At 39.5% G+C, this 144,179-nt stretch overlaps 1 protein-coding gene and 2 long non-coding RNA genes across 7 annotated transcripts; 1 reads left to right on the top strand and 2 right to left on the bottom strand.

The window, feature by feature from the left end:
* Positions 1-20,571: 20,571 nt before the first annotated feature.
* LOC144616011 (uncharacterized) lies at positions 20,572-22,356 on the bottom strand. Of its 3 annotated transcripts, none has more exons than XR_013554858.2 (3): positions 22,218-22,339; positions 21,759-22,129; positions 20,572-20,734 (listed from the first exon to the last, which is right to left on the bottom strand). XR_013554858.2 is itself a non-coding variant. In XM_078445101.2 (3 exons), exons 1-3 carry the CDS (start codon positions 22,353-22,355, stop codon positions 20,595-20,597), a joined length of 585 nt encoding a protein of 194 aa, XP_078301227.2. In that variant the 5' UTR covers position 22,356; the 3' UTR covers positions 20,572-20,594. The 3 variants fall into 3 exon arrangements, 2 of the variants coding, with proteins under 2 accessions (XP_078301227.2, XP_078301228.2); XM_078445101.2 differs by having other exon boundaries at positions 21,759-22,065; positions 22,218-22,356; XM_078445102.2 differs by having other exon boundaries at positions 20,580-20,658; positions 21,759-22,065; positions 22,218-22,356.
* Positions 22,357-34,897: 12,541 nt separating this feature from the next.
* Positions 34,898-113,624, bottom strand: LOC132691565 (uncharacterized). Of its 3 annotated transcripts, XR_014137559.1 has the most exons (6): positions 113,450-113,624; positions 105,454-105,573; positions 103,490-103,616; positions 79,640-79,740; positions 76,648-76,695; positions 34,898-35,170 (listed from the first exon to the last, which is right to left on the bottom strand). It is a non-coding gene; the product is annotated as an uncharacterized LOC132691565 (long non-coding RNA). The 3 variants fall into 3 exon arrangements; XR_014137560.1 differs by lacking the exon at positions 76,648-76,695 and having other exon boundaries at positions 113,450-113,619; XR_009615861.3 differs by lacking the exon at positions 103,490-103,616 and having other exon boundaries at positions 113,450-113,616.
* On the top strand, positions 46,433-48,930 carry LOC145715419 (uncharacterized). Its single transcript, XR_014137558.1, has 2 exons — positions 46,433-46,567; positions 48,759-48,930. It is a non-coding gene; the product is annotated as an uncharacterized LOC145715419 (long non-coding RNA).
* Positions 113,625-144,179: the final 30,555 nt, after the last annotated feature.

The raw sequence follows: 144,179 nt of genomic DNA, 5'->3' as shown, positions 1-144,179 counted from the left end.
AGTGCATTTTAATAAGCATAATTCGGTTATGAATCCCCAGTAGCACAGAACAGAAAGCAACACTGTAGGTGGCTGATTAATAATTTATGTTTATCTTTAGCAACTAACCATGTCAATATGTGAAGATGTTTTGAAAGAAACAACAGACTTCCTTTGCTATGTAATTTCTTTGGGATATTTCATTTTTTAAGTGTTTATATCAAAATGTATTTAAAAATGCACTGCTTATCCAAATAGTACTTGTAACTCACATTTAATGCAACTTATATAAATGTTGAAGGGTGGAATATTATTGGCTCAACAACTGTTGAAGGAAATTTCTTTCCTGTTATCACCTGCTATGTTAAAAATATCTTTTTTTTTTTTTTTTTTAAATTGTTCACATCTCTAGTCTTTAATATACTTTGGGATAAACCAAAGAGGCCCAGGTCATTTCCTCTTAAACTTCTCAAAGTTTTTCCAGACTGTCCTCCGTGTTAGCAATAATTGTATTATTATTTTTGTCTTGTGCCATTACATACCGCTAATTTATGTTTTCTCAGCTCCTCACAAATTGCTTGGTGCATCAAATCTTTATTTCTCTGGTGATATATAGTATTTGGTGGAAGGTTGGATCTTTCTTAAAGGAAGTAATTTCAGTCAATATCATCATTGAGATGAATTAGTAAACTTATTGATGAGTATTTTATAAATATTTATAAAATATTCCCAATATTTAACAACTGATAAGGCGAGGGCATGGACCAAGCAGAAGAGACCCGAGCCATAAAGCTGAACAAAGTCCTGCAGGCTCCTTTAAGGGCAGATGTCAACCCTTCAGTTGCTGGATCCTGAGAAGGTAGGAGGAGAGGAGAGCCAAGGGAGAGGCAGAGGAAGGATGGAAAGCCTTCAGGGAGCTCATAACAGTGACTACACGCCAGGGGTCTCAACTCTTGACATTTTGCAACCACTAATTCTTTGTCGTTGGGAGCCGTGCTATGCATTGTGGAAGGTGTAACTGCATCTCTGGTTCTATGCCCTAGGTCCCCTTATGACTTCCCCCTCAGTTGTGACAACTGGAAATATCTCCAGATATTGTCAAATGTCTCCCGCGAGGAAAATCACCCTAGCTGAAAACTGCTGCTATATCCTGTCTGCTACAGAGATATTTCAATATTTTTATAACCATTGCATTCATACCATCACCCAGTGTCTTGAACTGTTACCTTCCATGTAGTGCTTAATAAAGATTTATTCAAGAAAGGATTTGTTCAAGTAATCAACACTAGGAGTAACCTCTTAGGAAAGGGTAACTTACTACTTTGTAAAAAACTTTTAAAGTTTATTTATTTTTGAGAGAGACAGAGACAGCATGAGCAGGGGAGGAGCAGAGAGAGAGGGAGAGAGGGAGAGAGAATCTCAAGCAGGTTCTGCACTGCCAGGAAAGAGCCCAATGTGGGGCTCAAACTCACTAAACTGTGAGATCATGACCTGAGCCGAAATCAAGAACCAGATGCTCAACTGACTGAGCCACCCAGGCACCCCAGGGTGACTTATAAATTGTCTATTGTACTTTGAGTGCAGGTATGTTTTGATGTACGACTAGACAGGTGTTTAGTGAGACCCTTCAACATGTTGACCACAATATTTGACCCTGTGGAGGCTTCTGGAACATGAGCCCAGGGCTTGCTGTCTGTAATTCTTCTCACTCTACACTCTGGATCGTTTCCCCCACTGTCAAGGTTTTCACTTACGTGCAGATAGACTCTACATCTGCATCTCTATCCCTCTCCCTCTTTTTTTTTTTTTTTAATTTTATTTATTTGTTTTGAGAGAGAGTGAGAGAGCCGGGGAGGGGCAGAGAGAAAGGGAGAGAGAATTCCAAGCGGGGCTCAAGCCTATGAACTGTGAGATCTTGACCTGAGCCAAAACTAAGACCTAGATGCTGAACCAACTGAGCCACCCAGGTGCCCCCTCACCCTCTTTTTGAACTTAAGCTGCATTTTTTCTGGCCTTGTGTATATTATACCTTAAATATGAAATCTAGAGAAGTGAACTCAGTTTTGCCTCACCTCCCTGAATCAAGACGAACTCCATGTCCTGCTTTGTCTAAAGGAATTAGATCATGATCACCCCACTCACGGTGGTAATCTAGAGATAACACTTTCCCTTGCAACTTTTACATGCAAACAATAATCACTAAGTCCATTCAGCCACCAAATGGTCTGGACTCCATTCCTTTCACTTTCTTTTCTGCCCACTTGGATTAATTCTCATCTCCTGACTGGTCTTCCAGACTCGGGCGTGTCCTCTCTCAAATCCAAACTTCATACTCTGCTCCTGGTATCATCTCTCAAAATGGCAATGTGATGCCATATTAAAATGCTTTTGTTCTCTAAAAGATTAAATCTAAGCTCTCTAGCACAGCTTTCTAGACCTGGCCTCCGCTGGGTCTTGGAGCCTCCAACTTGGCCTTTCCTGCTCTAGCAATGCTGAATAACTGTCAATTCGCCCTTACACTAGGACCAACTTCTTCCTTTGATCTGGAATGCCCTCTTGACCCTTTGTCACCACACCCACTCCAAATTTTAGTTCAGGTGATACTTCTTCTGGGAAGTCTTTCTTGAATTGTTTATCCTGGGCTCAATGGCTCTTTCATTTATGGTAACCTGGGCCCTCCTAAATTGTAGCATTGTCACCCTAGGTTGAAAAGATCTGTTTAACGATTAATTGGTTTATCACTGGGGCTGAGACTATGTCTTATGCATCTTTGATTTCTTAGTTGCTGGTATAGGGGTTTAATAAATGCTTCCGGTAGGGGTGTCTGTGTGGCTCAGTCCAGTAAGCGTCCCACTTCTGTTCAGGCTGTGATCCCATGGTTCATGAGTTCAAGCCCTGCATCGGGCTCTCTGCTGTCAGCACAGAACCCATTTCAGATCCTCTGTCCTCCCCTCCCTCTGCCCTCCCCCCTAGTTCTCTCTCTCTCTCAAAATAAATAAATAAACTTAAAAAATGCTTCTGGTATGATCTCAATTCTGGAAGAAAGAAAAAAGCTAGATATATGGAAAAAAAGGCTGGAAGGATACCCATGTAACATAGCTAGATTCTATGCTTTTGACATTTTATTGGAACTTTCTCCCACCTTGGTCACAAGAAGTTATCAGTGTGAGGCTTATCCACCTTACTACATGACATATGGAAAACACAGTTGCAACCCTGAGGGAAGGCTGGAAAGGGATGAAGAGGGGAGAAAGAGAAGAAGGAAACAGAAATAACAAAAGCATAACTTTGCTAATTGTATCACATTAAATCCTGTTCTCCCAACCTATAACCCTACTTCTGCTGAGAAAAATGAAACAATTTTAAAACAGAGTGAAAGCCCAATTACAACAGCGCTGCTTGCTTCCTTTGTAAATTGTGAACAATGCCCACCCCTCCTTCCTCACCATCCTGCACCCACCCCACCCCCAGAAATAAACCTTACTGCAATACAAATTAAGTTTTGTGATTTTTTTTTTATTCCTGCTGTTTTCAAGGACTCTAGCTCAATTGAGGACATAAGGCTAGCAGATGGCATAGTTTTAAAGAAGTTATAATATTTGGGTTGAAATTCCCTACTCTGTTAATTATGGCCCTGAAGACTTCTTGTCACAAAAGCAAAATTGTACAACCCCTTGACATTAAGAATGTTGATACTCAGGCCCTAATGCAGCTGCCTGTGCATGAGGCCAACAGATGGGCACAGTGTTTTTAAAAGCAGTAAAAGCCTGCATTGCTGAGGTTTAAATTCTCTAACCCGGTCACCAAGGCTCTGCAAGCTCGCTGCTTGAAAAGGAGGGCTGGGTGCTGCTTCCTCATCTGAAGAACCTGCTGGCTCTTCGGTACCCTCACTCTCCCAGCCCAGCCTCCTAGAGCCACTGGGAGAAGGATGCTAGAAGACATGACCAACCCAATGAGTGTGTCACAGAAGATACTCCTGTGCTCGGCTCGTCGTCATGAGCCTGACCCTCACCTGGTTCTGTTCTAGAGGAACACTTCAGAATAGGGCTAAAGGATAAAGGCGACAAGATGGAAAACCAAAAGAATTATGCTATTTGCATATTGTTTCTAGAACATGGCATTACATTTGCAAATCGACGAGGATCTATGTGTAGTCTGTCAACAAACAAGGGAAACGTTACAGACCTTTTTTATCTACAACAGCCTCTTTAAAAGAAACATTTCCATGCAATCCATGTGCACGTTTCCTAAGCTTGATAAATATCGTAAAATGTGGGGTGATGAACATAGAAATGGAATGTCTGTGAATGGAAGCTGAATTTAATCACCAGAGAAGCCAAATTTGAGCAACACGGCATGGTGGGAAAAGCCTAACTTTTCCACCAGTCCAGCCTAACTAAGCTCAGATCTTGTTTCTGGCACTTATGGGCTGTGTGACTTTAAGGAAATCACTCCATCCACCGGCCCCCAGTTTATTCAAATGTAAAACTGGAGACATAATAACCTCTTGACAGATCTTGGTGAGTTCTGGTGAAACTTGGTGCAAGTCTGAGTTTAAGGTATCACTGCTCATTAAGTGCTACTTCTTCCTAATGGAGATTCATTTTGTTTGCCAAAGGCTCACCCCTTGTCTTTCAAAGGCCCTGTCCATGGCCCTGAGGCCTGACCTGGACTTTTGCTTCAGACTTCTCTCCTGTGATCTTGGCCCAGACATGTGGTCATTTTCCTGTTCTGCTTCACCTCCAGGTCTGTAGGCTGGGGTATGGTCTTCTGTACTATACAGGTGCTTTAGAGGGACCATTCATTTTATTTTCTGTTGTGAAGGAAGTGACAACTAAGGTTTGGATGTTGCTTATTGATAAGAAGATAAGTTTCGTTGCGCAACGCACCGACATTAAATTGTTATGGGAGGAAACAATAGGTGTCGGTGAGGATGTGGAGAACAAGGAACCCTCGTGCATTTTGGGAATGCAAGCTGGTGCGGCCACTGTGGAAGACGGAATGGAGGTTCCTCCAAAAATTAAAAATAGAACTACCCTACAATCCAGGAATTGCATTACTGGATATTTGCCCAAGGGAAATAAAAACACAAATTCGAAGGGACATATGCGTGCCTATGTTTATGGCAACATTATTTATAGTGGCCAAATTATGGAAGCAGCCGAAGTGTCCATTGATGGATGAGTGAATAAAGAGAAAGTGGTATATATATATATATATATATATATATATATATATACAATGAAATATTTAGCCATAAAAAAGAATGAAATCTTGCTATTTGCAACAATGTGGATGGAGCTAGAGACTATCATACGAAGCAAGATAAATCAGAGAAAGACAAATACTCTATGATTTCATTCCTATGTGGAAATTAAGAAACAAAACAAGCAAAAAGGGAGTGTCGAACCAAAAAGCAGACTTTTTTTTTTTTAATTTTAGAGAGAGCACATGTGCACACACAGTGGTGGGGAGGGGTGAAGGGACAGAGAGAGAGAGGGAGAGAGAGAGAGAGAGAGAGAGAGAGAGAGAGAGAGAGAGAGAATCTTAAGCAGACTCCATGCTCAGTGTGGAGCTCAACTCAGGACTTGATCCCATGACCCTGGGATCATGATCTGAGCCGAAATCAAGAGTCGGACGTTTGACAACTGAGCCACCCAGGTGTCCCCAAAGAGCAGACTCTTAACTACAGGGAACAAACGGATGGTTACCAGAGGGGAGGTGGGGAGGGGGCATGGGTGAAATAGGTGATGGGGATTGGGGAGGGCACTTGTCGTAATGAGTACTGGGTATTGTATGGAATTGTTGAACCACTATATTGTACACCTGACACACAGTATGTTAACTACACTGGAATTAAATTTTTTCAAAAAATGTGTAACTTTTATGGAGTGAAGAAACTAGCTATGAAGAAAGTCTGAAAACACCAAAAATCACAGATATTCTTGGGATCAGTATCAAAACATTAATTGAACATTGACTGGATATTAACTGGCACTCTGAAACATATTGACAGAAGAAACCCCTTGTGTCATACATACTAATGCTGGACTGCCTGCCAAGTGGTTCCAACATTCGTGAGAGGCTGAATGCAGTTTGCTTTAGTTAATGAGGTGGAGTACGGCGTGGGGGGGAGGGGGGAGAATTTAGGGAAATCCCGTGTTCTTGCTGATTCTGGAAGAACAAGCAGCAGCAAGCCCCACTTGTCTTTTCCAGCAGTAAGTTTACACTTGACTAGGGCAGAGAATCGCCTCAAAATAAATCAATTTCTATTAGTCACCCACTCAGGGGAGGCTGTGGGATTGGCTCAGGGGGTTGGCTTAAGGAAGGGGGTTCAGAAGCCTCATTTCTGTTGACCCTTGTGGACCGATTGCCAGCAAGATCTGCTCTCAGGACAGAATTGCCCTCTCCCTGCGGAACTGGTGGACCTCCTCCCTCTTTTACCCACTCTGTCCCTAGAGGATGGACAAGCAGATAATTATTTATGCACAAACCTAACTCAATCCTGGTTTTATACCTTAAGCACCTTCTCGCTCCTATTCAGCCAACGCTCCTGTCCAGGTCTAATGTTTGGGCCCCCTTGACGACTGAACACTTTCTTCGGGCCCCTTAGTCTTTATTATTATTATTTTTTGATCACCCACTACCCCTCCTCTGTTGCATTTTTCCCTCCTCAGTCATCTATTAGCCCCAGTGTTCCTGTTCTTTCCACTGCTGGTTCCTAGAAACAATCTGAACCCAGCAGTGCATAATTTAATTTGAGTTTTAAAGTCAAAGGGCATCTGAGCACTTGAATATCATGCACGGGGCCTAACTGTGAAATGGAAGGTTCTCGCTTCAATTAATGGCATGTTAGGGATTAGCAAGCTGTATGGAAAGGTATTTCATATCAGGGTAGGCAAGCCTGGATGAGAAAATGGGGATCTCCTGAGCAATGAAGTGTCTGAACTCAGATTTAGTAAACATTGGAATACGTGGTTTGATGAACAAAATTATTTTGAGAAGACAGCAGAATCGAACTTAGAATTCACAAACGATTTGCTTGGAAATTTTAGAATGGTGAATGAACGGCATGTGATGGCGTTGCCCTATCAAAAACTGGAAATTTTCGATGGCGTTGCCCTATCGCAAAGATACCACCACAAATCATATGATTCCGCCTTCCCCAAATTTACATCTGTTTTCTTTCTCCCCATCTTTCCTTCCCTACAACTTCCTCCACCAGCTTCCAGCCACACACTCATTGGGCACTTAAACACCACCAGCCCCGAAATATTCTTTCCTGGTTGTACAGAGAAAAGTTTGTTTTGAATTTGATGCAGTGACCTCTGTGTGTGCTACCCTTATTCAATCGTATACCGTGTGTTATAAGAAAAAGCTTTCTTTGAGATCTCTCCGTGAAATCAATTGCAAAAATAATCAAGTGTTCCATTTAAGGGCCTTCCCCTTGGGTGTGCCCCTGCCATACAGGACCTGGCCAGTTTCAGCAGGTGCCGAAGGTAAATAAAGATCTGCTTCCCTAATTGTCCTTTCGTGGGTTGAGGCAATCATGGAAGCAGCAACAATATCAACTGAATGGTAACCATCACTTGCCGCGTGCTTCCCAGGCGCCAGGCATTGTTCTAAGCACTTTGTGAATAAACTCATTTAATCGGCATGACGGCATGACGTTTCATCTGCATGACAATCCTACAGGAAGGTACTAATCGTCTACTCCCAAGGGACAGGCAAGGGCCTGTGCCGGTCTTCCACTTGTCTAAGAAGGCACCAGGTTCCGTGTTGTGCCTTTGGCCCAGCTCAAGAACACTTCCCTGGCGAACAAGTGCCAACGTCGATCCCTACAGGGATCCCTACCAAAGTGTGACCCAGAGGCCTGAGGCCGAATGGATTTGCAGAAAAGTTAATTTAATCCTATTCCTGGGCACTGAACACATCTTTTTTTCTTATTAAGAACAGTGGATTAAAGGAACTAAACAAGGGAAGTTAAATCGGATCCAAAAGCCTCATAAAATAATTAAATACTGAACATGACCTATTGAAGGCCAAATGTGTCCATAATTAATACTAAATGAATGTCTGCAACACATTTCTAAAGTATGCTTTGTTTTACTAGCCACCGTAATTGGATGCAATTCAGCAATTCACTTAACTTTTTTCTGAAAGAATGGAATTCATGTGTTGAGGAATTGATGTGTGTTCTAATGATTGTTTTTGCTTAGTTTGTTGCTGATGAGAACCAAGTCACAGAACAAAATTTTTAGGAAAGAGCACGAACTGCAGATTTTATCATAAAAGGAACCAACTCAATTTCCCTATGCACGGGTACCCTGTCCTGCTGCTATATAAACTCTGTGTTTTGACCTTGGAAAATGGGGCCTCCCCTTGCATAACGTTGCTCAGTAGGAGGATGTGGCCTTGGTTAGTGAGGATTTAAGGAACCGCATGCAGACCGACGCGGATGAATGAGCGGGTACAGGTGGAATTTGGAATTACAGGTTGAAGTGAGCAAGGATTTGTTAAAGACTTTAAAGCTTTGAAGCTGAGGACTGGTCTTGCTCTCATCACGGCTAAAGAATGAAATTCTCCGAGCAAAAATATATTGAGTGATAAGATAATTTGGGTTGATCTTTCTCACCAGCCTCACCTTCTACCTTTGAAGTGTGTGAGGTACAAAAGCAAAGAGAAACCAGCCAATTGTGAATCACTACTTAATTATTCATGAGGTATATGGTATATGTTAGAGAAAGGGATTGAAAATGTTTGATGTGTTCTGCCTGAGAGATATTGTCGTGGGGTATATTTATCTCGGGAAGAGAATATAAAACATGCAGCCGTTATATGTGATAGGGCAGGAAGAGCAAAGGATAGAAGTTTTGTCTCTTACAGACAGAGCAATGCTCTGGGACAGGCACTCGTACATCTACGCCAAGCAGAGGGCTACCAAATGTTGTATGAAACCTGAAGACGATGGTGCATTCCTCACGTTTCTGATTCTTCCCCAATATCTGGAACATTTGCTAGGCTGCCGCTTCTACTTGCCGGTGAACTTGAAATTCTCGCTGTTCAAGTTTTGGCCAATATGGATAAAACAGAGCCTACTTCAAGAAAATAGGAATATGGCACAAAATACCAATCCTGATGGCACCCACTGATAGGGCTGCCTGGATTCTGACTATGACATCAGTGGTTGGGATCCCTGTACCCAGTGCCTCAGGGAGGGACCTCTCAGAGAGAGCTGGGCTCAGGCCCGAGAGGCCCAAGGGGCAGGGCATCTGGCCCCATACTGCCTCAGCATCACTGTGGGGTCGTGCTTTCACTCCAGGGGGCCTAGAGGGCAAACCATTGAATCAAAGATGATTATTTGTCAGCCTTAAGATATTTAAAAAAAATTTTTTTTAACGTTTATTCATTTTTGAGAGACAGAGTGTGAGGGGGGAGGGGCAGAGAGAGAGAGACAGACAGACAGACAGAATCTGAAGCAGGCTCCAGGCTCTGAGCTGTCAGCACAGAGCCCAATGCGGGGCTCGAACCCACGAATTGTAAGACCAGGACCCGAAGTCGGACGCTTAACTGACTGTCAGCCTTAAGATCTAATGGAATTTATCTTGCTTGGGATAGGTCTCTCCTGGTTTTGTTTCTCCCTTGAAGTGGGAATGTCTATCCTATGCTTACTCCATCACTGTGTTTTGGAGGCTCATAAACTCATCTGGTTTCACACGTTCACAGCTGGAGAGGAATTCTGCCTCTGGATCGGGATCATATCTCAAGTCTCCTCCATATGTGATTCAGATGATATTTAGATGAGACTTGGGACCCTAGGCTTAAAGTTGATGCTGGAAATAAGTTAAGGCTTCTGAGGCTGTTAGGATGGAAAGAGTACATTTCACATGTGAGGACATGAATTTGGGGGCGGGGGCAGGGGCTGAATTCTATGTACTGAAATGTGTCTCCTCCCACTCCAATATTCATGTGTTGATACCCTAACCCCCAATGGGATGGTATTTGGAGATGGGGCCTTTGGAAGGGAATTAAGTTCAGATGAGGTCATGAGGATAAAGCCCCCGAGAAGGGATTAGCATCCAGATACGAAGAGACCCCAGAGAACTTGCTTCCTGTCATTCTCTCTCTGCCACGTGAGGAGGACCCAGGGAGATAGCCGTGTCTCTGCAACCAGGAAGGGGACCCTTACTAGCAATCGAATCTGCCAGTACATTGGTCCTGTACTTCCCAGCCTCCAGAGCTGTGAGAAATAAGTATCTATTGCTTAAGCCACTCAGTCTAGAGCATTTAGTTGTGGTAGCCAGTAGGCTAAGACAGTAGGCTTCCTAGCTTTAGGCCTCAAACATATGGGATAGTGTCAGCATTTTAATCTTAATAATTACGACTATACTAGTAATGGCCAACATTAATTGGGTGCTTTCTACCTTCCAGGTGGGGATGGAGCTGTGGGAAAGTCTACAGACCTGGGCTTGGTGGAGCCTTCCTCCAAGGGGTCTGGGAGATACGGAAATGGGGCGGACTGTAGGAAGCAAGGAGTTTAACCACGATTTCAGCTGCGCCACAATTTCCACAGGGCATGTACAGATTAGAATGTGTTTCAAAAGAAAAGAAAAAAGTTTTGAAATCCAAAATAATTACATGTTGACTTAATCACTAATCTTGATGAAAACTTCATTTAAACTATGTGATTTCCATTTCAGTTCTGATAAAAATGAAGTGCTCTCTCTGCATGACTTGTGAATAATATGCTTTTGAGTACCAATAATTTGACAACAACGGGCTGAACAAACTAAGCATTTTGAGCTCTAATCAGAGAAATGAACACCTGGGAGAATAAGAATAGAAAGTCATTGTACGATACACATTTCTAGAGAACGTTAACTGTTTAGGAGGGAAAAAAAAACCACTTAAAAATTGCTACAAATCAATGTTTGCCTGGTAGGTTCAGAATTGTTTTAGAATTCTTAAGTCTTTAATTTTCTATTTGAGTGAGTGTTCTTTTTAAAGCAAACAATGGAAAAAAGAGAAAAGCTTGAAAACTTTCAACCCAGGTGGAGGAGAAGGGTCCTTCATTTTCCTGCCATGTGTTAAGAACAACTAGATGTATTCTCCAAATAAAGTAGAAGGAGAAAGGGTGATATGAGAAAAGCATAAATCAACCCTGAAGTGTGTAATTATTATGAAGTATGACTCTCCCTTATAACTTTGCAGAAAAATATAAGAAAGAGTAAACGCTTCTAAAGTATTCATGGTGTCCTAATACGCTCTGACTTCTCATTTCTGCTTTTAGAAACTCTGACTTTATAATCTGTGTATTCTTATTTACTGAGTTACATTATAACGAGTAATATCGTTGCGGCACAGTGACTTAGACTGTTATAAGCTCTCCTTTGGTTGCTGTGGCATGCTTCAACATTTTGGCGAAGGGCTCTGTGCAGAAAGCCATAAGTGCTGAGCGTCCCGCTATTAACCTAGTACTTCAACAACCCCAAGTATGTCTTGCTTCCAACCCGGGGTGGATTCCTGCAGGCTTCTTAGCAGGGGCTGACGGTCGCTGTTGCATTTCAAACTCTGTGAATTCGTGTGTGTGGCTGGTGCGGCCACAGCGTTGCCTCCGACCTCCAGGCATGCACGAAGGGGGTGGGCGGGGACCTCCGGGAAGGACTGGGAAGGGTTGTGCTGGTTGGCGTTTGTGACTAGTTAGCGTAACACTCTATGTCATCACATGTAAGTTAACAGGGCTAGTCATTTTCCATTCTTTTGTTAAGTTTTGTTTGTCTCAGGAAGAGAACGTGTTTTTGAGCTTTTATGTAGCTGGTGCAGTTTTCTATTCTTTTCTTTTTTTTAAATGTAGAGCCTGAGATGTAGTCATCTTATCCTGTTATTAATGATTAGTGTGAATTGCTAGGTGATTGACAGCACTCCATGGCCTGTTTATTCATCCTGGGAGCATCAGGGCTAACCCGGACTAATCATGTTTGTTTTCTGCAGCATCACGGTCTGGTTGGCCCTTTGTCCCCTCAAGTTCCGTCTTCTTTTTGATGTGCTGGGCGTGCTTGGGGCGGGCTGTCAGACTCAGGGCTGCGCTCCCTCCCTGCCTTCTCTGCGTCCTTGTGCCCGGCGAATGACAGGCCTTCATTTGCGCCCTCCGCGTGCCCTTGCGCTCTTTGCCCCTGCCGGGAGTCCTAATGGGAAATGGCCTCAAATCCCTGCATTCAAGTTCATTAAAAGCCCTGCTTCTCTTACAAAATCAAAGCATTCAGTCTCTCATTGATCAGTCTACGGACCAACCAAGCGATTGAGAAAAAAATTCATCTTTGTGCTCAAAGGTTCCCAGTGTTTGGAAATTATTGAACAGGTGGCAGATATTTTCTCTGTTTTCACAAACAGAAGGCAGAGCACCTCCCTGGGGGTGTGTGTGTGTGTGATACAGATCTGTTAAGTAAGGCCACCCCAGGCCACCTCTGTGGCTGCAGAGAAGCCGGGAAACACACAGACCCCTGATAAGTAAATGATGGGGAACGCGCTCGCATTTGCCTTCACAGGGACCAGATGGAGTTAGGGACCACTTGATAAGATCCCTTCTTATCTCTTCTGAACTGGTCACTGACTTCTCATTCCTGCCCCCTCCCCTGTGGGGAGAGACTGCCCAGGGGGTTAACTGAGAACGATCTGAAAGAGGTCCTTTCACCTAGATGGGAAGAGGCTGTTAAAACAAGTCGATGGAAACACTGGTGTCAGAAAAATCAGGGATGTAGTCCACTCTGGGGCACAGGAAATTTTGACCTTGGAAAGTATCCTATTGCTCCCCTAATTATTTCAGGATGTTTTAAAGACTAGCTCCTATCGTGCAGTGTGCTACTAACCGGAGATAATTCACTACCTGTAGCTTTGGCCCTTAACCTGGAAAATCACTTATTCACCTGGTGATCTCCACCACATTTTTTTTTAAAGGACCCCTTGGGAAGTGGGTTTTCCCATTTAATCTCTCCCAATATTATTGTGAGGTGGATACCACTTATCACCATCTTCAAATGCAGCATCTGAGAGAAAAACTGAGCCTTCCTCTTCCGTAAAGCCCATGCTTCTTCCACTACTGCAGAGGCTCCTGTCTTGAATGAGAGGAGAGGATAAGAAACAGCATGACGTCTTATCTTTCCTCTTTAAAATTACTCTGAAGTCGATGTCAGTCTGGTCCCATCTGCGGAACAATGTGCTCTGCTACCCGCATTATTTTCTTCTTTCCCACCCCAGAGCCACGGCTCAGAGCTACTCCTAGCTCTAAGAATGCCTCAATTGTGTTAATATTACTATTTTCAATCTCATATTTGCACTTTTTTTTTTTTTTATGTCTATCTATTTTTGAGAGAAAGAGAGAGGGAGGGGCACAGAGGGAGGAGGACAGAGGATCTATCCGCAGAGCCTAAATACAGGGCTCGAATTCAGGAACCATGAGATCATGACCTGAGCCAAAGTCAGATGCTTAACCGACTGGGCCACCCAGGAGCCCCTCCTATTTGCACCATTTTAATGGACGTTTCCCAGCAGAGCTCGACTCTTAAAATGAACTACGTAGAAAACCTATGGTCCTTTTAAAAATGTACATACCTAAAATAAATATGCAGGGAGCTAATTATATGGCAACTTAAACAATATCGTTTGATGAGATTCACTTAGCAGAAAGTTCCTGGTTCCCTAAACGTTTGTTCTCTCCTTTTTAAAAAAATATTTTTTTTAATGTTTATTTATTTTTGAGAGAGAGACAGAGACAGAGTATGAGTTGGGGAGGGGCAGAGGGTGAGGGAGACACAGAATACAAAGCAGGCTCCGGGCTCTGATCTGTCAGCACAGAGCCTGACGGGGGCTGGAACTCACCAACCGTGTGGTCCTGACCTGAGCCCAAGTCGGAGGCTTAACTGACTGAGCCACCCCGGCACCGCACGTTTGTTCTCTCCTTAATCTCAATCCAGTTTTTGTTAAACACAGGGTTGCAGAGCTGGAGGCCACATTTCACATCATCCACAGCAGCTAGGTTTGGGCATGTGACTAAGTTCTCACTAATGGAACGTGAGCGGAAGTCACACGGACACCTGCTCCAACCCTTCTCCAAAAAGAAATTGCTCGCCCTCCGAGTACGCTCTCCTTCCTCCCTGAAAGTTGGATTGTGGATGCGGCATTGACTCAAAGGCAGGCAAAGGAATGCCCCGTTCTCAATTTGTTGTCCTTAGACCTCTAGGGGTTCCTGAGACATTTTCTGTGGGTCTACGTGGTCAAAACGGTTTCGATGATAATACTAAGAGGAAGTCTGCCTCACCCACTGAGTTGACATTGGCCCTGACGGTACAAAAACAGTGGCCGGTGGGGCTTCTAGTGCCTTAGCGTGAATCCAGGTGGTGGTAGGAAGCAGTCCTTGCATTCTTTGCTGCCACACGCAGAAGAAAAATGGTGGTTTGCTTAAAAAAAAAAAATCACTGATGAAGCTGTCACAATGATCAATATTGTTAAATCTAGAATCTTACGTTCACGGCTGTTTAATAGCATGTGCGAAGAAACGAAAAGTAGGCAGGATACACCTGTGCGTGTTGGAGTAGGGCCGTCTTGAGGCAAAACACCCGTACAACTTTTGAGTTCAAAACTGAATAATTCACTTTCTTTTTTAACGTCGCACCATTTTTACTTGGAAAAAAAAAACCGACAGACAAATGCAAACCATGGTTCTTCAGACTTGGGGACTTGGCAGACATTTTCTTGAAAAGGAGTAAAGGAAGCCTGTTGCTTCCAGAAAAACAACGGTGTTTGTTGCCAGAGAGAAGGTTCAAGATTGAAAGAAAAAAATTAGAATTGGAAAAGTTGTATCTGCCATTGTGAACTTGATAGCTTCCCAATGTTTAGAGGATTTTCTAACGAGATTGGTCGTGATATTCATAAATGCTGTTTCATGTTGCATAATAACATGTTCTAGTAGTCAAAAGATATGCAGAATTCAGTGGACCGATACTTTCCAAACGATGAACATACGATATCACAAAATCATGCGTGGAAAGATACCAAAGTGAAAGCTGGAACAGTGGACTTTCACGTGACAGAGTCTGAAAACTACATTGATATTATTTCAGATTCCACGTGGTGGTCAACCTTTAATACAATGGCACTTGTCAAGTTGAGGTGTAGTATTAAATAAGCAGATCCACAATTATTTGAGAAGTCTTTAAAAATACTCCTTCTTTTTACAGTTATACGACTGTGTGAAAATGGATTTTCTTCCTATACTTCAACCAACAGAACACATTACAACAGATTGAGAACAGAAGGAGGTCTGAGAATCCAGCAGGCTTCTGCTAAGCCAGTCGTTGAAGAGATTGGCAAAATGTAAAACGATGTCATTCTTCTCACTAAACTTTAGTTTGAGTTTTGGAAAATACAGTTATTTTTCATGAAATCTATTTTATTTATGTTAAAATGAATGGCTTTCCTGTTTGGGGTAGGCTGAATAATGGCCCTTGAAGACATCCACACCGTAATCGCCGGAACCTGTACATATGTCATTTTATAGAGGACTTTGCAGGAGCGCCTGGGTGGCTCAGTTGGTTAAGCGGCCGATTTCAGCTCAAGTCATGATCTCAAAGTTTGTGAGTTCGAGCCCCGCATCAGGCTCTGTGCTGACAGCTCAGAGCCTGGAGCCTGCCTCAGATTCTGTGTCTCCCTCTCTCTCTGCCCCTGCCTTACTCACACTCTGTCTCTCTCTCAAAAATAAACAAGTATTAAAAAAATTTATAGCGGACTTGGCAGATGAGATTAAATTAAGGATCTTGAGATTGGGAGACACTGTGGGGTTAGACGATTGGGCACAATGTGATCACTAGAGTATTTACAAGATGAAGACAGGAGAGGCAGGAGCAGGAAAAGGAGATGTGATGAACGAACTGGAGATTGGAGTGATGAGCCTTGAAGACAGAGGAAGAGGCCATCAACCAAGTAATGCAGGAAGTGTCTGAAGCTACAAAAGGCACGGGATGGATTCTCCTTTGAAGCTTGCAGAACTAATGCTGCCCAGCCAAGACCTCGATTATAGATACATGACCTCCGGAACTATAAAAAAAAAAATACCGTTGTATTGTTTTAAGCCCCTACACTGGGGTATTTCTTTTGCAACAGAAATAGGAAACTAATATAATGTTATTTTTTTTTTTTAAATTTTTTTTTTTTTCAACGTTTTTTATTTATTTTTGGGACAGAGAGAGACAGAGCATGAACGGGGGAGGGGCAGAGAGAGAGAGGGAGACACAGAATCGGAAACAGGCTCCAGGCTCCGAGCCATCAGCCCAGAGCCTGACGCGGGGCTCGAACTCACGGACCGCGAGATCGTGACCTGGCTGAAGTCGGACGCTTAACCGACTGCGCCACCCAGGCGCCCCAGTATAATGTTATTTTTAAAAGAATTAAATAAATACTTCAAACATTTCTTCGTTTTCGTTTTGCATATGATACATACTGATAGATACAATACATACAAACAAAAGCTTTTTGGAATCCCGGTAATTTTCAAAAGTGTAAAGCAAGTCTGAGGGCAAAAAGTTTGAGAATCGCTGTCCTAAGAGATGGCAGAGAAAGACAGAAGAAATATGAATCCTTGAATGAATTTATACGCTCAGCTGTCTGGCCAGGCTGGACTGTCTGCCCACACGTGGACTGCTATTTATATTAAGTGATAAACTATCTTATTTAAACTACTGCATTTGGGGTCTCTGTGTTACAGCAACCCAGCCTGTACCTACACAGCTAATGTTAGCATTATGTTTCCTTCTAAGTGCAGAATCCCCTCTAAAAACCAGTTTGAACTGATTTCATGAAGATTTTAAATTCCTGGCTGATTTTTAATAACAAAAAGGCCAAAATAAAATTAGAGACCGTTTTAGAAAAATTTATCCTTTCTCTATTAAACTCTCTAATATGGAGACACTATTTTCCCTGCTTTAGAGAAAAAAAATCTTTAATATGATTTTCCTAATCCCTAGATTCATTCAGATGAGAACTTCTATCAGCAAATTACTGATACGACCACTTGCTGTTGGCTCTTTCGTTAATTCTTGCGATTCCTTGGGTCTATCCGCAAACTGAAATCATTTTGAGAAATGAAAGTAATGATGCTTATAAGTTTGCCTCTGAAAGTATCTTGATTTTTTGTTGTTGTTGTTGTTGTTAAATTTCTAATCACCTGACGAGATAGGTGGGAAAGATGCTATCACCGCCGGACAAGTGAGGTTGTAATAGGAATGCAGAGAAAGTAAGAGACTTGATGCAAATGATAAGTATCTCATGGCAGGGTTAACCAAAAACCAATTTTATGCAGGTGTGCTAAAAGAGCACAGTTTTGTTGATAACATACAATTGGTTGTTTTCAGAATATTTGGTAGGTTATTAACCGGCAACTGTTTGAATTAGAAATAACTGGTTTCCAAATAGCTTTTTAAATGTGTAACCTCATCCTATCAAAACTCCATAGGCAGTGAATATAGGTAATAATCATTAAAATGACAATTTAAGCCCAGAAACAAATATTACCACAATACCCTCAATTGTGCTATTTACGTAAGAAAAGACTCAAGGTCCAGAAGCTTTTAGTGAATAATGAGAAGGCGGAAAATTACATCAATAGAGTAAAAATAAGCTAGAAGACTTAAATAGTTAGAAAGACCACCAAGTCTGTCTGTATAAAAGGAAGCAGTGAGAGCAGACAAGATGTCACATCACAGAACACAGTCTTTGTGAGAAAAAGCTCAGATATTCAAAACAACAATGTCAGAACAAACTTGCATATATTCACATGGCACATGACATTATGATTATTTTCTGCTGACAGAAATAAATTATATAAATAGGACATCAAAAGGAGTATGTAGCTTTGATCTCATTTTTAATTAATTGCACCCAGAGAATTTTCAGATCACATAAGTGTGGGATAGTAAGTGTTACTTATGTAAATAATTAATAAGCATCTATGATCTATTGGGCTTTTATCTGTCCTTCCAAAGAGGGGAAAGTTATCTACAGTTCAGCCAGTAAGAAATAAACTCATCCTTTAACTCTCTTCTCTAGGCTTATTTCTTTACAGCTTGGAGAAATGTCCTCAGAAGCAAAGCCACTTCTATAATCTTGTTTAGAAGAGGATATTCTAGAGCATGAGCTACAATTAAGAGTTCTTTTTTAAACATACGAGAGGCAAGGAGTTTTGGTTTCGTTTGTTGGCACCAACATCTCTTCTCTCCTTTCCCCTTAAAAATAGAGTCGTAGCTAGTTTGCAATTACCCAGCAAGGGACTTCATTTTCTAAGCCCCCAGCAGTGAGGTGTGTCCATAGGACGTAGCAAAGCAATGCGAATGGAAGTGAGGTCTTTACTTCCAACTAACGTCCCTGAGAGGAAATTTTTGTCCCTCAACAGCTGGTGATGCCCAGAGCCACCTTGAAAGTCACGTGTTAAAGATGGCGAGGCTGTGGACACCTTGGGTCCCTGAAAGACTTCATGGAATAGAACCTCCCTCCGACCAAGAACACTCACCTCAGACTAAGGATAAAAAGAGAAATACACAACTTTGTCACTTAAACCACTTGCTAATACACTGCTGGGTGATTTGCCACTCTGTTCCACCTAGATTGTTTGGTGGGGGGTGGGGGTGGGGGCAGAATAAAAATTGGAGCCATTCTTTATGAGCTCCTCAAATGATCTCCACCTCAAAATCTCTCTCTCAATATACCCCCTCTTTCTAGAGTCTTTCCAGAGTCTTTCATGCAAAATCTTTACCTAATGTCCTTCAGGCACTGGCTGTATGATTTTCTCCCTCTGTCTTGGACACTGTGTTCTTTTCTTTGGTCTTTTCCTCAAGGCGCTGAAGTATGCTTGGGTTTTCCATGTATTATGAAGCATTTTCTTATAGTCGTAACTCCATTTCAAGTTACCACCTTTATCTTTTTCTGTTCCTTAGCTTTCTCCTCTTTTCTCCCACTAGGTCTTTCTCAAAATTCTTGAAGGAATGGTTAACCCTTCCTGCCCCAGTTTCATAGGACTTGTTTTCCGACCCCATCCTTCTACAAAAACTTCTTTCTTTCCTCACGAAGCATGAATCCAGTTACGTCTTTGTGAGTGTTATTCTTTCTAAAGACTTGCACAATTCTGATGGATACTATTTTTTTGTTCTTCTTTGATCATTCTTCCGAAATCACGACTTCATCTCATCTCCACCTGGTTCAACAAATGCATGTAACTCCTAAGCCCTGTCCTTTAACCGTCCTTCTCTTTCTGTCTCTTGACTATTCTATCTACCACCATGGATTGTCTCATGGGGGTGAACTCCCATCTATTGTGCACCGGTTTTGTATATTTACATGGATGTCTTACCAGCAACTCAAGCTCAACATTCCTCAGAGAGATTATATTTCTCTCATCCAAATTACCTCTTACTCCTGATTTCTACATTTCTGATCATGGTTACTTTGCTTTTCCCACATGCAGGCTGGAAATTTCACAATAAAATTTTAACCAGTCTCTCCCTTTTGCTTCCCAGCATTGAGCTATCTGCTGTGTCTTTAGTCTTGTCTTTTTGTCTCTACCTTTGAAATAATCCTCCTGTCCATTCCTGTGTTGACCTTCCTCCCACTAACACTCTAATGCAGGTTCGAACCCCTTTCCTAGGCTTTTGCAATATCCTCCTCATCTCGAAATCTTTCTTCCTGCAATCACGTTCATATGCTACTGACATCGTAATTTTCCTATTGTGCAAAACTCAGCATATCATTTTTCGCAATAAAACACCCCTCCAGCAGCTCCCGTTGCTTATTAAATAAAGTGCTTTTGCTGATTTACAAGACCCACTGAAGTCTGATTTTAAGATGCTTTCTCACCCTGTTTTGTACAAGGTGTAATTCATAAGCCAGCCATATGGACCCCTTGATCTCTTCCTGATACGTCCTGCCCTTTCCCACCTCTGTGGCTTCCCTTGTGTAATTTTATTTCCAGGAATGTTGTTGTCCTAGTCTCCATTGGATGAATTCTTACTCCATCTTTAGGTTTAGCTTTAATGCCACCTCTTTCATCAGATGAAACAGTATCCCTGTCCAAACACTATAGCAAATTATCTCAATCACTCTTCTGTCACCCTTCAATGCCATCTGAGTTACTGTCCTTTGGGGCAGGAGAAACAAGACGATATTTGAAGTCTAACGCTGACTCCAGTCATGGCTCTACCACTAGGTGAGCGGGCTATTTTGCCTCCCGAGTCTTCATCTCCCTATCTGTGAAACAGAGATAATAATATCTCTTCTCCCTCAGGGGTTCTCCAAGGATCATATTAGACGATGGATGTGATAGGAGTTTGGTAAATTATTAAACACTCTATAAACATTACTTGTTATTGGGGCACCTGGGTGGCTCAGTCGGTTAAGTGTCTGACTTTGGCTCAGGTCGTGATCTCACAGTTCGGGGGGCTCTCGGCTGACAGCGCAGAGCCTGGAGCCTGCTTCCGATTCTGAGTCTCCCTCACGCGCTGTCTCTCTCGTTCTCAAAAATAAATAAAAACACTAAAAAACATTATTTGTCATTATGATTATTTATTATTAGAAACTTATTTCTCCAAATACTTTAAGCTTCTCAGAAGTAGGAATCGTGCGTTGTCTTTTTCTTCTGTCCTAAAATAATTACCAGAGTGAACTTGTGCATAGAATTTGCTTAATAGGTATTTGTTGCACAACAACAAAAACAAACCTAGAATTAAAAGAATAACCAAAAATTAAGATAAAACATTCAAGTGGTCTGCCTACATAATACTATATACCTCATTGTGATGGAACAAAGTTATAAGACATTTCATTTGTTTCTTTGATACTCGTGTTATTGATATTGCTTATGATTCAAAATGTCTGCCCGTTAGTCTACAGAATAAGGAAAAGAAGTAGACACAAGTGAGTTATCTCTCAAATGCTAAAATACCCCCCAATACTTTAGGTACCCACATAGAATGAGTGATTTTCCTCATCTCTAAAGGACACAAAACCCAAAAAACAAAACCCAAAGATTTAACGCAGGTGGAAATGCCACGAATGAACATGCCAATTTCTTTAGAACATTAAATGGATGGTATTCATTATTTCCAGACAAATCTGTGCGAGTGAAATCATCAGGCAAGCATTTGTTGATATCACACAGTGATTTGTATAAATCAAAACAAGAAAATCTCTGTTCAGACAATAAATTCCTCTGGAGGTTGATTAGAATAAGACAATTTTTAAAGAGGATTAGAAGATAATTTTCAGCAGGAGGCCAATAACATATAAAAACATAGTCATTAGCATTCTCCAGGGATGAATGAGAGGTAGACAAACCAGAAGAAACAAGGCCTTCTGATCTCTGCTGAGGGGCTTCAAAATTAAGTGCCAGAACCCACCTTATTGGAGACTGAGTGCCTGATGTATAATTGTCTCACCAATAGGTCCCCCCCCCCCAAACAAAATGATGAGTAGATTCATATATCCCCAAATGAGAAAAAAAATGTACTTTGGTCCACACGAGGATACGTTATTACAAGAACCTTAGCATTCTAACTACCTTATTCTTCTAACAAAAAGAATTGTATTTAACACTGGAAACTCAGGCCGGATGGACGACTGTTGAGTTACAGTCAAGTCTTTCAAATGGCAATAGGAGCCACATTCTCCCACACTTCTCGCACGCCCTCACCCCTCCGCCTTCCTTCCCCGATGGGCAAAAGGTGGTTGAAGGAGACACCCACCCACTGTCCTTGGTGCGCCCATCAGGACGGTTAAACCTCCATAGATGTTCTGGTTCTCTGCAGCAGGCTTGGCGTTCTCCGCCATCTCCTCTGTGAGTTGCTGGTAGGAAGGTCCCTGCATCGCTCCCCTCTGCCGTCCTCTCATTTTATCCTTCAGATCGGCAGCGCCAAACACACAGCTGGAAAAGAGCGGCTGGGCGCTTGCTTTCCTTCGCCAGTGGTTCCAAAAGAGGTGACTCCTCGCAACGGAATTGTAAGGTAAAACGTCGCCGCACGTTGACGCGACAGTTGCTGAAGTGGAAGGAGGCTAGAGGAAACCAGGCGAACACGACTCCGCGCTCCACACGGGGCTTTGCAGGCCCAGGCCATCCCTGCGGCACCCGGAGGCGGCTCAGGCTCACGGCACCCACCCCACCCCCAGCTCCCCGGGCGCGTGCCCCACTGCTGGGGGATTCTGACCTCTCTGTGCAACACCGCCTGTCCCTCCTGTTTCTCCAGGCCCCCGGGCCCCAGAGGTGGGGGTGCACCTGATGTTCGGAGGGCCGGGCTGAGGGATGGCAGTTTCCCCCAGCAACGAACGCTGAGCGAAATTCTCATGTTCCAGGCACAGTGAATGATGGCGCCAGCGGGTCCTTCCTCTTTCCCTTTTTAGACTTGTTTGAGAACTTCTTTTTTGGGGGTGGGGCGGGTGGCAGGGGCGTGGGGTGGGGGGAAGGCTTTGTTTTTGTCGTTTGCTCCCGAGCTGGACTTCCTGCATCCCGGATCTCCGAGTCGGTGCTCGCTCCTGGTCCGGACCTCCCCTTACACACTCATTTTGTAGTGTATTAATCTACTCACATATTCAGCGGAACATTATTTCACTTTGTGAAATAATATCGTATTTCATTTTGTCCAGAAGAGTGCTATTGGCATGTTTAGACTCAAAATAACATTATACTTGGAGAAAAATGCATACATATGTACACACACACCCCTGAAATGTTTCATATATATTTTTTAATACAAGTTCCTTTATTTTCTGGCTTTGAAGCTAACATATTCCAATACTTGGGGGATCAAAACTGCGACAGGGTCATTTTTGATGTTCTATTTGGAAACTTTTCTCCACTTTACGTTCCGGCTCAGATCTGCAAGTGACTCATTTATTTGTTCAACAAGTGAATGTTTTTCTATAGCCGGGTACCAGCCGGACAAGTACTAGGCACTTACAAGTTTGGGGACAAGGGGGGGCCCCTGGGAGAGAGAATGTCTATAAGATATCAGCTCTGCTGTGGGGGACTTACAATTTCACAGGCCATAGGAAAGCAAAGAGATGGACACGTAAATAATTAATTGTACCTCAACTCATTAAGTGTTGCAATAAAAGTAGATATAAAGTCCCGAGGCAGTAATTACCACGGAGTGACCAACTGTGGCTCAAGGAAGCAGGAAATGCCTCGAGACGAGCCTAATAATTATGATGCTGCTGCTGTACTTTGTACCATTGTTTGAGATTTATGCCCAATCTAAAACCGTATGACCTATTCTTTCTATTTGCTTGTGGCTCTCCTTGGGGAAGATGGTGAAGGGAAGGAAGTAGAAATTACTTCGGCTACCTTTCTGCCCCAGGATTGTGGCCCTGACTTCTTTTTGTTAACTTCCTGACCACGCTCACTACAGAAGGGGAACTTTATGTCTGGGGAGGCAAGGCCCAGGGCTCAACGTGGGGATCCCGGAATGCCCCCTGTGTGCCAAGTATAGTCCTGGGGAGATGCTCGAGGAAGTGGAGAATACAGCCTGTTCCTCCAGGCAGAAAACATTCCTCTGGTAAATCCTTCTTGCTTCCGTTAGATGCCTGGATGTTTGTGCACTGCCTGTCTCAGGAGACTGACTCAGAGTGACAACAGGTGGGCCTGTATTCTTGCTAGAATTGGAAGCTTGCAAATACACATCATGCATCTTTCACTGGAGTTTCTGTTTCTTTTCTTTCCTTTTTTTTTTTTTTAAGCATTTCTTGGGCTATGATGTTTCCTGAATTAGTCTTTTCAAAATATTATGCCCATCCAGATAAATCTTACACGAGGCCTAAGGCACTGCAATTCATATGAAGGCAATTTGTCAACTGGTGAATCCTGACTGATTCAATCAATCAGTATTATCTTTTGCTGAAGAGATTCCCCTTTGATGTCAGTATGAACCACGCATATTTAAGGTGATAAGATAGAAATATCATTTTGCAAACAAATTTTAGAAAGACTCTTTCTTCTCTTGTCTTTGTGGTGATGAGACTGTGGTCACACATCTGCTAGCCAGGCCCCAGGGCTTTTTGTTCACTTTCTTTGAGGGCTTTCAGAGCAAAGCTCAGGAACAAGTTTTCCGGGAGTTCGCTTCTCAGCAAGGTCAACACCTACCCCGACTTGCTGGGGCTGCGTTCTGAGCTGCGTTTTACCCTACGAAAGATGTAAAGTTTGCCTTCCCATACAAAGGACTAGTGTTTATCACTTTTTTTAAAGTTGGCCTTCCATCTGTCTTTCAGTACATTTTCAATCTCTTCCCTCCATCATTCCAAACTGTTTACTTCCCCCCCAAAATAAGAGAAATGCCATTCCTGGCTTGTCTTGTCTAAGCCTGTCCCTTTTCCTACTAACACTACCTCAATTGTTAGGCGAGGTTTGCGTTCGGACATGTCTTTTTTGAGTCACAGGCCGCAGGGTTTAACGTGGGGAGATCATTGCTATAGCTGCTCAGGAAATGAAGAACATTAGTGAAATTCCTTTCATTAAAAAGAGCAAATAAAAACGAGATAGCATATCATTTGCAGTTAATTATCTGAATACAGAGATTCGTCACTTATTAACGCCAAACAGAAGTCCTTTCAAAAAACTACAGTCCCAATGCACCTATATTTTATTTACTTTGGCTCATGCGTGACCACTAAAGAGAGAATACGTCAACTGGCAACCTGCTGATTTATTTTGCATTATCTTGGTAATTTTGAGCCATTGGATCAAAATATTCTTTACATATTTTGAAAGTTTTTAAAGTAGACTTAGCATCAAAGTACCAGAAAACCCTGTATCTGTTTCTCTTCTCCGTAGTCCGTCTCTTTGTTATTTGTCTGCTGTTTCAGTGATGTTCCAAAGGAGGTGCAATGAGCATTTAATTTCTTGTCTCAGACGTTCAGGACTAACTCTATGATAATTAATTTTGGTCTTTTCTTCTCTTAATTAAAGTAACCTGCTAAGTAACATCCCCCAGAAGATACTAGCTTATTATTTTTACCCTCTCCTCTCTCTACTCGCGATGATACACATGAAACCTGGTGATAGATGAAGTCGCTATTTGGCCATCAGGCATCGCCGTTTCCATGGACGGTACACGAGGTTGGTATTTCCATGGACGGTGCGCCACAAAGAGGGAATTTCCTTTCCCCCACCAACTCTGAATCACTGTCCTATAGCAGTTTTTAATGTCGTCCTAGAGCGGTCTTGCAGTTAGTGAAAATGGTATCACTCCTCTGCAAACCTGCAAATGTTTCAAATGTAAAGGAGGTGAAAACTTACACTTCGATCCCTGCAGAGCTGTTTCGTGTGAAAGAAAGGAGATCTCTCTGTTTATGGTCAACACGGATACTGGTACAGAAGCACTTCCTAAGATTCCAGACCGTGTTTAGACCAGCCCCTTCTCATTGTCTCCAATTTGCTTCCTTTTTCCCATTAACTTTAAAAAAAAATTTTTTTTAACGTTTATTTATTTTTGAGACAGAGAGAGACAGATCATGAATGTGGGAGGGGCAGAGAGAGAGGGAGACACAGAATCCGAAGCAGGCTCCAGGCTCTGAGCTGTCAGCACAGAGCCCGACGCGGGGCTCGAACTCACGGACCGTGAGATCATGACCTGAGCTGAAGTCAGATGCTTAACCGACTGAGCCACCCAGGCGCCCCTCCCATGAACTTTTATCTGGGGTCTTGTCCTATTCTCCCAAGGTCCAGGTAAGCATATTATGAGTAGATTACCTGATAAACTAACTTCATCATTAATATTAATGTTTCAGCTTATTTCCCTAACTATACAATGCCTGCCTTTTAACCTACGTTTCAGGGTTTCAAATCAGAGGAATGATCAATAAGAGATATTAGACCCTCCTATCTAGACATTTGTATTTAAATATTCACAGAACTTTTAAAACTTTAAGCCTTTAAAAAGGAACAAGTGACTTAGTGTTGGAAGAAACTCCTTCCCACTGCTCCTAGGGACTGCCGCACCCTCCTTTCATTCACTTATTCATCCCAGCTCTTTTGTTTCTACTTCGTGTCTAGTACAGGATGAGACATATAGCAATGGACAAGGCAGTAAGCTTAAAAAAGTGCGGGTTCCCACCCGAATATGTCAGAGCCCACAGATATCATTAGGTACTCAAGTTCCTTTTACCTTCCTGTTCCATCATCATAATGTGAGTTTTTTTCCTCATGATTCTAAAAAGTTGGTTTGTTTTACATCTAGACATCACTCATGGGTCAAGCAGAGGGAAGGGAGAGGGAAAGACAAAGGCAGAGTGCAAAAGGCAAAGGTGCATGCCAAGTGAGTCTTTCTCTTTAAAATATTCTTGTAAGCCCCCCTAGGACACTTCCAGTGAGCTCTTATTGGCCAGAGCTGGGTCACATGACCTCTCCTGCACAGAAGGTGAGTGTTTTGGCTGGTCACCTTGTGGCATGAACACCACCCAGGTTGTTATTGTGAAAGATGAGGAGAGTCAATTTGGCATAGGAAAGCAGCCAGGCTGTCTCAGGGATCTAACCGGCTTGAGAGCTGGGGAAGGCCAGTCTTCAGAAGTCATATTATTGGGGTGCCTGGGTGGCTCAGTCGGTCAAGCGTCCGGCTTCAGCTCAGGTCACGATCTCACAGTTTGTGGGTTCAAACCCCCATCAGGCTCTGAGCTGTTAACTCAGAGCCTGGAGCCTGCTTGGGAATCTGTGTCTCCCTCTCTACCCCTCCCCTACTTGTGTCCCCCCTCCCCACCCCCCCCCAAATATAAATAAATAAAGATTAAAAAAGAAAAAGTCATATTATCACAAGTACTATGAAGAAGTGGCCAGGCCAAAGCAAGGGTGGAGTTCAAGCCGAAAGAACAATCTGGAATGAAGGTAAGTACTGAGATGGCTTGGAGCTTTGTATCTCAAAGAGCATAAAGAAAAACAAGTTGAAGATAATGCCCGTGGCAAGAGAGGAGCATAACGGTCTATTAAGGCTAGAAGGATAAAGCAGCAGCATTAGAACTTTTAGATTGAATCCGTGAACACAGAAAAGTACTGACATAGTCCAGGGAAAAATTGGCTTCATGAGTTTTGCATTTTAGAACGCGTTGGATTTTTCCAATTGGGACTAATGAGGACAGACGGGAATATGAAACACCATTTTTCCTCAACAGAGGAAAGAGCCGTTAGCCTGGATGAGGCTAGACGCAGGGGAATGGAGAGTGGTAGAATCCTTTAGGACAACAGGATTTGGTGACTGTCTCAATGTGCGGTGTGGCAGGGAGAGGGGACTCGTGTGAAAGAATAAAGAGCCCAGGGCAATGCCCAGGTTGCCGACCGAGGGACAGAGTGATGGCGTCCTGTGCCCAGCTGGGGAACGCAGCCTCTGGGGGACGGTAAACAGTGATGAGTTCCTTCTTAGATGCTGGTGTTTGAAGTGCCTGCAGGATATTCAGGAGGAGTTGTTTAATGTGAACTTGGATGTTAGATCTAGAACTCCCCACTCAGGGTAGAATATTGTGGATGTAAAGATCATAGCCGAAGCCACAGGAATGGATGAGATTGCCCTGGAAGAGTAGGTAGAGTGAGAAGCCCAAGACAGGACCTGTGTTTGGACGGAGGAAACGTTCAAGAAGGTGGCTGGAGGGACGGTGGTAAGTTGAGAAGGCAACTCCAAAGGGAGGGCAGAGGTGCGAGAGAGAATTTCCAAATGGATAATGTAACAGCATCTTGTTCTGTCGCTGTAGGAGTTTCATGAATAGTAGGCACTACCGACCTGCCGAGTAGAGAAGTCTGCCACACCCAGGCAAAGTCAGGCAGCATTCAGGCCAACGCACTTTGTGCCCAGCCAAGGAGAACATTAAATACCAAAAGTGCATCTACATTATCTCCGGTTTCCATCACTGAGGAGACGGGCAGGTCCTCGGGAAAGCTATGAAGTCGCAGAGTGAAGATCGGGTCAGATGCCTTTGGTCTGCCCTTCCTGTTTCCTTTCCTCCCGTGGCCTCCCTGCTCCTATTCCAGCTCCAGTGTTGTGTTTAGCTACAGAAATTTCTCTCAATTAAAATAAGACAGGCTCTAACTGTAGTTATTTACTCTTTGTAGAAAATGTGTTTATGCCGAAGTGTCATTTTCTAGGCTTTAAAGAAACCTTACATTCTAATTGAACAGTAAGATTCATATTCTTTTAAATTTGTAAATGAGAACTGCAGGTTATTGGGACAGTGGAGGCTTAGAAAACAATCTTTCAAAGAACGCTCAGGGGGTCGGGTAAGAACATTTGATAAATGTCCCTCTCTAGACTCCCCCACTTGCCTAAAGAGCGATCTGTGGATACAGGTGCTGGGGGTCTAATGCTAAAGGCTCGGGACCTGTCTGCCAGCTTTGGCTGTATTTGAAAGCTATGCCTATCGACTGTCCCCTCCTTGCGTCCCCACTCTGGTCTTCACACCCTACCTCCATCCCGCTGCCTCAAGATTCCCAGATGCCAGGAGAACATGCTCTTGAGGTCCTTCTCCTCTTTCTGCCCTGTTGGCCCTTGGCCAGGATTTCTCACTCCCCAGGCCAGGAGACTGGACTAGTGCCCAAAGGGTGCCTCAGCTGTGTGTGAGAGGGATGGACATTGGATGGGAACTTACAGCCCTTTCTAAAACACAAGGGATCTCAGACTGGGGCATTTAGGTATGACACCTTACTGTGGAGATTTGTAATTTCCGTTACTGAGAAATCACATCGGAAGATTTTGTCTGTTTCCGTGTGGATAACTTGTGTGCGTATGTGTGCGAGTGGGGAAAATGGGAGCTAGGATAGCGTGGATGGGACTGGTTGGTGCCAGGGCCACCATGTTCAATCACAAATACATGGTATCAGATTTTACATAGTAGACTCAGATTTTGGATATTGGAATATGGGGGGAAACACCTAAAACTCCAGCCTGCATTAAAGTAAATTTTAATTTTGTCATTAATGTGAACCCTTTTTATGCCTAATAACTATATAATAGGTAGGCATAGCCTACTGTATAGACAAAGATACATATGCATATTTGACATATATAAATTGAATGTACACAGATATATAAACCTTTGACCAATTAAGAAATTCCACATCAGTTGAAACAGCTACCCTTTCTCTTTAGTTCATCAGCAATTTCCTTGAGCCACTGTCATGTTTAAACATCTTAAACTTTTATGGCATTATGTATGGAAGGTTCCAAAGCAAAGGTCTGCCATAGAGTCTGGGTTACTAAAATGCTGCTCTTACTTTTTTAAAAACTGAATTGCTTGAAAAAGTGATATACAAGTTAAAAATGGATTATCAAGTTTTTCATTGTCACCTCACACAACCTAAGTGAGAAACAACTCACAACGTCAAAAGGATGCAGAGGGAACTCGTTCTGTTCTACAGAATGGTTGCCATTGAGTGGACCATGTTGACCTTTTGAAAGCCAATCTTTCAACTGCATTCATCTGTGACGATAAATTTAAGGCTTATACCAACAAAGAGAGTGGAGAGAGAAAAATGAGACCCTTTGCTAGAGCTAGGCTCTGGGCAGCTGTTATTTTTTCTTAGGGGTGTAAGAGTTTATAAGCAAGTGCCCCTTAAGGAATGGAATGCTTATAGGTACATTCTTTACAGATGAAACGCCTAAGGAAAAACGTACTGACACAATCCTGGAAATATACATATACAGAAGCAGAGGAGGACACAAATGGTCGTATTTAAAATGATCTAATATATTTTCACAAGCCAGCAAAATGCAAAATAACCCTGCATTCTTCCCTTTTCCTTTAAAAAGTCATTTCTTTTTATGTTTGTCTTTTCAAATAATGCATGAGAGGTCCCGACCTTGAATCTCTCAACTTGAGAAGATCTGCAATTGCTCTCCTGGGTGGGCGAGCGTTCTTCCATCCCCATGGGGACCGGAACCAAAACTTCAGCCTGTTTAACCTCTGGGTGCTTTTAGAATGTACAGATTTCCAACCCCCTGTCCAGGATTCTGATTTAGCAGGCCTGAGATGAACATGGGAATCTGTATGTTTAACAAACAAATCAGTGAATTTTAATACAGGGGGTTTAGGGAATCACACCAAGTAAATACTGCCCTGGGGCTAATCTTGTTATTAATTAGTTATTGTCAGCTAAAAGCATTTCTTCACTACAGATGAGAAACAAAACCCAAACTTAAAGCTTCAGGGAAAGTTTCAAATTGACAATTATTTTCTAAAGTGGGTTTTTCACCCTAAACTTCAAGACCATTATTCCAGATAGCATTATTCTGGTACAATAATCAGAATTTTAAATTCTTTATTTCACTTCGAAAGTATTCCAGAAAGGCTATTTACCAGCAAGTAAGACCTGGAGTTACTATCATCTCACTTTCCATCTTTTTGTTCTAGCTCCAAACCCAACACATACGAGGGATATTCAGAATTATGATTCTGAAATTCCACGGTGTCCTGGCAGCTAAATCATTGTGGGTGCCCTTAATTATTTACTAAGGCTGAATTCCTAAAAGTGGAATTTCTGGCTCAGAAGCTAATGTTTAACCTACAGGCTTTGTGTATATTGCCAAATTACAATCTTAAGAAGTGATAATCATAATGGAACCAAACACAGGAATGCTTATGGCGTGCTAGGCACTGTATTTTAATCTGCATTATGACATTAAAATTTGATTTTATCATTATACCCATTTTAAAGATGGTTAAAAAAAAAAAAAAAAAAAGGCAGGGGGTGGGGGGCTAAAGGACTTAAAAAATGGCCAATTTCACATGTCCGGGAAGTAAGAAAACCAGAACTGAGACGAAGGTCTTCCTGACTCCAAACTCCTGTCACTAACCACTAGCCAATGCTGCCTTTTGAAAGCCTGTATTAATGGACACTCTCATCTGAAGTGTATGAGAATTCCTGTGTCCCTGTACCCTACCCAATCCTGGATATTGCTTTTCTTTTTCTTTTTTTCCTTTTTTAAGTTTATTTATTTTGAGAGACAGAGAGAGTGGAGGAGGGGCAAAGAGAGAGGGAGAGAGAGAATCCCAGGCAGGCTCTGTGCTGTCAGCGTGCAGAGCTCGACGTGAGGCTTGAACTCACGAACCGTGAGATCGTGACCTAAGCCGAAATCAAGAGTCAGACACAACCAGCTGAGACACCCAGGCACCCCAATTACTTTTCTTTTTAAGTTGCCAGTTCAGTGGGAACAATCATTGGTTTAAGGAAGGACTATTCTTTTGGCGGTAGTTCTAGAATTCAAGTTAGGCCCGTACACAGAGACTGATTCCTTCCCCAAAGGCGTCCTACTGTGTAGCTGCTCAAGGAGGCCAGATCACAGATTTTATACACTTGCTGGTAAAACAGTTCTCAGACGCTTTCTAATGCCACGTTTATAGCTGAACAAGGTGCCATGGCGAAGCTAGGAGTGATGCTGAAGTGCCTGTCGCTGATTATGTGATGTCTTTTTGTTTTGTTTTAATTTTTTTTATTTTTTATTTATTTTTTTTTAATATATGAAACGGAATGGGAAAAGATATTTGCAAATGACATATCGGACAAAGGGCTAGTATCCAAAATCTATAAAGAGCTCACCAAACTCCACACCCGAAAAACAAATAACCCAGTGAAGAAATGGGCAGATTATGTGATTTCAATTGGAAATTTTTAATTGGTTTTACTAGAATCTATTTATGTATGACTTCTGAGCTCAATTTCTTCTCACATGGATTTTATATTGTTTTGAATCTTCAAATACATAATAAACAGGACAGTTAAAAATTTTTTTAATGTTTATTCATCTCTGAGAGAGAGAAAGAGAGAGACAGAGCTAGAGTCAGGGAAGGGCAGAGAGAGAGGGACACAGGATCTGAAACAGGCTCCAGGCTCTGAGCCGTCAGCACAGAGCCCGATGAGGGGCTCACACTCACGAACCAAAAAATCATGACCTGAGCCGAAGTCGGATGCTTAACTGATTGAGCCACCCAGGTGCCCTTACACAGGACAATTTAAAAGAAAACAAAAGAGGGGCGCCTGGGTGGCTCAGTCGGTCAAGCATCCGACTTCGGTTCAGGTCATGATCTCACAGTTCACGGGTTCGAGCCCCACATCAGGCTCTGTGGTGGCAGCTCAGAGCCTGGAGCCTGCTTCCGAACCTGTGTCTCCTTCTCTCTCTGCCCCTCCCTGGCTCATGCTCTCTCTCTGTCTCTCAAAGGTAATAAATATTAAAGAAAAAAGAAAAAAGGGAAAAAAAAGAAAAAAACAGAGTTGGTCACTTAATCTACTGAGCTGCCCAGTGCCCCTGAAACCTGTCTTAATATGGGGCCATTCGTGCTTCAAAACATATTAATTCTTGAAGCTTTTAAGTGTACCTAAATGGTGAAAATCGATGGCTTCTTCTCTAATCACAACAAGTTCATAACTTCTGCATGGAATCCACCCTCCAAAAAAGGCTTTGCCATGAAGAGCTGTTCTTTGAGTACAATATAACTGAAATCTATTATATTAGCAGAGGTCTAAGGTTATTTATATTTTTGCAAAGCCTAAATTTATTAACACAGTCAGAAATTAGAGTGCTGGCCATCATCATTTTAGCTACTTTCCAAAGAGGTTTATCCACAACTATTTTGAAGAATCAGGCATCTATTCCTTAAAATATAATGTTGGCAACTTTTGACCCAGGATTTCTACTTTTGGATATTCATGCTAAAAAAAAGTATTCAAAATGTAGGCAAAAATTTTGATCTTTAGTAGTGCTATATGGAACGTGAGACATTACGAGCCCTGAATGCCTGATTGTATGGAAACATTTTAATATGGTACCCTGGAGTATTTAGCTATTGATTATGGTTCACGGAATACTCAGAATATAAGCTCCTTGAGGAAGGTAATTTTGTGTGTTTTGTTCTTTCCCATATCCCCAGTATCAGAAGCTCTCATTATGCTTTTATGTGCACTCAATAAATATTTGTGGGATGAATGTGTATTTAGTCATTTATTAACTAAGTTTTACTCAGCTAACCTTAAGCAAGTACCTGGCATTGTTCTAAGTACTTTAGACATTAACTCTTTTAATTCTCACAACACCATGAGGTGGTTACAAGTATTGTCTTTATTTTACAAATAAGCTAGATAGAGAAAGAGCTCAGTGTTTTAGCTGGCACTTGACTGAACTCATGCAAATTGTTTCCACTGTCCATGTTGTTAACAATTATTGCCTGGTTTGATAATATATATAAAATGGTAGCTTGAAAGAATGGATTCTAATCTTTACATTTGGCTTGTTGGGTGCACTGTAAAATAGTCATCCTCTCTCCCTCTCTCTCTGCCCCTACCCCACTCACACGCTCTCTCAAAAATAAGGAAAACATTCATTAAAAAAAAAAAAAAATAGTCCTCCTTATCAGAACAAATGAGAAGTTTCCTTCTCTATGTCCAACTATGGTTTATCATGAAGGACCAGCATATGGTTTTAAAGAGCTGAGTTGATTGGCCAAAAACTGTTTGAAATTAAGTCTAGTTAATTTATCAAGTCATGTTCATGCCCTGATTTTATATACTTGTATCTATCAATAAACACTGTGATACTGGAAAAAAAGAAAAACAGAAAAAAAAAAAGCTGGGTTGATTAGCTGAAACTGTTTGAAATAATATGTTAATGTAATCTATTTACACAGTTCCTCTTTCACAATGACCTGGATGTAAAAACAAAGTTACTAGAGCAGAAAGAAAACAGAGTTTTGCTGACTCCCTAGCCTTCCTCCATGGAGATCCCAAGCAGCTTAAATTCTGGCCCCAAGGAATTTTGAGATCACTTTGGGGATGCTTTGTGGAGAAATACCACGAGTGGCTTTAATTTTTCTTTCTGGATGCACCTTTCCCTTTGTTGTGATTAATTCTGCTAAGGGGATATGCCTGAGGGCCCTAAGGGGCCTCATGGAACTCTCCTGGATTTCCTGGCACTGGTAGGTCCAGCTGTCTCCCTCAGTTCACTGAGTTCTTGCTTCTGATGCTCAAAGTTGAGCAACATTTTTGCAGAAATGATAAGACGGTTAGCCTAGTAGTGCTTTTGTTCTTGGTGGGATTGTAATATATGGCTCTTTTGGGTCTTCTTCCCGGTTTTAATTCAGCTCCTTTTCCTAGAACTTAAGCATAGTGGACACATACTCAAGAACATGTCAGTGACAGAAACGATCTTGTGCTCAGAATCGCCTCTGCAAGGCACTCTGCCGTCCTTTCACTAAACGTGTGTATCTTGAGTAAAGCCTCCCTCGAGACAGATATATTTCAAGGAACCTTCCCACCTGTCATTTAAATAGAGTCTTGCCAGGTTGACCTGACTCGTCTTCCAGATATGCCCAGACATGTCAAATCCTAGGTTTAACACAACCTAGAGTCAAGCTGGATTTCATACCACACGAAGATAAAAAAAAAAAAAAATGACTGCATTTTGCAGATGTTCTTGTTTGATTATTCTTGGTGGTGTCCCATTCGACTTGGAATAGAGGTGAAGTTTGTCCTTCAGAAAATTAAACCGTAAGATCAGTTCCTTAACTGATCATCTCAGATCACAAGGAGAAGGAAGAATGACTTGTGGGTCTGTAAGACTGTAACTGGGTTGAGCGTGTTAGCATATCCAAGGGAAGAATCGCAAGGATATGATCAAGAGAGGTTGGGCAATATTGGAAGCCTGGAAAAATGGAATTTAAACAAGCAAGGTGTGGCAGAGCCAGGCGACCACTCTCAAAGGAAGAAGCAGCTTTGGCCAACAGGCTTCAATTCTTTCTATCCTAGTAGTAAGGACATTCCTAATAAGAACGGGCTGCAAGATCTCCTTCTGCACGGACTATTCAAATTCCATCGGCAACACCATCCTACTTGAGAATGATGAATCAGATTATCATGCCTAATGCCATGAAATATTTAATTCAGTTCTTTTCCCTTGTTCTAATTCATGTACTTTAATATTACAACTTTTCCTAATGCTACTACTGCTGGTTCTTTTGAATGCTTAATATGTGATAGCATTCAAATACATTTTCTCATTGAATCTTCTGATTAACCACATGAGGCAGGTGAGGACCATTGTCCTAATGATTTGGGTGAAGAGACAGGTTTAAAGATGTGAGTCCCGATTTGTCCGACTAAATTCAGTCTTCAGCCTGAGATTTGACTTCAACGGGTGTCTGTCTGTAGGAAAATAAGGGAGGACCAATGAGTCATTAATTGGTCTTACACCATAACTAAATTCTCTTTTGAGGGCTAAGTGAATTCTAAGCATGAAGTATGGAACACCATACGTTCATTGGGGCTAAATAGTTGCCTGCGCTTTTAAAGCATAAGATTTTATCTCCTTTTAGTGAAATTGGGGTTTTTTAGTCACAGGTTTTGCTTCTCGGATGTTATTTATTGTTTTAATAATGGCAGAAAAGTGTATAGAGTATGAAATAATCAAAAACTGATTTACTATTGAAATTGGACCAATGTATCTAGGATTTATTGTTTTCACCACCTAAAGTCCACATTTTTCTATTCTTTGGCTTATGGTTCCTTTCTGTCTCCACATACTTCATGATTATTTTGCTTTTAGTTCCTGTACAAGGTTAAAATTGATTTTTCAGAACTTCCAATAACAATTTATAAAGGATATAACTCCAAAGGTGGCATTTCCAGCTGAAGTGCTTAGCTTATATCTGTTAATTTAATATCACAAACTCCTTTCTTTAGCACAATAATTTATTTCTTAACAGAGGATGTGTGAAGGACAAAAAGTGGGCTAAGTTAAATGGTACTATTTCTGCCAAAGTGTTCTCGAGACATTGACATTATATATGGAATGTAATAGCCACTATCATTAACTCAGAAAGGCTTTGATGTGAAGGCAGATCTCTCACTAACACACATTTAACATTTATACCACGATCATTCTCCAAAATTCAGATTTATTGAGTTAGATATCAACAATTTACTAACAACAGTTTTTAGATTTGCTCTTTCGTATGCAATATGTGACTACGTGTGCATGACCTGTAAATTATTAGTGTCTCTTTGGTCATATTATTCTTTGAGGTCATTGGGGTGTGTTCACTGTCCTTATGTTAACATCTTGAAAGGCTCCATATACACCATACTACTTTTCTAAACCTGTACGTTGCTAAACACTGGCAGAGCTGGAAGGAGAGCCGGAAACTTAAAAGTTAGAAAAACACCATGCAAGAAGAGGCTTATCTATGTAGTCCCAATGTTTTTCAATCATGCCATAGCCTCAACAGTTTTTCTTCCTTTTGGCATGTTGCTTTTTATATAGGGTAATAATTGTTGTTTTTATGATCAGCTAATATCATGGCTTAGAAACATCACAACAATGACCAACACTGAAGTGGTGTTTGGACTTAAATCCCAAGGTAAGTTTCCGAACTAGTTTGCAGTGCTGTTAACGAACATTCATAATCACGCCTTCCTTCTTTTTTTATAAGATTTTTTTTTTTTTTTTTATTTATTTATTTATTTTTGGGACAGAGAGAAACAGAGCATGAACGGGGGAGGGGCAGAGAGAGAGGGAGACACAGAATTGGAAACAGGCTCCAGGCTCCGAGCCATCAGCCCAGAGCCTGACGCGGGGCTCGAACTCACGGACCGCGAGATCGTGACCTGGCTGAAGTCGGACGCTTAACCGACTGCGCCACCCAGGCGCCCCAATCACGCCTTCCTTCTTAAAAAGTCACTCTGAGTCTCTGTTGCCTCGGCGTGCATATCTGGTTTTAAGCCATTTGTAGGTCAGGACTCATGTTGGTACTGACAGTGCCCTAGGACGGCCCTTGCCTACAGGTGACATTGCAGATGTTGAAAGAATATGGGCTGCAGGTAGATGTGGGCTCCGCTGAGAACAAGGTTACTGATTTCTGGGGTCAAGTATTATGTGCCAGCAGTTTTCATCTTGAGAAGATCTTAGGAAGGCCATTTTCCAAGTCTTGACTAGAAGCCTTTCAAAGAAGGCTACGGCATTATTAAGCCCCAAATATGTTAGGTCCTGTTTTATTACTTGCCAAGAATATGAGCAACGTTCTAAAATAAATACTACGATACGCTCAGAAACTTCTGCGGTTCTTTAAAACTTGAAGCTAAGTGTGAGAGTTTCAGGAGAGCCCAGTGAGTTGGCCGCACTGGCTATGGCGCCTGGAGCAAAGGGGAGACATGGAAATAAGAAACTGACGTTTACTTCTAGGAAATAAGCCTTTTCACAAATAGGATATTCTTTCCCCACTTCTGTACTCTTATTAAGTTTTCGTTGAATCCTTTTGGTCTTCCCTCCCTTCCTCTGGTGGTTCCTAGTTACTAAATGAGCTAAAAGCATCACCAGTCCATTCTGAAGTGAGAAAAATTAGTATAATATAGTGGCCCTTACAATCATTTTTTCTTCCTGAAATATTGTTCTCTATTCTGATATTGTACCCTTCCCACTATTTTGGTATTAGAACATTCTTTTGAAATATGGTCACTGTTACAATGATTTTTTTCTTTTCTTTTAAAAAGTGTTCTTACTGGGGGCACCCGGGTGGCTCAGTCAGTTACACGTCTGACTCTTGATTTCGGTTCAGGTCATGATCTCACGGTTGGTGAGTTCGAGCCCCTCAGTGGGCTCTCCACTGGCAGCAGGGAGCCTGCTTGGGACTCTCTCTCTCTCTCTCTCTCTCTCTGCCCCTCCCTCATTTTCTTTCTCTCAAAATAAATAAATAAACTTAAAAAAATATTCTTACTGGACAAGAGCTTTAAAGGTTGATGACTCTATGTTAATCCCCAAATTTATATTTGAAATTCTGTCAATTTATGAAGTTGAAAGTTGGCAGCCACAACTGTAGACAAACCTATAACTGAACTGTAGTATTTATTTCCAGATTTCTCTGAAAGGGGACACACTTAGCAACAGATACTGGAAAATACTCTCAAGAATATGACAGATGATTTTTCATATCAAATAGGTAAGTAAGTCACTTCCTTTCCGGTTTCCACTTGACTATTATCTTTTTTTTTTAAATTTTTTAACGTTTATTTATTTTTGAGACAGGGAGAGACAGAGCATGAACGGGGGAGGGTCAGAGAGAGGGAGACACAGAATCTGAAACAGGCTCCAGGCTCTGAGCGGTCAGCACAGAGCCCAAAGCGGGGCTCGAACTCACGGACCGCGAGATCATGACCTGAGCCGAAGTCGGCCACTTAACCGACTGAGCCACCCAGGCGCCCCTTGACTATTATCTTTATCCAACATTTACCCTCTCTACACCTCTAATAATCAGCTTTATTTGCCAACATCAACTATACCAGTTTGTATGATATAAAATCATACGTTATTTTCTGTCCATATGGATTTATCATTTGCCAAGTGCTTCAAAGTCCATAGAGAAACAAAGAAAACATTACATACCATCCATATTTCAAATAACTTTAAAGTTATTTTATTGCCAGAGTTAAGTTATATATAATTTTGTATTCATCTTAATTTTTATCTATAAATAGTCCTTAAAAGAAAGCAATACAGAAAAGCAAATTTTGAAATGAGTTTACAATAATCCTATACAGCGTAGATATGAGCAAAACGTTGTCTTTCAATTTTTTTTTTTTCCAAACACATTTTAGGGTCTGTGTCTACAGTTACCACAAATCAAATAGCAATAGACAGAATTAAGTTTTAAAATCTGGGGCAGTTTGTCACTGTGTTAAGAGTTATAGAATGGGAGAGAGAAGCCCTGAGATCTACTTCTGCTTTTTTCTTTAGAAAATAAGACAGCTGGATTCTAACATCTTTAGTATTTCTGCAGCTTTATACTTCTAAGCTATAAGAAAGACGTTTCAAACGTTAGCTGAAAGGCTAGTAAAACAAAGGTTCATTCAAAAATATGAATGTCATTCAACAGCTTTGGAACAATTTGTTTTGATTAAACGCTTTCCATCTCATTAAAAAGTTTGGCACCTCCTCCCTATTCCTTGTCTAATTTGCACAAAAATTCACTTACGCTCTTTTATGGAACGTGTAGCGTTTTGTGTTTTGTGTTTTGAATACAGTGACACGTGTACATTAGCTATCTTCCCTCCAGCAGCCCAGGGACCGTACCACACTGCTCAGCTTTGTAAACCACAACAACGGTGGGCATTGTGTCTTACACAAAATGCTAAGCAAACATTTATTAAATAATTGATGGAACTATTACAGAAGATCTTAGCCAGGGATTTGCTAGGTAAGCTACAGCATTCAAATTATTCATTTATTCATTCAACAAACACTTGCTGAAGGTGTAATGTGCACCCGACGCTGGGCTGGAGGCTAAAGACATAAAGGTAAACACAGTGGCTGGAAGTAAAGGATCTCATAAAATAGGAGGCTGACATTTAATGAAAAAATTCCCATACAGTGTGATGTACCAGCAGCGTAGGAAGCGATGGCCTACGGATGACAGTAAAGGGTCCGTGGACCAGAGATTGTTACTTCCGAGAAGGGTATTGAAGGAATGCTACGTGTCTGTGAAGCAGACCCATGTGCTTGCAGTGTGTGTGTGGGTGTGTGTATCGATTCCAGGCAAAGAGTGATCTGGGCTTTCGGAGAGGTGAGAAGCAGCATGGCATGTCTGGGGCAGGCTTGGTGGAGGAGATGATACACAGCACAGAGGCGGGGAAGAGGGTGGTGACGGATGAGTCTGAGTAGTTGTGGGCAGAGCTACAACTGTAAGTCACGGGGTGACAATGACAGGTTTTTTTTTTTAATTTTTTTTTAACGTTTATTTATTTTTGAGACAGAGAGAGACAGAGCATGAATGGGGGAGGGGCAGAGAGAGAGGGAGACACAGAATCTGAAACAGGCTCCAGGCTCTGAGCCGTCAGCACAGAGCCCGACGCGGGGCTGGAACTCACAGACCACGAGATGGTGACCTGAGCCGAAGTCGGACGCTTAACCGACTGAGCCACCCAGGCGCCCCGACAATGACAGGTTTTAATCAGGGCAAGTGCCCATCACTCCACTGGCTCTGTAGAGGATGGTGTGGAGACAAGAGATTCCAGAAGAAGGAAGACCCGCTTCTAAGTCCGGGTGAGGTCCCGAGCACCAGGGCTCCGCTGGGGTCCGAGGTGCCCGGACTCAGCAGCTGGCCCCCCGGCCGCTTACCGCTCTGCCACAGAAAACATTAGGTTTTCACGTGCATTAACTTGGCTGGATTTTTTTCTAGAAGAACATTTGAAACTTAAACAGTAAAAATTATGACCATGAAGCTTTGTGGAGAAGTCCACAAGTGATGGTCACAGGAGAGAAAAAAACTGGAAAAAGAAAGACATGCGTACTCTCTCCTTGCTAATGAGTAAAACCTGTAGGACGCGGTGAAAAGATTTTCATGTCCCTACATGTCAAGTCTGTCAAAAGAGGACATTTCTGAAAGAATTCAAAATGTACCCCTTCAGCTTAGTTGACTTGATTAGATATGAACTGAATTACCGACGTCCACGTATCCCTTTGTGTGCATGTGGTCATTTTAGACTTATTTTACCCTGCAAATGCAGTCTGTAGCATTCCCCAGAACCTGTACTTGGGAGACGGCAGTGAGCTTCGCGCAGTAGGTAAGCTTTACCCGGCAGCCTGAAAGGGGCGCGGGGATAAATGTTTGGTGCATTTGAAGACAGACGTGAGTGAGGGGCATAGAGCTGTGCGGGTGCTCTCTGTTTGTGTTTCCTGCATAAATCTCCCACAGAGAAATCCGACCCCTCCCGGGGAAGGAACGGAGAAGAAAGAGCCTGAGTTCGGCACTGCCCAACTTCAGCTAGCCTGCCTGATGCGCGGTGGACCCAGAAGCAGCGTGATTTGAAGACAATTTAGGTAGAAGCTTGTGAAGGATTCCGTCTTAAGAACAAACTACAAATCATATTGCAAATGAGCCGAAAAACACAAATCCTCTATTTCCTGAAGTTTGGTAAACCAACCTAAACGGATGTATTTTTTCTAAAAAAATAACTGTTTATTACGGCTAACCAGAGAGTGACTTCTTTTTTGTTTAAGCAAGTACCAGAACTAATTTCATGCCCAAAACCATCACTTATATCTATTCCTTTATTTATCGCTAATCATTAGTAAAACTAGTCATAAAGAGGCGTCTTACTTTATATGGTATCCTACATATATTTTTACCTTTTTATTATGCAAATTTTAAACAGCTACAAAAGTAGACACAGCACAGTGAGCCCAATGTACTGATCATCCAGTGTCCACATTCATGATCTCTCGCAATCTGGTTTCATTTTACCCTCTTAACCCTTTCTGTTATTATTTTTTAAATTATTTACCTATTTGTTCTAAATGTATTTGTTTATTTTGAGAGAGAGAGAGAGAGAGAGAGAGAGAGAGCAAGCAGAGGAGGGGCAGAGAGAGGGAGAGAGAGAATCCCAAGCAGGCTCTGTGCTGTCAGTACAGAGCCCAACATGGGGTCTGTCTCGCGAACCATGAAGTCATGACCTGAGCCGAAATCAAGAGTTAGAGGCTTAACTAACTGGGCCACCCAGGCACCCCAAAAATTTTACTTTTAACTAATTTTTCTCCCTTTATCATTTTAAAACAAATCTTTTTAACCTCAAGATTTTAGCATGCATCCCTGTAGATAAGCACTCTTATTTAAACAAATATTTATTTATTTTTGAGAGAGACAGAGAAGAGCGCAAGAGAGTAGGAAAGGGGCAGAGAGAGAGGGAGACACAGGATCCAAAGCAGGCTCCAGGCTCTGAGCTGTCAGCACAGAGCCTGATGCCGGGCTCAGACCCACGAACCGTGAGACCATGACCTGAGCTGAAGCCGGACGCTCAACAGACTGAGCCACACAGGCTCCCCTAAGGATGAGGATTCTTAAAAACAAAACAAAACAAAAAACCCCACATAACTACAGTAAACTTACAGCTAGCTCTTAAAAACTGACAGTAATTCTTTCCCTATATATATCTAGCCAGGGCCCAAATTTGTAGTTACCTCTTAAATGTCATAAATTGATTTTTAATTGTTTGAGTCAGGACCCAAATAAGGTAAACACATACAATTGTGTTTAAGATTTTATGTTTAAGATTTTAATATGTTTAAGATTTTATTAATCTGTAGGTTCCATTACACCTCACTATTTTTCCTTGACAGTTATTTGGTTAGGGCACTAGGAGGCCATTATCCTATAGTTTTTCCCAGTCTGGATTTTGGGAGTTGTAGCCTCATAGTGTGATTTAGCATGTTTCTTTGCTCTCTGTATTTTCTGTTAATTGGTAATTGTATCTAGAGTTTAGATCAGATTTAGGTTCTATCATTATTAGGAGGAGGAGGAGGAGGAGGAGTATTTTTGGCTAGACTTCTTAATGGATAAAGCTGTGTTTTTTCATTAGGAGGCTCATAACTTCCAGTGTGTTGTCTTATTATAATGTTAACAACTGCTGATACACAACACCTAGATCTTCACATACACATTTAAATTTTAAAAGTTTTGACGTAAAAGCTATTCAGATGGATTTTCTGAACAACCAAGATTTGTTGAGAAGAGGTAAGTGCCACCTGAGATTAACAATCACACAAAAAAAAACACTTCTAAAAAAACCATGAATGCAAATAATTCCTAATGATCCCATCAAAGGTTTGTTTCATTTATCCAAATTATATGCCATGGATCAGCAAGCACCTTGACAAGGAAACTTCTTTATGTGTGATATAAATCACCAATTGCTTCCTTATTTAAAACCTGGATGATGATCACAGCTCTGTGACTCCATAAATTTGAGTTTCTAATATTATGCAGAAGAACATAAAACCTGTTTATGCATTATAATGCAGCAATAATGTATCTTTTCGCAATCATTGGCATAACTAAATCTACTAACTTGCCTATAGCATGCATAATGACAAGTTTGCAAAATGATCGGAATTTTAAATTTTAATACACCTTCAATCCAAATCCCTGCAGCAATTAAAGAGAAAACCACACATATCAAACCAACAAACGCCTTTAACTCAGTAAGCTGCAGTTTACAGGGAGAGTTTCCATATGCCCTTTGAGGCTACAGCAAAACTAGAGTCCAACAGATATAATTGCCTATTAAAATAAGTCCTGATCGAAATGGTTTGCTTCCTCATCTTCTTTAAAATAAAGATTTACAGAAACTCAACATAAAACATAATGTTAGTTTAGGCTGCCCAAAGGGTTATTCTCCCATGTTTTGGGCTCCTTCTATGGAGGCAAGATTGACGTGGAGAGCTGAGATATTTATCTGGCTCAGGATTTGGCAAATTTCTTTCTGCAAATGTCCAAACAGTAAATATTTTAGGCTTTATGTGCCATTTGATCTCTGTCACAACTATTCAACTATGCTACCACAGCAACCTTGGACAACGCATAAATAAATGAACACACTGTGTTCCAATAAAACTTTATTTATAAAAAAAAAACAAACCAGGCAGCGGGCCTTGTTTGGCCTGTGAGTCATAGTCTGCTGACCCCTAATCTGGATGGTTCAAGCCAATTCTTACTTGTGTGAAGAAAATATTTTTTTCTTCCTCTAAATAATTGAGCTTGGCAGTCCACACTAATTGAGTTCAACAAAAGGGAGCTTAACTTTCCCCTTCATTTGATATGTGTAGACACAGGTTTTGTTATATTTTTAAAGCAAGTCCTTTGAGAAGGCCAGCCACCTGTCTGAGTTTATTAGAATTAATGAGGGAAAAGAATGGATTGTCCTATGTAGAACAAAAGAAATCTGTCAGAAGGAGGTTCAATACTTAATGGAGGCATTGTGCATTTTTACTTGGTTTTATAAAGCAACCACTTCAAAGCTGAAGACCAAAGAAAACTTGAGCACCAGAGAAAAAAGAGAGAGAGAGAGAGAGAGAGACAGAGAAAAGGATTTTAGTTGTCAGGGTCAGAAATCAATCATTAACTGTAACATTAAACATGAACTTTGTATTCCTGTTACTTCAAACAACAACAACAACAACAAAAACCTCACAATTCATTTAAAGTTGGCAACTCACTTTAAAGAAACTGGATGAATTGTTCCATTGTCTGAAATTAAAAATGTTCACTCTATCTTTAATTTGTTTCCAATTAACTTTTGTTACAACACTGATTATTCAATTGTATAAAATAATCATTCCTTGTAAGGAGGGCCTGTAATCTTCAGGGTTTTAAAATACTACATGTCTGATATGCTTTATATGCCCCCATGAATGTATTCCAGAGAGAAATGGCCATTTATTTTAGTCTGAAATTAAAAAAAAAAATGTATCTATGCTTTGTCTTGAAGTTTCCAAGATTAATTTTTGGATGAATCTGGCAGAGGCTAGATCAAGATTATAGTTTACTTTATCTTTTATTTTATCTTTTAAAATACATAGAGGAGCCTAATGCAGACTCCATCGTGGACACAGAAGAAAAGTGCATTTGAAGTTATGACCGATTCAGATGCACTAAAAACCTAGAGATCTAGAAGGAATTTTATTTCTTAGGGTGAAGTGTTTATTTTCTTTGCGGGGGAGCAAAAATCCTTTTTTTTTTTTTTTTTTTTTTTTTTTTTTGTGCTTAGACTTATCTCCAAAGGACATTTTCTGGAGGTCGTCCAACTTGTTTTGTTAATGTTAAAAAGATAACTCGCAAACATTCAACAAATTATCTAACTCTTGCCATTTGCACTTTCCTTCATTCTCTGAAGTGTCAGGTATTGAAGACTGCTCCAAGGTCCACAGGCCTAATGTTCTGGCTCAAGGGAAAATTAAATTTTTGAGACATAAGGAAGGATTTTTTACAATATATGTCTTTTCTGTCAAATGAGGCTTGGCATTTGAAAACTTTAAGATTGAGGACACAGATAAATGATCTTTTTACATACAGAAGGAAGAAAAGGAATTGGCCAACAAGTTTATAACTGCTGTTTATAAAATCTGCTGATGATCCTGCTAATGGGAGACAGATTAAAGAATGTATTTTCCATGGATTTATCCCTGTAGCGGCTACAGAGAAGAACTATGATTTTGGCATTCAGTTCCCAAGACAGATTTTATAATGGAAAAGAAAAAAAAAAAAAAAAAAGACAACACAGATTACACAGTAATGGACACTGTTTGTTAATTATATTTACATAATCATGGACATGGTCTTTAAACTACGTGAGCCTAAACTTGAATTTGGATATAAAAAAGTGCTTTCATCTAATGATGAAACTAGAAATATGGAACATGTCCTCAGTATTTGTTCTTGCTTGTGCTTCTGATCTCATCATAGCGATGCTTGTTTTGAGGGCATTTCTGGCAGCACTATGCTCATTTGTACAGTCTTAGATCTGATGACCTTTAAATTTGTGACCTACTAAATAATCTTCTTCAGCTTTGGAGGAAAAAGAGATGGGTCAATAGAGTTTTAATTACGAAACGCCTGGCAGGGACCCTGCTAATAGAATACAGATCCCGCAGTACATAATGCAACCTAGTCATCCTTTACACTGTTACATTTTGTTCTAGCCTAGGATGTGACAAACTTAAGAAATAAGGTTTTTAGAGCACTGTAAAGAAAAATGGCTCCTGTGCTCACTAAGTCTGAGAATATCCTCGTGTGACTGCTTTTTGTGGAAGCACATTTTCCATTGAAGCTACACTGCAGTGTTTTGAGATGCGTAGTGTTTTCTGGAAAAACACGTATATGGTCATAGCTATAGGACAGCTATTGCGCGAATACATTTTTCTGTGAATATCTTTTTAGTTTGCCAGCATTTCCAGCTTTAACGATAGTGTCATACACAAGTGAGTAAGTAAGTTTTGTCCCTGTTGAGGGTGGTACATCCCTGAAAGGAAGGGATGTACAGAATTCTGACAGGGCGTCAACAAGTTCTCGCAGATCCAGACCAAGCCAACTACAAGGGGATAACAGCATCCTTTCATGATGTGACGAATGGATGACTTTTAGTTAGAGGCTTTTAGTTGAGGATTACAGTGCCAGGCAAGATGACTAAGTTGAAATGCTTTGGAGAAAAACTCATCTCTGTGTTGCCATTTGCCTTCGAGACATTCTCCAACACATTTGGCCATGGGCTGGGATTTCCTGTAGAACTCGAAGAGTTTTAAAGGAGTGTTTTACTACTAAATAATAAGAACACCCTGCACAAGAAAACATCTTTGGGAAGGGAATTACTAGAGATTTTTATCAAATAATAAGAACTAAGAGGGAGGTGTGACATGTGGTTTGGAGAAATGATTGGCTTTGGTAGAAAAAAACCTCACAATGTTGCCTTTGGAAAAAGTTGTTCCCGATGAATTCTTTTTCCCCCCGTGTAATAGGTTGTAAGTCAATTCTCTGGGTAATGAGGTTGTGCCTACATAGTCAGTTTGGGAATTTTTGTAGAATGTAAGTCAATTTAATTATGTATTTTTTAGTTTTTGAAAACTCTTTATTGTAGCCCACAAGAAAAGTGCACATAATCTAAGTGTAAACAGCTTGACAAATTTTCACTGTGGTATCCAGCATCCCCATCAAGAGACATAACATTACCAGCATCTGGAAGCTCTGCTTATGTTTCTTTCCAGATGCTTCTCCCACTTCTAAGGTACGACTATTCCTTATTTCTCCATTATGGATTATTTGTGATTTTTCCTAACTTGGTATAAATTGAATCATAGAGAATGTATTCTTTTGGGTCTGGGCACTGTATTTGTTAGATTTATCTATATGACTAGAAGTAGTTTTAGATTATCTATTTTCATTGCTGCATGTATTTTATTATATGAACATACCACAATTTATTTTTCCATTCAACCATTTTGCGGGTAGTTCCCAGTTTTAATGATTACGAATAGTGCTGCTATTAGACATTAATGTACGTGGTTTTTGGTAAATATGTCTATGCATTTCTATTGTATACATTTTCGTCTTTAAAAAGCACACTTTGTTATAGTTATTTAAAAGTATTTGTCCACTCCAGTACTGAAATCTGTGGTTCTGCATCCAATGATTTATTTTTTCCTCTTGATTATTGGTCATATTATCTTGGCTCCTATATACTTAGTAATTTCTTATTTTATGCTCTAAACTATCATGAAAACACTCCTAGAAGTCCCAGATGCCTTTGTCTTCCACCGAAGGGCAGGCAGACAGAGACAGACTAAGGGGAGCATCACTTGAACCCAGAGATTGCACTGGACTGGGGCTGAATGGGTTGCAATGTCAATAAAATTTAATGACATCCTGCTTGCTGCCATTCCTTGACTGTAGTTGTGCGGTATTTTTGATTGAAAGGCCGTTAATTTCCCTTCTCTTCCGTCTTTCCTTAAAGACTGTAAGAGATCCAGCTCTGTGTTTTAGAAATTCCCAGTCCGGCTCTCAAGCCACCTTTCCCGGGCCACTTGGAGAGACCGCAGCAATCTTAAGGACAGGACTGGTCATGTACGTGAGGCAGCTCTCTCCCCTGGCCCGTGTGTTTCCTAAGCCCTATGAAACCGCGGGGAATCTCATTCCGTCTTTTAGGAGTTTGGGCCCTGGCTCTACACCCTCCTGCCAAACCTCAGAACTCAGCAAAGGCCCTAGGATGTAAAACAGCAGTGTATCTGCAGCTCCCCCAAGTTTCCATGTTGTCCTCTGGCACCATACAACTGCTAAATGCTCTTCTGGTTTCTCTTCCCCGTGCTAAACATCTCTGATCGGACCCTCGGCTATCCTCAGCCTGAGCCTAGAAGCAGCAAATGCCCTGGTCACCAGATATCCCTTATAATATTTCTGGAATTTTAGTCGGTTTACTCTTTGTCGTTTCCACAGCTCTCTGATGTCTTTACACATCTCTTATCTTTGAGGATATCTTTCTTTTTCTACTTTGGCACCACAGAAGCATTGGTCCCTCACAACCTACTACATCTCAGAAACAGGGGTCGAGTAAATTAATTTTAATTACAGGTTGTTGTATATAATTCTTTGTATTTTGCAGGGTAAGTTCAATATCTCAATTTGCATTCTCGCAGCAATCCCATGACTTCCAATTCCAATTGGAATTTGCCTTCTCACTTCCAATTCCAAGCAGATGTGCATCAGTCTTTCTATTTTATGGATTAGGGACTAGGGTCCAAAAAATTCAATCTCTTGCGGAAGATCAATCTGCCAAGGGGCAGAGAAGGACCTTGTATCTTTTTTTTTTTTTTTTTTTTTTAAATTTTTTTTTTCAACGTTTTTTATTTGTTTTTGGGACAGAGAGAGACAGAGCATGAACGGGGGAGGGGCAGTGAGAGAGGGAGACACAGAATCGGAAACAGGCTCCAGGCTCCGAGCCATCAGCCCAGAGCCCGACGCGGGGCTTGAACTCACAGACGCGAGATCGTGACCTGGCTGAAGTCGGACGCTCAACCGACTGCGCCACCCAGGCGCCCCATGGACCTTGTATCTTTTAATTCCCTCAAGGCCGGCACTATTTACTGCACACCACAACTATTTTTCACAAATAAATACAAACATGGTCACAGACAGTTTGGCAGATATTTACATATCAATCACAGATTTGGGATTAGTGCGATAATTTCATATGTTTGTTTTTTTTAATTTGATACCAGTGTGTGTGGGGAAACATAACTGGAAAGCTAACACATGAAGGGGGTTTATAGGACACGAAAACTATAACCCTGATCCTCAAAATTCATCCTGCCCACTGTCGTGGGTAATGCCTAGAATGTCATCTTTCTGACTTTAAACCTTTGGGTAAATGGAATCTTCCTGAGACTGTCAAAACACAGATATTCCTGTTTTATACATCATAGTGACAACGAAACTTCCGGAGGATGGAAACCATATGCCCTAAGAGCCAAAGTGCTGGAGTGCGCAAAAGCGAAAAGAATGGGTAATGCACAGACGGACAACGCACACATCTCAGAAAGCCAACGCAGGTGCAGGTGAACTGTGAATAGCGGATGGTCAGAGGAGACCAGTATGGTGAGGGGTCAGTTAACCATAAAACTGTAGATGTTATAGGTGAAAGAAACATGAGCGATAGGTTGAAAAGTCGGTCAGCTAGTACAAGGTAGAGAAGGGTAGGCTCAAGGTCAGATGGTGTGGATGTGCCTGTTTGGACTCACAGTAGAACAACTTTTAAATTGGATATGAATGTCATTAGAGGGCAGTAGTTTTCAGTTGAACACCATCGCCAAACCTTCCTATTATCTTTTGTTCATTGATGTTTCATCTCTGCCTCTTGAAAACATTTGTGCTTATAACCCTTGACTAGTTAAATCATTTTATTTTATAGATGAGATCCTGAGCCTGGAAAGTGGCACATCCAGCTTAATGAAGCATGTCCTTCTTGTCATCATTCTCAGAAAGCACCTCCTCATATTAGTTCATAACCTATTCATCATTAGTTTACTGTACGACATGCTTTATAAAACAAAACAAAACTTTTCTTTCCACTAGACTGTCTCTTTCTTTCCCCACCCACAAAAGACTAGACATTTTTGTTTTAGGCGATTGATAGAAGGCCAACGGGCAGAAAACACGAAGCAGATTTCAACCTAACTATAGTAATTAACAATCTATAAATTTCAGCTGTCTCAGAAAGGGTTTTGGAATAACACACGCTCGGGCATGGGAAGTGTTCAAGCCAAGATTAGGGAGACTGAAGAAGGAAATCCTATATTTAATGGGAGTTTGACTCTGAGATCTCTAAATTGCCATCTGAGTAAAGAAACATATAGAAGTCCTGATCTGGATCTGTAGAATCTGTAAATTTAGCATCCGTATGCCTACCTCAGAATCGATCTCCATTCCCAAACCCACACCTTTCCTATCATAGCTCTGTGTCTCTCTGTGTATCATAAAACATATACACTCATATGTGCACATATTTGTTTCATATAAATGTATCTCATATTTATTGAGAACAACACAGCATTTTTGTGCTGTTGAGGATCTAACAGTGGACCAAGATGTTGTTGCCAGAAAATAGCCATGTTCAGTGAGATTCTTTGGGATTAAAGGACACAATTGTGGAATAAGCTAAAAGTGAAAGACGTTGAGGATTCTGTTAGTCATCTTTGATTTAAACTGTGAGTTGATGAAACATTCCCATGTAATCTTTTCTAGGGTTTAGATCTCTATCCAAAGCAGTCAGAGGCCTTGTATTACAGGACATCGTGCTAATGTAAGCAAAACATTGCTGTGTCTGGGCAGAGATTGCAACCCTAGAAATGGCTGACAAAGAGTCCTTTTGAGAGATTTTGTATCTGTGTAAGTGAAGAACTGCAAAGGGGTTCAACCTTTTGTTTTAATTTTCTTTCTTTTTCTTTGTGAAAGAGAAACAAAACAAGTTTTGTTCCATTACAAAATTTGCAACTAATGAAATGTTTGGAGATCCATAAGGCTAGACAATATGGCCATGTGGAGTTTTTAGAAAATTTCATTTCTTTAAATAAAATGTGCAAACACATGGAATAGTTTGCAAACTTCTTATAATTTGGAAGCAACTACTTTCTTGGCTCAAAATTTCAATAGTTTGTTTTCCTACAACTAATGTGACAGATTGGAATGGAGAGAAGGAAAGTAGAAAAGGACGGTATTAATCCTCTAGTTTGAAACCTTCAGGAGCTCAAAGGTCATGGACTATAGTACAAAGTTCTGGATTGTTTTACTAATTTCTTTTAGGAAAACCATTTTGTAGGGAAAGAAAACGACTTTTTTACCTCATGACACATCATTCCTTTTCCAAATACTACCTGTAAATATGAGCAAATTTCTTTCTAACATCTTGCCTCATGTAGGACCTTTAGATTGTAATAAATATTTCTATGAGGTAGGCTTAAGTCATTGTATCTAATAATCCATGGCCAAATCTGAGGTTATGAATATTTAACCCTTATGATTTCTTTAAGAGGTTTATAGTTTTAGCTTTTACATTGAGATTTTATCTATTTTGAGTTACTTTTTACATATGATATGAGGTAAGGGTCCAACTTCATTATTTTGGGTACGGATATCCACTTGTGTTCTCCTTAGTATCTTACTGAGAAAGAAAACTAACTTGCTGACCCATAGGAAAACCATCCCATTTCTTTAAAAAAAAATTTTTAATGTTTATTTATTTTTGAGAGAGAGAGAGAGAGAGTCAGAGCGCAAGCAGGGGAGGGGCAGAGAGAGGGAGACACAGAATCTGAATCAGGCTCCAGACTCTGAGCTGTCAGCACAGAGCCCAATGCAGGGCTCAAACTCATGAACTGTGAGATCATGACCTGAGCTGAAGCTGGGCACTCAACCAACTGAGCCACCCAGGAACCCCATTAAAAGCATCCCATTTCTAAATCACTGTAATTATTAGCAAATTTATTTCTAACATGCTGCTACATGGGAGACTTTTTATACCATGATAAATTTCTAAAAAGTATGCTTGAGTTATAAATGTTGAAATTTGAACTTGCCTTCTATCAGTTGAGAGGCTAGTGCATTTCAAGACGTGTAGTAAGTTAGTATTATTTAATAATTATTTGTTGAGGAGGAATTGTTGGTAGAGTGAAATGTACTGAGAGAATATTTTTGGCTTTTGACTTCAAAACCAAACTGCTACTACCCATTTCTATGACAATGAGGAAGTTACCCAACCGTTCTGAGCTTTGTTTTCTTATCTACCAGATGAGGACAGCAGTATCTTTTTCCTATGATGTGTTATGACAATTAAATGTGATAATGTATTGTAAAACTGCCTTGAAAAAAATAAGAACTCAATAAATATTAATTAGGATTGACTTGGCTCTAACACAAATTTATTTTTAGGATGTAGATCTTCATATATTCTTTTTTTAGAGCAGCTTTGAGGTACAATTGCTATTATAAGCGCACCCATTGACATCAAATTGCACATATTTAAAGTGTGCAGTTTGAAACATTATGCTGTTTGCATCCATCCATGAAAGCACCACCACAGTCAACAAATAATGTCTTCTTGCCTCCTTGTAGTCACTCTTTCCTGCCCCTGCACCCCCAGCCCCCAGTCCTTCCTTCCCCAGGTACCCACTGATTTCTGGCTTGTCATTGTAGATTAATGTGCATTTTCCAGAGTTTTCTGTAAATGGAATTATGCAATATGTATTTTCTAGTTCCTCTCACATATTAGTATAATGACGCTGAGATTCATGCTTACTGTTGAGTGTATCAGTAGCTCATTTATTTTTATTGCTGCTTGTATTTCACCGCATGGATATGCCAGTTTGTTTATTTATTGACCTGTTGAGGAATATTTGGTTTGTTTCCATTTGGGGGATATTAAATATAAAAGATGTGGGAAAGAGGGATGAGCAGGTGAAGCACAGAGGATTTTTAGGGCAGCAAAACTACTCTATATGATTCTATAATGGTGGACGCATGTCAGAATAATTTGTCCAAACCCAGAGAATGTATAACACCAAGAGTGAAAGCTGATGTAAATTATGGACTCTAGGTGATGATGATGATGTCAGTGTAGGTTCATTAATTGTAACAAATATATCACTCTGGTAGCGGATGTTGTTAATGGGGGACGTTATGTATGTGTAGGGGAAGGGCGTAAATGGGAAATCTCTGAACCTTTCACTCAACACCCAAACCTAAGCCTAAAACGACTCTAATATATTAAGTCTGCTAAAATTTTTTTTAAACATCCATACGCAAGTTTTTGTGTGAACATCTGATTTCAGTTCTTTTGGGTAAATGCTTAGGAATACAATGGTTGGAACATATGGCATGTGTATGCTTAACTTTTTAGAAGACTGCAAGACTGTTTTCTGAAGTTGCTGTGCCATTTTTTTTATTTCCACCACTCATGTATAAATTCCCAGTCACTTCTTTCCTCACCGTCACTTGGTATGGTCAGTCTTTTCAATTTTATTCATTCTAATTGGTGGGAAGTAGTCTCTCTTTGTGGTTTTAATGCACACTGCCCTAATGATCTACCATATTGAGTTTTTACTTACGGGCTTCTTTGTCATTTGTACAAATTTGGTGAAGTGTCTGTTAAAACATTTTACCCAATTTTTGTTTGGTTGTTTTGTTTTCCTGCTGAGTTTTGCGAATTCATCTTGGAGTCCGGATAGAAGTTCTTTATCAGGTATATATTTTGCAAATATTTTTTTGCTAGTTTGTGGCTCATTTTTTCATTCTCTCAGCGGTCCTATTAAAGAACAGAAGTTTTTAATACTGATGTAGTTAAATTTGCAAATTTGGTTTTTTTGTTTTTGTCTTTTTTCTTTTTGGTGTTGCGTCTAAGCAATTTTTGCCTAGCCTAGGTCACAAATATTTTCTCTTAAGTTTCTTAAAGAAGTTTTACAGTTTTAGATTTTACATTTAGGTCTATGATGTGTTTTAGTTTTTGTATATGATACAACATATGTATCAACATTTATTTTGTTGCATATTTATATCCCAATTATTCTGGTACCATTTGTTGAAAAGATTTCTTTCTCTGCTGTGTGATCTTTGCATCTTTTGCAAAAATTAGTTGTTTATATAAGAGTCTATTTCTGGACTCTACTCTGTTCTACCGATCTATCTGTCTACTTTGATGTCAATAACACAGTGCCTTGATAACTATGGCTTTTAATAAGTCTTGAAATTAGGTAGTAAAAATCTTCCAGTTTTGTTCTTCTTTTTACAAAGTTTTTAAAAAAATTATTATTTTTAATAAAAAAATAATTTTTATTCTAGGTCTTTTGAATTTCTTTATAAATTTTTGCATCCGCTTGTGAATTTCTAGACACACAAAAAAAACCTATTGGATTTTTTTTGTAAGCTCATTTGGTTGTTTTTCTCATATTATGTTGAATCTATACCTGTATTTATTAAGAGTCAAATCTTAGTATTGAGTCTTTTGACCCATAGAACAGTACATTTCTACTGTTGTTCAGGTTTTATTTATTTTTCTCATCAGTCTTTTGTGGTTTTCATTGTACAGGTATTTGTCCCTAGGTAGTTCATATTTTTGATGCTATTCTTAATTGTAGTCCTTGTTAAATTTCAGTTTCCAATTGTTCATCACTAGTCTATAGATATAACATTGACTTTTCTATATTGATCGTATATCCTACAAACTTGCTAAAATCATGTATTAGTTCTAGTAGTGTTTTTGTAGATCCCAATGAATTTTCTACATAGACCATTTTGTCATTTGTAAATAAAGGCAGTTTTATTTCTTTCTTTCCAATCTGGATGCATTTTATTTCTTTTTCTGTGTGTTACTGCACTGGCTAAAACCTCTAGTTCAATGTTGAATAGAAATAGTGAGAACAGATGACCTTGGTATAGTGTTCTTTGTGTTTCTTGAACTTTGTGTTTGTTGAACTTCTTCAATCTGTGGTATTATAGTTTTAATCAAATCCGGAAATATTTTGCCATTATTTCTTCAAATATTTCTTTGTTTCCCCCTTTTCTCTCCTTTCCTTCAAGGATGCCAAAGAAATATGTGTTAGGCTTTTTGATGTTGTCTCACAGTTCACTGATGCATTTTCACTTAATTGCTTTTTTTGCGGGGGGAAGGGTATTTTCAATGCTTTTTTTCTTCAAGGTCACTAATATTTTCTTCTGCAATGTCTAGTCTGTTGTTATTCTCAGTCAGTGTATTTTTTAGTCCCTTCCCCTTGCCTTCCCCACTAAGGCAATACCCTTCTGAGTATTCTCCCCAGTGCTTTGGAATTATGATGTTTTCCAGTATGACTAGTAGCGCAGGAACTACCTCTTTCTCTGTGTGAGACCCTGGCAGTTTCCTTTTACTCTTCTAATGGTTATTCCCCTTATCTTGGGTGGTTTGGTCACTGATCGGTACTCTTCTGGATACTCAAGGGGCTCTCCACAGATCTCCATAATCCTCTCTCTGTGAAGTAGATGGGCTTCTGTGGAAAGGACACACCTCGTAGAATTATTCACACTTTATAAACCTAGGGTCAAAAACTTTTTCTGTAAAGGGCCAGATGGCAAATATTTTAGGGTTTGCAGACCATATGGTCTCTGTTGCAACTATTGATTCTGTCATTATAACATTAAGCACTTATCATATGTAAATCAACGGGCATGGCTATGCTCCAATAAAGTTTCATATACAAAAGCGTGTGGCAGGCCAGATTTGGCTTATGGGCCTTAGCTTATTGACTACTGACTGTCTTTTGGATTTTGTTTTATTTTGCTTTTATAGTTACTCGCTCCTGGATACAATTTAAGCAGAAAACCTTATTCCAAATTCAAAGCAGAAAGAAGAGTATACTGCTATTGAAAATGTTCAGGCTGGTATATACTGACGCTCGGATTCGTTATTTTTGTCTTCTGTTGCTGGAATGCTAAGTAGTGAATCATTTAAGGCTGACATTTAAGCTAATTGCTCTTTAATGTACATTTGACATACGAAGCAACATATTGCAATCTAAAAATAATTAAGATAAATCATTTGCTTCTATTGCTGTGGAAAAGACAAACTATTTTCCAGCTCCCTCCCTCCTACTGTCTGAACCAGAGTGTGCTGCAGTCAAGATAGAGAATTGGGACTCGCTGCTCACTCTGCACCTTGGTGTCTCCCTGAAATAACCGGGAACAGCACATGCAGCGCGAGTGGCAGCCTCCTGGATGCGAGCTCTGTCATCAGACAACCTCCCCAGATGGGACTGCGTTCCAGGGGCTGCGCTCCGGAATTCCTCTGGAGCGCTTTGGCAGGCAGCCAGCGTGCTGTGAAGGATTAGACTCTGCTTCCTCCCTCCTACATAAACCCCCAGAGGAGTTCCCTCTTTAAGTTTAAAAGACTGGCTGCAACCAGCAGGTCCAATAAGTGGACCTATTTGTAAGTTGGATATCTTGGGAATTATGCTGCACAAATAGGTCAGAGTTGAATAACTAGTATGTGCAAATTGACTTTTCTCTTAGGGGCGGGTGGTGGGAAACCCTCAGAGTTTTCTCTAGGGGGATTATACCATCATACAACAACTGTCACAGGGGCGCAAGACATGTTTGAGTAGAATGGATCATTTGTTTCTGTAGGCATCTCGCTTTTAGTTATAAACTTAACTGATCATATTTCAAAAGCATGTTGTAATGTATGTTCTTTAAAGGAAACCTTTTCTCCATTTACGCTAAGCAAGTAAAGGTTTCCAACTTTATTCTATGTGGTTACATATTATGAAATCAAAAGGCTGCTATTTCTCTACAAAGCCAATGCTAATTCCTTGTAAATACAGATTTTTGGTGAGCTTTAAAGTAAAATGCATGGGCCATTTTTCTATATTGTAATTTTTCTTGAAAAGAGGTCAATTCTATGAACAAATTTACCATATTTGATTGAATATATATTTATCACATATTATGTATGATGTGTCTTTGCTACAAAGCAAGCTCTGTGACAGCTAAAATTGTGTACCTTTTCCATTGCCGTGTCCCTAATGGCTAGAGGAACCGGACGCGTAGTTGTATCATTAAATATTGGTGCAGTAAATGAATGCATGGATATAATTGACCTCACCGGGTTGGGTGACTGAATAACTATTGAAACATGTCTACAGAAAATAGTAACTTCATTTTTATAGGGTTTAAAGGTGGGAGTCTCCTCTATTGAGCAGAAATTAACTATGCAGTGTGATCTTCCAAGAAGGTCTTTGGTGGCAAGACACTTTATAGAGAATATCGGTGAAAAGAGTCTTACTTCTAGGAATAATCCTTTTTGTTGTTTTTGTTACTCATTTCTGTCCATCTTGAATTGTGGTCAGAAAATGTGGCTTGTATTATAGCGGTTCTTTGCAATTTGTCTTATGAATCAATTTTTGTCTGCCTCTGCGAAGTGGTTTTCTAACCTTCACTCCCCGCCCCCATTTTACCCTATCACTGATGCTTATAGCCTTTCTGGGTTCTGGGTTTTGGCAGTGATCTCAGACCCTATACAGACACGAAACCAAAGTTCAAGGCCACCCAAAACTGGTAGATGCTTAACTGCGTAGGACTGTTTTCACTTCATTTCTGATCTTATAGATACTTCCTTATTTTCTTCCCCAAGCTCACCCATTCATCTGTAAGGCAATATGAATATTTCACATAGCACTCTTACAGGATTCACAGTGGAATGTCCAGATATCTTGCTGAAATATCGTGAGACATAGAAATCTTTTCTCAAGATTCAAGGTTCTTTCTCCCCCTGTCTTTAGGGCCATGAAGGAGGGGTAAAAAGTGAGAAAGTGAGTCACAAGTATTCAGTTTTCACATTACTGTCTACTTAATTGGAACAAGGTTTGATCATGGTAGAGGTGGATAATGCAGCAAGCTGCAAGATAGAAATTTGGTTTGGAAAATGTGGCTTATTTTTAAACTAATTAAAACTTCTTGATTGTGTTCTACTGGTCAGCCATCTCCTGTGCAAAATGGGAGTAAGGACAGAGCTGCTAGTTTCTAATTCGGTTTGCAATATTTGACACGAGCAAAGTGCCTTTTTAAAAATAATCTTAGAGTTCCATAGAATTTTATCGCCTTTATGCCTTGTTGGAACTAATAATAAATTGTTTATTATAACATGTTATAAATGTTACTTTTATTCATGTAAAATAATATAGTCTATTACCATGATTTAGCATTTTACTTAGGGCCATTACCTTGCAGTGACTATAAAAAGATAACTGCTCTTGTCTTCCAGAAGGGGGGATAGTGTAAGCTGAGCAGCAATGGAACCATTATCACTAAAGAACAGGCTATATTGGTTGTATACTTTGTGTGTAGTAACATACTTATGCCCTTTATTTGCAAAATTTTATACACTTTTCTCAGTGTGTGTGTGTGTGTGTATACCTATTTTCCAAGTTGATACATGAATAATAAATAAGGACTACAGTAACACAATGATAGAGAATGGAATATCTTAGGAATTTAAGGGAAAAAATATTTTTCTTACATTTTACTACTAAAGGTGTAAATAACAAATACTGGAAAACCCATTAACAGGAGTTAATAAAACCAAATTTTAGTAATTCAGCAACGACCTCTCCTATACAACACACATTGTACACTTGCAGATCTAGTGGCTTAAATTTCACTATTCACTTGTTACTTAGTTGTTATTCCAATGAGAGTGAGTCATGAAATTGCTGTTTCCATCATACTTAAACTCAGAATTTTGTGTCGTTTTATGTAACCTACATACTTTCAAGATATTTTGTTTTACCTCCTTTTTCCTTACTGTTTAACTTGGCAACTGTATAAAGCTTCTTAACTTACTACAGAGCAATCAAGTTCATCTTAAGGCTGAGGCAGGTAACAAGTTGCCAACCTGATATTATTTTTAAGTGCTTTATAGAAATGATCTGCCCATTATAGCATTAAAAAAAATCACACAGACTAAGGATCCAGGCACTGGAGTATGAGGGGAAGAGCTCAGGATTGGCGTCCTAGCTTTTGCTTGCTAACCACATGAAGATGTAGGTCAGAAAAGGTGAAATACCAATTACACACACTTCTGCCTAATCCCATCTACATATTACCAGCACATTTCTTAACGTCATGAGCTGTGGTGTTGTCCACTGAAAAATGATGATACTGTTCGACACAGAAGATGGATGTCAGGCATAAACCAAGTGTTATATTTTATTACCTTTTAAACCGTGAAGCACTATAAATATATGTTGCAATCATTATGAATTAGTATCACGGATTCTAACTTACATTCTCACTTTAATCCCTATGATTTTAATTCTATCTGGAAATTACATTTGTATGGATTGGAGCTAAAGAAATGTGACAATATTGGAGGAGCAGAGGTTAGGATCACACACAACCAAGGGAAATGAAAAGGTCATGTTTTAGGAAAGAAAAAAACTAACTGTGAGATTTTATTTTATTTTTTTAAGATTGTCAAATAAGTTTTAGAAGTGATTGGGCTGCTCATTTAGGCAACTGGCTGTCTTCATTGTCTTCATCATCACATCCTTATCCTCACCCTCATTCATAGATAAAAACAATAAAATGGACCCTCTCGTTAACGGTGTAAATTCTTGACTTGGTGGAATGAAGGGAGTCTCCAAAAAGGTGTACAAAGGAGTGATAGTGTTTTCTAGAACTCACTTGTGGGGGGAATTGCTAGAGAGGCCTTGTTTTCCTCCTGCAAGAGGAGGTCTCTGCCCAACACCTGGCAACAGTCTACAATAAAACTGTTCACACCCAGGTTCTGAAATACTTACGGATGACTACTAAGAGATTTTTAATATTGTTATAAGAACTAAGGAAAAAATAGAAATTCATTAATTGCAGGGAGGTAAGCATTTGAAAAAATAGATCTCTCCACATACACAGGCACGTGGCAACACTGCTCGCTTCCAAATTTACCAAGATGAAGCAAGCTACAATCTGGTAAAGGTATTGGACCCTATGCATTTCCCATACATTAGCAAGTCTGGAACAATTCCTCTGTGTTAAACCAAAAAATGTCTGTCAGGAAAGCAGGCAAGTATCTGCCCCTAACAGGGCTGGAAGAAAAGGACACATGAGCACAGAAGCTGATGGGGTTGTTTACAAAGTCTCAGACTGGTGGGCATCTCCCAGGGAGAGAAGGGCCAGTGAGTGGAATGGCAACAGACCATAAGGTAGAGCACTGCCCGCCATGATGGACGCCAGCTGGCAGGTGCACTGAGGGATGAGCGAACGCTGCTCGCATGCATGGCTGCTGTCTTAAATTGTGATGTCACAGCTGGCTTGGGCGTCACAAATTCCCAATTTCATGCTTTCTATGAATAGTTGCTCAGTGGTTAGTACCCAGCCAGAGGAATTCAGAATAAAAGAAGTTTTGCTACTTGTGACACTTCTTAGGATGAGCACAGAAAGCAGAATTTCATGTACCCTCCAGTCAATGTATTGTCTACCAATATACCTCACAGAGAAAAAAAAATTCAGATGGTTTTCAGAACAGAGATCTGAGAGTCTTGAATATGTCAAGTTGACATTTCTAATTGTTTCCAAACAAAGCCTCCAAGGAGACCACAAAATACATAAGGATTTGAAATGATACTCAATTATTTCAACTTGTTTATAGTCATTATAAACATATACTTGTTTATAATGTGTGTACATAACATATTATATGTAATTACACATATAATTACATACAATATATAAAAAATGTGTATATGTGTGTATATATTCATATACAATGGAGTATTGTCGAGCACACAAAATTTTAACGAGTCCCTCTGATATTATCAGTAACATATTGATTTTTCTATCGCCCTTCAAAGATTTTGTTAAAAAAAGACGAACAGAGAGGAATAGTATAATAAATATGAAATGAGTTTCATGACTCGTTTATCCTTAACTTAAAGGTAGCGTGGGTGAGAAACAGCCTCTGGAGTAACACCTGGGTTTGAATTCTAGCACTACCATTTTATAATAATAATGAAAATAAATTGAGCTAGTATTTATAGAATGCTTACTGTGTGCAAGGTGTTATGTACAAGGCATTATCTATTATCATTATCTATTATCCACAGAATATTGTCTATAATCCTTATAGTAATCCTAGGAAGTGGATGATTAGAAAATTTATGGGCTCTTATGGCTACAATTTTTAGCTCCTCAAAGATTTCCCAATTTATACCTCTAGGCCCCGTCACTCTCCCAGTCTCCAAACCTCCATCTCTGCTTGGCTGACAGGTGTCCCAACATTCTCTCAAATACAACATGCCAAACACTGAATTTATCAACTCCCCTTGCCCCCACCAAATTAGTGCCCCCATGCTTCCAACTTCCTTATTTACAGCACACGTACCTGATTTTAATGAAATGTTACCCATCCCCTAGATAGGATTTCTTCTTTTCCCTTTCCTAAATATTTATCCAGTCCAACTTTGCAATATCTCTTTTCATCTTTATTTTCTCCTTTCAATTCCTACCGCTTTCAGGCTTAATAACCACTGGGCTGACGGGCCTCTTTATATTCTTGGATGTGGACATCAGTTAAATGTTTCATTTTGCCTGGGAATGATACCACATCCAGAGCACTCACTCATTTCATACTTTCTCTCTTCTCAAACCTTCGGCACCTATAGCCCTAGCTTTACACTTACGTGATGATGAAAACGGGAGTAGTCACAGAGGATTTCCAGCCTATGTTGTCCCCCTTGCCACCTGTACAATACACCTGTATATTCTGCTCTGCTTCCTATCAGAAATGTTCCCATGGTAGATAAAGTAGCCCTCACAAAGCTACCTATTTCCTAATCACCAGGACCTGTGAATATGTTAGGTTAAATGGCAAAACGTGATTTTTCAGATGGAATTATGGTTATAGACCTCAATGGAGGGAGATTATCTTGCACCTGAGCCCTTAAAAGCAGAGCACTTTCTCTGGCTGAAAGCAGGAGAGACGTGGCAGAAAAGGTGGTGGAATTCGATGCCTAAGAAGGACTCCATGTGATATTGCTGGTTAGCACAGAGGAGGCAACATGACAAGGAATGCTGGTGACTTTAAGGAGCTGAGAGAGTCTCCTGGCTGTCAGCCAGCAAGGAAATGGGGACCTTGGTCATACAACCACAAGGAACTTAGTTCTGCCAACAACTTGAATGAGCTCGGAAGTAGACTCTCTCCCACAGTCTCCACATTAAAGTCCTCAGTGGCCAACACTTTGATTTTGACCTTGTGATACTGTGAGCAGAGGAATCAGCGAAATCTTCCCAATCCCTGCACACTCTGACCTACAGAGCCTTGCAGATGATCAATTTGTTTTTTTAAGCTGAAAACCTATGATAATTTGCTATAATAGTTGGAGAAAACCAATACAGGTTCCATTTCTGTTCATTTATTCAATGACCTTGAATGCCACAGCCTTCCTTTTTCTCTTTAGCATCATCAGCTTTTCCTCTGGCGAATCATTTTCATCAGCATATGAAATGATATTATTTCTTCCATCTCAAAACAAAAAAATCTCTCTTGGCTCTACTTTCCCCTGCAACTACTGTTTTATTCCTCTATTCTACCTCTTCTTCCCTATCTTTCTTTCCTACCTCGTCTTAAGTTAAAACTCTGAAAGAGTTGTCTCTTTTAGTACTTGTGTCTGTGCTTCCCCTCTTTCCGTTTTTCTCTTCCCACTAGAATCAGGCATTTGCCTCTCTCACCATTACACTTAAAATCCACTTGGAAGAGTCACCAGTGGCCTACATGCTGCTAAATCCAAATGTTTAATCACTGTTCTCATATGACTTGACCTATATCCAGCATCTGACACAAGTAACCCCTTCCTCTTCTTTGAAACACTTTTTCGATTCATCTTCCAGAACCCCACAATTTGATTTTCTTCCTAACTCACCACTTTTCCTTTTCAATTTCCTTCTTTGGTCTTTCCTCATTTTCCTGCAGTCTTAATATTGTGTTGTCACAAGACTTAGGTCCTTAGACTTCTTCTCTATCTACACTCATTCCTTTGCTGGCCTCATCTAGTCTTTAAATGCCATATATATGGTCAACTCCCAAATTTCTCTCTCTAGCCTGGACCTCTATTCTCAAGTTCAGACTTGTCTATCTAATACTCACTGAGTATCTACACTTGGGTGTCTAATAGTCATCTCAAGTGTAATAATGTCTAAGACCGAGCTCCTGGGGTGTTAGGGGGAAAAACAGGCAAAGGGGATTAAGAGGTGCAATCTTCCAGTTATAAAATAAATAAGACATCAGCATGTAAAGTATAGCATAGGAAATAGAGTCGATCATATTGTAATTATTTTGTAGGATGACAGTAAATAGACATACTGTGGTGACCATTTCATAATGTATATAAATACTGAATGGAATCACTATGTTGTACACCTGCAACTAGTGCAATATTGCATGTCAGTTATTCTTCAATTTAAAAAAGTTGAAGGTGATTTTGGTCCAAGATAGCCACATAGGAAGCCCGTAAACTCACCTCTTCCATACGCATAACAAATCTACTTCTATTTATAGAGTAATTTCTCCTGGAGAACTGAGGCCTGACTGAACAGCTTCTGCACAACAAAAAAAGCGAGATCAAATAGTGAATGGCAAGAAAGATGAAAATATAGTAATGAAAGGAACCTGCACACCTGACCCTGTGAACTGCAGTGGGGAGGGATAGTACTAAAGGACCATGAACACATTCATGTGCCCTGGGACATGGGAAAAAAGCTGTGGCTTAAGAGGGCAGTCAGAATATAAAGGAACCAGTCCTAGAACCCTACCAAATGATAGGAGAGCTGCTGGAATTCTCTCTAGGTCAGAGGGGCTGGTGAGCACTATGGTTTACATTTCCCATCCGCCTTGATAGCATGGATAGGAGCAGGGTCTGGGTGCCCTCACTGTGAGTCCCTAAGCCACACCACCTCCCTAGCCTGCCCACCAAGGTGGCATCAGTGTGACACACACTGCGACACACCTGGTTGGTATTCACTACAGCTACAGCTGTCTCACCAAGGTAACGCAGTCACAAAGTATCCTAGAACACTCCAAGCCTGTACCAATTCAGTTCCTGTTGACTTGCTGGGGCACCCAGTAGTGCACAGCGCTCTGGCATCTCTGAGCTCATGCCTGTTAAGTTCCATCTGTCCCACATGCTCCCCTGCATAAAGCACCCCAGGACACCCTGATCCATGCCTTGCCTTTACTCCAGATGCCCCACCAGTTTGCCCCCTGTGTAGAGAGCCCCAAGACTGTCCAGCCCTTCACCTACTTTAGCTTCAGCTGTCCTGCCATGGTGCTCTATGTGTGGAGAGCCTCAGGACACCCTCACTGGCACCTGCCTCAGTTCCAGCCATCCTATCAGGCTGCCCTCTGCATGGAAAGCCCTGGGACCACCCTGGCCCATGCCCATTTCATCTACAGCCATCCCAGCAGGCAGTCCAGCATGAAGTATCCTAGGACACACAGCCCATGTCAGCCACAGCTCCAGTTAGTCAAACAAAGTCATCAGGAATACACAGTCTATACAGGGGATGACCATACACAAGATCATTCTTTCAAAGTTAGGAGAAATGGCTGTTCTGTCTAAGCCATGGAAACAAAAACAGAGATAGAGGAGATAGAGGAATTTTTTAAATTGTTTGTTTGTTTGTTTAGATAAGGGGCAGAGAGAGAGAGAGAGAGAGAGAGAGAGAGAGAATCTCAAGCAGTCTCTGCACTGTCAGCAGAAAGCCTGACACGGGGCTTGATCTCATGAATCACAAGATCATGACTTGAGCCAAAATCAACAATCAGATGCTTAACCAACTGAGGCACCCAGGTGTCCTGAGGAGATAGAGGAATATACTCCAAACAAAAGAACAAGACAAAACCTCAGAACAAAATTAAATGCAATGGAGGTAATGAATCTACTTGACAAAGAGTTCAAAGTAGTGGTCATAAAATTGTTCACTGGGCTGGAAAGAAGAGTGGATGAACTCAGTGGTAACTTCAACAAAAAGAAAATACAGAAAAGAACCAATTAGAGTTGAAGAATACAATAACTGAAAATATACCAGAGTGAATCAATTGGAGATTAGAGGATGAAGAAGAATGGATCAGTGATCTGGAAGAGAGGGTAAAGGAAAACACTCAAATTGAACAGCAACAATATAAAAGAATTTAAAAAATGAAGATATATTAAGGATTCTCTTAGATAATGTCACGTGAATAAACATTTGCATTACAGGGGCCCCAGAAAGACAAGAGAGAAAAGGGCAGAAAACTTATTTGAAGAAATAATAGCTGAAAAATTTTCTAACCTGGAAAAGGAAACAGACATCCAGTTGCAGGAAGCACAAAGAGTTTCAAACAAGATGAACTCAAGGAGGTTTATATCATGATACATAAAATGTCAAAGATTAAATATAAAGAGGGAATTTTAAAAGCAGTGAGAAACAATTAGTAGCATACAAGGGAAACCACATAAGATTGTCACCTTATTTTTCAAGAGAAACTCTGTAGGCCAGAAAGGAGTAGTATTAATAGATTCAAAGTGCTAAAAGGAAGAAAACCTACAACCAAGACTACTCTACTCAGCACGAGTAGGTGAGTATCAAGACTATCAATCAGAATTGAAAAAGAGACAGACAAACAAAAATTAGAGGAGTTCATGACCACTAAATCAGCCTTAAAGAAATGTTAAAGGGATTTCTTTAGTGGAAAAGAAAAAGCCATAATTAAAAGTAAGAAAATTATGAAAGAAAAAAATTTCATGAATAAAAGCAAACATACTGTAAAAGTAGTAGACCAATCACATTTAAGCTAATATGAGAGTTAAAAGAAAAAGGTAAAATCAATTAAATCCAAAAAATTAGCTAAAGGGGGTCACAAAATAAAAATGTAAAATACGACAACATATGGATAAAACATGGAGGGGGTGGTAAAAATGAAGTTCTTTCAGAATGTGTTCAAACTTGAGTAACCAACTTAATATAGAGTGTTATATTCTTAGGATGTTATATATGAACCTCATGGTAACCACAAACCAAAAACATATAATAGATATACAAAAAATATAGAGAAATAAAGCTAAGCATAACACTAAAGAAAGTCATAAAACACAAGCAAAGAGAGCAAGAAAAGAAACAGAGAAGAACTACAAAAATAACCAGAAAAAAATTAACAAAATGGAAATAAATACGTACCCATCAATAATTACTTTAGTTGTAAATGGTCTAAATGCTTCAACAAAAGGCATAAAGTAATGGAATGGATACAAAAAAAAGATTCTATATGCTGCCTACAGTAGGCTTCAGACCTAAAGACACATACAAAACAGACTAAAAGTGAAGATATAGAAATACATTCCATGCCAATAAAAGCCAAAAAAAAAAAAAAAAAAAAAGCCAGGGTAGCAATACTTATCTCAAATGAAATAGACTTTAAAACAAAGACTATAACAAGAGACAAAGAAGTGCTTACATAATGATAAAGTATCAATCCAACAAGAGGATATAACATTTATAAATACCTATCCACCCAACTTGGAGCACCTAAATACATAAAGCAAATTCTAGCAGACACAAAGGAAAAAATCAACTGTAATATAACAATAGTAGGGGACTTTAACACCTCCACTTACATTATTACACTTAAATTATAGATCATTCAGACAGAAAACCAACAAGGAAACAGTGGCTTTGAATGACACATTAGACCAGATGGACTTAACAGATTTATACAGAACATTCCATCCCAAAACAACAGAATACATATTATTTTGAAGTGCACATGGAACATTTTTCAGAACAGATCACATTAGGCCACAAAACCAATCTTAATAAATTTGAGAAGACTGAAATCATATCAAGCATCTTTTCCAACAACAACAGTATGAAATTGGAAATCAAATTTAAAAGAAAAACTTGAAAAAAACCCCAAACACATGGAGGCTAAACAACATACTGCTAAACAACCAATGGGTTAATGAAGAAATGAAAGAAGAAATATAAAAATACATGGAGACAAATGAAAAGGAGAACACAACAGACCCAAATCTTTGAGATATGGTGAAAGCAATTCTAAGAGGAAAATTTAATTTGATACAAGCCTACCTAAAGAAACAAGAAAAGTCACAAATAAATAATCTACCTTTACACCTAAAGGAACTAGAAGAAAAAGAACAAAGAAAGCCCAAAGTTAGTAGAAGTAAGGAAATAAAAAAGAGAGCAGTAATAAATGAAACAGAGACTTTAAAAAAAAGAAAAAAAAAGATAAATGAAACCACGATGTGGTTCTTTGTAAAAATTAAAAAAAAAAAGTGATATATCTTTAGCTAGACTCATCAAGATAAAAAGAGAGAGGACCCAAATAAATAAAATCAGAAATGAAAGAGAAGTAACAATTGTTATCATACAAGGACAAAGAATTATAAGAGACTACTAAAATATGATATGCCAACAAATTGGACAACTCAAAAGAAATGGATAGATTCCTAGAACCATACAATCTTCCAAAACTGGATGAAGAAGAAATAGAAGATCTGAACAGACGGATTCCTAGTAATAACATTGAATAGATAATCAAAAAATGCTCAACAAACAAAAGTCTAAGGCCAGATGTCTTCACAGGTTAATCCTATCACACATTTGAAGAAGGGTTAATATCATCACAAAGGCCGCATATGAAAGACCCACAGCTAATATCATCCTCAATGGGGAAAAACTGAGAGCTTGTCCCCCAAGGTCAGGAAAATTACAGGGATGTCCACTCTCACCACTGTTTTTCAACAGAGTAGTGGAAGTTCTGGCCTCAGCAATCAGACAACAAAAAGAAATAAAAGGCAACCAAATCAGTGAGGAAGAAGTCAAACTTTCACTCTGCAGATGACATGATACTTTATGCAAAAAACCCAAAAGACTACCAAAAAACTGCTAGAATTGATACATGAATTTAGCAAAGTCGCAGGATATAATATCAATGTACAGAAATTCTGTTGCATTTCTATACACCCATAATGAAGCAGCAGAAAGAGAAGTCAAGGAATTGATCCCATTTACAATTGTACCAAAAACCATAGGATACTTAAGAATAAACCTAACCAAAGAGGTAAAAGATCTGTACTCTGAAAACTACAGAATACTTACGAAAGAAATTGAAGAAGACACAAAGAAATGGAAAAACATTCCATGCTCATGGATTGGAAGAGCAAATATTGTTAAAATGTCTATACTACCCAAAGCAATCTACACATTCAAAGCAATCCCTGTTAAAATAAAGCCAACATTTTTCACAGAGCTAGGACAAACAATTCTAAAATTTGGATGGAACCAGAAAAGACCTCGAATAGCCAAAGTAATGTTGAAAAGGAAAAGCAAAGCAGGAAGCATCACAATTCCAAACTTAAGCTGTATTACAAAGCAGTTCATCAAGACAGTATGGTACTGGCACAAAAACAGACACAAAGATCAATGGAACTGAATAGAGAATCCAGAAATGGCTCCATGTCTATATGGTCAACTAATCTTTGGCTAAGCAGGAAAGAATATCCAATGGAAAAAAGACAGTCGCCTCAACAAATGGTGTTGGGAAAACTGGATAGCAACATGGAGAAAAATGAAACTAGACCACTTTCTTTTTTTTTTTTTTTTAATTTTTTTTTTTCAACGTTTTTTATTTTATTTTTGGGACAGAGAGAGACAGAGCATGAATGGGGGAGGGGCAGAGAGAGAGGGAGACACAGAATCAGAAACAGGCTCCAGGCTCCGAGCCATCAGCCCAGAGCCTGACGCGGGGCTCGAACTCACGGACCGCGAGATCGTGACCTGGCTCAAGTTGGACGCTTAACCGACTGCGCCACCCAGGCGCCCCTAGACCATTTTCTTATACCATACACAAAAATAAATTCAAACTGGATGAAAGACCTCAATGTGAAAGAGGAAACCATCAGAATCCTAGGGGAGAATACAGGCAGCAACCTCTATGACCTTGGCCGGAGCAACTGTTTACTAGATAAGTTGCCGAAGGCAAGGAAAACAAAGGAAACTGAACTGTTGGGACTGTATCAAGATAAAAAATTTCCGCAGAGTGAAGGAAACAATCAACAAAACTAAAAGACAACCTACAGAATGGGAGAAGATATTTGCAAATGACATATTGGATAAAAGGCTAGTATCCAAAATATAAATAATCCAGTTAAGAAATGGGCAGAAGATATGAACAGACATTTCTCCAAAGAAGACATACAAATGGCTAACAAACAAATGAAAACAATTCTCAACATCACTCATCCTCAGGGAAATACAAATCAAAACTATGATGAGATATCACTTCACACCTGTCAGAATGGCTAAAATTAACAACTCAGGAAACAATAGATGTTGGTGAGGATATGGAGAAAGGGGAACCCTTTTACATTGTTAGTGGAAATGCAAACTGGAGCAGCTAGTCTGGAAAACAGTATGAAGATTCCTCAAAAAGTTAAAAATAGAACTATCCTACTACCGAACAACTGTACTACTAGGTATTTATGCAAAGGGCACAAAAATGCTGTTTGCAGGGAGGGGCACATGCATTCCAATGTTTATAGCAGCACTATCAACAATACCCAAATTATGAAAAAAAGCCCAAATGTCCATCAATTGATGAATGGATAAAGCAGATGTGGGGTGTGCATGTAAGTGTGTGTGTGTGTGTGTGTGTGTGTGTGTGTATAATACATACATTACTCAGCTATCAAAAAGAATGAAACCTTGCCATTTGCAATGATGTGGCTGGAAGAGTGTATTATGATACTCAGCAAAATAAGCCAGAGAAATACAAATACCATATGATTTCACTCATATGTGGAATTTAAGAAACAAAACAGAGGAACACAGGAGAAGGGAAGGAAAAATAAAATAAGATAAAAACATAAAGGGAAACAAACTGTAAGAGACTCAAATACAGAGAACAAACTGAGTGTTGCTGGAGGGGAGGAGGGTGGGAGGATGGGCTAGATGGGTCATGGGCATTAAGGGAGGGTATTTGTGATGAACACTGGATGTCATAAGTAAATGATGAATCACTAAATTCTATTCCTGAAACCCATACTATACTATATGTTAACTAACTTGAATTTAAATAAAATCTTGGAAGAAAAAAACATAAAGAAGAGTTAATATCTATTCTCTTGAAACTATTCAAAAGATAAGAGAGGAAGTAAAGTTTCAAAATACTTAAATGAGGCCAGCATTACCCTGATATCAAAATCAGACAAAGACACTACAAGAAAACTACAAGCCAATATCCCTGATAAATATAGATGCAAAAATCCTCAACATAATATTAGTAAACCACATTTAATACGCTAAAAGCATCACTCATCATAATGAAGTGGGATTTATCTCGTGGATGCAAGGATTGTGCAATATTCACAAACCAATCAATGTGATAAAACACATTAACAAAATGAAAGATAAAAATCATTTGATCATTTCAGTTGATAGAGAAAAAGCATTTGATAGAACTCAACATCCATTCATGGTAAAATATCTTAATGAAGTGGGTTTAGAGGAAAATACCTGAACATATAAAAGCCCACAACTAATATCATACTCAATGGCACAAAACCGAGATGTTTTTCTCTAAGGTCAGGCACAAGACAAGGATGTCCACTCTCCCCACTTCTATTCGACATAGTACTGGGAGTCTAGTCACAGTAATCAGGCATCCAAATTGGTAAGGAAGAAGAAACACTGACACCATTTAAAGATGACATAATACTATACAAAGAAAAACCTAGACTCCACCAAAACCAGCAGAACTAATAGAGGAATTCAGTGAAGTTGCAGGATACAAAATTATATACAGAAATCTGTTGTATTTTTATACACTAATAATGAAGTACAGAAACAGAAAATAAGAAAATAATTCCATTTACAATTGTGCTAAAAAGAATAAAATACCTAAGAATAAACTTAGTCAAGAAGGTGAAAGACCTGTACTTTGAAAAGTATGAAGTGTTGATGAAAGAAATTGAAGATGATGTAAAAGAGTAGAAAGATATACCAGTTCATAGATTGAAAGAATTAGTATTATTAAAATATCTATTCTACCTTAAAGAATCAACAGATTCAATGCAATCTCTATGCATATATCAATAGCATTTTTCACAGAATTAGAACAAATAATCCTAAAATTTCTATGGAACTACAAAAGACGCCAATTGCCAAAGCAATCTTGAGAAAGAACATAGCTGGAGGTATCATAATCCCAGATTTCAAGATATATTACAAAGCTATAGTAATCAAAATTGTATGATATAGGTACAAAAACAGATGCAGAGGTCAATGGAACTGATAGAATGCCCAGAAATAAACCTGTGAACATATGGTCAATTAACTTATGATGAAGGAGGCAAGAATATACAATTAGGAAAAACCAGGCTCTTCAATAAATGGTGTTATGAAAACTGTACAGCTACATGCAAAAGAATGAAACTGGACCACTTTCTAACACCATACACAAAAATAAACTCAAGATGGATTAAAGACCTAAATGTGAGACTTGAAACCATAAAAATCCTGGAAGAAACCATAGGCGTTAATCTCTTTGACATCAGTCTGAATAGTATTTATCTAGATATGTCTCCTCAGACAAGGGGTTGAAGGGGTTACCATTCAAAATCTATAAAGAATTTTTACAATTCAATCCACAGAAAACACAGAATCAGATTTAAAAATGGGCAGAGACCCTGAGTAGACATTTTTGCAAAGAAGGCATACAGATGGCCAACAGACAAGTGAAAAGGTGCTCAACATCACTAATTATCGGGAAATTGTAACTCAAAGCCATAAGGACATATCACCTTACATTTGTCAGAATGGCTAGAATCAAAAAGTCAAGAAATAACAAGTGTTGGCCAGGTTGTGGAGAAAAGGTAACCCTTGTGCACTGTTGGTGGGAATGTAAATTGATGCAGCCATTGTGGAAAACAGTGTGCAGGTTTATCAAAAAATTAAAAATAGAAATACCATACAATTCCATAATTCCACTACTGGGTATTTACCCAAGGAAAATGAAAACACTAATTCAAAAAGATATATGCTTATGTTTACTGAAGCATTATTTATAATATCCAAGACTTGGAAGCAATCGACGTGTCCATAAATAGATGCATGGATAAAGAATACATAAAATATATATACAGTGGAATATTAGTCACAAAAGAAAGTGAAATTATGCCATTTGCAGCAACATGGATGGATCTGGAGGGTATTATGCTAATAAAATAAATCAGACAGAGAAACATAAATACCATATGTTTTTAATTACATGTAGGATCTAAAAAACAAATCAAATGAACAAACAAACAAGTAGAAACAGACCTATAAATATGGAGAATCGATGGCTGCCGGAGAGGAAGGGGGATGGGCAAAATGTGTAAAGGGGAGGAGGAGGCTTCTAGTTATCGAATCAATAACTCACAGGGATGAAAGGTACAGCACGGGGCATAGAGTCAATGGCACAGTAATAGTGTTGTATGGTGACAGATGGTAGTTACACTTGTGGTGAGCATAGCATATGGTATAGAGTTCTTCAATCATTATATTGTACACCTGATACTAATGTAACATTGTGTGTCTACTATATTTCAATAAAAACATTAAAAAGGTGAAGGCTATATATGAGAATCAGAAAAATTCTGAATCAAGTTTTATTTTTGACCATTTAACTCCAAATATTAAATTTAATTAATTAAGAAATAATTCAATGATTACTTCATTGAATCAATCAATTCGATCCAGTTTTCTTAGCATCTTGCGTACAAAATCCTATTCCCCATTCAGTTCTTAATTTCAAAGATTATACGTGAAAGAGGATAACTGAGTTAATAATATGGAAATTCTTATCAACTATCCTAGTCAATTTAGATGAAAGAAGCGTTTTCTTTAATTTTCCAGAGAATGATCTTTTTTATTTTCTTGCATGAGTGAACGAGCCTGAAGAATTTTGACCTTTTGATAGATTTTATAAGGTTACTCTTTAACCTTATACACCTATACGCTGTGGTGCCAAAAGACAGTGAACATGTTATTTGTGGAAAGAGCTCAGAGCCAGAACTTGATTCACATTCTAACTTAGCCACATTCAATATGAGCTTCGTGGTAAGTTACTTAATTTGTAAGCCTGTTTCATCTTCTGTAACAGGAAAATCATAAAAACAGCTAATACTCAGAAATAAAACAGCTACCCGTAGAAATCTGAAAACAATATGTGAAAAGCCCTTAGTAGAATGATTAGGGTTTGTGCAAATACTTATTTTAACTTTTCATTGTTGTTGTTAGCCCACTTATGTTCACCACCGTTGAATACAAGAAAAACCCCAATTATCACAAAATTTGTAATATGTATGTCCCAGCAATATAACTTAATAAACTATTTAAATATTTTTCTTTGAAATTTTTTCAAATGACTAAATATTTGGTCGCTTATTCTATATTAAAAAAAATGCTGATAGTGTTATGATCATGTCTACACTGATTTTTCTTTTTATTCAAAATTACTACCTAGCTAACGTGCATGTTTTCAGATAATTGCACAACAGATAATTGTGGGAATTGTACAATTCAGATTGTGCATCTGTAAAAGCACCTGTATACAAAAAGTATTTATCAGAAAACCAATTTTTTGAAATGCATTAAGTGTCCTGTGGCTTATTTTCAGACATTAAAAATTTAGTTTTAGGATATTAAAAATATAATTAATTTATCACTACCTATAAAAATGAAGCATTTCTTTTGTTCTTTTACTGGTAATTTTAAGAGTTGCTTTTAATTCTTAGCAGCACAATGTTTGAAGAAATGTTAAATTGGCAAATGAAGACAAGTTTAGAGACTTTGTAAGTAAAAATTTAGAGAAATTATAGATTTAAGTGAATTGAATTGATCACATTTTAAAATGAACAAATAAAAATAGATCAAGGTTGCAAGAAGCAAAATATATCACAAAAGTATTATCACCAAAGTCCTAGATAATATATGAATGTAGCATACGCTTGATTGTATAATTCTAAACATAAATGATACTAAATTATCTTAGTCCTTTATCTTCCTTGAATTCTTCAGGCTTTTTTTTAAATATTGATTTATTACACTCTATACCACAAAGCAGAAATAAATCAATGGGTAAACTTTGGGAAACTAATTTTGTTCTAGAGCTGATGATTTATATAAACAATAGGTTATAAGCAGAACAATTTTGGGTATCTGCTCTTAGAGTTTACTAAAGAACATATTCTAGATAAGGGTATATAAAAAGAGGTCATGGGTATATGTTGAAAGATTTCCTTACAATCACAAATTAAAAACAATTTTCAATAATACAATGAAACTATTATGTCCTTGAAGAACAGAACCCTTATAATAATATTAGCATCTCTTTGCTCCCTCCCTCCTTTTTTTTCCCTTTCTTATATTCCTTCTTCTATCTCATCCCAAAAATATTCAAGTTGCTTACCTCTATACTAAATGCTCTTGGAAAAAGTGAACTTTTGCTATTAATTCTGTTGGATCCGTATCTTTGTTAAAGTGATTTGAAGAGACTTTATATATAACAATTAATAAATACTGGTTTACCATGTGACGGAAAGAATCAAACGTATTCAAATAAACTAATTTTATTGTAATTATTAATGGAATTGTCTTAGTTGAATTCACTCAATTCCTCACTGTGAAATGCTGAAGAAATAAAATATACTGGGAAAACACGAATCCGGATAAAAATTAGAATAGAGGGTTCAAAGGGACAGGTTGAAACATTAGCAAAACCTAGTTTCTCATCCTATGATGTTATCTACGTGGATGACTTGGGGCAGGTCACCTACCTTGTCTGGACTCGGGTGTTAACACCTGTAAAGTTTGGAGGTAGGAATTCATGATCTGTAAGGATGTTTCCAGCTGACATAAGGTGTCACAGACAGCTAATCTGAGTATTGAAAGGAGGATATTTTACTTTGATTCATGCCATCTAATGTAATGCATTGTATTGTCTCTTGTCTCTGATGAAAGCCCCATGAGAACTGCTAATGAGGAGTCAAAGGGCCTCATTGAGCTCTAGCTCAGAACTCTGTTCTTTGGGCCTCTGATCTTCACATGTTAGTGAACAGGTACATGGCTAAAGGGAGAGAAGCCCGAAGCATAAAATGAGAAAATGGTAGAAGGGGAGTATGGTTAATCTCTAACCTGAAAAGTCTGTTGTTGGACAATTGGGAATGGACCACCCACTGTAGCTAATTGCATTCTAATTGGTTGTAGCTATGTTTTTAAACTTTTCATAAACTCGGTTTATAGGAACTATATATCAGGACATCAGAAATGGATTGTTATGTGCTTTATATATTTTTTGTACTAGAATCCATAGTACATAAGGATTATTTGGGGGTTATTTTTTCCTCCCCTTTATTTTTTTATACTTGTTCCTTCAGTTTGGATGAAATCTTCTCAGAGGAAGTGCAAGACTTTTTATATGCTTCAGAAAATGCATTTTGGTGTGTAACTGTGCATAAATAAGTTATAAATTAGTAACAAAGAGCAAAGTGGGAAAGTGAATTAAGTAAAAGATTTGCGATTTCAGAGGATATACTCAGGAATCTAAAAATACATCTTGTATTTAATGAGTATAACGACATGTATTATAAGTACACTGTCGTTTCAGAAAAACACTACATTTGAATTTGTGAAAATAGCCTACTTTATAGTATGTGGCATGCAGTTGGAGAATGAATGAATGAATGAATGAATGGGAGAAAAGAGAGAATGATGGGAAGGTTACTTTATGTATATCAGAGCCATTCTAGGGAGGAAATTAATGACGGACCGTAGAATGTGTACAATTTCCCTTTATAGAGCAATGATTACCAACCATTTTACCACCATGGATCTTAAGGTTTGAAGAGTTTTATCTGCTAAACACAATAAATTTATTGGGTGGAAGTTTGGTTTTTTTCCCTTTCTAATAACAATGACGTAGAATCATAGTATTGACAGAACGATTGCATGTTAGATTCATTACCTATTCAGGTAATAGAGCACAGTGTTGACAGCATGGATCTGTAATGGGCAGCCATGGACTCTTAAGCCCAGTGCCTTGGTTGAGACCCCAGTTCATTAGCGGTGTGGTTTTAAATGAGTTTTTAAAACCTGTTTCGTGTCTTAATTTCCTCATCCTAAAGAGTGGGACAATAACTGTTATCCCATGCAAATTCATGTTGTTTTGAATTAACCCATGAAGAGCACCCAGAACAGTGTCTAGAACACAGCGAGCACTCCTCATTACATAATCTGAGTGCTTACAAAGATTATTCCCAGTATTTGTAGGAGCATGCCACAGCCAGCATTATGCCCAATTTACAGATGAGAAAACTGAGACCTGTTGAGATTAAAAATCACCCAGGTTACCAGAGACTGTTCAGGTCTAGACCTAAATCCTGTTTCTTTGCTCTTGTCTCTCTTCTTCCTCCCTTACTTTTCCTTTTCTCTATAACAGAAATTCTGATCCGCAAGAGATGACGAGTGCTGCCACATGACATCAATTTAATTCCCGGCAGAATCAAAGGTGCCCCACATTTCAATTAGCCTGTGCAACTCTTTTGAAAGTGAACTTGCAATTTCTGTTTAACTCTCAGAAATACTGGAAATAGCTTAAGGGACTCCTCCATTTCTTTCGGATCAGGGATCCCTTTATAAGCGGTTTATGTAAAAGAGAGCATCCAGTTGGCTATTTCATAATTCCTGGCACTTCAGTTTTAGTTAAGTCATTTAAATATCGCCATAAATAAGATTATAGGGGAAGGTAAAAGGTCTTGTTTATTTTTTTAAATGTAGAATTCTTGGTTTTATAATGTGCCAAGTATTAAGATCACGGACGTTTTCAAAAGTCTGTATCACAACTGCCTTGAGGTACAACGAAAACTTTCTGCAAATGATGACTTACTCCATACAAAGCCCAGGACACACATTCTTTCTGTTTCTGTTTCAGAAGAAAAAAGCACGAGCGCCATGGCCACCGCTAGTCCTAACATTAACACTGAGGTTTGTAATCCATTTTCTGGCTTTTCTGGCTGCTGCTGTTATTATTAAGGCGCAGGCTGGGCGGGCCCCAGGGCCACACACAGACAGCGTTCGTGTGTGACAGTATCTTTTATGGAGCAAAGAGAGACACACCCTCACAAAGGGAGGGAGGCCAGAAATGAAGCAAAGCCACAGAATACCCCTCATTATCCTAACCACCCACAGAACCGGGAAATGGAAACTCACGTCTTGGCTGGAGCCGGACGAAGGCAAAGGCTGAATAATGGGTAAGTCCTGTGAAGTTAAAATATGGCGACTTGAAGAATCCAAATACTCCTTTTTCTAAAGTAGGACCTACTTATTCACGTCTCTGACTTTGGGGAATGGGACTTCATCGACCCTACCCCTACAGCTCACCACTGGTTCTGTGCTGTAAGAAAATACCCTCTGCCTTGAGGCACTTACTGGGTCTGAACTCCCGCCCCTTCCGCCAGGCCCAGGTGGCGCTTTTCTTTCCACCTTTCTTTTCCTGAGACTCTTCCGCCTCATACTGCTGTCCTGAGTGGTGGTGTTTCCCTGTGCCCCTCCCTCCCTCTTCTCTGCCCTCTCCTTGGTGTGCCGCCTGCTTTCCCCGTAGTTTGGCCGAACACTTCCACTTCTGTCTTTGAAAAGTCTTCAGGTTCCACGTCGTCCTTTGGGATTTCTGGTCACTCAGTGAAGCAAGCTGTCCATCCCCACTGCTTATGGATCTCACTCCTGCCTTCCTGAGGAGCAGCTGGCCTTGCCCCTGGCCTCACCCGGTGGCTGCCTTTGTGATAAGCAGCCCTTTTCCCCATGTGGCTCCTGCTAAGAGACATCGGTCTTGGAAGATGCCCCAGGAGAACTTTCCTGTCTCTGAGTGATATGTTAAAGCACAGGTCACCGGTAAGGATGAAACCACAAATTAATTTATACCACCAAAGCTGTTGGTGCTTCTCAAATCCCAAAGAATGCAGAGTCTAATACAATCCTGCTGCTTATTTGAGTGAATACGTGAACTGGTGATCAAGGTCAGCGGCACGAGAGGTTGGAAGGATACTGCGGACGGTTCACATTCTGTACGGTTTCACCCAGGGCAGGTGCTACTGGCCAGAAAATAAATTCTTAACCCCCGATGTTGACGCCAGTTGTATTCATTAAAGGGCTTGATTTTGGCTGCCACTTTCCCAATGTTTTTGCTGCTGTCATTTTCTGGCTATAAAAATTTTTTTTCTGCTTTTTTTTTTTTTAACAGAGCCTTAAGCTCTTCGGAGTAAATGTACTATGTGAAGCTGTGAAATCAGTCAAAATGGCAACACAGCTTTATGGAGTATTTTTATTAGTTATATAGTTCATTTCCCCCAAGTTTCTATATGAGTTCTGAGGTTAGCCTGGAAAATTTTTCCTTTTTTTAAAAAAAAAAATATAACTTATAGGGGTGCCTGGCTGGCGGAGTCAGTAGAGCATGTGACTCTGAATCTCAAGGTCGTGAGTTCAAGCCCCACGACGTAGGGCATGAAGACAACTTAAAAAAAATAAAAATTAAAAACGTAAAAAATAAAAATTTAACTCATAAAAATAGTACATGTTCGTGGTAAAGTCAAACAAACAAAAATAAACCCAATAGTTCAGCAGAAGATGAAACATAAAACCTTCCCTCCAGCTTCATTCTGCAGAGCCGTGGTCCCTGACTGGGGACTGTTTTGCCTTCCAGGGGACATTGGGCACTTTCTAGAGACATTTCTGGTTGTCATAATGGAGAGGGGGTGCTCCTGCTACTGGCATGTAGCAGGGGGGTACAGAGTTGCTGCCAACCATCCTACAGTGCCCAGGACAGTCTCCACAGCAAAGATTATCCAGCCTGACCTGTCATCAGTGCCTCTACGGAGGTGCCCTGCCCTAGACTGACGACTATTAGCTGTGGTTTACACATTCTTCCAGAAAGTGTAAAATATATATGTATATTTTTTCATTTTTTTTTAAACAAACAGATTGAGTGTATCCCCAATAATCTGCAACTCGCTTTTTGCACTCGACAATGTCTCGGTTATTTTTCCATATTGAGACGTACAATTTACCTTATTATTTTAAACGGTCGAATGGTTTTCAATTGGCTCATTATCCCATAAAGTATTTAACCCGCTCTCAAAAGTAGATAATTTGGTTGTCTTTCATTTTTCCTCACTATAAACGAATCTGCCAGGAAGGGTTTGAAAGAGAAAGAGAATTGGACAAAGGGCTGGATTCTCCACGGTGCTTTTGCTTTACTTTTGCTCAAAGTCTGACTTAGCGGTGACATTCACAATGAGAGGGGTGAATCAGTCTCTGCTTTCCAAACCCCAGTTTTCTCTTGACTGTATCACACAGGAGTGTGGGAGGAGGAAATAAGAGCAATTTTTTTTTTTTTTTTAACCACACCATGGTGGAGTTTCTCCAATAGACGTTTTTAATGTCTCGCTTACAAGCCAGCAAATGAAGGCAGCTGTGGAAATGTTAGGCTTAGGGGGCTCGCCGTATCTGAATCACATCCAAAACTTTTTAAAGAACCCGGATTAGGTTTAAAATATGCTAGAGATTTAGGTTATCCCTTAGGTTACTAAAGCAGCAACCACTTCAAAGGCAGCCCCTCACTAAGTTTGTCTTCTTTCCCCCCTCCTTGAATGAGGTCAGTCCAGGAGTTCAGTCAGCTGACATCTTCTGCTGCTTTCTTGCGTCTACTCTCATTCTGGATTACAAAACTGGGGCTTATACATGTTACATCGTTGGTTATGAAAGGAACATCTGATTCCAAACCACACAGTGTTGCTATTGTTGGGATAGGGATGCTCACATTGATCATTTAAGGTAAATGTTATTTTCATGACCCCAAAGAGGAGGCTCCCACAAGGAAAATACTATGTAATGATTTCCACTTTGCAAGAACATAACTGACCCCAAGTGCAGTGTGTTTTAACTCTTTTTTTTTTTTTAATGATTTTACCCTTTATTTTTTTAAGTTTATTTATTTTGAGAGAGGAGAGAGAGTGTGGGGAAGGGGCAGAGAGAGAGAGAGAATCCCAAGCAGGCTCCGCACTAACAGCACCGAGCCCCGCTTGGGGCTCAACTACATGAACCTCACAAACCATGAGATCATGACCTGAGTGGCAATCAAGAGTCAGACGCTTAAGGAAGGAGCCCACCCAGGTGCCCCTGCTTTAACTCTTAAACCATGTGGACTTACCTCTTTCCTCCCACTTCAAGCAGCATGGAATGTGCTTTTCTGTCAAATTTGTTTGTGCTTCTCATGCCAAAACTGGTCAAAGTTCATAACTGAAGGAATTGCTTTAAAAGAAGAAATCATTGTTTTAAGAAACTCTTGCTTCCCACCTATAGGGGTTGCAACATTTCTCTGTTAAAATGCAAAAACAAAATGGGAAAACTGCTTTCCATTGTCCCCCCGCTTTAAATATATTTATATCAGTTGTTACGTCTTAACCTGTTACACTCTTTCTTTAGACTTGCTGCATTTTACCCAAGGCAACGGGCCGCCATCCCCATATAAACAGCTTCCTGTTTTTTCCACAGAGATAAAAATAAAAGAGTAAAAGTGACCAACTGTCTTGTAAGGCCTCAAATATAAACAGGATTATTTTTAAGGGCTCTCAGAAATGTCTGGAAGTCGCTGTAGGTTGTGAAGGGCTGGTACTGAACTCCTTGGCTCCCTGTTTATGATTTTGCTGTTCATTCCCTAAGGGCTCTCTCGTGGATGAAATGAAAGGCCACACATGAAGGGCACGCAGGGTCCAAAAGTCAGTTATTGCTTCCCCTGCCAATGATTCACTAAGTGAATAATTCACTCATTTCTTCCATCTGATAAAGTGAGTTGACATGAAGGAGTGGCAAAGTTGTCTTATCTTCTCGGGAGCAGGAAGCTGTCACGACTGGGCCGTAGCCAAGTCTACTTGCAATGGTTTCTCCTTAAATCCTTCGTGAGGGCGCACTTACCAGGGCTCCGTGGTTGGAAGACAAGCAGATGGGAAAGGCCTAACTGTGCAGGTAGCAGTGAACCGGCAAAAGGGACTTAACACAAGAAGACCGGTTAGGAGAGAACAGGAATGGGTCAAAAGTTTTCATTTGGACTATGAACTTTCCTTACCTTTGAACAACGACATGTTTTAGACGTCATGGCAGAAGTTTAAAAGGGTGTTTAATGATGTCTAAGAAAGAAGTATTCTTCTTTTTTTAAATTCCTTTCCCTGGAGATTAAAAGTCCAGGAAGATTCTCAAGGAGGGACCCACACAAAGCTCAGCCAACCGGTCCCTACTCCTGCTCTTCTTCTAGGCCGTTTTCCCACATCTTTCTCAGCTGACTTTCCTCACAGTAATTGGTGAATTGTCAGAACATTGTATAGCAACATTATCCAAAAATGATTTGTATTTGTTATATCTCACCATCCCTAGGTGGTATTAAATAGCTCAAGAGATAAGACATTCTCTTCCTAAACTTCTATACCATAGTTTAAAATGGTGCCTTGCACATGAGTTAGCCTCTTTCCAGTTAATGTCTTTAGGTTTTGGAGAGTGATAAGAATGAAGAACAAAAAGTGTAATTTCCATGTCCTGCTTTGTGCCATCACAGCATTATTAAAAAAAAAAAAAAAAAAAAAAGAATCTCTTCATTCTCAACTTCAGTGCTAAGTGAACTGAGTTCTTACCAAACCAAAACAGAAAATAACTTATTTGCACAGTTCAGGTTTTTAAGTTTGCATGCCTAGAGAGTTGCATAAAAATAGTACAGGGCTGAACCTTCCAGGGAAGTTATTTTTTTCTAACAGAACAATTACTGAAAATTGGGACTGAAATTATAGTTTGCACATTTGTAATGCACTGAAATTCCCTTCTACTTGACTCCGAAAAGCATTGTACTATATCCAATTGTGGGGATGGAATACAATTACCACAGGAGATTTCTGATATCATTCTTAAACCAAAATGCTGCCTGTTACACATGGAAACTCCATGAATGGGGAAAGGTAGCAAAGCAAGGTGACATTAGTTGAATTAATGCTTTGTGAATTATGTCCTTTCTTAATGTAAAGGAACAAATTTTCCACTTTTTGTACATGTTAAAAATATACGTATATGTCCTATTATGCATATGTACACATACGAATCCACATATTGTATTTTTGAGTTTACTCTCACATATTATAATTTGGTACTAAAAGCTGTGTCATAAGGACATATTCCTACAACTTTTTGACATAAAAAACTTTTGAATCAAAAGGGACTTAAAAAGAAATCATTTTTCCCCCCAGAGATAGACCAAATTTTCCATGATCATACACCAGTTATTTATAAATAGTAAATAGCAATGCCCTGGGAAGGGGATCTCAGGGAAGTCAAATTAGTTTTTTAAAAATGACTCCTGATTTATTGTATATTTCATGAAACTATTAGCAACTTGCTTTTCCTTAATAGGCAAATGTCCCTGCTCCCAGATTTTCCCGTAGCCCTATCTCTTTGGTTCTGATAGCTCACTTATTGTCTCATTTGTCAAAATGGGCTGTTAGTATATGTGACCTCTCTGAATGTTATCCATTTCTTACGTTTGGGTCATTTCTTGTAAGCTTTTATAAAAGCCCATGTGTATGTGTATTACTCACTTCATTTACTGATGTGGTTCAATATACACTTGTGTGGCATTTCTGCCCAAAGTACCTATCTTGAATCTAATCATGAAGAAACATTGGACAAACCCAATCTGAAGGACACTGTACAACATGGATGACCTACAGGCTTTGAAAACAATGGCAAAACACACAGCAAGGCCAAGTGACTAAAGAGACAGGAGCATTAGATGTCATGGGTGATCCTGGCTCACATCCTAGACTTGGAGGGGCAAAAAAGCTATAATGGGTATTACTGAGACAATCGGCAACATTTGGAGATGGACTATAGACAATTACATTAATGTTAAATTTTGCTTTTTAAAAAAAAAAAAAAAAGTGGTTATTTTCGAGAGAGAGAGCCTGAGGTGGGGGAGGCACAGAGAAAGAAAGAGACAGAGGATCTGAAGTGGGCTCCGAGCTGACAGCAGCAAGCCTGATGCAGGGCTCAAACTCACAAACTGTGAGATCATGACCTGAGCTGAAGTTGGATGCTCAACTGACTGAGTCACCCAGGCACCCCTAAATTTTCTGTTTTTCATAATTGCACTATGGTTAAAGAAGGGAGCACCTCTGTTGTTAGAAATTATATGCTGAAGTGTTTAAGTGTAAAGGGGCATGATGCCTATAACGTGCTCTCATATGATTTGTAAAAAATTATATATATATATATATGTTTTATATAATGAGGGACAAAGAGAAATTCAGCAGAGGGGGTAAATGTAACAAACAGTAAGCCTGTGTAAAGTGTATTCTGAACTTCATGATATTTTTGCAACTTTTGTAAGTTTGGAATTACATGAAAATAAAAACTTAGTGAAATGAGTAATAAATATTTAATTTAGTGTATTATATTATTCACCTTTCTTAGGACATAACTTAGGGCTTACTATTGTGGGGAATAATAGTCCTTATGTTCATATATATATTTTTTCTAAATCTGTTCTTGGGGTCCACATCACGCACCACAAGAGCACCAGCTTTTACAAAACCTTCTGCTAAAATTAATGAGGAATCTGGTGCAGTGTTAATTTTGAATAAAAAAGATGTGGGTTGAATGACAGCACCAGCTGATGGGAGGCATTAATACTGTTTGATTCCATGCTGGCAGAACACATCCAGCTGTGGGGGCCTGGGAGGCCTGGAGGAGAAAAATGTGAAAAGAAGAAGTTTTGTAAAATGCATGTAGTCTGGAAAATAAGGAATGCTAATTATTTTTCAAGAATTTTGGAAGGAAAATTAAAGCCTAGTAGAAGCATGGAAATCAGAGCAGAAAGAGAAATATGAAAAATGTTAAAACTCGTTTCTTTTAGCTGTGGTCTTTTGTGCTATTATTTAGCCTTTTCTGTCTTTTACTTTCAATTAAATGCAGCTCTCTCTAGGTTTCGTTTTTATGATCAGAGAACAAAGTCCAGCCTTTCTGACACATTAGGGTGTAATAACTGGGAACATATATACTAGATGATATGTAATGTATATATCATTCAAAAAACATTTGTTGAACATACTGAACTATATACTAGCCATTGAACTAGATCCTAACAGACTCTAAAGATACAAAGACTAATAATAACCTAAAGTCTGTATTTTGTAGGAACAAACAGTGTGAAGTTCAGAGTGGAGGGGACAGTTACACGGATTATGAGAAGATTAAAATTCTGTGTAGTAGACTAAACGTTGTGATGGGCGTGCAGTGTTCCGCGAACTGACGTTAGGGGCATTTGGGAAGGAGTGGTTATCAGGGAAAATTCCAAGAAGAGTCTTAGGTCCAGGGAATAGTAAAGATAAGTCCAAGAAGTGAGCGCGAGGATGGTAAGCATTTCTCCACTTTCCACTTTTCTGACCCCTTGGAAGGTATTATCAAGTGATTTTAGATTGCTGTGTCTGTAATTTGAGTTCAAGCCTTTAGCAGTCAAATTGTAGACGTTCCGCATCTTCGTGTCCTTTCTGAGGCCTTGGCAGACTTACTCTAGGGTTTTTCTGGGTCTGCGACTTGGCATTGGTGTGACCTCTGAAGCCACTAGACTGAAGCTTTTCTGTCTCGTGGCATCCACATCTGCTGCCCTGCTGGGGTTCCTGGGACAAGTTTGGGGACCAGTCCAGCCACTGATTAAGGAGTCACCCCTTTTAAATTACAGGTAGCTTTTAATGAGCATGGCCTTCATTGTCCTGGGGCTATCTGAAGCATCCATGTCTAAGATGCCATAGTGCACTCTGCCCACAGGACTCACCATTTAGAAGGCGCTCTGTCATTATCTCTTTAATATCACCCCTTCAGCTTTTTTTTTTGTTAAACTCTGTTTGAAAATATGGTAGATCTTGCTTGCTTTATTCTTAAAGTCTCTTAAACTCTTTTTGATATTTTTCTTTTTCACTCCATTAGCTGAATTTAGGATAGTTTCTTTGGAGATTTCTTCCAGTTTACCAATTTTCTCTTCAGTTGTATCTATTCCCTTTACTCTGTCCATGGAGTTTTTAATTTTTAAGACTTCTATTTGATTCTTTTAAAAATTCTTTTTTCCCTCTATAGTCTCATGTTCCTGGCTATTTTCAAATTCTTATTTTATTACTTTATGATTACAAGCATAGTTACACTATATTCTGTACCTAAAAATTCTAATATTTGAAGTTATTGTGGTTATTTTCTGCTGTCTTTTGTTTTGGTTGACTTTATCTTGTATCGTTTCCTTGGATGTTTGTGACTCTTGTTACAGGAACTTACATTCTTTTTAATCATGGAATTTCATTAAATTCTAGATTAAAATAATGTTCCTTCAAAGAGAGTTTGTATTTGCTTTTTTTCCAGCCATCCTGGACACACATACTCTTTAACTGACCCACTTTAAATAAAATTTCTCTCCTAAAAGATCTGAATCACATAGGTAGGTGAATTTGAACTTAAATGACATAAATTCTCAATATATCTTCCTCTTTAACTTCTCCTTCTTCTTTTGCGTTGCTCCAGGGTTGAGTTAGGAAAATTTTTGTGCCGTCCACTTCTATGAAGGGGGTTTATTTTTCATTTGTCCTAAGGCAGAGCATGTGTAGCTCTTTAATGTCTCAGCACGACGTGGACATAGCTTCCCATTTACTTTCCCATCGTGGCACGTATTTATCTCCTGTCCTCTACACTCCGTGCAGCTGTCATGGTGGAAAGTCAAGGTTTTCAGTGCTTAGCTCAACCCCTCAGAGGGAAAGCTGGCTTTGGCTCTTGCTTAATTCCTGCGTTTCTTCTTTCATTTTAATTTTGGCCTCTGTGGATTCTGTTCATTTGTGCCAGCTTAGCAATGCAATTAAAGATGTATTTTTTTTCTTAATTCAACATTTTAGTCATTTTCATTGGCAAGGTCTTTCAAAATATCTGATCTATAAGAGCGCCAGAAACAGAAGTTGGCTCTAAGCTTTCTAGCAGGCACTGAGAAGAGGGAAATCTAATCAATTACATGGTCACAAGGGCCAGGAGAAAAATGATTCTCAGTTGCTTTGGAGAGATACAACAATTTTTGGCACTGAGGCCAGACTGGGATTTTTCTCCGCAGCCATTCTAACAGGCACCCTCGTCTTTCTTGTTGCTTGGATGATCCAGGAAGCTGTTCCATCAGTCTTTAGAACTGATGTCCTTTAGAGTGCCAAAGCTAGGTGGTATGTGGCAGTGAAGAAGATCCTGGAAGATAAATTGCACTTTCCACTTAGTGTTATACTCGGTAAAATGGGTCCCAAAGTGATGCGGCTTTCCCAAGAGGCTTCTGAATCATCCTGCCTATTCTTACAGTTTCTTAGACATGCTTAAGACAGACTGGAATCTCTTACAGCCCAGGCACAGAAGGTAATTTTTTACTTAAGCAGCACAGAGTTGGCCTCTAAATGACATGGGTGGAATGGGTCTACATCCATGTAGTAAAACTGAGTCATAGCACCTTTTACAGCCTTCTTTATGGTATAGTTCAACCACCTAAAGACATGTCTCTAGATAAGCTGAAATCAAAGATCAAAATGTTTTGCAATTAATGCTTTCTGTAATTGTGGGGCGCCTGGGTGGCTCAGTCGGTTAAGCATCCGACTCTGGGTTTTGGCTCGGGTCATGATCTCACGTTCTTGAGTTTCAGCCCCACGTTGGGCTCTGTGCTGACAGCGCAGAGCCTGGAGCCTATTCGAATTCTGTGTCTCCCTCTCTCTCTCTCTCTGCCCCTCACATGCTCACACTCTGTTTGTCTCTCTCTCTCAAAAATAAACATTAAAAAAAAAAAAAAGAGAATACTTTCTGTAATTGTTAGCTATTATATGTTTTATATCCTGTTCTAGTTATATTTGAGTGCAGTTTGCTGGTAATTAAAAGTGTATAAGGTGAAAGAATACTTACTTGATGTGATGGGACTGCTAAGATTAAAGAAGTGAACAATTACTAATTACATCAAAATTGGAACAGTTGTGAATGATATTTGGCTAAACTTGCTTTCTAGACTAGTGAATAGATTATATGGCAAATGGAATTCTAGATTTATATTTCAACTTAAATGAAAATATGTGGAAATATTAAAAAAAAAAAAACTATTGGCAAGGCAAGCCAGGTGAATCTTATTCTGAGAACAGCACTAAAAACACAGTTATTTAAAGCTTTTCTACCTGGGAGAATTCAGAAGGAAAAAAGTTTATGTTATAAAGTTAAGAAAAGTTCAGTGAATTGGTGATAGCAATTATCAAGAAGGGATTTTTGGGGTGGGAATAAACTTCAGTCAAGGGAGAAATGACTGCTTTGCAATTTCAGCTGGATTTTAGGAAAGAAACAAAGGGTTGAAAGCAATTGTGTGAGTTCCCTTATCCTGTACAGTGAAAACAGAACTAACACTCTTGTCATATCTCAGAAATAATAAAAATATTGTAAGGTTTCCATGAAGTGAGTTTGAAAATCTGTGAAATAAACCATTCCTTATTGGATCGGACCCCTGCTGAAGAAAAGCCTTTCATAACAGATGGTGATTCTGGCCACGTTGTGAGTTTAACAAAAGCTCTTACCTATTTCTGAAACTGCTGGCTTCAGTGAACTTACTAAATTATACTCTTCGTCTTAATTTTTAACGCAGCTATTGTTTTCTCTCTCTTATAGCATGGGTGATAAAAGGAACTTACAATTTATAGTCAAGTCTTCTGTTTTTCAGGGTTTCTGTGGTGGTTCTTTTGGTTTCTAACCATTTTTCCCTATCTTAGACAAGTTCTCCACAATGGCATAGAGGTGACCCAGCAGGTACAATATATAGATTCCCACCTTTGCTTCATAAGCAGGAAATTACTGTTCTTAGCTTCAGGGAATCCCCCACCCCCACCCCAGCCCCAAGAATAAGAAATTGTGTTTTGCCAGCTTGAAGAGCTCTATTCCTAAGCACCAGACTTCACTGTGAATGTTCAAGCCCGTGAGTAAATTCTACGTCTACAATTTTGTCAAAATTTAGAGAAAGAGCTTGAAGAATAACCATTTCCTTTCTCATCTCCACTCGACTGGAGCTGAATCAGTTCCAATAATGTTACCACATTGGTTTCCCACTGACCATTTTCACACGAATTTGGAAAGCACATAAAGAAATAATTGTTTTCAAGGGTGTGTCCTTGTGAAAAATGCACGAGCTGTACACTTACTATTTGTATGCTTATGGTCATATATTACACAATTAAAATGTTTAATACAAAAAAAAAAAGAAATAATTGTTTAATCCAAAGATGCTTGAAACTATGATAGGACAATAATCACCCACTTTAAGGGTAGGAATGGCTTTTAGTTTTGAACTTAAGCTGTTATGTTGTTTTAAGGGGGGGGAAGCAGGGGCGACCATACTGATACTCAAAAGCATGTCTGTAAATTTGGAAATCAAATGGAAATACTCTTTTAAGTTTATGAAGTAAAACAATGCGGAATTCCTCATTCACTTATTCATGCGAATGATGAGATTTCTTTGGGTGGTGGTTTTCTTTCCCCACAGTATAAAATCTAATTTAAGTGAATTTCCTCCTCAAGATTTGGGTATAAAACATCAAGACTTACCTGATTTATCTTCTTTTTTTTAATGTTTATTCATTTTTGAGAGAGCAAGCGAGTGAGCACAAGTGGGGGAGGGGCAGAGAGAGAGGGAGACACAGAATCCAAAGCAGGCTCCAGGCTCTGAGCTGTCAGCACCGAGTCTGATGTGAGGCCTGAACTCATGAGCTGTGAGATCATGACCTGGGCCAAAGTTGGAGACTTAACCAGCTGAGCCACCCAGGTGCCCTGTTTTATTTTCTATTTAAGTATTATATTTTCCAAACTCATGACTTCATATTAGTCACATTTTAGGATTTTCAGAAAATTTCAAAAGGTCCTCACCCACATAAGGAAATATGATTTACAAATGACCACTCATGCATTGGTTCAGGTATAAATGATCTTTCAGTGCTGATTGGTTTAAAAGTCTTCTTCACAAATGAAAACGCATAAAGAACCTATAGGATCAATGCTCTTTACTGGGATAATCTTTCCCACATTGTAGAAATCCGTTCTCTAGGGTCTGTAGGTTGATCAGGAGGGTAGAAGGTGTGCAGTGATTGGTGGAAGCTGTAGTTTTTGTCTGCTTAGCATCATTCCCCATCCCCTTCCTTCTACACCTTCCCCATTCTTAGTGCTCCAGGTGGTGATGTCAATCAGAATGGCCAATCCCCATTTAGTGGGCAAGTGGGTAACCAAGGCTAGCTATTAGAGTGCCAAGGATTAATTCAAGAATGTGCATGTGACTCAAGAAAGATAAATTAGTGTCTTTTCTGAGATTGATATAGGGTTTTAATGGGTGGGGAACATATAATTCCACCGTGACTGGTAAGCAGGGCCAATGTGCATCTGGGGCTGAAGAACGCCATCATGTCTGACACACACAGGAAAAGCCTGCTTGCGATACAAGTGGAGATAAGCATACTGAAAGGTGAAGAAGGAGAGAGGCAGGACTCTAAGCACACTGTTTACCTGTGGATCCACCCATAATTAAAGACACATTGACTTCTGACTTCCCGATCACAGAGACATTACATTCTCCCATTTTGGAAGCCAGTTTGAGTTGGGTTTCTAACATGTCTGACCAAAAAGGGTCTTAGCTAATGTAGTCCCTATTGCAGAACTTCTGTTAAGATTTGACTGCAATTCTGCTAACATCTTTCTGTCACTCTCTCTCCTTTTGTCCTATGGTCTGACCAACAGCCACATGAGATACTTTGAATTTTTTGTGCTAATCTGAACAAATTCACCACAACACACAGAATGATTTCACAGTGCAATTCAAACATAAATTCCCCATTGAGAAAACACGGAGATGTTTGTAGTTACTTACCATGGCCTTGTGCAATAACTTTGGGTGTAGTGCTTTTATTTACAGTTACTGTTGTGTAGAGCTGCAAGCACCCTAGGAGTTAACCTATGCAAAGAGGAGCATATATTCTTTCAAGGCACTTGTAGCTGTCATTTTATTTTTTGAGCGTTATGAATGGAGGTATTGTTGCAAACAGCTGTACTGTGAAGGCATTTAAGCCAGTTATTACTGCCTGTGGTGTCTGCACTCAAAATGTTGCAAACACTGAAATTATGATTTACAGAGGTGAAAAATGTAACTTTTATAAGATCTGGCATGCCTGGCTCTGTCTCTTTCTATTATTGGACAGATTCTTTTGCAGTGATGATTCTTAAGCTCAGTGTTTGTAATCCTAATTAATTCAAAAGGGATGGCCAGAATATATCACAGAACATGTAATAACATGTTAATTTGGAAAGCAATATGGTAACACTGATGTTATTTTTAATGTATTTAATTATTTCTCAGTATGTTATATTACATGGAACATAATCTGAAGACTTAGAATATAGTAAAATAATTTTTAAATGTTACGTATCTTAGATGATGATGAATTTGGCTGAATTGAACTGAAGTGACAAATATATTTAGGAATTGGAAAAAACTAACTTGATGTTTCCTGGAGGAAGTCTTTGATATATTGTCTGACAATTCACTTCCTTCCAGTAAAAATGACCATCCTTAATAACTTTAGATCTGCTGTCACACCCACTTCAGTTGACTAATTTCTGCTAAAGTTCCTTCTTTTCTTATTTGGCCCAAATCATGATGTAACCCTTCACCTAGATCAAACTGTCCCTTTGGTTGAGATCAATATGGGAATTCAGTATTTGGGTTCCCTCAGTGTTTCATGGCTTAGCACAGCAAATCCCACACCAGTTTACATCTTTTGGTTCTTGGACCAGTTAAGAGTTCTCTCCAGAATATCTGCCAAAGAGTAGCCAATAGAAAATTTCTCAGTTAGTTTACAAGTTAACAGAAGATAAGATCTCTCTTCAATTTGTATGCAGGGCATCGTCCAGATACTATTGTGCTAATCTAATTCTTTAACTTAAAAGATTTTAAAGGTCACTGATTTTTTTTTTTTTTTTTTTTTTTTTTGAAGGGAAGGCATCTTCTAGTTCATCTAGGAAAATATTCTCTCTTCACAAATGTCTTGGTTAGGATGCTTTGGGTTGCATGTAACACAAAACTGATTCAAACTACCGTTAGTAAAAATGGGAATTCTGGGGCTCATAGCACTGGATGTTCTAGGTGACAGAAGAGGCTTTACCCAGAGCTCAGGCTCTGACCAGGCCCCGGTGTCTCCCCAGTTTGTCCTACAGTACAGACCACAAAACGGGGATAACAGCTCCTTAGCCACATGCTTCCTCACACTTCCACTAGGAAAGAGTCTGCCTTCCTGGTAATTCAAACCAAATCCCCCAAGTGAGTTTTCCTGGCCCTGATTGGCTTGATTTGGGTCATGTGCCACTCTTTCTTTTGAATTAACCTCTGTGATTGATGGGATTGGATTTGCCGAGTGGGCTAAGGGAAACAACTTCCAGTCCTGGAGGTGAAGCCAGGATCAACGCCATACTAACCACATTTTAGGGACCTTCAGGTTGTTGTCTTGGGTCATGGATGCTAGAGAGGTAATAACAAACCGCAAGAGCGTAAGTATGAAAGAATCCAAGGGTGTTGGCTTCGTCACATACTAAGCAGCATGGCTGCATCTAGAACCCGATTCAATATCATTTGTCAATAAAGGTACATCAACTGCATATAGTCATACACTAAGCACTCTGTCTTGGTAGATTTGTGGAAACATTGAAGTTGCCTAGCACAGTCTTTATCAATGCGTGTTCTGAGATTCATTTTATAAAAGACATGGGGTGCCTGGGAAGAATGCAGATTCCGGGGCCCCAGCCCTGATTTGCTGAATCAGAATTTGGGTGGGACTCAGGGATTTGTATCTTAAATATGTTTCCTTAGCAAATCTCTTGCATACTAACACATGCACCGCCTACGTTGGTGGGTAACCCACAAACTGTTAGCGATTAACAAACACTCTACCGCATCTTGGACTGTATTTGGAAATGTCTTCTCTAACATTTCTTTATGTCGATATTCTGGTTAAGATTCTAACTGTTTCTCACCAATAATCCAGTCACCTCCTAACCCTGTTAGGAGGATTGTAAGGACGTGCTAAATTTATCAGGTGAGGAGGAAACTCTGCGGAAGACTGACAGGCACAGCGGAAAACCATCTCTGTGCTACACTCTCAGGGAGTGTCCGCAAGTGTAAAAATCGTGGCATTAGGACCAGCAGGAAAAATATAAATATATTTGCTATGACAAATACATCAAAGAAAGCATGCGATTACCTAATTATATATATTATTTACTTTTCAGAACTCTTCTCAGTTGTCTTCAGGATATGATTGATACCTTAACAATTTGCTCAATGTGTGCTACTTAGATAGTAAAAGTAGGGTGTTGACAGTAACTATTAAAAATCATATGAATGCTGACTGTGACTTAAAATAAAAAATACAACACTCACTGTGCTATGTCACATCCCTGTTTTTGTCTGACGGCACAGATCCCAGGACAAATTTTCCACCAGTTTTCCTGGAAATGACCTAGATAGAACCTGCCATCTCCCAGGTAGCTTCCATGGAAAGCCCAAGATGACTTTTGCCATCTAATAAGCAGTGTTTCTTGGATATCTATTGGGGCCTGATTCTTAATATTGCTTTTAGAGAGTAAAGGGTGCTTGTAGCGCAACAGGAAAATTAAGATTATCATCAGAGTAAATCTGATTATTTTCCCTGCATTTCTTACAATGCTATAGATTGTGAGATGTGATATTGAACTATTGTCTGTTTAGGAAGAAGTTGGCATAATTTTTACGCGCTGCATGAGGAGAAAATAACGTAAACAGAGTGGAGAAATAAAATTCCATAAACAACAGTGATTTGAAATAAAATATCAGGGGTGCCTGGCTGGCTCAGTTGGTAGAGTGTGAGACTCTTGATCTTGGGGTTGTAAATTCAAGCCCCATGTTGAGTGTGGAGATTCCTTAAAAATAAAATCTTAAAGAAAAGAAATAAAATATCAGTGGAATATACTCTCTCAAAAGAACAATAATTACTGAGTATTTACAAATACCGAGTCCTTAGTCTTACTGAGTATACCAAACTGTATTCTAAGCAATTTACATTGCAGTAACTTACTTAATCATTAGGACAACCCTATGAGGTAGTTTTTGCTATATACCCATTTTACAGTTTTTTCTATATACCCATTTTTGCTATATACCCATTTTACTGGGGCAGAGGGAAGTTAATAAATTTGCCTAAGTTCATACACCTAGTAAAGTTAAGAAATTGGAACTTAAATCCAGGCACTGTGGGTCCAGATTCGTGCTCTTAACCACCAACCCATAGAATGGTTACATGTAATTTTAATGTGTCATAATAAATCAAGAATTATATTAAAATTTCCTGATAGCTTTTAACAATGAGTTCAGGGGAGCAAAGGGGATAGAAAAACATAGCAACTAAGAGTAGTATATAGCAGTATGAAGATTTTATGGCTATGATTTCAGGCCATGTTCAATCGCTGACAAATACAAGATTTAGTTTAAGAAAGGCCTCTGGCGTGTGCAACAAGAACTAGATGTAAAAATATGGACCACCGTCCTCTATGATGACAATGTCATTAATCTACCATTAGCTGGCTAGTCCCTCTGAGCTGGTTTCAGAGACGTGCCTGCAGATTTGTTTAAACCGTGCAGAGTTTTTCATCTGATTAAGTGTGGTCAGTGTAGCCCATGTGTGTTGCAAATTCGTGTATGGTTAGGAAACTACACATGATCACCCTAGAATTTCCTCAGTACCTAAAACCTCTGCCTTGTTTTTCTAGCAATTTTCCTAACCAAAAGGCAGATGCTGTGTGATGACAGCAATGCTGTATAGCTATGAATGTTTAAAGTTTGTGTTACTTCTCAAGTAAACTTTTAATACTAGTGATGAAAATAATATAATAAACTTGAAATCTCACCCATCATGGCAAACAATTATTTGCACTTTTTATGTATCCCCCTTCAGCCTTTGTCTTTCTACGAACAGAATTGTATGTTTATAATCTTGCTGAATATATAATTTTAGATCCTGGTTTTTGGTTTTGTTTTTGTTTTTGTTTTACCCAACATTTCCCAGGCTCCTACAATTTTTTTTAATGTTTATTTATTTTTGAGAGAGAGAGAGAAAGACAGAGTGTGATTGGGGGAGGGGCAAAGAGACAGGGAGACACAGCATCTGAAGCAGGCTCTAGGCTCTGAGCTGTCCACACAGAGCCCGATGCGGGGCTCGAACTTGCAAACTGTGAGATCATGACCTGAGCCGAAGTCTGACGCTTAACCAACTGAGCCACCCAGGCGCCCCCCCAGGCGCCCCCCAGGCTCCTACAATTTTTATAGTTGTTATCACAATGGCTACACAATCAACCATTGAGTTGATTATCCTATTTTATAAAACTATGTTCCAATTGTTGACACCGTTGTTTACATTTTTCCACTCATTTACCATCAATAACACTGTGAAGCTGGGTTTAGGCCACAGGCCAAATCCTGTCCACTACATATTTTTGTAAATAAAGTTTCACTGGAACACAGCCACACGTACTCATTTGCATACCATCAATGCTGCTTTCTTACCACGATGGCCCACAAATCCTAAAATACTTATTATCTGGCCCTGGACAGAAAAACACTGCCAACTCCAAATGATTATCGTAGTACCCACATTTCTTCTGCATTTTGGTTAATTTCATAAAGGTAAGTTGCTGGGACTGGATTTACTTGGCCCCAGTGTAGGAATGTCATATGGTCTCAAAAAGATGTTTGCTCCTCTTTAGTATGAAAAAAGCTGTTTCCCTGTATATTTATTAGGTGTTTTTTCTTTGATGAAATGTCTGATCATATTTCTTATATGCTAATCTATTAGAGTCCTATTGCTGTACCCACATGTTAATTTGTATGAGCCTGTGGATGATTTTCTGACTTACATTAAAAGAGCCAGCAATAAGATGTGTTGGTTGATAACCAACTGTACATAGATACATATAATTCATGCAGGCATTCATTAAAGCAGATAGAGAAGTCAGCTCATAATAATTATGAATACCACCTTTTAAAGCTAGAATATCTGTGTTACTGATGTAAATAATACCAGTAGTTCTTTTATGACTCTCTAAATCTGTAAGCTGAACTCCTGTAAGGAAAATATGTCTTCTTTACGTAATGAAAATATTTGCTTATGTAGTATTAAATTTCTCATTTGTGTAGGACTCATTAAAGTAGACACCCGACTCAGTTCTGGTCCTAAATAAAAGAACCTGTTACAATAATCTTTTTCCTCAAGATGCAAAATGTTGACAAGCTTGAGTCTCTCCCACTCTGGCTGCAAAAATTAAAGAGGGCTGTGATAAAATTATAGGCGGCAAATCTCTGGCCAAATACAGGACGAATTCCCCAGACTGAAATGCAGAATAGCCCCAAGGAGAGGGAAGTAAGAAGAATGTACTTACAGTTGTTTATAACCCTAAGGAAGGTTTTTAGGCACGTATCTGTTGGTAATATCTTGAAGATATTAAATCAATGCACTTTAATTTCCCCTTTAATAACATGTTCCCTGCCAGCTTCCTATGTCTACAGATGGGCCTTGAGGCTCAGTGCCCCACAGAATAAGAGGACAATTCTGCCTAGAACAAAGATAGAACTGATCAGCTTTGGTCACAGAGCTGAATTTCTCGAGTATGTAGCTGAGGCAAGAATTTTGAAATCCAGGCTTTGGTGCGAAGGAGATTCCTTTTCTAAGTTTCTTTAGGTCCCATTAACATAACAATGTGGTTGATTATCGTATGCAAAGTGTAACTGGCAATCAGAATTGGAGACAGAGAGAAATGAGAAATACTTCCCCTTTGACCTGAGAGACGAACTAGCTGAGTACAGAAGACAGAGGGCGGTGCGATAGGTATTACCGTTGTAACTCCTCATCCCTGGGAAATACATTCCCAGACTCCTCCTAGTGGATGCCTGAAACCACAGATCGTACCAAACCCTACAGATACTATGTTTTTTCCCTAAACATACACACCCCAGATCAGGTTTAATTTATAAATTAGGCCCAGAAAGAGAAGAACAGTAGCAATGAAATGGAACGACTATAACAATATGCTGTAGTAACCGTTTGGTGAATGTGGTCTCTTTCTCAAAATATCTCATCGTCCTGTACTCACCCTTCTTCCTGTGATGCTGTGAGATGATAAAATGCCACGTGAGGAGAGCGAGTGGAGGGAATGACGCAGGCATGTGACGTAGCAGTGGGCGACTGTTGACCTGCTGATGCTACGTCAGAAGGAGGAGCACCTGGTTCTGGACCTCTTTGAGGTGATTGCATGTAACCGAAACCGCAGATAAAGGGACTCCCGGATGGGGCAGGACGCAGCCAGTGGCCGTGTTGAGCGCAGTGTAAAGGAAACAGTGCCTAGTGACCGTAGGAGGATGTGTCCGAGGCAGAGGTGCTGGCTCTCGTGCCTTTAAGGGCCACGTGGGACACCCAGGTGTTCTTCCATACTTCGAGAGAAGCTGGGAGGGCCTACACGGAGCTCAAAAGGGCCACAGTCTGTGGAGACAGGAGTGCCCAAACGCCACGGTTAGGGCCACGGAGCCTAGTAGCCCTTGCAGCTTGACGGTCAGAGGGGATCCACTGCCCCCCCCAGCATTCAGAAGCCTAGGGCGCAGGTGGAACCATCAGATGATTAGAGATTGTAAGGACCCGAGGGACTCATTTTTCTCAGTCCTCTACACACCCAACTTCTTGGTGTCAGCCAAATGTCGTGGCTAAGAGCACGGGCTCTCAGGTCAGGCTGCCCAAGCTTGAACCCTGGTTCCAAAATTTATTAGATGCCCAATCCTGGTAAAAGTATTCATTTTCCTCAATTCTCAAGTAAAGATAGGGTTGTTATGACAGTTTAAATATTTTTTTATAAAATGCTTGAAAAGGTGCCTCACACAGGTTAACCCCTCAACTGTCTCATTGATTTAGGTGTTCTTGGGGGAGGAGCTGGGCATTAATTTGAAAGAGGCTGACTCACCAAAAGAGACCATATATAAGCTAAAGAGAACGAGCCCATTTATAATAATTATGTTGATTCCACTCTGCCCAGTGTCAGATTAAAATAGTTACAGGAAAATAAAGAAGTTGCATTTTGTTTGTGTACCTGGGTGCGGTACTTGAGAATTTGTGATTTCGGCACAGAAACATAGAGCCAAGAACCGTCTCTCATCCCTTCTGTGCCTCTCGCCACTGTTGCTTCTGGACCATAACCAACCTTCTAGACCGAGTTATGTTCAGTCAAAATTTCCCTTTCCACACCTCCTCAACTCCTTCTCCTGACTTCTCACCTTCACAACCTGAAATCTATGATTCCATCTAAATGGCTCCCTAGCATCGCCAATGCTGCTTCATAAACCCAGCGAAGAATTTATAAACAAGTTTCTACTCTTTATCCTCCTGCTGTGGACATTGTTGTTGTTGTTGTTGTTGTTGTTGTTGGGCTCTGTGACATGGCTGTTTGTTGTTTTAGTTCTTCCCCTCTAGATGCTTCCTTTAACCTCTTGTAGCCACTCCTCCTCTCTTGGTTCTTGAAATGGTTTTCTGGTGCCATAGTTGGCTCTCAGTTCTTCTTACTCTCTATTTTTCCTAGTGTCCAACTTATGACATCAGTTGCTACTTGGGAAGGCAAACACATCTAAATCTGAAATCTGGACTTTGTTTTTGAGTGCAAATACCACATATTTAATTGCCTATGTAATGAATGTTTCTTCTTACTTGGGCGTCCTCAAAGTCAACCTGTCTCCAGCTGAATTCACTCTTCATTCCCTACTCCCATTTTCAAAGTTCTCCAACTGTATGGTAAATGACATTCAACCCAGAACCTGGTGAGTTATCCTACCTTTCCTCCATCTCCATCAACCCTATCAGCAGCCAATTCTGTGGAGTCTGCCTCTTTGATCCCTTTCCTATCAGACTTTTCCCCTCCAGATCCTATCCTCGGCTTCTGCCTGCTTTGCTGCCCTCATTGAGTCTTGCCTAGAACACTGCAAAACCTCTATATGTTGCACCTGTCTTGAGGCAGCCCACCTCCATTCCCGCATCAGAGAGATCTTTGAAAATCTAAACCAGAGCATTTAGTTTCTTATTTAAACTCCTTTAATGAATCTCCATGCCTTCCAGCAATAGTTGTGAGTTGTAAGTCTGAATTTGTCATACAAAATTCTTGTTGGGGCCAATGCCTCATCCTCTAATCTTGCCCCATGGCCACACCAATCCAGAGATTCGGCTCTATCCTGCTACTGAAATTTATGCAATTTTACACATCCGGCCCTTTGGACCTGTTGTTCCATTTTCTTAAATGCTTCCCCTTAGGTAACCACCATACATCTTTCAAAATTCAAATCAGTGTCACCCTGAGTGACCTTTTAAACTGCCCTTAGTTCCATACCTGCTTCTCTACCTGCCCCCTGCTCATTATTCACTCATTGATTAGCTGCCTAGTGTCCTGTATGAAAAACCTGAACTTCTTTAGCTATAGTGTTTGTTTTGTTTTGATGCCTTCCGTAATGAACTTTAGTCTTGAGGGCAGAGATTCCTAACTACTTCTTTAGTGCCTGGTAAATGGTAGGCACAGAGTTAGTGTTTATTGAATAAGTTAATGTATGAGTGAATGAGTGTGGCTTAATGCAGGTGAATGGATCTCTGGGAGATGCACTTGTGTGAGATCAAAGACTAATGAACATCTTTACTCTTCATAATCATGGGAAATGGGCAGTAGCTTAAATAGCAGAATAGGTGAATACAAATGCTCTTAACTTATACAAATCTCTTGCATCTTATTTATATTTACTATATCCTCCACATATTATTTTATTGTATATTTATCATATCATTATAATATATGTCATAATTTATTATATTATGGTGCATAAAAAGTATATGTTATTTAACTTATTTTATGTTTAGTCTATAGGCCTTTTTGTAAGAAAAACCCTCTTCCATGTTCCTGTGAATTTATTCTTTATTGATAGATACTCTTTTAGCTTTTAGCCATGTTTCCTCTGGTATCATTCAGTGAATATATAATCATCCTACAAGAGTTTACATGAACCACATATCATTGTGCAACAAATAATAATTGCACAAGTTAACCTATAAATTAGATTTAGACACTAACTAGGATAGTGTCTGGGCATGTTAAGTGATGTCTCTATATCCACTGTTTGGGACAGCCATTTGGCTGTCCTACAATTTCAAATGCCCTTTTCATTTTTCTTACGCCCCAGGAATTTGGCGTGATTTCATTTTTGGGAGTTGACACTTTATTACTTCCTCCTGGGTTTCTTTCTGTCATGAAATGGAACACTTTTTTTTTTTTTTTTCTCAATAATCCCTCCCTCAATGGCCCAATAAATAAATTGAGAAACTCAACTCTTACAACTTGATGTTCTTTCTTAGGTGTTTTGGAAATTTTCTTGTTTTTTTGTCCAGGGAATCATCCAATGAAAGTGCCTTCACCATCTGGTTCTTATCCTTTTCTCTGGATAGGATATCCAGGTTTGCCCCTGAGGCCCCAGGAATGAAAATAAAACTTCTTCATTGGGCTTCCCCCCAAATTTTTCCCAAAGCTTCAGACAGACCTTCAAGCTGTGGAAATTTGTGGAAGTCACCTCCTTCATTCTTAGAAAACTTCTCTTTCACTCCAAGCTTGGAAGCTTAGACCTTAAATATGGTTTAGTTTTTTCACCTTATGGTATATTTTGGTTAACAGCTATTCTTAGCATTAATTTAGTTTATTTTATCAATTACTTTTCCTTCATAGTTTTGTGTAAGAAACTCTTCTCCTCCCAAAGAGACTAACAATATTGTCCTCTATCTACTACTAAAAGATCTAGAAATTGGCCTTTTGCAGTTAAGTCTTTAATAAATGAGAATTGATTACCAATTACCCAGGCATCATTTATTAATCTCTCCCCAAGTAGTCTACAGGATGTCTGATATCAGTCAAATATCAAGTTTCCACATGTGTGATAGGCTTCTGGCATCTGTTTTCCTTTCCATTGGTCAATCTGTCTGCGTGCCAGAGTCACATTATCTTTATAACGTCACATTTATAAGTCTGGATACCTGGTAAGGCAAGTACCCCTTATGTATTCTTCTTTAGAAATGTCTAGTCTATTGTAGACCCTTTGGTCTTCCATATAATTTTTAGAATGGGCTTGCAAAGTTTATAGGAAAAAAAGTTTCAGATGTTGATCTGAAACGGTGTGGAAAGAATTGACATATTTACAATATTAAGTCTTCCTGTCCATGAGCATGGTATTTATCCGTCTCTGTCTTGGATACTTCTTGTACACCTCTGCAAGTTCTCTCATTCTAGACACGGCTGCAGTGACCAATTCCATGCCAACTTCAACTAGCTTCACATATGTGGATAGGACAGTGCCTCACCTCGCCCTAAACTTCTGTCAAGTCTTTTTGCTTTCTAGGCAGGGTCTTTTTTATTGTAAGATGTTTGCGGGAAACCACTCAGAACATACATGTCACATCCTGGAAGATGGAGTGGTTCATACCCTGTTAGGCAACCCTTGATCGCTGGAGAATGGGAATCAATAGATGCAACTGCCTTCATTCACAAGGAAGGGAGGTATGAGACCCTTTTCATAAAGCTTTTCAGATGACTACATGGCAGTAAATATCCAGTTGCCTATAGCAACAGCCAACTCAGTAATTCAGTAATGCAACCTTGCATTGATTCTCTCTCCTTCCCTGTTTAACTTCCTTTATCCCTCATTCCTTCCTGTAAAATCAGACTAATAAACGACTTTTACAAAAGGCTTTTTCTCAGGTTTCTACCTTTAGGGGGTGGAGAGACCCAGACTGAATCAAACTTCTTTTAATTATGTTTTCTTGAGTGACTTTTAATACAGATTAATAACATTCTGTATACATCTCTGTGTATCTTTTGTTAGACCTTTTTTTAGGTTATCATATTTTCTTTTAAACGGTTTTCTCTTTTTTTTAAATATTTTTTTTTAATGTTTATTTGTTTTTGAGAGAGAGAGAGAGAGACAGAGCATGAGTGTGGGAGGGGCAGAAAGATAGGGAGACAGAATCCTAGGCAGGGTCCTGGCTCTGAGCTGTCAGTGCAGAGCCCCATGTGGGGCTCCAACCCATGGACCACGAGATTATGACCTGAGCCGAAGTCAGATGCTTAACTGACTGAGCCACCCAGGCGCCGCTAGGTTATCATATTTTTATTGCTATTGCAGATAGTGTCTTTTTTTCACAATATTTTCTATTAATTACATTAATTGCTAATGTACAGAGATGAGTTTAATTATGCATATTGATCTCATATCCAGTCTCTTTGCTAAACTCTCTCATCCAATTAAACCTATCTGTATGTCTTTTGGGGATTTTCATGTAGACAAACACATTTTTTCTGTAAATAGTGACTCTTCTTTATGCATTTTATCTGCCTTTATATCTTTTATTTCTTTATTTGTCTTACTTCTCTAGCTCCAGTATTGAATAAGAGTGGTGAAATTAGGCACCTGCTTTTTCCTAAGTTTTAAAAGTAGGTTTCTAATATTTTTACTATTAAATATGATGTTTTCTGTAGGATTTTGATAGATACTCTGTTTTTAGGTTGATAATGTGCACTTTTGTTGCATCTTAAAATTTTTTAAAGTCATGATTTAATACTAATTTATATCTAATGCTTTTTCTGTTTCTCTTGATACGATCTTAATTTAACAAGATAATGATGTTTATACATTTACTACTTTGAAATGAACCTTGCATTTCTGAAATAAGCCCAGTTTGGTCATGGTGTATTATTATTATTACTATTATTATTATTATATATAACTGGGTTTGATTTGCTATGATTTTGAATAGGCTAATTGCATCTACATTCATGAAAGAAATTGGCTTGTAATTTCCTTGCTCTTTCTCTTACAGTTATTGTGTGATTTTGTTGTCAAAGCTATATGGACTTTGCAGAATGAGTTGGTTGGTAATTCCTTCCTTGCTATAATGTGAAAGATATTTTTTAAGATTGGAAAGACCTTGAGGACTTGGTAGATTTTGACTGTTAAAGCATTTGGACTCAGTGTTGTTAAAGAAGTATTATTATTTTTTTAGCCACTGATTCAATTTCTTTAATTGTTAGAGAAGTCTTTGGGTATTGTAGATCTCCCCGAGTCTGATTTGTTAGGAAAAATTCTCTAGACATGTATTCATTTCATCAAAGTTCCCAAATTTTTTGGCATATTTTTTTTTTCATATTCTCCTGGAACTTTTGCTATCTCCTTACTTTTATTCCAAACATTTTTTGTGACTTCTCACCTTTTCCTTATAGTTGTGTTGGAAGTTTATTAGTTTTTGCAAAGTCCAACTTTTGGCTTTGTTGATCTTCTTTTTTTTTTTAAGTAATCTCTACATGCATTGTGGGGCTCAAACTCACAACTCCAAGATCAAGAGTCGCATGCTCTACCGACTCAGCCAGCCAGGTGCCCCATATTTTATCTTTTAGTAATTTTGTTGATTTATTATTTTCTAACTCCAAACTCTTTCCAATATTTTGCTAATTTGGGCATGTGGCTCATTAATTTTTAGCTTTTCTTCTTTTTTTAAATATAATGTAAGCTGGGGCGCCTGGGTGGCTCAGTCGGTTGGGCGTCCGACTTCGGCTCAGGTCACGATCTCGTGGTCCGCGGGTTCGAGCCCCGCGTCGGGCTCTGGGCTAATGGCTCGGAGCCTGGAGCCTGCTTCCGATTCTGTGTCTCCCTCTCTCTCTGCCCCTCCCCCGTTCATGCTCTGTCTCTCTCTGTCTCAAAAATAAAAATAAAACGTTAAAAAAATTAAAAAAAAATAAATATAATGTAAGCTGTTGTTATTTTTCAAAGTACCATTTCTGCTATATTCCACAATACATCTCAGTTTTGAGCCTTTTAAGTATCTATTCTGATTTCACCTTTGACAACTGAGTTCTTTGGTAGTGTGTTTGACAAACTGGCTTTTTTTTTCCTTTATATTTCGTTAATGACACCTAGTTAATTTGCATTGTCTAAAGTGAATGAGCCCATAACATAAACCAATATTTCAAAATTTTTGAGATATTATTTATGGTCAGTTATGCAGTGAATTTTGCATTGTGCGTGAGAAAAATACTTATTTTCCAGTTTGGGGGTGGAGGTTCGGTTAACTGTGTCGTACATTCTTTTCCATCTTAATTTTTTTCTCTCCACCCAAGTGAAAGAAGTGTGTTGAAACCTCCCATCCGATGATGGCATTACCAGTTTCATCCTATAGTTCTATTAAATTTCACCTGCTATATTAGTAGATGCGTATAAATTTATAATTATCATTCTGGGTGAACTGAGACTTTTATGATCACATAACGACCTTCTCTATCCCTGAAATGTTTTTTATCTTAATCTATTTTTTTCTGATAATGTCTTCTTTAGTTTAGAATTTAAACGGTCATCTTTTTCTTCATTTATAAACTTTACATGTCATTAGGTTATAGGTATTTTTTTTTTCCAAGCAATCTGGCAATCTCTTTCAACTGCCAGGTCAAATTTATTTACATTAATTTTCAGTATATGTGCTGTCGAAGCGAGCACTACATTCATTTTCATTATGGATATTTTAAAATTGCTTTACTCTTTTTTTAGGATTTCTAGATTCCCTGCTTCTTCTATATTTCTTGTTTGTTAAATCAGTTAAGTGAGTTATTTTTGAAAATTAAACACCTTATTTCTATTATTTTCATAATTACTTCTCAAATATTGCCATGCATAATAAAATAATCCCATTCTCAGGGGATTAGAACAATTTAACAATTTAACTCAAATTACTTCATTGCAGCTTTTATTCTATTTTGTCAAAATTCTAATTCTCTTTTTTAAAACCCCATAAACTTGCAACATGTTTTATAGAGACAATACCTCTTTGTATTTATTCACATATTGACTTCTCTTTTGCTTCCCATTACTTCTTTGATATCAGACCATCCTTTTGGAGTAATCTTTCTCTCTCTTCAACTTTCACTCTCCTTTCTTTTTCAGCATAGATCTGTTTGAGGTTTAAAAAATTTCTCATTTTTTAAAATCTGAAAATGCTTTCATTTCACCTACAGTAACTTAAAAAATTTATTGATGTATAAGTCATATGTAGTTAGGCATATAAATTTTATATATACAGCTAAATAAATTTTGCACATATATCCATTAAAATTTTGCATGTACACATGCACACGCACACACGTACACGCACATGCACACGCACACACCCACATACACACACACACACACACACACACACACACACACATTTAACCACCCTCCAAATCAAGATATAGAATATTTCCAACCACCTGGCAGGCTCATTCTTCTTGTTTCCATTTAGTATACTCCAAAAGTACTGTTTTGACATTTATTATTGTAGATTAGTTTTAAAACTTCACATTAAGATAATTTTATAATGTATACTCTTTTTTTCTTTAGTATGGCTTATTTTATTCAAAATTTTGTCTATGTGATTCATTCCTATCATTCCATGTAGCTGCAACTTATCTCTTTTCACTGTTGTACAGAATTGCATTATATGCAACTGTCATACTTTATTCATTCTATTGTTGATTGATATTTGATTTGTTTGAACTTCTTTGGCTATTATGAATTAAGTTGCTGAAAACTTTTTCTATATATCTTTAGGGACCATAAGCCCTTATTTCTTTTATGTATATATTTAGGAATGGAATTGCTGGGTAATAGATATAATAGGAAAGGAGTTCTTAGTTAATATATTTAAATATATATAAATATTTTATATATATGTTTACTTTTAGTAGGTATTGCCACAGAGTGTGCTAAAATTATTATACTAACTCATATCATAGAAGCAGTAATAAGAGTTTAAGTTGGGGGCGCCTGGGTGGCTCAGTTGGTTGAGTGTCTGACTTCGGCTCAGGTCATGGTCTCGCAGTTCGTGAGTTCGAGCCCCGCGTTGGGCTCTGTGCTAACAAACAGCTCGGAACCTGGAGCCTGCTTCGGATTCTGTGTCTCCCTCTTTCTCTCTCCCCCTCCCCTGCTCACGCTCTGTCTCTCAAAAATAAAAAAAAATTAAAAATAAATAAATAAGTTTAAGTCATCTTCTTACTCTTGCCAACACTTGGCACTGTTTATCTTTTTAATATGCCGTTCTGATATGGATGTGGTGGGATTTCGGTGTAGTTTTAATTTGCATTCTCCTAGTAACAAAAGATTGATGAACATCTTTTGTATTCTTAACGGCCATTTGGAAATTCTTTTGTGAACTGCCTGCTCACATGTTTTGCTCACTTTTAATTTTTTTCTTATTAATTTATAAGTTTTTTTTAATATATCACCTTTGTTCTTAAAAAGCAATTTTGCTGAGTACACAATTCTCACTTGAAATTTCTTCATGTTTTTATCCTTGATGGTTCATGGTCTCTAGGTGCTGGCTTCTTTTTAATTTACTTTGGTAGGCAAACACTGTGTTCTGTTTTGTGAATTGCGAGCTTCCATGATATTTATCTTACACATTATTCTTTTCCATCCTTTTTAGTTCCTCATTCAAACGATCCAGTTAGACACATACAGACTTCCTTCTACGCTTCCTATGTCTTAACCTCTTTTTGTGTCTTCCATCTCTGAGACTCACTTGTCTGCATTCTTCTTGATTCATAAGCTTTTTTCACCCCTAGTCCACTGATCTCAACTCATCTATATCTGTTTTCTATTTAATCTGTCAAATGAGTTTTTAATCTGATATTTTTTTATTTTTTTATTTCTATAATTCCTTCTGGAGCACTTTTCCAACATGCCTGGTAATTTTGGTCTTGCTCAATAATTCAAAACAAGTAGAAAGAATTCTAATACTCCCATACCTGAAGACTTTAAAGGTCTAAATCGGCTGTTTCTGCTGACTTCAAGGTGATTTTTTTCCCCACGTGTGTATGCTGATCTTTCATTGTAAATTCATGCTGTTGATTTTACTCCAGGGTAACCTGGGAGTTAAGAGAATTTAACTGACAGTTAAACTTGCTGTAAGACATATGGAGAAGCTTGCTGCGATTATAGAACATGTTCTTTTGCAAAATCTGAAACTCACTAACGTATCATGTAACTTTTTTTTTTTTTGGCCTGTTTACTAAGTGCCAGATGCATTATCTAAAGTTTCTCCTGAGAGGATTTGCATTTGCTGTTAGTAAGATTCAGGGGGCACTATACATTCTAACTTCTTTAGAAAACACATTCTCAGAATGTACAAGGTATGTTTCCCTCTCTCTCTCTCTCTCCCTCTCTCTCTCTCTCTCTCTTTCTCAGTTTAATATTATCTAGACCCTGCCAAGTCCCGTGGTTCCATCAGTCCGGGCTTCAGCCTCCCTACGGCTGCCATGCCGGTCTAAGCCTCATCCTGGCCACAGAGATGAACCGGGCACCTGCAGGCAGGTTAACACTGCTCTTCTCTCGGCCCCTCACTGACCACTCCAGTTTCCTTTCACTTTGAGGGGTTTGGGGAACCTCTTGGAGATTTCTTTTACCTCTTGTGAGCTCAGCAATTACTCTTTATGCAGAATTCTTTCTGCTGCCAGAAAACAGAAGTCATCCTTTTCCCAGACAGATTATAAAGAGGCCATTTTCACAGTGATCTACAGTTTCGAATGGTGCTCTGTGGAACCCTCAGCGCCACCTTGGTGGGGACCATGGTAGTTGATGGGGAAGGAGATGAATATGAATGAGGTGGGAACAGAGAGACAAGAGTCCAGGCCCTTTAGCCCTGGCTTTATGTAGCATTTTTCAATGTGGCCTGCAAATGGGATTTTAATGACAGAAGGGTTCCAAATCTTTAACATTTACCCAAATCAAATGAATGATTTCATTATTCCCAGTTAAGTTTATCCATTCCACACAGCCCTAAAAGATTTGGGGATGATTTAATGTCCTTTAGGAAGTACAGGTTTTTAATGTCAAAATAGTGTAAACACACAGAAGCAAAAGAAGAAAAATCTAGCATAGGAAGAAAGAAGTCACTGCCTCAGGAGAGAAGATCATACTTTAAGGGCAGATTGGACAGAGAATTGATCAGAGTGGGTAGATTTTAAGAGACAATAGTAACAATAATCACATTAAACATGTCACAAACCATGATCTTTCTCTGTTTAACTTTGATTCATAGGAAACTCTTCATGCCATCAGATTCATTTACTCGTGATATTACAAATATATATTGAGAATTGCAGTTTGTTCAAACATAGTCTTCTTGGAGATCTGCCTCCAGGTAAATTGTTTTGCCTGATTTTCATTCAATCCATTTTTATGAGTCTGTACTAAGTCAAAACACATACTGGAAAAACAATTATATTAAAGTCAAGATTTGTATCAAAATATCACCACGTCTCTGAGAGTGCTAAGCTTGCTGTAAGACATGTGGAGAAGCTGGCTGCAATCACAGAACAAGTGCTTTTGAAGGATCCTGAAACTTACTAACATATAAGTCTTCTTCCATTTTTTGTCTTTTTTTTTTTCCGGTGTGTTTAGGAAAACCGTGTGTTTACTACGTGCCAGATGCATTATCTAAAGTTTCTCATCCAGTTGTATTTAACACTTACAACTATTAAATTGTATACACTTCATTTAAAAAGAAAACTGGGTGAAAGAAGTTCAACAACTTGATTAACGTCCTGTAGATTGTAAGTGGTGGAACTAAGTTTGAAACTGATGTCTGGTTCCAAAGTTCCTGTGTGTGTGTGTGTACATATATGTATATGTGTATATATATGTATAAAATTTACGTGTACATATGTGTGTGAAGGTGTACATATAAGTCCATACTGCTTATTCTGGAAAAACCATTCTCAAAATGTAGAGGATGCAGGTTTCTCTCTCGCTTTTCCTTAGTTAAATACTGTTTCTTTGGTCATCGTCACCCATGAATGTGGTTGTCATGATTCAAATTTCACAGTTAAATAGCATTCTTTTGCATCTTATTTTATAAGATTTCTGCTACTGTAATAGTTTTTTGTTCATAGAAATCTTGTGAGATTAGTTAATATTGCTCTTTATTTTTTTTGTTTTATTTTTTTTAACATTTATTTATTTTTGAGACAGAGAGAGACAGAGCATGAACAGGGAAGGGTCAGAGAGAGGGAGACACAGAATCTGAAACAGGCTCCAGGCTCTGAGCTGTCAGCACAGAGCCTGACGCGGGGCTCGAACTCACGGACCGCGAGATCATGACCTGAGCCGAAGTTGGACGCTCAACCGACTGAGCCACCCAGGCGCCCTGATATTGCTCTTTAAATAAAGAAAACAGAAAAAAATGGTTTGTGTGAAGTCACAACAGAGACCTGACTGAAGTCGAATCACATTAATATCCTTGGGGAACTTCAGAGCCATCTTCTTACTGTAAGTTTCTTACGTTAAAATGTCAAGGAAAACCCACTCTTGAAATTATTTATGTTAGATAAACCTATCCTTTTAGATAGAAGAGCGGGATTTCTGATCCTTTTTTGGTGCTATCTTTAACAGCTCCAAAAACCTTCTTAAGCGCATATCATAAATACTTGCCCTTTCTTAGGACTGTCAAATATATTTTATTAACTGACTCCAGGAGCATGTGGATAAACTCTGCATAATGGCCAAAGAAGCACAGTAAATTGTTTTGAAAAGTAGAATGAAACCTTGCTGTTTTTGCATATCATCTTTTCTTTGTCCTGTATTTCATAGTTTTCTGATCTGTATATTAAATGAGAGAAAGGCATTGTAATTTTGGTGAGGTCAACACTAGGATACATAACTATGCCTTTTTAGTTCCTATGGTTCATATTGATAGTTTTAGGTGCGTAAGGGAAGTGAAAAAGAGCTCTCTGGTTATGTCATAAAACTAAAACTGCCTCTATTTATGAATTAACTACTTAAATACTTAAAGTAACTTTAAATTAAAAAAAAACAAAACACCTAATGGTCCTGTATTTTATAAACAAGTAAGAAGAATACAAGAAGAAAGCAAGGTGAGTGAAGACGTTATTTGACCAAGAGACAGAAAACCAATGCCTTGGTTAAACCACTTAAGCCATTTGGCACTTCTTATCTTTTCGGAACAATGAGGAGACTGTACCCCAATAATCAGATCTTTTATGCTGATGCCTACAGCTGGCGAACCATTTATACAGATGTTATAGGTAAAAACCCAGCAGCAGCAGACTGCTCTACTTGAAGTCAGAGTGTGTGTGTGACGTATGTGTGTGGAGAGTGTGTGTGAGTGTGCCATATGTGTGTATGCGTGCACACGGATGCGCATGCACAGTGTGTGTGTGTGTGTGTGTGTGTGTGTGTGTGTCTGCGCCTGAGCCCTGGTCTGAGCCCTTTCCTGCAGAGAAACTGCCACAGCATTCCTTCTACTTGCAGGACTTTAATTTGAAAATCATTATTTAGAGAATTTCTAAAATCCAGCTCTGTTATTTTATGAATTCTTCTTGGTTGGTTAAAGAAGACTCATGTACTTGTCTACAGTTAACATAAATCTCGAGTTGCCGAAAATATTTTGCTTAGAAACTAGCCATTGTGATTCCTCGAGTATAATGTGAGGCAGTTTTTGATATTCATGTATGCGATATATTCAACTATAAATCAGAGAATACATTAAAGAATTTTACATTTTCCTATGGGAAGAACTTTAAAATCATCGCTGAAAGGCCAGGAAAATAGGAGTGGCTTTAGGAGTATAAATGAGGCTCGCCGTAATTATCACAATCAATTACACAGTTCACGTAACTAAGGAAAAGCATGTGGGGAAAGAGTACATCTTACGTGGGGGGGAAAAGGAGAAAAGAAGAATGCATTTCCCCAGAAGAGAGAAGGGAATAATAATGAGTAGTTTGGGAAAGTTATTTGTTATAGAATCAAGGCTAATATGCCAAGAAAGTGGAACCACAAAGATTATGCTCTCTGGTGTCAGGCAAGCTGGCTTCGCAGCACACTGTGAAAGGGTGCTGTGGTGAACATCTGCTTTCAACAAAAAAAAGACAAACGTCATGGTACCAACAATTCCAGGCATCTTACCAAGAAGTCTCTTTGCTCAAGCTGATTTATGTGAGATGCGCATTTCCAGTTTCTGCCGGAATTCGAGGCAGTTTGTTGGTTTGGTCAGCGAGCCCATGGCATTGGCAGATCAGATGTAATCAAACGGGCTGCTGTCCTCCCTGCGTGCACGGGAAGGCCGGCTCCTCTGAAGGCCTCCAGGGAAGCTCTTGGGTACACTGCAGAACGACACCCAACAGAGAGAAGGGCTGCAAGACCGAGCACAAAACCTGCAGGCCTGGGCTTTAGAGATGGTTTAGATATTTTAAAAACACACTCAAGGCTTTTTCAGTCTATTCAGCTTGCATTATGCAAGGAGGCAATTAGAAACCTGGTAGCCGATTTCAAACTGTACTTCCTCTACTCCTAGAAGAAGCTCTTCTCACACAAAGCCGCATTCTCAGACATCCTCGACAGTCATTCAGTTGGCAGTAAGGGCCACATTCAGACGCTACGGAAACGCATTTAGAAAACTACGTGAGAGAAATTGTGCCATTTTGCAAGGTTAACACGGTACTGAGACATGAGTATCAGATAAAATCTTTAGCACACTTAAGGCTTTTGTTGCTAATGCACCTGTCTCAATTCTGCTGCCTAATAACACATGCTCAGACGGTCCGCTAAAAAGACTGCAATGACGATATTAGTAATCAGTCAGCACAACTATCAGGATGCTCTTAGACACTGAATAGCAATGCAATCAACTTGCAACTAAGTCTACAGAACTATCTACAGATAGTTGATCTAGAACTGACAGTAAGAAGTCAAACCCATCACAAATGAGAATCCCCAAATTCAAAAATGCTGTATTAATATTACCAACAGGTCCTGGAAGGTAAGAATATAGATGAAAGAACATTTTTCTAAGCGGCTCTGGAGCAGTGACCTGACACGGAGACAGGGGATTAACTGCATTTCGTGCAGCATCGCTGAGTACAGTTTGTGAAATGCAAAGAAACAGTAGCAGAGGAACCACCAGGATGCATGATAGTAAGAAACAGAATTTCCAAGTGACTCACGATAGAGAAAACTAAGTAAGTTAACAGGCTAATTGTTTTTTACTTATAAAATTTGCCATTTGTTTGAATCAACAGAGATATTTTACTCATTATTCTAGATAGTCCAAGATACCTGTGGAACTTATAGTTGATGCCCTCCTGCTTTCTGGAGCCCATATAAAAACCCTTACCCCTAGCTGCTCCTGGGGCTATGCTCTGTAGGATACTCCCACCTGCCAGCAGAATATGTTTTTCTCTCTTTAATCTATCTATTGCCAGTTCCCCCACCCACCCCAAGTCAGACCTAGATTGGTGGAGAAGTTTTTCCTTCTCCCAACTGCCGCTGCTAGGCACGAACACGTGGCTCGCACTGCCAAGATCGACATCACAGGACACCGGACAAAGCTGTTGCCTTTGAAAGCAGGTGTAGCCGCAGCGACTACTTGCCCCTCACGGGCTGGCCGCCTGTGCCTAGCTCCTGCCCTTTCGTGTCCTCAACTGCTGCTTGAAAGGCAGTGGGTCTGTCTGGTGGGCGGAGCCCCCACCGTGCAGGGTGACCGCTGGATGCCAACCCCCCCGCCGCCAGGGCAAGGTTTGGGCATTTTGTTTCAATATTAGTAACTGGACCCTCTCTCAAAAGGTTCTGGATACCTCTTAAAGAAAGAGAGTTTTTTGTTTTTTTTTTTTTTTTTTTTTTTTTTTAACCTTAAAAGAATAAAACAACTCTCTGAAAACACCGTATAGGCTTTGAAATCTGCCAGGCTTCTTTACCTGGATTCTAGGGAAGAGCAATTTTTTTTTTTTTTTTTTTTTTTTTTTTGTCTTTTGGCCGAACATTTAGGAATGCTCATTTCCGATCGTAGACCGGACACAATTTGAGGCATTAAATCTGCGACGTGGCATTTAGCCCTACACATAATTCATGTGTTAAATACCTTACCTATTAAGTGCAAAGTTTACACGTCACGACAAGATTGCTCTAACTGCCAAATTAGAAGCTCAGGGTGCTATGCTCAAACAATTTTGCCTTAAACATCATTACCAGTAATAATCTGTGGGATCGGAGTCTGGCTGGATGTTTGGCTGGTGATGTGCGAGGTGGAAAGGAATACAGCTGACCGCTCATCAGCTCAATGAGCTAAGCATGGCTAAGCAGCAGAGACTTGCTTTTATGAGCTTGTCCAGTATAGGTCTATATAATTTTTATTTAGCCATTTATGAGTCAGGAGATGCAAGGCTGTCTAATTAAAAATGCCCTTCTGTACAGGCTCTTTTCAGACCCAAACCACACTTTCATACAAAGGAATGCATAAATATACATGATAATTGACTCTAATGACAGGAAAAGAATGTGATGAAACATTTCCTGATAAAATCTGGTCTCAGGCATGCAAAGGGGATGAGGACTCCTCTTCAGTCACTGTGATTTACAACATAAAGGGAGAAATTCTAAAGGGTGAGGTAATTTTCCTCTAAATGCAGAATATATGTATGAAGAAAAGCAGAGGGCCTTTGTGTTATCTGGACAAGGAAAAATTATAAATGTTCCCTAGATGGAAAAGGGAAATCCCATTTGACAAGCCAGCCTTCCTTCATGGCCTTTTTAGTTTCTAGGTACCCAGTCAATGTTTCAATTCCTCTTACAAGTTCGCCGTGCTCCTGATTACAGAGCAGTTAGGCTTTGTAAGCAACGTGAAAAGGACATTGTTTCTGGGCTTTCTTCCATTGTTGTTTTAGAGCATGCCTCTAGACACACGTCCCCTATTCTATTATGAATCTGGCATTCTTCAGAGATATGGAATGCAATTATAATGACCAAAGATCTTAGTGTTTGAAAATGAATCTTTAAAACTAGACACAGTTGTTAGAACACAATGGCAAGGCCTTCAGTAAACATTCCATGCATCTTGGAGGTAGTGGAATTTACAGAGACCTCCTTGCACACATGCTATATATTAATAAAGCCCAATGTGACAGTTAGCAGAAAGATAGTTTATCTGATTTCTTATCTTATAGGCATTCACTGTTGAGCTTCTCACAGAAATAGCTTTAGTTCTCTTAGGAATAGAAATTGAGAAAACACACAAACAAATAAAACTCTAAAGCAATAAACAAATATTTCATCTGATTCAAAAGAAAGGATTTTCGCAATCAAAAGAATCGTCAACAGAGTAGCTTGCTACCTGCATGAATAGCGAGCACCTGACAGATTTAGTGTTTACAATGCACATTATATAAGAAAAACAGGCAAAATCACATGTTTTACACATGGATGTGCTTCCTTTGTAACAATGGAAGTGGTTTTAGTAAAGGATATGGAAATACTCTTAGCTGATTTAAAGGATATGTTTTCAAAGAGTCCGAATTATTTACTGAAACAGAGTTCTTAAACTAAGTGTTGGGACTAGTGGCTCACAACTGCACCAAAATAATGGATAATCTTTTACAAATATCCATGCAAGTTAAATATTTATTCTGTTACAAATTTAAGAACCAGATAGTTATGAGTTTTTACTTTTTATTTTTTAAAAAAGTGTACTTATTTATTTTGAAAGAGAGAGCACAAGTGGGGGAGGGGCAGAGAGTGAAGGAGAGAGACCATCCCAAGCAGGCTCCATACCATCAGCCCAGAGCCCACTGTGGGGCCTGAACCCACGAACCTGTGAGATCATGACCTGAGGCAAAACCAAGAGTCTGACACTCAACTGAATGAGCCACCCAGGTGCCTCCGATAGGACTTTTTAAATAATGGCCATCTACAGCCTCAGAGACTCTGTCTTACACTTTAACCTGCTTTTCTCACCTTTTTCATCTTAAAGGACTCTGACAACTGAACCCTTGGCTTTCTGGTTGACACAGCAGGCTCCTGGAACGTGGCAAACAGGGTCCACTGAGCTCGGAACACTAGCACAATGGTCAATCTGTTGCCTCGCAGAATTACAGTGGGAAGCTAGAGGTAGAGAATGTCTGTTACCTCCCTTCCTCCTCCCTGTCTCTCCTACTCCCCCGCCCTCTCTTTAGATTTCCACTGGTCCTCACTTTTTTCCCCTTGACTTGAGGAAAGCCTTACAAGTCAGAAAAACCTTTGTGTGACAGCATACCTCAGTCCTCGTGGAGGACAGCTTGCATCTAAATAAGATTTTGGGGGGGGGGGGACCTTTTAAAGAAGGTTTCGCTAAAGGAATCTTTCTTGGCATCTTTTGACTCCCTAGCCCGTCACAACACGTTTCTTTCCTCGTTTTCATTCATTTACTGAATTGGGCTTCCTCTGTCACCGTTTGGGGGCTCCTCTGCCCACATGTTATACGTTGGCATCCCTAGTGTTCTTTCACTTCCTACTGCCTGCTCTTCTCCTTCCAACACTCTCCCTAGTGACCCCATCCATGTTCATGGTTCCAGACACCCACCTGCCCTCCAGCCAACACCTTTCTCCTGAGCTTCACATTAATATCCAACTCCTTTCTGGAAATCTTCATGCCATGAACTGAATGTTTATGTCTCTTTAAAATTCAGATGTTGAAATCTTAATCCACAGGGTGATGCCATTAGAAGGTGGGGCCTTTGAGAGGCTAAACCCTCATGAATGGAATTATTTCCTTTATAAAGGAGGCCCTACAGAGATCCCTCTTTTGTGCTATGGGAGGTCAGGGTGAAAAGACATGGTCTATGAACCAGGAAATGGGCTCTTACCAGACACTGAATCTGTCAACATCTGGATTTTGGATTTCCTCATCTCCAGAACTCTGAGAAATAAACTTCTCTTGTTTATAATCCACCCGGTTTATGGTATTTGTTATAGCAGCCCGGAAGGACTAAGACACTTCACCTTGCTATCCTTAAATCATCTTAAATGCAACTTTCTCCAAACAGAATGCGTTGTCTTCTGGACACCCTTGCTCTCCTTCTGCTGTCAGTTGGTGGCATCTACATGGTCGCACAAGACAGAAAACTGATTGACAGCAAAACCTAAACCCAATTTTCAACTGAGCGAGGGCTCCTGGCCGAAGGGAGACATGGGAAGGCCACGAGGGAGTAGAGAATCCCACCTCTTTGGTTTTGAATTTGGGTTTCTCGTTCCAAGTTCTGCTTGACTGCCATGGAGGATGGCCTTGAGTCCAACTAGCTCCCTACAACGAATAGAGACCTGGAGTGGTAGAGAGAATGGGAGTTTAGTTTTTGTGGCGAAGTGAGGCATATCACTTAGTGGCAGTTGCCAGCAGTAGAACAGTCAGGGCCTGTGTGATGGTGCCACGATGACTTCAGTGTCCCAGGCTATTGTATTTTTAACTCCTCCATCCTTAGCAATTAGTGCTTATCCTCAAGGTGCACAGAAAAGGCTGCTGAAGCTCCAGCCATCATACCCATGTTCTCTTTAGAAAAGAAGGGAGAGGAACAAAGGAACTTTCCAGCAGCTGTGTCCAATGCATTTTTCTAGCTTTTCATTGGCTACTTCTAGAAGGAAAAGTGGCTGGAATCTTTTTCTGTACCTAATAATGTGCATGTTCTATTCAGTAAGAAGATGACTTCATGGATATTAGGTAGGAAACTAGCAGTATCTGGTACTGGGGATTCTAAAAAGAGCTTGAGCTTTTAAAAACATGCAAATGTTTGTGTCCCCTAGATTCATGTCACTGGCCAAAGTCCCTCCAGAGTTCTCTGGAAGTTTCAATTCCGGCATCTCTTCACCCACCACACGTCATCGGTTGCCAAGACCTGCCCATTTTAATTCCTTGAACATAACTTGAATTCATATCTTCATCTTATGTTCCTTCCACCACTCCCCTAGTTCAGGCCCTTGCCCTTCCCAGTTCAATTACCGCAACCACCTCCTGACTGGGTCCTTCTAGTCAGGGCAGGGTAATGTGTCCATGGTGCCAACTCTGGAACTGGAATCCTGGCTTTTCTGGGAGATTTAAGAAGATAATATGTATAAAGCACTTGCACGGCACCTGGCTCCCAGTAAGCAGTCAATGTATGTTAGCATTTATTACTATCCTGTTTTAAAAAATAGAGTTTGTATGTTGTATCCGAGCAATTTGTTTAAATAACGGATTCTTTCTCAACTAGGCGCCTAAAGGCAGGGACCTTCCTTGCTTATCTTTTCTTCTCCCACACCTCACACAATCGGAAGCACACCCTAGGCTCTAGAATGAATGAGTATCAGTACTCATCAGAAGTACTCATCAGAAGTATTGATACTTCTGAGGACTGATACGCTGCAGGCAGCCGAGCCGACTTCATGAACTCCACAGATCAGACATACGGGTCTGTTATTTCTCTTTATTAGGCTTGTGTCGTCAGCAGTCCACGTGTCCCCAGTTCTCCGATCTTTTTCTTCAAGCTCTGTCTTTATTCCCATTTCAGGCTCCTGATACTTCCCCTTTGAATATTTTTCTAATCCTCTAGCAATCTATCTATCTATCTATCTACCTATCTATCTATCTGTTATAGTCTGTAAGATATATATTATATATTTTCCAGGAGAGGCATTTTTATATAAGAATATATATAAATTACATGATATAATATAGATTCATATTTCTTAGCATAATTACATATTTTTATGCAAAAACAACACACCTAGCAAACAGTGGTAATAATGATGATAACAGTGAATATTTTCAGCCCTTGCATTGTGCTAGAGAATTCTCACAATAAATCTGTGAGGCAGTCCAGTTTTCAATCTCCATTTTCCAGAAGCACAGAGGTGTTCGATAATCTGCCCAAGGTCTCCGGCTAGTAGGTGGGAGAATAGATGTTCAGTGGATACTGTTTGAATCTCAGTCTCCCCATTTTTCTTCCTCATGACTTTGATCCCCACCGACCCTGTATTTCTACATGTTTTAAAGTCTCAGTCATACAGTGTGTCTTAATTTATAAATCCCTCTCACATACATTATCTTATTTGATCTTCATAACAACTATCTGAGGTGGGTAAGGAAGATTCTGTTACTTCTACCTGACAAATGAGGAAAACGGCGCTCACTGACATCGTTACTTGGATATTTGGGTATTAATTCAGGAAGTGCCATAGAGAATATCTAGCTCAGTTCACTCATTAGGAGGAAATGGAGCCTCAGAGGCTCTTTCCCTGGTTTCCCCAGCTAGTTGCTGAGCCAAGAGCTTGTCTTTGAGTTCACTGTCAGCTGTGGAAGTTACATTGACTTTGGAGCCAGGGATTCAATCTCTCTGAGCTACAGTTTCACTCGTTTGTAAAATGGGGGCTATTATTTACCTCATGAGACTGTTGCAAAAAATAAATGCGATTAATAGGGAACATCAATCCAGGGACCTGGTAAGTATTCACCAGATGTCTGTTTGCTTCCTCCTTTCTTTCTAAGGTTGTTGCGCGGATCTAATAGAGAAACGTTCTTTTCCGTGTGGTGAATTTCCTCCCATACCGTGGAGCTATGGAACCGGGACCCCCCCCCCCCCCCCCATCCTCTCTGACGTCCCGTCTGAACTCGGGGACCCTTCCCTCTTGTTCACGGCACCGCTTCCTCCCTGTAATCCTCGTTGGCCACAAGCAAACTTCCAGGCTCCATCCATCAGGTCACTTCTTCCTTTGCCAGGTTCCATTTCCAGCGAAACTCTCCAGTCCATCATGTCAATTGCTCTCTTGCCACTGTTTTTTAACTCCCTTGCCGGCTTTGCTCAGCAAAGCTCCGAGCCCCCATCAATCCCGACGCTGGAGGGCCCTGCCCACCCCGCCGCAGGCATTGCGCCCTCAGAGGCGCAGGTGCAGCGGGTGGCCGTGCATTCCAGGTCCCACGGCTGCCCCCGATTCCACGCAGCAGTGGTTGTCAGTTCTAGTCCAGAGCCTTCGACTGCCTTCCGTGTTCACCTCATTCCTAAAACTCCCGACCTACCCCCTCCCCCCCATCCCTTTCCGCAAAACACCCTCCTTTGCATTCTGCGGAGAAAATCAAGCTGATCCTGATGAATTCACTGCTAACATCAACTGAGCGCTGCTTGTATGCCAGGCACGTTGCCAGGTCCTTTATTCACATCACCTCATCTAACCTTCAGTGGATACGGTTATGAAGTCTCCACTTTGGGGCGGAGGCCCCCGGAAGCTGGAAGAAGCTGGCTCATTTACCCAGGGTGGACCAGCTGGGGGTGGCGGACACGAACCCCTGCGGGGTTCTCCAGAACGGACCTTTCAAGCATCAGACAAGAAGTTCTTCAACTTTCTCTCCTGTAGACTACAAACTTACCTTCTTTAATTTTTAAAAATTAGGTTTGAAAAAATTTCTCAGAGCTATTCATGCACTTAATTTAAAGAGACAAATAGGTCAGGAAAAAATAAATAAATAAAACAGCAGCCCCTGATCTTCCTATCCTTAATTTTCTCTTCCCCAGAAGCACCCACTTTTAGCTGACTCTCTGAGCGCTTATATCCATATTCCTAAATATCACGCATATGTTGCCATTCACCGATCTGTCCACTTTAGCCGCTTTCTATTGCCCTCCCCAAGGAAGCATGAGGAATTAGCTAATCACCATGGCAAAACCTCGGCCCCATGAACACGTGACCGTATTGTCCTTCCCCATGCTGCTACAGGTTATATTCATTTATGTGTTTTAAAATGTGAATGCCAATCACGACTAAGCCACAGGTATATTACAATGACTTTTCCTTTCCTGAATGCTGTGGTGTAAGGCCTACAATTAAAGCACAATATTATGTGCTGCCTTGACATCTGGTGAAACCCGGAGGGCCTCAGATGGTTTCTCTGCAAGTTTCCCTTCCCCACTCTGCTCTCATGGGGAAGGTCCCCTAGCCAAACAACTGTCCGTATCAAGGGGACCAGGTGTACTTCCTGCTTATCCCTTGGTAATGAATTTCAGTGCCCTGCTAGCACTTGGAATTATTTTATTTTTTTTATTTTCTCTGTTTATTTTTTGAGAGACAAAGACAGAGTGAGAGAGAGAGAGAAAGAGAGAGAGAGAGTGAGAGAATCCCAAGCAGGGTCTCTGCTGTCAGAGCAGAGCCTAATGTGGGGCTTGAACTCACAAACGGTGAGATCATGGCCTGATCCAAAATCAAGAGTTGGATGCTTAACCGACTCAGTCACCCAGGCGCCCCGCACTTGGAATTATTAAGAAGGCCAATCACATTCTAGGGGCACCTGGGTGGCTCAGTCGGGTAAGGATCTGACTTTGGCTCAGGTCATGATCTCATGCTTCAAGAGTTCCAGCCCCACGTCGGGCTCTGTGCTGACGGCTTGGAGCCTGGAGCCTCCTTCGGATTCTGTCTCCATCTCTCTGCCCCTCCCCTGCTCATGCTCAATCCCTCTCTCTCTCAAATATAAAATAAAACATATTAAAAAAAAAAGCCAATCACATTCTCGTGTGGGGAGGGAGGGGTCACCTCCCCCTTTTCACACTGCAAAGACTGCCTCTCACAGTCCCTGAGTGCAACCTGGCTGTGGTGCCCTCCTCCCCGGGGCTCTATTTGTGATTAATCAACTGTTGTCAATCTCACGTGCCCGGTGCTGTGTTCAGCCATCCCACAACCCTAGGATGGGAATTCATCCCTCACCAAAGCCATGAATGGGAGGCAGTGAAAACACACATCCCTCTGAGTTTTTAGGATTGATAATAATCAACTTGGCTTCCCCTATCCTCTTCCTAGTCAATCCCTTCAACCTCTAATGTTAATTTCCTCTTCTTGGGAAAGTCTCTTGGTGGAGCCCCTGACCTGTTCCAGTCTGGCCTGGCTGACTGCTATGTCTGCTTTGCAGCCATCACCTTTCTGAGATTTTGCATGTCTGAAAATGTTGTTATTCTCACATTTACTTGATAGTTTGGCCAGGTTTCGAATTCTTGGCCGGAAATTGTTTTTCCTCAGAATTCCGAAGCCATTTTCCATGGCTTTCAGTTTCCAACATTGCTGTTGAGAAGTCCAAACCGCTCAAATCCCTAATCCTTCTTATGTGACCTGTTTTTCCTTTGCTCTGTGGAAAACAAAAAAAAAGAACCTTTTTCTCACCCATCTCTCCCTCCTTCGAATGTACCAATGAAATGTACTGGTGTGGTTCTATTTTCATTCATTCAACTTGGCACTTGCTGGGTCTTTCTAATCTGGAAACTCATATCCTTCAGCTCTGGGGAAATGTTCTTGTCTTATTCGCTTAATGATTTTCTCCATTCCATTTGCCTTACTTACTCTCTCTTTCTGGAACTCTTATTATATAGATTTTGGCTCTCTTAAATAGTTCTCTAACTTATTTTTTCTTTTCCTCCCTGTTTTCTCTGTTTTTCTAGATTTCTACTGATTTCTAGACTTCTTCACCTTCTCTCCCAATCTTTCTATTGAGTTTTCCATTGTTATTGGTAGATTTTATTTTATTTTAAGTTTATTTATTTATTTTGAGAGAGAGAAAGAGTGAGGTAGGGGCAGAGAGAGGAGACAGAGAATCCCAAGGAGGCTCTACACTGTCAGCTCAGAGCCCAACGTGGGGCTCAAACTCATGAACTGTGAGATCATGACCTGAGCCAAAGTCAGACATTTAACTGACTGAGCCACCCAGATGCCCCTTATTTTAAATCTCAAGTTTGTTTGTCAGTGTTCTTTTTGGGCATCTCTATGCTGCTGGTTGGATTTTCTTGATAGTGGGTTTCACTGTATGGTGATTTGGCTGGCTATTTTCTTGTAGAATCCCCAATGTCAGTAATTTTTTTTCCCCCTTGTAGGTGGGCCAGATTCCCCAGGGAAGGCTCTTCCAGACTCTTGCCTGGAGGAATGTCCTATGCTGCCAGCATTCTGTAAGAGGATCCCTCCAATTCTTGGGTCTTCCGCAGGTGGGAGATGTAAATTGGGTTATTTTTTAGCTTTCTCTACTTTACGAGGTCTGCTAAGTCAATTACCACTCACTCATCTACTTTTCAGTTTCCAAAATTGTACTGCTGATGTTTACATTCCTTTTGGATTTTTATACTTGCCATGTATTAATTAGCTTTACTGCTATCTAAATAGGATTTGGGAAAGAGTTCGAGGCTAATGCAAGTGTTTAACGTTTGTTCCTTTATTTCTATTTCTACCCATGCTTTCCTCATTTCCTCTTAACTGAAGTCTTTTCTAGTCTAAGGCTCTTACTTCACCTGATATTGGAATTCAATGTCTTAACGTCTCTTCAGAGTTACTGTTCCAATAGTCATCCCTTCCCTGTCTTGTACTTTTGAATCTATATTGGCTCTTTCCTGTCAGCTGTAAATGCACGGAGATAATTCTATCTTCAGATATTCCTTTCAACTGATATCTTCCTCATGTTCACATCCATATTTCTGCTTCCTTTTACAGTCAATCTCTTTGAAAGCATCCTCCGTGCTTTCTATCTATTTTTCCTCTGAGTCCATTTACAACTCCACCCATGGAATGAGACGTCTAGTATAAATTGCCAAATGACTTCTATATTGCCAAACCAATAGACGCTTCCTTCCCTTAGGTCTACTGCTCTATGGTCCTCTTGACCACATTGACCTTTCTTTCTTTCTTATTAGTTTTTGTTTTATTACTAAAAGTAATACATATTCATTATGTAAAAGTTAGAATATAGAAAAAATACAAGGAAAAAGGAAATCCAATCCCTAAATCTGCCAAATGTTAATAGGAGATAACCCTTATTAAACTTAGGATGTATTCTCCTCCCAACTTTTTGCTCAGAATATATTATTTATATAACTGTGTGTGTAGATATAAGCCTCAAACTTAACATTTTCAAACAATTTTCTAGAAAATTGGTTACCTTTAAATTTCCTATCTCAGTCAATGACTAGTATCACTACTCAACCAACTGATAAAGCCTGAATCCCATTTGACACCTTCACCTTTTCCCTCTCCCCCACCTCTTGCAGTTAATGAGTCATGGAGTCATGAATTCAACGTCTTCAAACAGGTTAGCCACCTACCTCTTCTATCCCAGCATCCTCACTTTAAGTTAGGATTTCACCCTGCGTGCCTGAATTATTGCGTTAGCCACCTAATTACAATCCTCGCCTGTCTTTTCAACTATTATTCAGAATGCTGTCAGAACAATTGCTATAAAATATTTGTCCAGTGATGTCATTCACTTACATAAAAATCCTTTGACGTTTCTCCAGAGCCTGATGGGTAACAAATTCCTTAGCCTAGGACTGGTGGCTTTTGTGTGTCTTTCAGAAGTGTCCTCTCTCTTTCCCTCGCTTTATTTGTTCCTTTTTCCCAAATACCTCTGGTATGGAAACAATGGGTCACATTGTTTCTTTCCTTTAAAACTTTCTTCATGCTCTTCTCTTTTTCTCCCTTCTTATTTAGCTAACTTCTACGAAACGCTTCAAAAGTTTGAGCATCACTTCTTCAAAGAGACCGCTTTTATCTCCTAATCTAATTGAGAAGTTTCTCCTCGGTGCTTCCATATTACCCCCTAAAGTCAGCTATCCTACACTGAAATGACGATTTGCTTTGCTGCTGCTTCTACTAAAGTAGACACATTTTCAGAGTTGAGACTCTATATTGTTTGACTTTGTATTCCGAATGGCTTAGCCAGCGCTTGACAAAAGATGGGCTGGCAATGTTAATCAATGGAGTCGTTTTCCATTCTGATTTTTATACAGATGCACTGTTTTCAAGGCTAGCCCTTTTTACTTTACAATTTCTCTAAGAGTATGTGAGGAGAGGTTGTGGTGTGGGTATCCAGGAAGAGAAGAAAGGAGAGAGAAGTTCACATAGATCATCACAAAGCATTACTCTAAATCATCCTATGGGTTTGCCATTCTGGTTTTTAGGATAGAGCTAGAACTCAACCAAAGTGTAGAAGCAGGAAGAGATGGGAAGTTACCTCATTTGCAAGTCTAATGCAATGTATTGTGTGTTTTCAAAGGGAAATCACCTCTGAGTCCGCATCATTCAAGTACTTTAATAGGTAATTGTTTGTGTTTGTGTGTGTGTGTGTTTTCTTGACAAATTACATGTTATGACAATGAGAAAAGCCCTACCTCGTAAAACTGCACACTTAAAAAATACTGAATTTCAAAAATCACAAACAAACTGTCCTTCTCGCAGTTGAGTTGCAGAACCAAGCAGGCCTAAGGACAACCACAACATCCCTCTAGCTGGCAAACTGTCCTGATCCCCTACTGACCAGTGGGAGTGGTAAGCGCCATTCGGACCCTGAGCTGTGTGGCCTTTGTTTCTCCACAGGAGGTGAGGGGCACATAAGTGCAGAGAAATGTGCTGGGGAGAGCCTGGCCTCGAGAGAGGGGAAGACAGGAAGGATGTGGAAGCTAAGTGGTCAGACTACACGGAGCCTGGGATAAAAGGCAGGTAGGACAGGCTTGCTCAAGTGCCTAAAACAAAAGACAACTCTAGAGTCGGTAGGGGGGGTGGGGCGGGCCGGGCTGGAAGACAGCAGCTGCGTTTAATGCCATGACTGGAGAAATTAGGATTCAAACCTCACACTGGACACCTCTCCCTGGACCCCAACCGATAGTCACTAATCCGTACGCACACCACCGACGATGTCTTTACGTTGGGCTAAAAATTAATAAAGCAGTAAGTGACTGCAGAGAGGGGTAAGTTCTAGAGTGGGCTCCAGCGATCCAGGAAAACAACAGATCGTTCGAAGTTTGCTTATCCTGCTTACAAACCACGTGAAGTAGGGTGGCAAAGCTGTCAGCTGATTTTTAGGAGTTTGTTTGTAACAACTGGGATTCAATTCAAACAGAGTTTCAAGTTGTGTGGATCTGCAAGTATATTACTGGACTTTTTCTCATTATTTTAGCATCGGGATAGGGAGCTTTTCAATTCAGATCACATCTGAAATTATGTAGCAGAACGGACTGAGGCGACACATGTTGGCCTTTCCTCACATGCTATCTTCCTCCACCTCCCAGGTTTAATCCAGTCCCACTGGTTTTTTTTTTTTCCTTGGTGACGACTTCCGATTTTCTCCTTCACTATCACTCTGCCAGCATGCCATTTCCCAAACTTGCTGCCTAAAAAGAAGAGTGGCCTGGGACCACCTCTTTTCCCTCCAATTTAACCTTATATTCAGATCATTCTGAGCTTTCCAGAGAGCAAATCTTTTCTGTACTCAAAAGCCTTCAAATGACTCCCCTTTATTTGTATAATAAAATCACCTCACACCTGTCAGATGGCTACAATCAACAACATAAGAAACAAAAAGTGTTGAGGATGTGGCAAAAAAGGAACCCTCTTGCACTGTCGGTGGGGTCGCAAACTGGTGCAGCCACTTGGGAAAACAGTAGGGAGGTTCCTCAGAAGGTTAAAGATAGAACTGCCCTACGATGCAGTAATCATACCACTGGGTATTTACCCGAAGAATACAAAAACACTAATTCAGAGGAATACATGCACCTCTATGTTTTTTACAACATTATTTACAATAGCCAAACTATGGAAGTAGCCCAAGTGCCCAGGGATTAATGAATGGACAAAGAAGATATGGTGTATATATACACAATGGAATACTATTTAGCCACAAAGAAGAATGAAATCTTGCCATTTGCAACAACATGGAAAGAGTAGAGAGTATAATGCTAAGTGAAATAAGTCAGAGAAAGACAAATACCATATGATCTCACTCATGTATGGAATTTAAGAAACAAGACAAATACACAATGGAAAAAAGAAAAGAGAGACAAACCAAGAAGCAGACGCCTCCTTTTTTTTTTTAATGTTTATTTTTGAGGGCGAGAGTAAGCACAAGTGGGGTTGGGGCAGAGAGAGAGGGAGACACAGAATCCGAAGTAGGATCCAGGCTCTGAGCTGTCAGCACAGAGCCTGACATGGGGTTTGAACCCATGAACTGTGAGATCATGACCCGAGCTGAGTCAGACGCTTACCTGACTGAGCCACCCAGCTGGGACGTAACTACCCTGAAACAGACTCTTAACTATAGAGAACGGACTAATGGTTACCAGAGGGGAGGTAGAGTGAGGGGCTGGAGGAGACAGGTGATGAGGATTAAGGAGTGCATTTATGATGAGATAAAATAACAAGCAAAAAAAAAAAAAAAAAATCCAAATGTGATTCATCTGATCCAGCCTCTGTCCCTCCCTCTACACTGTGAGCTATTTGGATAGGGCAGGGAGGGAGGGATATTATGAAAGGACAATGGAGAAAAGTAGCATTAAGATTAGGAGCAGACAAGATTACAGTAAAGCCAAGAGATCTTCATATGCCAGGGCTTTGATATCTACTGGTGATTATAATTCATTTTATATACAAAATCCAATATTCATAAGGCTTACACGTTTGCCAAAACTAAGACTATATCTGCAACCAAATGTTCCCATAACATGTGTCAATAGGTAATGCTCAGCTATGAGTAGGGTACGACCATGAAATATCATATATTATCTGAAACAGAGATATAAAAATTTAAATCTGTTTAAAAAAACAAAACAAAACAGAAAACCCTCCAAAGGATTCTGTGCAATCACTAACTTTTAATATTTGGAGAAAGTGTGAAAGAAAATAAAATATGATCAAACTTAGTGCCGTGGCTTTAGCTTTTGGATAGTCAGGATGTCTTGTTACCTGCTTAAATTCCTTAAGTAAAAAGAAAGAGAAATTTTTAACTTGCCACTTCTCAATATTTATTTATGCAGATGAGACATGAGTCACAAGGATTTGGAGATGAACTCTGATTTATGACAACATCAGGAAAATGGCTAAAAATAAGTGTGTCTCAGGATGATTCAAAGTGCAATAAGGGAATTTCCAATGATTTGGTAACAAATGTAGCAGCCCAAGTCCATTTATTTCTCTAGCAAATATTCCCAAGGAGCATGAAAAATGACAGCTGCATAATCTGAACAGTTAATTTTTCCATGTTAGTCAATTCAAACTGTTGTGTCAAGAAAAGAAAGAGAGGAGAGGAAAAGAAAGAGAAGGTGTAAGTAATAGATCAAGTTTGTTTATGAACAACTTGGGAAATGAAATCTCCAATAATCTATCAGTAGCCAAATATTAACATTGGAGCCATTAAGCCTAACTGCATAGAAATGACAGACTAAGGAACAGGATGAGGCTATGATTTGCTGAGCTGCTTATGTGAAAGTCAGAAGTGCAGAACCCCAGGGGCGGGGCGCCTGGGTGGCTCAGTCTGTTAAGCATGAGACTCTGATTTCAGCTCAGGTCATGATCTCACCGTTCTTGAGGTCTAGCCCCGTATCAGGCTCTGCTCTGACAGCATGGAGCCTGCTTGGGATTCTCTCTCTCCCTGTCTGTCTGCCCCTCCCCACCCTACCTCCCTCAAAATAAATAAACTTAAAAAAAAAAAAAAAAAAAAAAAGAAGTCCAGAATCCTAGAATTGAAAACAACGTGCGATATCACTAAATCCAACCTCTGGCCCTGAGCAAGAATTATCTCCAAAACACTGATCTCAGAAGTAGAATTCAGCCTGTTAAATACTTACAGCAATGGGAGGCTCACCACCTGTACCTTAGTGACTCAAAAACCACAAATTTATCATCTCATAGTTCTGGAGACTAGAAACTTGAAGATGTTCAGCAGGAACACACTCTCTACAGAGACTTAGGGAAGATGACATTTCTTGCCTTTGCTAGTTTCTGGTGGTTGCTGGCTTCCTTGGCTTGTGGCCACATCACCCTAATCTCTGCTTAAGTTTTCACATCATTTGTCCTGTGTGTCTCTTAAAAGGACACCTGTAATATATTCAGGAATCACTCATATAATCCAGAATGAACTCCTCATCTCAAGAGCTCCAACTTAATGACATATTCAAAGACCCTCTTCCCATATAAGGTAATATTCACAGGTGCTGGTGATTTAGGACATGGCCCTATCTTTTGAGGGACCATCATTCAGCCTACTGTACAGCCTCCAAAAGAAATCCACTTATTTTTGGACAGATCTTATCAGCGTGCACTTCTGTTGTTTTGAACAGTACCTACCCATTTTTACTACTCGGAAGTAATTCCAACATAGGTGAGAGGTAAGGCTCTGTCTCCTACTCTTGAGCTGAAATGGGGAGTTTCTTCTCCTCTTAGACCCCGGACCCTAGGGCAAGGGCACATGCATAAGCAGAGCCAGTCAGATGCCCATGTTCTATCCCTGCCTAGCTCCTCTTTCTGTCTCCATCCATGACCCCAACCTTCACTCACACCCTGATTACCCTACTCCAGGTCTCATCTCTTTTGAGACACTTCCTCAAGAATACCCTTCTCTCTTCTTTAGATCCATAAATTATGTATTATTATGTCACCCACTGCTTCCCAATTATTGACCTTTCTTTTTGAACAACTATAATGATCACTTTTCGCATTTTGGCCATACGCATTTGATTCCAGTCAACCTAGAACTTTATAGTAGGCTGTCTCAGTTTTTTTCCTAACGATTTATTTGCATGCCTATCTCCCCAACAAAATTGTAGACTCTTAGAGGGCAGGCATGTTCTTATTTCTTTAGCATAATGATCCAGAGGTGCTTAATTAGCACAATAGATATTTACTTTTTCCTGTTTATGAGCAACCTCATAGTAGAGGACTTATAAACATTTTTAATTTTGCTGAAGCAGGACTTTTATAATTATAAAACTTAAATAAGCTCTTTAAAAATAAAAGTTCCTTGAATTATTCCATCTTTTAGTCCTACTTGATTTTAATTTTGCCAAATTAAGGGTTTCATGTATAATCTTCCAGAAGTTTTCTTTTCAAACACAAGCATAGTGTCTCTTTAAATACCAAAAAATTATGCCCCTTAAAATATTTTTATAAGTATTGCCAAATTGTGTCTTGAAAAGTCTGTAGAAAGGAAGAATTTGAATTTTCAACGGCTGTAAGTTTGGTGGGCAAGGACGAGTCGCTTAACCGATGAGCAGAAGCAGCCCAGTTTTCATATCTGAATGAGGCCTGGGGCTCTCTGCACCTTTATGATGGCAGACCATGTGGTATGCAGTTTAGTTCACTCTCTGGGGAGCGTTTCTCAGAAAAGAAGACAGTGCTGCTGCTGCTGACAGCAATGGAGGAAAAGAAAAAGATGTCTAAAAAAGTGCCGGTTTGGGTCAGAAAATAAAGTTGTTTTTTTTTTCTTTTTGTTTGTGAGAAAGACACATAGCATGCGGTAATGTGTTCACAAATCCCAAAACCTCCTGCTGGGGACGTTAAGGGTCTTCTGATTTCAAGGGAATGGAATTTAATTTAATGATGAAGGAGAAGCATGGACGCGGCATGTCGTGCCATGGGTCACGGATAGAGTATTGACTAGCGGTGGGAATCTACCCCCCAAACCGAGAGCACACCGTATACACTGTATGTTAGCCAATTTGACAATAAGTTATATTAAAAAAAATAAATGTATACATACATATAAAGTGTATTTTTTCCCATGATTCAGGTGTGCCATGAAGTATAGAAATTTACAACTATACCACACAACTTCTAATATCCTGACTATTCTGAACCCATTTATTATTTTGAAACTTATCTATTGCTTGCATGAGATTTGTTGTTAAAAATCACACAAAGTTGAAGCATGTCTCAAATAATTTTAAAGTCCTCTGATATTTCACACAACTGAGAAAATGAATACTAACATTTTGGTGCCTCTATATTTTGTGCCATGCTTTTAAGGCCACAGAATATTTACTTAGTCTTTAAATCTGTAACTTTTATGAAGTACTTCTGTAGGTTTAAAATTCTGATGAATCAGGAAATCACTTGTTCATCTGAGACTAAGAAACGGTTACTTGGTTAAATTTCTTTTCCAATGGATAACTGTGCTACTTGCTGAATTTTCTTCCTATTATTTTGCAATGTCATCATTACCGTATTCTGAATTCCATATATGATCCGTAAAACTTTGGGCTTTTTTTTTCTATTCCTAAGCTGGATCAAATTTTATAATTACTATAATTTAACAGTAGTTTTTAATATCAAGAAATACTTGCTGATTTATGAAAAAAAGGTTATAAAGGTGAATAAAGCAGAAAGTGAATGTTTGCCATGTAATCCTACTTCCCAAAGATCAACACTGCTCACAGGTGCATATTCTGGAATTTTTTTCACACAATATGCATAATGTAAATGGAATCATATTATATCCTGATGTATAACTTTTTTCACTTAGCAATTTATTGTGGGAAGTTTTCTTTTTTCTTTTAAAGATTTTATTTTTTTAAAGTAATCTCTACACCTAACATTTGAACTCACAACACTGAGATCAAGACTTGTGTGCTCCACTGAGTCAGGCAGGCACCCCTACTGTGGGTATTTTTCAAGCCAACACAGATAGGCACATCATACACTTTTAACTGAATATGGTTGGTTTAAAAAAATTTTTTTTTAATGTTTTATTTTATTTTTGAGAGAGAGAAAGACAAAGCACAAGTGGGGAAGGGAAGAGAAAGAGGGAGACACAGAATCTGAGCTGTCAGCACAGAGCCTGACATGGGGAACGAACCCAGAAACCTGGAAATCATGACCTGATCCAAAGTCAGATATTTAACTAAGCCACCCAGGCGCCCCAACTGAATATGTTGTTGTATGACTATAGCATCATTTATTTATTCAATTTCTTATTGAATGCTTTTATGGTTTTTTTCCTAATTTTTTTTTTTTTTTTTTTTACTAATACCAAGACTGCTCAAAACTTTTCTTTCATATAGCTTTGTGTGCTTTATTTCTAAAGGGTAAATTTATTAAAAAAAAAAAAAAAAAAGTTTGTTTACATTGACAGAGGGAGCATGAGTGGGGGAGGGGCAGAGACAGAGGGGGAGAGAGAGAGTACCGAGCAGGCTCTGAGCTGTCAGTACAGAACCCCATGCGGGGCTCCATCTCACAAACCATGAGATCAAGACCTGAGTCAGGAAATCAGATGCTTAACCGACTGAGCCACCCAGGCGCGCCTCTAGAAGTAAGGTTGTGTGGTACAATTTTAAATTGTGGCAGTTACTTCCCAATTATCTTCCCAAAAGGTTAATTTGTACTGGTAGAGCAGTGAGGAGGAACTCGCTTAACTCTCCAATGTTCTGGACACTTTTAGAGGGCACAGAGATACAAACGGAGATATAAAGACTAAAAGCAGAGCTGAGAAGAAGGTGGGTTGAAAGTTACAGCTTTCTCTTGGTTTGTGTAAAAAAAAAAGATGGTGTCGGGAATAAAGGTAGGTTGAATAAGAAAATAATCGATTTAACTCTGTCTTTCCAGAGAAAACCTACTTCAGAGTCATTCAAGTGAGCATAGACAGAATAGTTACAATATTTATTGAGGGAGAACTTCTCTAAAAAAAATGGACATAATAATTATCTGTTAAGAACCTTTTGATTTTTTCCTGTAATTGTGGAGGTTTTGGTATCTTTAAAAGAGAATTAATAAAAATTAAACTGAAAATGATAAATACCTCAAAGGAAAAAATGACCACGTCTTTCAAGGTAAAGGTAAAATATTGTATTCAATGTGTTTTAATTTAATAGTGTTAAATGCTAGACTTAAAAGGGGAAAAACCCCATCTCTTTTCGGCCTTTGGCTAAGATCAAGTGTAAAAGGGTAAAAACCTTATTATAAAATTCATCAGAAGTTTTATTTTATTTTCTGGTGAGCTAATGACCATTCAACATTGTGAAATTGAGAGAAATATTTGAATTAAGACCCAGTCATTCAAAGTTGTGTTCAGCAATGACAGATTTCCTCTTTCTTTCCTTTTTTCTTTCTGGCAAGCAGGGGAGGGCAGGGGTTGGCTGTTATAATGCGCACTATCTCCAAGGAACCTTAATCCAGATGTCCATGATGTTAGGATTGTACTTCTTACAAACAAAAAGATTGTGAGGGACTCAGGGGCTTATTTTGTAAATTGTTCCATGTAGAAATTTGCCTGTCCTGGCATCAAGTCCTGGATAGAATTCAGAGAGAGGGTTACAGAAAGAGATTAAGGTGTCAGTACTAAAGGCAGGAAAAGAATACTGGGCAACGCATTCGCCTGGTTGTACCACACTTCTCATTTCCACCCTGACTACGAAAATCTTAAAATGGGTAAAATGCCAATAGCTGCTCCACTAAGGTGGTAGGTTTTTGAGTGATTTAACTCCTATATTTTAAAAATTTTATGTAACGTCTTACTGTTTTTATAACAAATATTTTTGAATTTTTTTCTGTAAAATATATGCGGGTGCTAATAGCATAAATTATGTAATACATAGAATAGGATAAAATTTCATACATACTGACACATTATTTTTTGAGATTAAATACTACCGCTATGAGAAGTAAGGGAGATGATTCATTTTCAGAAATACTAAAAGAAGCTGTCCTGTCTAGTTAACGATGGGTTTACAACCTATTGGAAATATGTAGGAACCACCACCCCCACCCCCACCCACACACCCAGTGGAGTCCCAAGCCCTTAGACACTTCACTTCCTGGTTCTTCTTCCCCTCTCTGTTTCCTGGGCTTATTTTTGCTGGCTTCCCAATGAGCATGCACCAAAGAACAAAGGGAGGAGGGACTGAAAGTCTCTGCCTCACCTTAGGGAATGTACATTTGTTCCAATCAGACTACTCTTTGCCTTATGTGGGCATAGGTGATGTCTGGGTAAGGCTGTAACCTCTCTAGTCCTCAGCCAATGAGGAGCCGGGGGAGGGCCCTGCACGCTAAGAAATAAATTGTCTGCTGTAACTGCCCCAAGTGTGCCTGACCTTCAGAAACCTGCTCTTGCAAGAACAATGATTAAAGCGTCACTTCACTGTGCTCTGAATCTCCATGTCTCTCCTTTGATTGACTTGGTGAGCTTATTCCTCACAACACCAAAACTAGATAGTAATGTCATTGATAGTTAGAAATTATCTTCACAATACAAATATTTAGAAATGTACCCAAATCTCTATGTATAGCATAATCAATATATTCTAAATAATACCTATAATACAATTAATTTTACTGGAAAGATGGATTCAGTGTTAAGGAATATAGTTTCTTGGGGCAACTGGGTCACTCAGTCGGTTAAGCGTCAGACTTCGGCTGGGGTCATGATTCATGGATTCAAGCCCTGCGTTGGGCTCTCTGCTGATCTGTTAGCACAGAGCCCGCTTGGGATCCTCTGTTCTCCTCCCTCTGTCCCTCTCCCACTCATTCTCTCTCTCTCTCTCAAAAATAAACATTAAAAAAAAGCAAATACAGTTTCTTTAAGTTATTTCTAATTCCCTACACATTATGCAATGCTATGTAAAAAGGCAGAATTTTCTAATTAAGAGTATTATTTAATTTCTAATTAAGAGTAATTATTAAGTATTATTTAGCAGAAGGCAAACTTTTCCTTCAAGTTTACTCTGATAGTTCATTTTATGCGTGCTTTAACAAAATTATTAAAGAACTAAGATTTAAAAGTTTTTGGTATCACATATTTTAACTTTTTTTTTATTTATTTTTTTAACATTTATTTATTTTTGAGACAGAGAGAGACAGAGCATGAATGGGGGAGGGGCAGAGAGAGAGGGAGACACAGAATTGGAAGCAGGCTCCAGGCTCTGAGCCATCAGCCCAGAGCCCGACGTGGGGCTGGAACTCACAGACCGCGAGATCGTGACCTGAGCTGAAGTCAGACGCTCAACCGACAGAGCCACCCAGGCGCCCCATCACATATTTTAACTCTTATTTTTTAGGATTAAAATTCATCTTTAGAAAGGTAATAAATATTAATAAGTAAACCTTGGCCAATTAATGAAGAATAAATGGGAAAGTCAAGGCATTTTAAGTGTATGCTTTGTAGATTATGAGGACCTCATGGAACTGATAGGAATCTGTGGTTGCAGAAAAACAAAGCAGGGAACCAGACTCTCCATTTCGCTGCTTTAGAGCTAAGAGGTCCCCTACCTCCTTCCTCTTCTTTCCTTTTCTTTCTCCCTCCCACCTTTTCTCCCTCCATCCCTCTCTTCCTTTCTTCCCTCTTCTTCTGCAACATTCTTCTCTGTCCAGCTCACCACCCCTTCATCAGCTCCTTAGGTTAGCTGCTATTCATCATTCAGATTACATTCAAAAGTCTGTACCTCTGGAAAGAGTTTGCTGGTAGCTTATGTCTGGTTTACTGGGCTGCTTCCTTTCCTACACATTTCTGCCAAATGAGGCCTATTACATTATGCTGTTATTGCCTTTCCTGTTATCTGTCCCCCTCCCTGCAATGCTTGTGTCTACCATGTTCACTTCATATGGTCCAGTATGGTATTTATGACTAGTGGGAGCTGAACATTTTCTTTTTTCTTTTTTAAGCTTATTTATTTATTTTGAGAGAGGCACAGACAGCTTGAGTGGGACTGGGGCAAAGAGAGAGGGAGAGAGAGAATCCCAAGCAGACTCTGCCCTGTCAGTGCAGAGTCCAACCGTGGGGGCTCAAACTCACGAAACCGCGAGATCATGACCTGAGCCAAAACCAAGAGTTGGACACTTAACCGACTGAGCCGCCTAGGCACCCTGAACATTATTTTTCAAATGAACACCAAACAAATAATAAATAAGCAACCAAACATAACCTTTTTTTTACCTTCAGAAGGCAATGTAAGGGATTTGTTTATCTATTTACTCATTAGATATTTATTAATTGTGTGTTTGTTATTTAAATATTTACATCAGGAAATGGATAAGAGTCTACTGAAAAGAATGAAATCACATATTTAGATTTTTGTGTATTTTTTTCCTCTATCACAACTTAATCCACTTTTCCCCCCTCAAACCCTTACTATAAAATGCAGAGTATTTTAAATTATTCTTTTAAGCTTTTGAAAAAAAGACTCCACTCTCTTTTCTTCATTCTATGACATAATATTTTTGTTTGACCACTGAGAATGGGTGGTGACTGGCATTTTTAAAAGAGCTTATGGTCTTATCTAAGCCGAGTATATCCTGGGGTGAGCGGTTATAATTTATATGTCCAAAGAGAAGTGACTCATATTTACATGGGTGGTAACTGGGGCTAAGAAATGTGGGAGGTAGGCAGAAAGGAAAACAATGCTGTAGGTATTTTCTTCTTAATGTGTGAGTATGAAAGCTTTTACTGCCAAGATCCTGATGATTAGTGAGTTTAAAGGGAAATGTACAAAGTTGTAAAAACACTGTGCTAAAAAAAAGTCAGCGGTTTTTCTTTACTGTCTTTACTCAGCCTCATGACAGCCGAACTACTGTAGCTGGTAAAGTATAGCATTTTCATATTAGTGAGAGGTTTGCAGACAATAAATACGTTCAATAGAAGAAGGAAAATGTTAAAGACTTTCCTCTTTAGTTGGTAAATAAAGCCAGAAGTATGACCTGGGTGCTCTGTTTTACCACTCAGATTTCTGCACAGTTTATAGCATAGTTAGCGTGACTAAAAGCAATTTACAAGCGGTTTTCTATACAGTGCTCAAGCCGGAGAAAGGCGCGTGAGACGCTTTGAAATGAATTATTCAGTGCTTGTGTCTTAAATGGTGGACGACTTCAGGAACAGATACCTGAGGGAGAGTTAGAAATAGCAGTACCACGAAATGTCTGCAGAGCCCTCATCTATGAGATTAAGGCAGTCGAGGACAAGGTGTAAATTCCTCTCGAGAAATGATTTCGTGCACTACACTGCTTAGAGTACTATGCTTTTATCAGCTAGATTGGACCAAACAAAATCTCGAAATCAAAATATCACCACATCACTCATCTGATGTTTTCTTCCAAATTTAATACAAAGAAACGATAAAATAGTTTGTTTTTTATCTACGGAAGAAGGATGGGAACACTGAAGTAATTATCTGCAATTCAGACCTCAAAACTCCTTTCTACCAGAAATACTCATATGCTAAAGCGTTTTCTTTAAGGAATATCCTGGGAACTTCCATCGGTGATCAAGTTCATGTGCTCTGTGTAAGACCTTACACAAACAGCACCACGCGGAAGGAGACAGATTGGGAGCTTCATGTGAGACGAAACATATGTTATAGCCACAGACAACCATCACTTGTCACACTGCCCACTCTCCATTGTCTTCATCTTGTCTACTGCCTTCCTCGGGTCATGTTCTTCAGTCAATGCTCCGCGGTATTGACATGTGCTTCCAGAGAAGTCCAGTGTCATCTTTTGTAAAAGTGCTGATGAATCATTCCCTTAAAAGTTTTGTTGTTGTTATCTTTTCTCTAATACATACCCTAACTAGGTTTGCCTGTGTTTTCAGAAAGTGGAGATACTGGAGGGCTTTTTCTCTCTCCTGGTAGTGGAGGAAAACATGTGGGCAGAGAAAAATAGGACACAAGGGGCAAGCGGAGGACAGGGAGTACGTCATATGTCATATATCAAATACTGTGAAGTGGGGGAGGGGTTGGCCGAAAGGGTCTGAATTTAATCGGCACAAGATGGAAGTTATGGCTATAAATGAAGATGCCTGTTCTGAAATGGATAATGTAGCATGTAATTTAGCATCCACTAGTATCTAAGAGTGGAAACTGACAGGTTGACTGAATCTTTCTATTCTGCAAATTGAGAAAAATGACAGTGACCTAAGAGCATCACTGTGAGAAATCAATGAGCTATCAGATATAAACATCTATTAAAGCAGGTGATAGTTTATACTTTCTAGATGACAGTTATTACAAAAATAAATATTTCTATCAAGTTCTCTAAATTAACTAACTTGGCTTTTCAGACCCATTTCCTTGACATCGAAGGGATTTGGAAAGTGGTTCAAAAGTTAGATGCTCAATTTTGGGAGATTTAGAGGATAATATTTCTCAGCCAGGTCTATTCACTATTGGTCTATTAGTCTGAGGCAGATGTGAGGTCCTCTTGGTAGGTGGGACGGACGTGTTACCAGGATTTTCTTCTGCACGTGCTGGGCCTGCCTGCCATAGATTATCCCCTTGCTGCCTTTAGTTCTGCTGGTAGAAACTGGTGTTTCCTCTAATTTCTAATTTGTTGCCATGTTGATCACTAAAAGAATCTTTGCTCTGGACCTTTACCGGACAGGAATGACTCAGTGTGTTTCTCCTTTGTGCTTACATTCCTGGCCATCATCAGGCCCCTTGAACTTCATGGTTATATGACATGTCGTTGCAGGTGACTCTGATCTGTCTTGTGCACTGCATTACTCAGGAAAATCTGGCATTTTTATTTTCATGTGCTATGGCAGTGACCTTGTTGCAAACATCTGCCTATTGATTTGAAAAGTCTAGGAACTTGATTTAAGTAGGTCTCTAGGAACTGAAGAAAGTGTCCAATCCTCTAACTCAGTGGTCTCAAAATGGGATTTCTGGATCTTGCTCAGATGTGTTCTTTAGGATCTGTGAGCTCTCCTTGAATATTTTTAAGCAGTGCTTGTTCATTTGTTTTGTTTTGTTTTGTTTCGATGATAGGCTAAGAAATTAATCAGCTGAAGCATGTTCTGCATTATCTTGATGGCCTCTTTATAATTAAATCCCGTTTCCAAGCCTGCTCCTAGCTTTGTTTACTGGCTTGCTAGAGCTGTGATAACAAAGTACCATAGCCTGGGGGCTTAAACAACAGAAGTTGATCCTCTCACAGTTCTGGGGGCTAGAGGTCCAGAATCAAGGTGTTGGCAGGACTGGTTCTTTCTGAACCAGGGAAGGGTGGTTACACCAAATGAAAGCCTAATAAATATTACAGCATGTGAAGTTTTCCAATTGAAGAGAAAAGTGTAAGCAATGGTAAAGAAAACCTGATTCATGCTCAATTGATATGAATGAATGATACCTCACATTTATTCATTTCCATCAGTGGTTTGGCAGTAAAGTTTATGCTGAACTAGAAATTCTTTTCAGGGGTGCCTAGTCGGTTAAGCATCCAAATTTGGCTCAGGTCATGATCTCACGGTTGGTGAGTTCGAGCCCTGTGCTGACAGCACAGAGCCCACTTTGGAACCTCTGTCTCTTCTCTGCTCCGCCCCCCTCCCGCCCCCTCATTCTCATTCTCTCTCTCTCTCTCTCTCACACACACACACACACCAAAAAAACATTTAGAAAGTTTTTAAAAATTTAAAAAACAATTTTTAATGTTTATTTTTGAGAGAGAGAGAGAGAGAGCAAGCGAGAGAGAACTCAAGTCAGGGAGGGGCATAGAGAGAGGTGGACACAGAATATGAAACAGGCTTCAGGCTCTGAGCTGTCAGCAAAGAGCCCTAAGTGGGTCTCAAACTCAGGAACTCAAACTCAGGTAAGATCATGAACCTGAGGTGAAGTAGGATGCTTAACTGACAGAGCCACCTAGACTCCCCTAAAAATTTTTTTAAAAAGAAATTCTTCTGTCTGCAAGCACTGAAAACTAATTTCAGATATTGTTTTCTTGATTGATTCCAACAATAACTGGATTGGGTTCACATTTCACGCTCATTTTAATAATTTCACCATGTTTTTCTTTTTAAAAAAGAAAGTTTAAATTAATCTGGCGGAGAACTTTTTTTTTCTTTAGAAGTCTGTAGCACACAGTTTAAATTTGTGAACCACTGCTTGATAGGAATAAGCCAGCCATTTGAGGGGACCCTCCTCTCTCTTACCTAATTTTGTAGTCCTAAAATAGCCAGACCTTTGAAAAGCTCTCCTCTAGATGTCGTATCTTTATTGCACTGAATCATTTCTGTGATATAAATTTACTTTCTTAAAATAAAGACTTCCACAAGGGGGAAGGAAAGAGAGGATCGCTCCTATGCTTTAGAGGAGGGATTTAGAGGATTAAACTCAGACATCTGGGGATAAATCAGATATCAGACCTCAGACTGAGACCTATTTCCTAACAACGTTATGACCTAGGAAGAAGCCCATCAGAGATCTTCTCACCTCCTGAAATAGCCAATGATCAGAGACACCCACCTGTGGCTTGATGTCATAATATAATAACCTGCTGAGAGCAAAGCTTGAATTAGGCCTGTCTGCAATTTAGTCACAACTATCAGATTTTCTCCCAATGTTGTTAATTTCATTGTTATTTTGTGTTGTCATTTACTCCAGAAGTAATTTATGTGTAATGGCATAATTTTATTTATTTTTATTTATTTGTGTATAGCATATTTTATTTTTTTTAATGTTTATTTATTTACTTTGAGAGAGAGAGAGAGTGAGCGAGCAAGGTGGGGGCAGAGAGAGAGGGAGGGAGAGAGTCTGAAGCAGGCTTCATGTTCAGCTCAGCGCGGGAGCCCGATGAAGGGCTCAGTTTCACAAAAGTGAGATCATGACCTGAGCCCAAATCAAGAGTCAGATGGTTAACCAACTAAGCCACCCAGGCTCCCCATGTAATAGCATAATTTTAATGTAATTAATTGCATGGGAATTCTTAAACTCATAGCAAAGCAACTTACAGTAGTTTTAACAACCTATGACAATGTTCATACCTTTATATATGTATATATATATATTACAGTAAGTCAAGTATTATACACATGTCTATGAGCATATACATATGTTTATGAGAAAAATGATCTTTTTCTTTGTGTCATGATAGAATTCTTAAAAGCTTTGTTTATACAAAAAATTCAGAACTGTATTGTAGTAGCTATCCATGATTTGGTTGGATCATAGTTCTGTAAATTTTAATCTTAGAATCTTAATCTTGCTAATGATTAAGATTCTAAGTGGTGGTGCAGACTTGCCCAGGAAGAAGAAAGTAACTTTATGTCATAACAAGTTATGTTTGTTGATAAAGTATGGCAGAGCTCAAAGGAAAGGCTTTTATGGAATTCTGGCTCTGGCACTTTTTGTCAAAATAAATCAACTAACACAGAAAAGTTGAAGGGTCTCCCTGTGTAGTACACTTTCCTGAATCATTTCATTTGCTTTTGTATTTTCCCTTCCTCCAACCCCTCTATGGGTGTTGCAGTCCATAAGTGCCATATTTCAGCTACATTTTAGAATAGTTAAGCCTTTTTCTATAGAAGTTAGAAGACGTCCATGCATTCAAAATATATTTATTCGGTACTTATTGCATAAAACATGCATGTTAGAGGCTAGAGATATCAAGTAAAGAATCCATAGTTCATAGTCCCTACCTTCAAGAAACAGTGTATGGTGAGAAAGGGAGCATAAACATAAACTCAGAGCCCTACCTACCTTATTACGGGGGCACCAAGGACACTACTCCTCACTGTGCTTTGGGAAACCAGGCAAAGCTAAACAGTGGATATTGCATTTGACCTACTCTCTGGGATAAATAGGAACTCAGCAAACAACAAAAGAGGAGAGGGAGTAAAACTCCATTCAGGAAAAGGTGAGAACAAGAGCAAGATCATGGAGTTTTGAAAACCTATGATGTGTCCAAGGACTCAAAATAGCACAACAGTTATTTTGTCCTTCCTTTGCCATATGAGAAAGAGAGATGAAACCAAGAAGGAAGATACGAATAAACATGGAGGTATAGAACGCATTTTTAAACAAAAATAATTCAGAGAGAAAAGGAGGAGATTAACAGTTCAAAAATAAGTGAGCAAAATATCTCATTTCAATCAACTGTAAGTTTTAGCCTGTATTGACACACAGAAGTAGTTAAAAAGAAGAATCACATTTAGGGAGGTAATATAAATAGAAAGAGGCAAAGTGAAAAAGGTGACTGATGTTGGGTACGGCAGAAACAAATAAACAAAAGTCTTTTATTATTGCATGGTAATAATTACTAGCATTTATTGAACACTTACCATATAACAAACACTGGGTAAGCACTTTATTATCTCATTGACTTCTCACTGTCTCTTTTTTTTTTTTTTTTTTTTTTAAACGTTTTATTTATTTTTGAGACAGAGAGAGACAGAGCATGAACGGGGGAGGGGCAGAGAGAGAGGGAGACACAGAATCCGAAGCAGGCTCCAGGCTCCGAGCCGTCAGCCCAGAGCCCGACGCGGGGCTCGAACTCACGGACCGCGAGATCGTGACCTGAGCTGAAGTCGGACGCTCAACCGACTGAGCCACCCAGGCGCCCCAGACTTCTCACTGTCTCTTAATAAGTACCACTCAGTTAATAGGGATTGTTATTATAGCCACTTTATAGAAAGAAAACTGAGGATTAAGGAGATTAAATAACTCGCCCAAGTTTATATATTGATGAACAGCTAGATGCAGGCTATGAGCCAGTCTCTCACTCCAGAGTCCTGAGGGCTTAACCACAACATAAACTGCTCCCTCACGTGTTGAACTAAAATAACCCCACTAAGTGGCAGACTCGAAGTTTCTGTGGCCATGTGGATGCTACAGGGAGGCAAATCTTGACATACGGAACAAATGCAAAATAAAACAGGACACAATAACGAGAGTAAACCTTTCATAGCACAATTTGGACATGTTGGTTCAAATGAGAGCTGGTTGGAGTCGTCGTGAAGTGGTATGATGAGGGCAAAATACAACAAGTTGTTCTACCCTTGAGATTTTGGTCAGAGAGGGATAAAAGCATCCAAGCTTCATAGTGATATATGCTCAATGGAAAACGGTCCTGGGGGGGGTGATGTCAATAATGACCTGTGGTAAGGATCCTTGAAGGGAATAAAAGAAAATGTGTGCACAAGTCCATGCATTGTTCTTTTTTGGACATTGCTAGTTTTTCTCATCTGCTTAGCATACTTTATCCTAAAAAAAATGATTATTTCTTTCAACCATGTGTAGATCTCCTTGTTATTCTCTCTCTAGGCCTTCTTTTCTTTTGTATATTTTTCCTGGGTGAGCAGTATGTATAAATAAGACCATACTCCTTTAGCCACACATCTGAAGTCTGTAGCTTTATGGAATGCTGTGGGAGCTGTGTGTAGGACAAAAAGAATGTTCCTACTCCTGGATGATGGAAGTGGCCAGGGAAGGGCTGTGAGGTGAGTGGTTTGTTCTCTGCTGGAGAGGAGAACAGAGAGGTAGCCAGAACACTAGAAACCGCGGGTGGCTATCTCTCCTTCGTATTAAGACTTACACTTAGTTTCAAATGTATTTCCTGTATATTTAGACAAAATTTCTTGCCTCTCATGTTGGTTGGAAAGCCCAATTATCCCTCAAAATACAGGTTGGCTGATACAACTCAACCCTGAAAAAAACAAATAATCCAGTGAAAAGTGGGTAGAAGACATGGACAGACATTTCTCCAAAGAAGACATCCAGATGGCCAGCAGATACATGAAAAGATTCTCATCATCACTTACCATCAGGGAAATCCAAATCAAAACCATAATGAGATATCACCTCACATCGGTCAGAATGGCTAAAATCAACAACACAAGAAACAAGAAGAGTTGGCCAGGATGTGGAGAAAAAGGAACCCTTGTGCATTATTTGCAAAGCAAACTGGTGCAGCCACTGTGGAAATTACTGAAGCCCAAGTATGGAAGCAGCCCGAGTGTTCATCAATAGATGAATGGATAAAGAAGATGTGAGATATATATATATATATATATATATATATATATATATATATATATGTAATGGAATATTAATATACATATTATAATATATAATATATAATAATATTAATATATAATGGAATATTATTCAGCCATGAAAAGAATGAACTTGTTGAGGCACCCAGGTGGCTCAGTTGGTTAAGCATCTGACTCTTGGTTTTGGCTCAGGTCATGATCTCATGGCTTATGGAATTGAGCTCCAGGTTGGGCTCGGTGCTGACAGCATGGAGACTGCTTGGGATTCTCTCTCGCCCTCTCTCTCTGCCCCTCCCCCACTCTCTCTCTCTCTCTCTCTTGCAAAATAAATAAATAAACTTTAAAAAAAAGAACTTGCCTTTTGCAACAACATGGATGAAGCTAGAGAGTATAATACTAAGCAAAATAAGTCAATCAGAGAAAGACAAACATCATATGACTTCACTCATACGTGTAATTTAAGAAACAAAACAAACAATGGGAAAAAAAAGGAGAAAGAGACAAACCAAGGAAGAGACTCTTAAGTATAGAGAACCAACTGATGGTTACCAGAGTGGAGGTGGGTAGGGGGATGGGTGAAATAGGCGAAGGAGATTAATAGTACACGTCTCATGATGAGCCCCAGGTGCTGTATGGAAGTGTTTAATCACTGTATAGTACACCTGAAACTGACATAACACTCTATGCTAATGATACTGTAATTGAAATGAAAAACTTAATAAAACTCTAAGAAACGAAAGATACAGGTTTGGGGGTGTCACATACCCAGAGGGAAAGAGTGTGAACAAGGCCTTTGTGGGCATGTGCTGTGCAGCTTTCAAGACTCAGGGCCTCCAGAGAGTCAATAAGAGGATATGGCAGTGAGGACCGCTCTGCCTGGTTCCTTCCCATTACTGCATCTGATTTAGACTGCCCTGGGGTGAGGCAGGGGTAGACGCAACATAGAAACTGGTCTTAATAACAAATAAATACTCTCTTTCCCCAAAAAACACCACGTGTAGAAATCAAATGGGGCTTTGGGCATCTGACAGGGATCATGGGGAGGGTGGGGAAGAGGGAGAGAGGGATTAGCAAATACAAAAGAGGAAGTTCAGATCCCATGAAGAATATAGCAAGAGTACAGCCGAGTGATACAGATCGCGTGCCATGGTGATCTTAGACATTCATAAAGAACTTCTCAGTTCCAAACAAAAAGTTTAAACAGACAACTTACACGATTTTTACTATTATAAAGCAGAAACATACTAAGGTGTCAAATGTTAAAACCACTATTCATCACAGTTCAATCGAAACAAAGCAGGGAGAGGTGCAGAAATTGCTCAGAGAGAAGTATTAATTAGCATAGGAGCTTAATGATACCTTTCGTTTACTGGTGTTTTAGCAAGAAATCCTCAAAAGTTATTTTTCTCAGAGTTTAAAAACAATACTATATTCCCAAGAGTTCTAACAAATCAACTTGAAAAATATTCAGAAATGTTTAAAAGTTTCCCAACAACTGTATTCTGTATATACAGTCAGGTCTGATTTTATTAGACTTTGACATTTTGGTTACATAAAGGATTCATCCACACTAAAAATATACTGAAGATAATAGATTTATAACCACATGGTTTCTATTTGTTAGTATTAGTGGACTGAACAAGTGCAGAACAGAAAGAAAATATACTTTTGTGGGGGGGGGGGGGAGAATTCTTTTCACATGGCCTGTCACATTCTGACACCAAAGGTAGTTAATTTCTCCTTCTCAGTTCAGTGAGTTTATTTTCTTAGAATCTATTCTCTGAGTTAGTTTCAGGAACTGGGTTCAATTAAGTGCCATATTGGAAATACCTCAATATATAGCTGTGGCCAAAATAAGGAGAAATTATATCCAGAGAAGAAATTCAAATCTGAGAATTAAAAAAGAAGAACAACAATAAAGTGCTATATATCACTGAGAAAATGAGGATTCATTATTGTTTAATGATTAAATGAGCTAATGGAGGAAGAGTGTTCAGAGGGCATGCCCGGGCAAAGGGTTTTTCCTTTTATAATTCACACAGAAAGAGCTATCATGAGATTCTCAAAGGCAGCTCTGGTTTCTGGGCTGAAATGTAGTGAATGCTACTATTATATTGCTCTTTGTAGTGAAATGCAAAATAAAAGGAATATTTTATTGGTTTTTGAAAACAGTTTTCATATGGATGTTCATTGGAAGGTTTCAAAACCTAGAAGATTTCAATGCTTTTCTTTTGAGATGTAATAGAAATCTGATGGCAAAATTAACCCAGATTTGTGTCGATTTACTTCATCCCATCAAGTAGTCATAGGGATTATTTACAATTTGAAATAGAAAATAATGGAAATAGACAAAACAATATATCCATTCTTATTGTTCAGTATGACTTGCCTACATAAAAGTCAATGCATTGAAATATCAATCAATCCAGAAATTGCTTTTTTGTTACATGCTGCTGTGTGGGTCGTCGGGGACTGAAGACTTTCTGAGCGACTAAGAGGAAATAAGATCAGGTGTGTTATATAAACCATTGATCTGTCCCTGATGAATTCAAGTGAAATTGCACAATTAAAATCACACAAACTACTTTTAAACCATTTAAAAAAAGCTAATCTGCCTGGGTTTGTTTATTTCAAAGTATCCACCTATGTGCACATGTACACAGATAAAGCAGATTAAATGTCTTACTGCTGCTAGGAACTTGATAAGAACACCATCAAGCTTCCCAAGCCATGGTTTTCCTACATGAGAAGAAATCCTAAAATGTCAAGTCAATATAAATATAAGGATTAATCTTTTTAGAAAGATTCATGCTAAGTTTGTTTTCTTTTGTTTATAAGATCAAGGAAAAAATGGCATGCATCACAAATATTGCCAGCAAGAGACACATTTTGGGGTTGAATGGAATAAATAACTTCATTTGAAAAATAAATAGAACTGCATTGCTTTGTAGATTTTGAATCTTGGATTGTTTTAAATTTTTTATTTAAAAAAATGTTTATTTATTTTGAGAGAGCGAGAGAGAGCGCACACTCACATGAGTGGGGGAAGGGCAGAGAGGGAGAGGGAGAGAGAGAATCCCAAGCTGGCTCTGCACTGTCAGCGTAGAGCCTGACATGACATGGGGCTTGAACTCATGAACTGTGAGATCGTGACCTGAACCAAAACCAAAAGTGGGTTGCTTAACTGACTGAGCCACTGAGGCACCCCTGGAT

Source organism: Panthera onca, chromosome B1 (genome assembly GCF_046562875.1).
Source record: "Panthera onca isolate mPanOnc1 chromosome B1, mPanOnc1 haplotype 2, whole genome shotgun sequence".
NCBI classification, from domain to species: Eukaryota; Metazoa; Chordata; class Mammalia; order Carnivora; family Felidae; genus Panthera; species Panthera onca.
This window is presented reverse-complemented; position numbering and strand designations above follow the sequence as displayed.

What these genes read in the sequence shown, in the direction of transcription:
- LOC144616011 (XM_078445101.2), bottom strand. Translation starts at nt 22,355, where the DNA reads ATGAGAATTTCGCTCAGCGTTCGTTGCTGGGGGAAACTGCCATCCCTC. An exon ending in AGGCGGTGTTGCACAGAGAG is followed by an intron (nt 22,066 to 22,217) that starts GTCAGAATCCCC and finishes GGTTTCCTCTAG; the next exon opens with CCTCCTTCCACTTCAGCAAC. An exon ending in GGGCGCACCAAGGACAGTGG is followed by an intron (nt 20,735 to 21,758) that starts GTGGGTGTCTCC and finishes TTTTAATTCTAG; the next exon opens with GTTTGTTTTTGTTGTTGTGC.